A 144179-nucleotide genomic window follows, 5' to 3' on the forward strand; every position below is an offset into this window, starting at 1 on the left:
AGTTTAAGAAGAATTCGTGTTAATTCTTCTTTTAATGTTTGGTAGACTTCACCAGCGATTTCTACTAAATTCTGGTTCTGTACTTTCTTTGTTGAGGGGTTTTTGATTATTGATTCAATCTCTTTGTTATAGATGTGTTTAGACTTTTTACTTCTTCTTGAGTCAGTTTTGGTGATTTGTGTGTTCCTAGAAATTTGTCCATTTCATCTAGGTTATCTATTTTGTTGGCAATAAAGCTTATTTTTGATGAATAAATTTGTTTATGGTTCAGCCATCCAAAATACCATGCAATTTATCTAATATTTATAAAACCTGAAATGTATGTTTTCTTGCATTTAGTCTTCTAAAGCAAAATGTATATAAAATTCCATAAGAGAATTAAACAAAATTTCCCCAATAGTAAGAAACAAAAATCTTCTGATAAGAGTGTGACTGATAAATTTCACTTCTAAAAAGCATAAGCCTTCTTCACGTTTCTTTTTGTTAAAGTAAATGATTTCTCACATAAAAGGAAACTTCTTTTTCTACCTAGAAACAGGAGTGATGACAGAATGGACTCCTGAGCCTCTGCCTGTGTTTGAATCCCTGCTCTGCCACTTATTTGCCATATAGAATCTTGGGGTTAAACTCTTCCTGACCCGGGTTCCTCACCTGTAAAAAGGAGAATAATAACAGAACATACCTCATAAGGTTGCTGTGAAGATTAAGTGCATTAATACATGCAAAAACTTGGTTCCTAGTTCATAATAAACATTCAATAATTATAAGAAATATTATTATTTTTCATAAGGTGGTCATTAATTGGGGTTAAAATTAAGAGCAGCTAGACATCTCAGTGCAGAAGCTAACAGTAAAAGTCAAGATAGCAATGTTAGATGATGCACACAAGGAAGGACCATATTTTCCTCTAGATTTATAAGATCCCAGACTAGGAGAAGAATGAATGCTTTGGTGAATGCTCTGTCACTAGAAAAGAAATAGTTTTCTTCACTAGTACCCAGAAGAGCAGAGCCTGCTGATGACAAAACTGCATTAGAGAGGCCCCTTCAGTGGAATAAAAAATCAAAGGGACTGTTCTATGAATCCCATAAAGGAAAGGAAGATCCTCAGAGAAAAGAATCAGTTCCTTTACTTTAAGGTGAGTCTGACTCCATTGCGGGCACAGGGAACAAGAGAGTGGATGATGAGTGGAGATGAGAAATGATCACAAGTGTAAGTACTTTCCTTCCAAATCACAGGTCTAAGCCTCCACAAGAAGGGATGATGTACTGACACATTTCTGCTTTTGAAATTTTTGCTTTGTTTCTTATAGCTTTTCCTCTTCTTCTCTCCCTTACCCTAAATACATAAATATACTCTACCACTGATCCCTCCTTGTCAGGAAAGTAACTGAATTCATACCCACACTATAATGAATATATGAAATATTAATGTATTTGTCACTATCACTGCTATTTTCTTAGTGGTCACACCAGTAAAATGCCCATGGAATTTGTTTTATGCATAGATGTACTAAGTTTCTTGGTTTCCTGTGTAGAAATATTTCACAAGCATTCAAAATCAGCTAAAAAAAAGTTTCTTTTAATTTTTAAAGGAAGCAACTAAAATAAAGGCTACCCTGATATAAAATGTAAAAACACATTAACCACAATATGGACTTTCAAAAGGTGGGAATTTAGTTTATACTCATTTTATATTAAGATATAAGTTAATGACTTATACCTTAAAGGATTTATCATAAAATGTTACTGCCCAGTGCATTTTTGCAAACAATAAATAATTCACTGAGAATATTAACATTCACATGTGTAATTAAGAGTTTACAAATGTACAAAACTTTGGGTAATAAACACTTTAAACTTATTTTTCAAACTTTGAATAAGCCCCTTCCCCCCAAACTGTTTGATTACAAAGAAGCACAAAGGATTAACTAACTCTGGCAAAAGATAGCAAACAAGGCAGGGGAGGCAAATAGAGATCTGAGAACATAAGAATATCCAAACAGTTCTGTCAATATAAAAAGACAAAATCAAAACATTTTTAACGATATAAAAGAAAGCAAATTCACACGATTAAATGCTAATTAGGTGAAAGAACATTAGAGGGTATATAACATTTATTTTCTCCACAAAATTTGCATATCTTAAATTTAATGCAAAACACCATGTTTCAATTCTAATTTAAGAATATCAATAACATGGAGTTCTTGGTGAATCTAGATGGAATGAACATTTAAATAGATCCCAAAGGTCATATCAAGTTTTTATTTGGTCTTTGTTGTTCTAACTCTTTAATATTTTTATTTATTCATTGGACTAAGCCGATTTTAGAAATATATCCACAAGCGAAGCATATATAATGCAGCTATTTCTGAAAACAGCTAAATGCATAGTCTTTAGTAATATCATTAAGACAGTGGTTGTAGTTAAGTAAACAAATGAATAAAAATTACCATAATTCATGTATGATAAAGTTACATAGCAAAACATTAGAAGTTTTATCTGGGGTATTTGCACTGTAAGAAAAGAAATGTGGATAATATGAGCAAAATGTGCTTGATTATTAAAAGAAATGAAATTCCCAGTTAACACTGGGTTGTGTCAGGAGCAGTGCATTTGTCCTCATATTTTATATCAGGAACATACGTTCACAATCCACCAGCTGCAGTTTTGATTTGCTAAGAAATAAAAGTATTTAATCCTGGTTCTTCCTTGTTTTAACATCTTCCCTTAGAGACCAGGCACTTTGTGCTCTGGAATGTGGCCTTGCAAATTTACTAAAAACGTATCCATTGATAGTAGAACAATTATACTAAATTCATAAAGGAAGTGAATATCTTCATTTAGAAAACAAAGCACTAAGTTATAACTTTACAGTCACAACGCAAGCCCCAGCTCTTCCTAGGCACAGTGGAGCAACCTAAAAAAAAAAAAAAAAGACACGTGTTGGGTTTGTGGGTAAAAACATTGATAATACCACACCAGTCGGTGAAATACTGAAATAGTTCATACTTGTTGGCAAAGAGCTGCTGCCTGCACCCTAAGCTGGCCCAGGTCTTAAACAAGACTCTTCCTCTTGATGCCAAAGCTTCATAGACTAAATTGTTTTGGGTATATAACATAATTATGTAGTATTTACTTCTCTTTAAAGGTGATTTTTAAAGATAGCACAGGAATTGTTCTACATGAAACACTATTTTGGCCAACATGATGCACAATATGGATGTGAGGAAATGCTGAACACTTAGAGTAACTTTGTGACTAATATGGAGAAAATACCAAGTATTATCCTGAGAGGCCATGCAACAGAAGTGCTATCTCAGAGAGAGTACACAGAATATACCACATGCCCTGGGTCTGTCAACTCCAGAGGAACCACTAACTTCACATTCACTGATGACCTTCTCAGCGTGGCTGACGGGTCTAAACCCATTCTACTGTTTTTTACCAGAGTGAATAAATAATAAATACTACCGGTTGAACTCCTTAGGAGTGGAAACAAACCTGGTGAATAAACTCCATGACAGTGAGATAGAAGTATGAGGTACTACGGGAAAAGTATAATCTTGACTTATGCATTAGGAACAATTCTTAAATCTTTCACTTCTTGTCTTTTTTTTTTTTTTTAAAGTACTCTAGACACTGGGCAATTCATAGCGGAGATAAGTGTGGACAAGGATAGTTTTAAAAGAAGGACTACTTGGAGCCCAGTAAGAATCTATGCATTTGAGCTAACAGAATTAAGACACTAGCATTTGGGAAGGGGTGACTAATATAAAGTACTAAGAAAGTTTGTTTTGTACTTATGTATGTGGGTGTATGTCATAAAGTATTTTTGTCAAATACATGATATCAAAGTGACTTTCTAGTCATTTTGACTCCTCCTCCCCAGACCAATGAGTGGATTTTAAGAATACATCTGACTTCAATTTTAAGAGAATTCTTGGTTGTTCTCCAACTGAATCAGTTGTTTTGATCACTGTTATATCTTTTTGAACAAATAACCTATTTTAAAACCATATCTACTTACAGTATTCTAGAAGTAACCTCTACGTCATTTAAATCAAAACGTCTGTAATCAGCTTTTCTCAAAACACTCAAGACACTAAGTCTCTACATTGTGAATAGCTGATGTTGTCACGACAACCAGCTAGAAAGTTTAGCTTAGAGAATTTATTAAATACAATGCAGTCACCTCCTGCTTTGGGTCAAGGCTGGTAGTGGGGTGGGTGATGGCTTAAGACTTAGTAATCACATTTCATTCCCTGTACAAATAAATGTCCTCTTGTCCATTTGTAGAAACATTGAATGGAAAACATTTATTTTTCAGATACTATGGTTGTAAATTCACGTTTAGGAGCTTTAAAATCACTTATATGTAGAATCTAAAAAATACAACAAACTAGCAAATATAACAAAAAAGAAACAGACTCACAGATATAGAGAACAAATTATTGGTTACCAGTGGGGAAAGGGAAGGGGGAGGGGCAAAATAGGGCTAGGGGATTAAGAGGTACAAACTATTATGTGTAAAATAAGCTACAAAGATATATCGTACAACACAGGGAATACAGTCAATATTTTATAATATCTATAAATGGAGCATAACCTTTAAAATCGTGAATCACTATATTGTATACCTGTAACTTATAATATTGTACATTGACTGTACTTCAATAAAAAAAATTTAAAGAAAAGTAATGGAGATGGCATGTAAACCAAAGAGCTATGTGGTCACAGATTATTAATTTTGATACAGGGTGATTCAGCATAAGGTATTAATTATCTGTAACAGCAAGTCTGAAATACTGGCTAATAGGTTTCCTTATAACTGGCCTAAGGGCTTAAATAAAATACACCTCAGGAAAAGAGATTCTTCTATCTCTTCTTGGATTCCTTGGTTATCATTCACAATTACTTCTGCCACGGTAGGAGGCTGATGGTAGGTAATCTCATAATTTCTATGAAATCCTGTAGCTCTAACTCAAGCTCTCAAATTATGCCTTCTCGCCTTCACCAAGTGATCTCACTTACTTAAGAAACAAGATCAACGTCATAACAATCTAAGTCTCTTTTTCTATCCTTCTCTTCACTTGAAAACACTTTGCATCTTTCTACACTGATATTCTCATTTTTCCCTCCAGCTTTGGAGGATAAGACCTTTCCTCCAGTCTAAGGAGGACCTGCCTTTGCTCTCAATTCTGTTCCCGTCCTTCTTTCAGAAAAGTGCCCTTCAATTTTGCTTTCTCCTTCTAGCATCTGGAATCCTGTTCAACTCTCGTCTTCATCTCTATCGTGAAAAAGATCCTAGGCTCAAATTCTAACTCCACCATTCATCTGCTGTGTGACGCTGGGTCAGCTATTTAACCTCTCTGTCTCAGACTCCTTCATCCAACATAGTGAGGAAATAATAGTACTTTCCTCATAGTGTTGTTGGGAAGATTCTTTATGTAAAGTACTTAGACCAGAGTCGGGTACATAAAATGTACTCAGTAAGTAAGTATTAACTTTCTGTCATCATCATCATTTTAAAATTGTATGCCCCTCTAGCTCCCACATTTACTTTTTACTCTTCTTTTTACTTTTTACACTGTGTGGTGGCTTCTGATTCTATCATATTCTCAAAGGTCCTGACAACTTCATGAATGACAAATTTTCTTCATTCTTCCTTAAGCTGTTGAAATTCCCCTCTCCTTTTTTTTTTTTTTAACCATTTTATTTATGTTTTTTGGCTGCGCTATGCAGCATGTGGGATCTTAGTTCCTCCACCAGGGATTGAACCTGTGCTCCCTGCGTTGGGAGCGCAGAATCTTAACCACTGGACTGCCAGGGAAGCCCCCCCTCACCTTTCTTTTAATGCTCTATTTCATTATCTACTAAGACACTCTCTAATCATTCTTCTGCTGTTTCCTTCAGAAGCTGCACCTCTCTATACAACCTAGTAAGTGTATAAATTAAAAATAAACAGGACCTGGTAATATCTCTTGGATCCATCTGTATATTTAACACCTCAAGCCTTATAACTGAAGTTTATAACTTTATAAAATGTTTTCCTTTCACCCAGGCTTCACTTACCCTGCCCCTAACCCAACTTACCCTGTCCCCACCTGCTGACATGTGGACTTTCTATTACTGCATTGCTCTCTTGGTTAAAAGTCTCCACTGGTTTCTCATTACCAAACTCTTTAGATTGACCATTGCGGACCTCCATCCCGACCCCAACCTTCCTCTCCAATAAGAACTCCTACTCTTCTCAAGCATGGAGCCTTATAACCCACCACACTTCCTTAATAGAGCCTGCATATTTCTGCTTTAGTGACATTTCTTTCATGTTTTCTCACACAATTTCCTTTTTCCTCCTACCTTTTATTTTTTGGCCACGCTGCGCGGCATGTGGGATCTTAGTTCCCTGACTAGGGAGAGAACCCTCGCCCCCAGCAGTGGAAACAAGGAGTCTTAACCATTGGACCACCAGGGAAGCCCCTTCCTTCTATCTTTTTGAATTGGATCAATTCATTAAGGCTTAGAGTAAATCCCACTTCTTCCTTACCGAAGCCCTCTCAACAGCCATTTTCTCTCTTCTCTTTGATTTCCTAGGCCACTCACTGCCTATACCATGGGACACTTCATACCAACTGCTCCACACTGCGGATCCTCCCTTTACATGAGCAGATCTCACCTACCTAAGTAGTTAAGCTCTGTGACAGCAGGGATTCTCATAGGTATTGTTTTCTTGACAGTACTTACCACTGCTCCTTGTATGTAGGAAAACCTTGGCTCAGTTAAACATCTGAGTGCCTTTTATGTACCCTATACTGAATTGGATGCCAGAGGCAGAAAATTCCTGGTTCTGTTCTGGGTGATGATGGAAACAAAGATCTCAAAAGATCATTCTTAGAAGTGCTAGGCCCTCTCAGAAATAGACAAAGAGGGAATTTTTTCTGTTAAGTTTGTCAGGTCAGGTTTCTTACTTGTTAATGTAACTTAGGATTGCCATCTTTACTAGGTTATAACCAGACATTTGATCTGCTCCCAAATATCTGTGGCTTGAGTATTTAAAAATTATTGCTCATGTATGGGTAAGTGGTTCATTTGTTCCTGACTACTATCTTTGTTTTTAATTTTCCACAATCTCCCTCCCTTTATTACAGCCCTCTTGTGGTCCTATCCTCTATCTATGCTAGAACATCTCATCAATTCTCAGCAAGTAAATGGTGGCAGCTAATAATAATAACCAACTAATAAGAATTTCTTTGAGTATTAACTTATATTTTAAAGGTAATTTTGGATTTTACCTATACTATAAAATTAAACATTCCCTCTGTTTTCTTATATTTAGTTAAAAGATGACTTTATCATGTTTATGCCATATATTTTGATATTGGACATAATTGAGAGGATTTGTTTTACCAAACAACTGTTTGTAACAAAAACAGAGTAAGTGTAATAATGAAAAATGAAATCCCATACCTGGGTCCACTCATTTGTCTGGGGATCATAAGCCTCCACTGTATTAAGGTAAGTCTGTCCATCATACCCTCCGACAGCATATAATTTATCACCAAGTAAACAGACTCCCACGGCATCTCTGCTGATGCTCATAGATGCCACTGCAGTCCACATATCCGTTTTAGGATCATATCTGAAAGAAAATTTTAGAACTGGAGCTGATATTGTTCTCACAATATTTTACATAAAAATAGTTTTGTCCTTTAATCTTATCATCTGCTATATAAAATACATTTGAACATATTTTAGAGAAAAATATCAATATTTTCCTGAAAACTTTTAACTTACAACATAATAGAGCTATTTTGCAGATGCATAACACTTAAACTAGTCAAAAGAGGTAATGTAAATGTTGAAAACTGCTTTAAGGTTTCAGGTTGCCTACTGAAAATTTGAGGAAATCAATTCATGAAGCTCTATGTAAGATGACTTACAGCCTCAATCATTGCTAACTGTCCATTTTTGGAACTTCTTGTTCCTTTCATGAAGTATGTTAATTAGAACTGCCCCAAATTGTCTATCTGAGAGCAGATACATCATGCTAAGATGACTTATACTGCTTCCAATACTTGTATCAATGAACAATTTTTCACTGGGTGCAGTCCTGTAGTGGGCCTGTAATTTATGGGGCAAAGTATATAAAGACTTCTATATCCCTTTCCTGGATTATAACATGTAACAAGCAGAGTCTGAATTATTTTCTCCCCAATACAGGTGAAATGCAGGTGTAACTATCATCCTCTCTCAAAAAACACCAACCAACTCTGCTTATTATTTCATAGAAAGCACTTGTTGTCATCAACAAACCTTCATTTCACTTTTTATTCTTCTATCATTTATAATTTATTGAATAATCTATACACACACATTCATTAACTTCCCATTGCTCTTTAAAATCCAAAGTTTTTAATAAGGCATCAAGACTCTGCATGATCTGCCCCAATGTCCCCCCACTCCTTTCCTGCCACTCTCTCCATCATTCTTTGTTCTCCAATGACAGTGGCCGACTTCCAGTTTTCTGAATGAAACATATTCCTTCCTGCTTTGGAGTGTTCATACACACTCCTATTGACTCTACCTCCTAAAGCCCTTCAATTCTCCCCATTCCACTGACCATAGCAGATGGGAGCCTAAGCCACTGTCCAGAGCTTCCACTGACGTCGGGCTCTTTACCTAGGCCCATATTTGAGTTTTGAACAAGGATGACTTGATCAAGATTTCAAGCCTTACTAGCCCTTTATTTTCTTTTAGTATTTCATACTACTTCATTTTATATCAAAATATGTCAGGAATGTCCCTCTCCTTTTTGCTTATTTGGCCTCCAGCCTGTAATTAATTCTCTGTGAAATTTGTCAAACCCCTTTTCTTATTAGGTACAATGTCCAGTACAAAATAGGTACACAATGAATGTTTGTCATATGATTCAATTAATAAACTGTATAATCAATTCTAAGGTCAGATTGAGAGAAGACTGAGTAGGCTCTTGGTGACAGACTGAGAGATGGCCTGAGCAGACCACCCAGTGTTTACAGAGCTCCTAAGGAACTGCCTTGCACATGGTGGATGCTCAATAAAGAGTTACCAATTCCTGTGGAAGTGTCAGAGGCTTAGGTTTGATTTTTTATTCCTAGTTTTCCTTCACAGGAAATTACCTCTCCACACAGTCTGAGAGTCTGGAAGTCAAGTTGGATGCAGGTGCGTCATGGCCTCCGATGGCGTACAGCAATCCATTCCAGGTAGTGACTCCTACTCCCCCCCTCCTTTTTGACATTTGTGCACAGAGTGTCCATTTATTAGTATGAGGGTCAAAACATTCTACTGACTTGAGACAAGAACTGCCATCACGACCACCAACTGCATAAAGTCTGTAAAAACAACAAATGGGATGATAAATAAGAGATGGTGCTATTATTATGCATAGGACAGAGGTTATTCTTATGGTATTTCATTGAATTCAAGGTGCCTATCAACGATAAGAAATACTGTCGGGCTTCCCTGGTGGCGCAGTGGTTGAGAGTCCGCCTGCCGATGCAGGGGACATGGGTTCGTGCCCCGGTCTGGGAAGATCCCACATGCCGCGGAGCGGCTGGGCCCGTGAGCCATGGCCGCTGAGCCTGCGCGTCCGGAGCCTATGCTCCGCAACAGGAGAGGCCACAACAGTGAGAAGCCCGCGTACCGCAAAAAAAAAAAAAAAAAAGAAATACTGTCAATTTATGTGCCATTAAGAAAGAAGATGGGACTTCCCTGGGGGCTCAGTGGTTAAGAATCTGCCTGCCAATGCAGGGGATATGGGTTCGATCCCTTCCAGGAAGATCTCACATGCCGCGGAGCAACTAAGCTGGTGTGCCACAACTACTGAGCCTGTGCTCTAGAGCCCGCGAGCCAGAGCTACTGAGCCCGTGTGCCACAACTACTGAAGCCCACGTGCCTAGAGCCCATGCTCTGCAACAAAAGAAGCCACTGCAATGAGAAGTCCGAGCACCGCAACAAAGAGTAGCCCCAGTAGCCGCAACTAGAGAAAGCCCGCGTGCAGCAACGAAGACCCAATTCAGCCAAAATTAAATAAATAAATACATTTATAAAAAAGAGAAAGACGTGCTACCAATTAAATGGCACATATATATATCATATATTATTCTGTACATATATAAAAAAGAAAACAAACTCACATGAAAACAATGACAACATTTTCACAGCTGCCATCTGTTTGATAAGTTATCATTGAGTGTAAAATGCGTCACAATTTTAGAGATGTTAAAGTATGTCTTAAAATAGATAAAATATTGTGTATAAATATACCGTGACATTTCTTAAATAGCTAAGATAGGACTTGGTGATAAATGAAAGAAACTAACCTTCTCTGAGCACCTACCACAGGTGAGGCACTTTACATGCATTAATTTAATCATTATAATGATGCTATGACAAACCATTTGTATCCCTGTTGCACAGGTGAAGAAACTGGGGTTAATGGAGATTAAGAGACTTGTACATAGTCACCCAGGAAGAAGCAGAACCAGGACAATAGTTATATTAATGAGCAGTTGGACAGTCAAGAGTCATCTGGTATGTACTTGTAATAGTGAAATATGAGAATAAAACTACAGATTCAAATATATTGATTTACTAGGCAACGTTTAGGACGTTAACATACCATATTTATATTTATTGGTATGTTAACGTCCTAAACATTGCCTAGTAAACCAATTTATTATCAATCAATATACTGCATTAATTTAAAAGTCTTTTTACTCTGAACTTAAAATATATATAAAATATTTTAAATATTTAAACATTTGAATATTCTTTATTAAGCACAAAATTTTCTTACACTTACTATTCACATAGGAAGCTCTTTGTAGATATTTTTTCTATCATTTAAAAAAAATAATAAATTCAGTTCGCTGCTTGTTCAAAAGCCCACACATTTTGAATTTATGGATGCCTTAGTTAATATTTAGCTATTTTTAATTCTTGAGAAATAATATTTGAACTATATCAAATTTCTGCCCATTAAAACTCTGAGTATTTATATTTGGATAAATATACATATTTTAAAGACAGATTTCATAATTTTAATTCATAATTTAAAGTACCTATGCCACTCAAACTGGTTCTTAAATAATAAGACGACCATATTTTAAACAGCAAAGCATGTTTGTAGCAGTGTCTTGTTCTAAACTTAAAATATATTAATAGTATGGAATTTGAAATTTATTTGAAACTTCAGTCTGTTAAAAATTTTATCTGTTAAAAACTATTTTTTGTGCTACTGTTCTTAATATTAAGCTGTACTCATCTTTAACTAATACTTGGAAGAATAATTACCTAAATATGGATCACAGAATATTAGAAGGAATCAACTAGAAAATGTCAATAACTAAAAATATATGTACACACACACATATAGTATCATAGGCTTCCAGCACCCTACCCTCTTCACAGTGAACTCATGGGTCTTCTTGTGAAAAGTGGTGTAGTACAGTGATTTAGAGCATGAATTCTGGAGCCAGACTCTCTGGGTTTGAATCCTGGTTCTTCCACTTATCACGTACTAGCTGTGACTGTGGACAAGTTATTTAATCTCCGTCTGCCTGAACTTCATCATCCATAAAATCTAGAAGCCCTGCCTCACAGGATTATTGGTGATCAAACTTAAAGTACTTTGAATATTGCCTGGCACATGGTAAACATGGTATGTGTTAAAGGGGAAAAATAAATTCTGTCTCTATTTGCATTCTTTTAGAAAACGGTATTTTAGGAGATGTTAAATGTACAAACAACATTCATACTGAGATAATATTAAGGGCTAAAATGTATTGTAACACTTTCTGAAGAATCATATCTCACGCAATGGTTTTCAAACTGTATTCTAAGACCAGGACTCTGTGGAGGATGTTAGGGGACCCCCAAAATGGTTCATTTAAAATTAAAGATTAAAAAGTAGTTTTAATTTTCAAAAATATCACCTGGCTCAATTAAACGTCATGCAAAATTCAGAACTCATCTTTCTTCCCCATGACAATATCTATTACAATAAAAAGAGAAATATTATGTCAAACTGCAATAGTATTGTACTACATATTTAAAAATAAGATTTAGGTCTCACCTGACTTCTAAAATTATGATCAAGAATACAAGTGGTTGGTAGATATTGTTTGAGATTCAGCTGAGAAAAAAATGTCTACTACTTTCAAACTACTTGAGCAATTTAACTGAAGAATTTCCTGTGATTCCAATTAAATTGCTCTAGTAGTTAAAATAACTATTACCAATTTCAGCTTCTTATCTGCAAATCAGCATTTTCTTCATACTGGACAAGCAAAACAAAACAGAAATAATCTGTGTTCTTTAAAACAGACTTATGCTTCTACATTGATTTTTACAGTAAGTATTATAAACTCAAACTTATAATAAATTTAAAATAAGCTTATTATAAACTTGAACCTCCATTTGCTTTAAGTATCGAGGTTTTTGTAAGATTTCACTTGAAAGAAAGATTCTATTGCCAAAAGTATTTGCCAGCCAATGGCTTAAAAGTAGCCTGAGCAACTGGAAGTTTAGACAAAGCTTCTTTCTGTCAAACATGGCAGAAATAAAAATTTTAACACTTTCAAAATTTTAAGATACAGAGTGTAGCTCATAAAACATTAAAACAGTTCTTCCCTAAAGAAACGAACTATATTTTGCATCAGGAAGCATTGTAAAATAATTTAAAATAACAAAAACAGTATTTAACTGGGCTTTTCATTTTATAAATTAAAAAAATTGAGGCGCAGAGAAATGATTTGTTTTAAATCACAAAGGACCGGTAGAGAGAAGATACATAATTATTTTTTTCAATCAACTGCATATTTAAAATATGAACAACATAATTTCTATTTTTTCCAGGTTCTGGATTTGTACCCCAAAATGGAAACTAACAAAATATTTTAAAACATTGCTACTTTATTTTAGTGCAAGCTTAGAAAAATGGTGGTTGATGGATTAACACATCCTCTTCTTGGGGTGATTAAAGCACTACTGCATATAACTGGTACCAGGATATTCTTCACTAAGGTTGCACACTTCAGGTTTATGTGCTGGATACTGTGCTAGGTGTAAGAAACAAGAAGTCAGATCAGGTCATTCAAGACCATGATCTGCTACAGGAGATGGACCAGTCAATAACTACAATAATAGAGTGGTACATGCTGCAATACAATTATATACAAATTATATACAGTAAAATTGCTGAGGATGGAATGGACAATCAGTGCAGGGGGAATGAAGAGATGAGAGTGGGGATTGGAGGTTTCCTGGAGGTGATTTTTAAGCAAGTTGCAAGGATGCTGAGTTTGCCAGGAAGGAAAGTGGGGGAAACAATATTCTAAGAAAGATGGTGTCGCTTAACAGACAATAGGAATGTGAAACAAAATGTATTTTTCACAAATGGATTAGTTTTGCTGGAGTGTATTATGCATGGGTAGAGGAGAGAGAAGAGGCTAGAGAGGTGGACAGAGGCAAGATCAAAAAGGAGGCTTGGTCAGATAAGCTACTGAAAGGTTTTAAGTAGGAAAGTGACATGGTCCTATTTGTGTTTTAGGCAGAACATTAGGTGAGTCTCTAAAATGAAGAATGAAAGGAAGAGAGTTAAGGTTAGGGACAAAGTGACCAGTCTACCCCAACAGACCAGTTAAAATCACAACGTAGATATACGATACTTTCAAAATCAACTGTCTTACTACTTAGTAGATAAGAAGTCCTTAGCTTCTGATATTATTAGGTACTCTCAGAATTATACTCAATAAATTGTGCTTCAGGTAGGTTAAATACAGAAATATTTATTTCTCATTAGAGAGCAAGAAAAGGTAAGAAAGTAAGATACCTCTATGCCTAGAAGTCCAGGATACTGCAGGTTTGGAAATCAGGTTTTAGAGAAGGCAGTTATTCTTATGTCTTCTATTAGAAATAAATATTTCTAGCCAGAAATAGTAATTTCTTTTTTTTCACTTTTTATACTCTTTGGTGGCTGACTCTTCTACCAAAGAACTAGGAGAGAAATGTAGTGATAAAATTTGAAGCCATTTCTTTAGCTAAAACAAATGAGGGGAGGTGTATTGAGATCAGATATATTTAAAAAATGGGTTTCTATTTCTATATCTTATTACTTGTAATCGTGCTAAAAATTAACCAAAAAAAGGATGCAACTAACAGGTCCTGAGGAAACAAGACCTTAGGTCATAAAATATAAAAATATTACTAACATTTTCTCATTTTTTTGATAATCAGTAACAATCCAACAAATAATTTTAAGTCTCTATGTTTTAACCTTGGTTCTTCCCTCTTCCTGGAAATGATGATAAAACATTTTAAGTGAGTAAAGGTATGCAACAAACAACTTTTATTTAATAACCATAAGGGCTTCATTTTATGGAAGAAAGGCCTGAAAAAGATACTATGTATTTAGTATTTGAGTGGTGGCTCTATCCAAATTTGTTTACTCTATTTAGAGCAGATAAGAAGCAAGAAAGCACCTCTTTCTAAATGCATTCTAGTTTTCAGCAGTTTACCAAGATAAGAAGGAAGTAAAAGTAAGGAAACATCAGTAGAAGAAATGGAAAGAATTATTTAGGGAAACATGAGAGAGACCATACAACTTTTAAAAGACCATATACTTTTAAAGCTATATGAACCACCAGATTTTGACGACATTGAATATTCATATAAAATTTATTCACTCAAAATGATAACTAGAAATTTATAGTATCTGCACATTAGAATAAAAGACTAACAATGTTGAGCTATTTATATTTAGAGCTATGATAAAAAGAGACTATTTAAAAAGGTTGTTTACATCACTCAGAGTTATTTCTCTCATGATTTCTATGTATCTTTAAGTTGGACAAGATATAGCTTAATACATTTAATTTATTGTGTTTTAAGTGGAACCTTAAATATTTCCTTACTTTCCGCTTAGTACTGCCACACCTACTGTGCTTCTGGGAGTGGACATAGTGGCAACAAAATTCCACTGGCGAGCCTGAGGGTCCCATCTTTCCACTGTATTCAGATAGCTCCAACCATCATGCCCTCCTACTGCATACATAGGACCTTCCAATACAGCCACACCTACAAGGAGACAGGAAAGAAGCAATGACTTAAAAATCTTTTAACTGAAATGTAAGTACAATGAACCTTTAACATGCAAATTTAACTAGGCAAAAATTTATGATAAAGATATCTGGCTTCCTCATAGCTCTTCTTGGTAGATAGGTGGGTGGGTGAGGGGGAGCAATAGCACTGTAGCTCTTAAAAGTTTTAGAGGTAGGCCTTCCCTGGTGGCGCAGTGGTTGAGAGTCTGCCCGCCGATGCAGGGGACACGGGTTTGTGCCCTGGTCCGGGAAGATCCCACATGCTGCGGAGCGGCTGGGTCCATGAGCCATGCCGCTGAGCCTGCGCATCCGGAGCCTGTGCTCCGCAACGGGAGAGGCCACGGCAGCAAGAGGCCCGCGTACCGCGAAAAAAAAAAAAAAAGTTTTAGAGGCAGTATTTTGAGGTCCAACAGGGGAAAGGTATTTTAAAAAAATACAAGATGCACACATTGCCATACTTAAAACATTTTTCAATAATTTGGATTTATAATATATTAGAAAACAGCAATTTTATTCTTTTCTCCCTTTAATTCAAATTCATAAGATTTTGCTGTAGATTAGATACCACAATCCATTGGCGTGTTTCATCGCGAGGGAACAAAGCCAAATTTCATTTATTCAACAAATAGCTATTGAGTTTCTACTAAGTGTCAGGCACTTAGTAGAACGTAATAGATAAGGCCTCTGCCCTGATGGACCTAATATTTTATTTTATTTTAATCATTTATTTATTTTTGGCTGCTTTGGGTCTTCGTTGCTGCACGCAGGCTTTCTCTAGTTGTGGAGAGTGGGGGCCACTCCTCATTGCAGTGCGCGGGCCTCTCACTGTGGTGGCTTCTCTTGCTGCAGAGCACAGGCTCAGCAGTTGTGGCACACAGGCCTAGTTGTTCCGTGGCATGTGGGTTCTTCCTGGGCCAGGGCTCGAACCCGTATCCCCTACACTGGCAGGCAGATTCTTAACCACTGTGCCACCAGGGAAGCCTCGACCTAACATTTTAGTTAGGAAACAGATACAAAGTATATTTCAGGCATTGATAAGTGCTAACAAGAAATAAAAGTAGTGGGACTTACCTGGTGGCACAGTGGATAAGAATCCGCCTGCGAATGCAGGGGTCATGGGTTCAATCCCTGGTCTGGGAAGATCCCACATGCCAAGGAGCAATTAAGCCCGTGAGCCACAACTACTGAGCCTGCGCTCTAGAGCCCGCGTGCCACAACTACTGAGCCCGTGTGCGGCAACAACCGAAGTCTGAGCGCCTAGAGCCCGTGCTCCGCAACAGGAGAAGCCACCGTAATGGGAAGCTCGCTTACCGCAACGAAGAGTAGCCTCCGCTTGCCACGACTAGAGAAAGCCCTCGTGCAGCAACAAAGACCCAACAGACAAAAATAAATAAATAAATATATCTTAAAAAAAAATTTAGGGCTTCCCTGGTGGTGCAGTGTTTGAGAGTCCGCCTGCCGATGCAGGGGATGAGGGTTCGTGCCCCAGTCCGGGAGGATCCCACATGCCGCAGTGCGGCTGGGCCCGTGAGCCATGGCCGCTGAGCCTGCGCGTCCGGAGCCTCTGCTCCGCAGCGGGAGAGGCCACAGCAGTGAGAGGCCTGCGTACCGCAAAAAAAAAAAAAAAAAAAGGAGCAAAGTAAAAGAGTAGAGAGGATCAAGGGAGACCTCTCAGATAAAGTGACATTTGAACAAAAATGTGAATGAAGTTAGGAAACCAGACATGAATGTATCTGGGGGAGAAGAAGGTGAGATAAAGAGAACAGTATGTACAAAGGTCCTGAGGCATGCTTAGTGCCTCTGTGGTACATACAGCAAGGAGCCCAGTTGGCTGTGGAGGGTGAGTAAGGGGGACAGTGTAGGAGATGAGAGGAAGGGTGGAGTCAAATCACATGGTGGTCGGGACTATTGTAAGGATTTTGGATTTTATTCTAAATGAGATGGAAAGCCAGCAGAGGGTTTTGAAAAGAGGTATGATATGACCATAGTCAGGTGAGATATAAATATGTATCACCTGAAGGCCAAAACACAAATATTGTGATACGAAGACATTTACTTTTGTGAAATCATGGCCAGATGACATAGTAACCATTCATGTATGACCAAAACCAACGTATCATTCCACTCATTTGTGTTCTGCCAGTACTGGCTATAGGAGATCTATCTATCTATCTAATCTATCTCCAATTATATATAATACATATTCAATTATATATATGTGTGTGAGTATAATTAATTTAAAATTTACTTACATAAAGATTTCTTTTATAAGTTCAAATTTAAAACATTATTTATTATAAGGTAAATAATATTACAAGGTAAATAGTTACAACAAAGCTGTTTTGAATGACACAAAAATGGAAATAAAGGTTTAAAGAAGACACTTTGAGTGATATGATCATTCTCCTCTGAACTTGCTGCAGTTCAATAAAGTCTTTTGTATGGTACCTAGAACTAATGATAGTATTCCATGCACAATCACATCTGCACAAGACATAGCTGGATCATGGGCATTCTCATTCTATGTAATACTATATCTATAAGATTTATCTTAAGTTAGAATTGATTTTCTTTTCCCCATAGTAGGGGAAAGTTTGCAATTGAATCACACTTTTGACCCTGGATTTTATGGTCAACACAAATTTGTAAGTCCTGTTCATGTTGCTTTTAAGATATATCTTCCCGTTCTATGCCTACATAATAGTTGATTTTATGGACTCAAGAGTAATGTGTTATGGTTTTCTTTGTTAAATTTCATATAGTTAATTTTAAGCTCTTCTCTCAGTACCTTAGCCCCAACTGTCTGGTTTTACTCACTTACCTAACTTGGAATTTAAGATCATCTTTCATTGAAACCTAAATGCAACTAGTAGAAACCCTTGTCTCTTTGATTTTTTGCTGTATCCACTACCATACCAATCTTCATGCCTAGATATTTTTCATTGGCCTTTTGGGCAACCTCTACTGAGGTGCTCAGTATTAATAAATTGAGTATAGTAGAAACCTATGCTATCCAAACTCAACTATCCTTTCACTGCTACTCATTCATCTTTTAACTCATCTTTTATGATAACCTATCAAATTCTTTATTGCAACTATTTTAAACATTTTCCAAATTGTGATAAATTGACGATAAGGTCACATATTCTTCCTTTCCCAGAATACATGCTTATTTTCAATGTGATTCTTGTAGGTCCTCCCATCAAGAGGAGGAGTCTATTTCTCTATCCTTTGAATCTGGGCTTGGCCATGTGACTTGTTTTGGCCAATGGGATGTTAGCAAACATGAGGCAAGCAGAAGCTTGAAAAGTGTTTGTGCATTGGAGCATGCCTTCTCTTCCTGCTTTTGAAACCCTGTGACTGCCACCATTTGCAGAAGCCTGGTCTAGCCTGAATGACTAGCATCATATGGCCCAGTTGCCTCTGCTGCCCAGGCTGACAGCCTGTCTACCAGTACCCACGTGAGTGAGGCCATTCTAGGTCAACCAGCCAACCAGCCTGCCTGCCCAACCTAGATTCATGAGAAAACCCAGCAGAAATCTTCTAAGACAGTCCAGACCAGAAGAACTGCCCAGCTGATACACAGGTCCATGAGCTAAATAAATGGCTCTTGGTTTAAGCCTCCAAGTTTTGAAGTGGCTTGTTATGCAGCAAAATCTGGACGATACACATACATTGCAAGCCTCATCTTTCTCATCTTTGTATACCTACAGAACACAGAGCATGGCATATAGCACACACTAATCAATATCTGCTCAGTGAATTACTGAATTAAAGAAAAAAAGCCTCTATCATTACATTCTCTGTGCCACCTCAAAATTTTTCTGCGTCGTACTCATTTCTGCTTAAAAACTAAGGGATATAGATGAAAACTAATAATGCTAAAGGTTTTTAAATAAGTATGCATTTCAATTAGGTTAGATAACACTAATTGTCAACATAGAACCCACATGTCAAAAGGTGGCTTGTCAGTCCATCGTGGTACACCACAATTCTTAAATATTCATGTTTTCACTTGTGCTGGTTGCACAATATACATTTATGTACAGGCTTGTTTTCTCTGCTTCTGCTTCTCAGATGACAGGGAGCATGCGCAGGAACGCTTGGTGACTGCTGTTGGCCCAGCAGCTGCCACACTGCTCTTCTGCCTAGTAAAGAATGTGAAAATGCCATGCAAGCCTAGGGTATGACCTTATGAATGAATCTGCAGTTATGCTTACCAAGGCCATGCCTATGTGTAGACATAGGAGGCATCACACTCCAAGTTTTTGTTTTGGGGTTGTAGCATTCTACAGTATTCAAAGTCTTCAGTCCATCTCTTCCTCCAACCACATACAGTTTGTCATCTAACACCGCAACGCCGAACTGCAGCCTCCTCCCATTCATATTGGCTACAGGAGTCCACATATTTGTACGGAGATCATATTTTTCAATGCTTGTTGCTCCTTAATAGTGATAGATAGAAGTTAGGCAAATAAAAAGCTCACCGTGCTTGAGTGTTTTATGAAATTAGACATACAAAAGTATATTATTAGCAATGACAGTAATACATTTAATAAATTACAATAAGCCCCTGCATGAGCTCATCCTTGCTTGTATCTCTGTCCTCATCTCCTACTATTCTCTAGTACCAGAGTACACCTGGCTCTGGTACTAAGAGGTCAAATGAGAAAGGATTATCTGTAAAAGGGGGCTGAGTAGCAACAGCCAGAAGTGGGAGGAAAGCAGGGTAGTTTAGCACCGTGGAAGCCAAAGTAAAAAAGTGTATAGCTGCTGAGAGTATCAAGTAAGATGAAGACTAAAAAGTATGACTGGATTTAGCTGCATGGAGGTCACTGATGACTTTAGGCAGGGTCCCTTGTTTGAGCAGTTGAGACATGATTGAGAGGTGAGGAAATGGAGACAGTGAGCATAGACGATTCCTCTAAGAAGTCTGGCTACAAAAAGGAAGAGAGAGATAAGAATTACTCAGTGGAGTGAGGTTTCGTTTTGTTTTGCTTTTAAAAGTAGAAAAACTTGAGTCAATGGGAAGGATTGAGTTGTGGGGAAGGAAGCTGAAAATACAGGAGATGAAGGGATCCTCATTAATGGTGGGAGGTTCCTGAAGAGGCAGGAAAGGGCAGTATCAGGGCACAGGGGAGGGGCTTTGATAGGAGGAGGGAGAGGATACACACTCCACTGCAACCAGGAAAGACAAGAGCATAAGTGTACATCAAGTGCTTTGGGAGCTGTGAGAGTGGAAAGTTTAGGGAATAACTGCTGGACAGTGTCTACATTTTTTTCAAGAATTAGAAGAGCCGAGGAACTCTTCTGTTCTCTTTATGAGGTAAGAATAGTGGAATTAAGAAAAAAAAAAAGACCCACTCCTCTAAAACAAACAAACACCCAACCCCCAGGTATGAAGAGTTCAATTAGTATCTACTTTACTTCTGTCTTCTAAGCTTCTAATACAACATGCTATCAGTGCTATTCTTACAAAATTACAATCAAGACAAACATTCATTCTAAAGTATTTGCTACAATTAGGTCACCAGAGCACAGACGCTATTGATATCTCCTAAAATTTATAGTTTTGCCATATACATATATGGCAAGAAACCTTTGAAGGTTTATATATATGTGTGTGTGTAAATATATGCATATATATAAAATATATTTTTCTTATATATTTGAGTTTTATTATTTTTTATTTACTTTACAAAAATTTTAAGTTATTTGCAATAAATACCAAGTCTCTTTCCATCTTTGCATTCTCAGTGGCATATAATAGACTCCACTGTATACAGTAGCTGTTCAAAAACATTTTTGAGGACTCCCATGGTGGCGCAGTCGTTAAGAATCCACCTGCCAATGCAGGGGACATGGGTTCGAGCCCTGGTCTGGGAAGATCCCACATGCCGTGGAGCAACTAAGCCCGTGTGCCACAACTACAGAGCCTGCACTCTAGAGCCATGAGACACAACTACTGAGCCTGCGTGCTGCAACTACTGAAGCCTGTGTGCCTAGAGTCCGTGCTCCGCAACAAGAGAAGCCACCGCAGGCTTCCCTGGTGGCACAGTGGTTGAGAGTCCACCTGCTGATGCAGGGGACATGGGTTCGTGCCCTGGTCTGGGAAGATCCCACATGCCGCGGAGCGGCTGGCCCGTGAGCCGTGGCCGCTGAGCCTATGCTTCCAGAGCCTGTGCTCCGCATCGGGATAGGCCACAACAGTGAGAGGCCCATGTACCACAAAAAAAAAAAAAAAAGATGATGTGGTACATATATACAATGGAATACTACTCAGCCATAAAAAAGAACGAAATAATGCCATCTGCAGCAACATGGATGGACCTAGAGATTGTCATACTGAGTAAAGTAAGTCAGACAGAGAAAGACAAATATTGTATGACATCACTTATATGTGGAATCTTCAAAAATGGTACAAATGAACTTACTTACAAAACAGAAATAGAGTTACAGATGTAGAAAACAATCTTATGGTTAACAGGGTGAAAAGGGGAGAGGGATAAATTGGGAGATTGGGATTGATATATACATACTATTATATATAAAATAGATAACTAGTAAGGACCTACTGTATAGCACAGGGAACTCTACTCAATACTCTGTAATGAGTAATACTCTTTTCTCTATATGGGAAAAGAATCTATAAAAAGAGTGGATATATGTATATGTATAGATGAATCACTCTGCTGTATACCTGAAACTAACATAACATTGTAAATCAACTATACTTCAATAAAAATTTTTAAAATATTCATTTTTCCATTCCTTCCAATAAAAGATTATTTAATACCTTTTGTTGAATCCATTCCTCCAACTGCAAATAATGTACCAACAGTTGACTTCCTAGGTTTTGTCCGAGGACTCTGTAACATGGGCCGTCTCTCTGGTAGTAGGTGATACTTCATTGCTTCCATAATTAGTTTCTGACATTGTATATCATCTCGAAACAGTGCATTATTTTCCATGTCTGCTAGGAACTAGAAGAAATAGTATGTGTATTGAATGACCAAGAAAATAGTAGGGTTGAAAGAATAAACTAGTTCACAAATGGAAATGATCTCATTAAAAAAAAAATCCAAGGGACTTTCCTGGTGGTCCAGTGGTAAAGAATCTGCCTTCCAATGTAGGGAACGTGGGTTCAATTCCTGGTCAGGGAACTAAGATTCCATATGCCGTGGGGCAACTAAGCCCACGTGCCACAACTACTGAGCTTGCGTGAGCCTCAACTAGACAGCCTGCATGCCGCAAACTACAGAGCCCACGTACCCTGGAGCCCACGCGACACAACTAGAGAGAAGCCTGCGCACCACAAGGAAAGATCCTGCATGCCTCAATGAAGATCCTGTGTGCCGCAACTAAGACCCAATACAGCCAAAAAAATTAAAATAAATAAATTTAAAAAATTAAAAAATAAGATAAAGTGAAAAGTTAAAAAAAATCCAAGTCTGGACATCTATTTTTAACTAAAATATTCAACATTTACAAAATTTACATTTCATTGAAAAACAGAAACTGAGGAGAAGTGGTATGCTTTAAAATCTTAATAGTGCTTATCTCTGGGTAGTGGGGAAACTGGTGTTTTAAATAATCTTTCTTTGTATGTTTCTATATTTTCCAGATTGTCTAAAATAAATCATTTTACTCTTTAAGTTAGAAATAGTTTTAACTGAAGAATAATAAGTAGGAGTTGACTAATTAGACTGCATTTATCTGACCTCTCTAAAGAATGTTCAACCAGCAACCAACAGCAAAAACAAAACTTGCCAATTTTTTTAAGCGGCAAAGAACTCCAAATGGTGATTTATTCTAAATGAATTAAAATTCCTTGTACTTCACTGAATCCTATTTTTTTACCTATGTAATTTTATGTAAATGCATAAATATGGTCATACCCTGCCTTTTAAAAAATTATTTTTTTCTTTTTGTACTTGGTTCTCCATCCCCCTCCCTGCCCCTTTATTGCCTTATTTCTTTCATTTAGGATATTGAGCCATACGAAATTAATTTTTAAACAGAAGATGAGTTGAGAAATATTTTTTCTTCCAAATGAATAGCTAGTTCTGTATTGGCACCACTTACTAAATAATTCCCTCCATTTCCAACTGAATTGAACTTTGGTCATAAATAGTCTCAGGATATATGAGATCTGCTCTTTAATCCTCTAATCTATTTGTCTATTCCTTTTCTAATACTATATTTTATTACAGCATCTTTATGGCATTTCCTGCTTATATGATATAAATCTACCCTCACTATTCATTTTCACAGTTTTCTTGGCGCTTTTTTTTTTTTTTTTTTTTTTTGCGGTACGCAGGCCTCTCACTGTTGTGGCCTCTCCCGTTGCAGAGCACAGGTTCCAGATGCGCAGGTTCAGCGGCCATGGCTCACGGGCTCAGCCGCTCCGCGGCATGTGGGATCTTCCTGGACCAGGGCACGAACCCGTGTCCCCTGCATCGGCAGGCAGACTCTCAACCACTGCGCCACCAGGGAAGCCCTTGACTATTTTTGAGTCTTTACTTTCCATATAAACTTAAGACAGATTTATCTAATTCCCCTTTGCCATCTTGATCCTGTTGGCATTCTAATATGAACTGCATTCAATTTATTAATTTTGGGAGAATTTACATTTTTATGATGCTAAGTCTTTTTGTTCAAGATGCCTTTCCACTGTTTATAGCTTTCTTTATATAGGTACTATTATGCCTTTTTAAATTAAATATGTTCATTTTATATTAAATGTATTAAATAATATATTAAATATATTTTAAAAATTATTTTTATTGCTATTGGAAATAGATTTTTGAATTTCCACTTTACAAATCTTTTGTCATTGTATACTTGTATCATAACCTACCACTTTACCACATTCCCTTATCAAACTCTAGCTATTAGGCATAAAATCATAATAATCACCAAACTGGGATAGTTACATCTTTTTCTAATATGTATGCCAATTATTTCATTTTTATTTTATTATTGTAGTTGCTAAAACCTTCAAAGCAATGTTAAATAATTACGGTGATATAGAGTATCCATTTTTCTGGTTTAAATTGATATGTTTTAGTGTTTCACTATTTAAGATAATAGTTACTATAGCATTTAGTAATCCATCTTTATTATAGATAGGTTGTTTTCTTCTCTCCCTATTTTACGTTAGAGTTTTAAAATTAAGAATGGTTGCTAATTTTTTCCAGTATCTTTTATACATCTATTAATATGATTATTAGGCTTTTTCTCCTTGAAGTTACTGATATAATTACCTTGACAGATTTCCTAATACTCAACCATTCTTGTATTCCTAGAAAAAGACCTTCCTGGTCATAGTGTATTATCCTTTTGATACACGGTAGGATTGTATTTGATAATATAAGGTATACTTTATATATTTTATAATTCACCATTTCAAGTATACAATTCAATGATTTTCAGTAAATTTACCAAGTTGCGCAACCATTATCATAAAACAGTTTTGGAACATTTTCATTACCCTGATTAGATCCCGCATGTCTGTTTACTGTTAATCTCTGTTCCTATCTCCTCTTCCAAGCACTAATCTGTCTCTGTAGATTTGCCCTTAGATGTTTCGTATAAAGAGAATCATACAATATGCGGTCTCTTGTATCTTGCTTTTTTCATTTAGCATGTTTTTGAGGTTAATCAATGTGTAGCATGTATCACTACTTCATTTCTTTTTACTGTTGAATAATAATTCATTGTATGGATACATCACATTTTGTCTATCCATTCACCAGTTGATGGACACTTATATTGTTTCCAGTTTTGGGCTATTAGGAATAAAGCTGCTAAGAACATTTGTGTGCAAGTCTTTATGTGGATATATGTTTTCATTTCTCTTGGGTATATACCTAGGAGTAGAATTGCTGGGTCATGTCATAAACTTATGCTAACTTTTTAAGAAAGTGTCAAACTGTTTTCTAAGGTGGCTGCACTATTTATATTCACACCAGCAATCTATGAGGGTTCCTGTTTCTCCACATTCTCACCAACAATTATTACTATCTTCTCTTTTTAGCCGCTTGAGTGGGTGGGAAATGCAGTTTTACTTTGCATTGCCTTAATGGCTAATAATGTTGAGAGTATGTTCATATTTTGATAATGGAAGAGAAGGAAGTCTCTAACAAAAGTCACTGTAAAATAGTTTGTGGCATTTGGAAACTGAGAACAGCATGCTAAAGGTAAAAAAGCCAAATTAAGACCTAAGTCTCAGGACCTAAGCCAGAGTATAAATTCTGGTATTAATTATTCTATATTATTCTGTGCACACAAAATATAGTTATACTTGCTAGAGAAGCCATTAATGAATATGCATTGAGTTGGTTCATTTAGATTAATCTTAGTGTTTATATTACTTCGGTTATATATAATTGCTTTAGTCCTTTGAAAAAAAATAAATGTGAAAAAATTATAGAAAGTAAAGTCTTGTAAGACTCAATAGTTACTGCAATATGAAGCAAAATATATTTCTTAGCATGCTGACATTATCTATAATTTTTGAACAAATGGAATTAATTATATTTAAGCAGAGAGATGAAATAATGGAAGGAAATATGCATCCATTAATCTAAGTATCAGATTAATCAAATAGAAGGTACCAGATATCATTTGGAAAATCATTCAGAAGGTACTGATAAAGCACTACAAAATACAGACTCTCATATACTCTTCATTTTAGGTGAATACTATGTACCTTCTCTGCCATAAAAGAATGGCAAATTATTAAAATGGAAACATTTAGAAAATAGAAGGAACATTTTCCATTTGTAAATTTTTATCTTCACTCACATACTTGTTCACTATATGACTATTTCACTAAAACTGTCCCTTCAACTACTACTAAGAGTGAAAAACAGAATGTGAATGATTTATGAACTCTACAGCCTTTAAAAGAAGTTTTTTTTACAAACTTGCAAAAAAAGTTTTTACAAAACTTGTAAAATAAAATACTAAATATAAATACTGACTCGTTTTATATTTCTGAATTTTAGTAAAAAACAATTATGAGAATTGAGAACAGAATAGTGGAGACCAAGACACTTGTAATACAGGGTAACCATTGGGAACTTTAAGAATTTAGGTGCCAAAATCTTTAAAATAATGTCCTAATGCAGTTGACCCTTGAACAACGTGGATACAAAACACACAGGTCCACTTATACACAGATATTTTTCAGTAGTAAATACCACGGTATTACACAGTCCACTGGCTGAATCCACAGATATAGAGGAACCTCAGATATGGAGGTTATACGTTATACACAGATTAATCCCCATGCTGTTCGAGGGCCAACTGTATTTCTATGCACATTATTTAAAATGGGATCAAACAGAAAAGTCTGAAATGCTTTCGAAGGTAAAATAAAACTACACACACACTTGTCTTCTGGATTATTCAGAGTTTAAAAAAAAAAGCTACACTAAAATGATCATTTGGATGAGGATTACAATGATATATATGATTTCCTATATCATTTTAAGGAGACACTACAATAAAATTACTATATGTCAGTTGAACTCTTTCTAGTTAGGGTAAATAGAATGTTTCTTATCAACGGAGTAGGGTAAAACCTCATTGAAAAAGGAATTATTTCACAAAAGTAAACTCATTAGGTAACTGGATCTAATGTCAATTAAAAAAAATTAGTCATTTATTTGATAGGCACTAGACTTCTTTTGTTTTCATTTTTCACTTTTGTTTTTTATTGAAATATAATTGACAGAGAACATATTAGTTTCAGGTGTACACCATAATGATTTGAGATATATATATATACATGAAAATGATCACCACAATAAGTCTAGTTAACATCCACCCCCACAGAGTTACAATTTTTTGGTGTGTGATGAGAACTTTTAAGATCTTAGCAACTTCATCCTTTTCCTATCTTTTAAAATAAAACATTCAGAATACAATCCAACATTTTCTTGATGATTTCAGAGTCTACTTCAATACTTCATCACTTGACAACTCTAAGTCTGCAAACTTGCCCTTTACTTTTAGCAAGGGAGAAAAAAAAACCCTGCTAGTATCTCTAAATGCCATGATGGTGCAACAGAGTATTACCACTGCAGAAAAGAAAAACAGTGCTCCAAGAGGTGTTATTAACTTGTTTAAATTATACAGAGCAATGTGGCTTCCATCACAGCTACTCATCAAGCTAAGACAGTGGTTCTCAAACTTGAGTGGGCATCAGATGCACCTGAGGGCTTATAAAATACAGCTGGCTTGTGTTTTTAATAACCACCCCCAGAGTTTCAGATTCAGTAGGTGTAGCCTGGGGGCCTAATAATTTTCATTTTAAACAATTACCCATGTGGTGCTGATCCTATAGTTGGGGATCACATTTTGAGAACCATTGGGCTAATCCAGTGGTTTTTCCATCCTTATCTGTCTTCTCTGTAGCATCTAATGATGTTAAAATTTCCTCCTTCCCTGGTGGTGCAGTGGTTAAGAATCCGCCTGTCAATGCAGGGGACACGGGTTCGATCCCTGGTCTGGGAAAATCCCACATGCCACGGAGCAACTAAGCCCGTGCGCCACAACTACTGAGCCTGCGCTCTAGAGCCCGTGAGCCACAACTACTGAAGCCTGCGGGCCTAAAGCCCGTGCTCTGCAACAACAGAAGCCACCGCAATGAGAAGCCCATGCACTGCAACGAAAAGTAGCCCCCTCTCGCCGCAACTAAAGAAAGCCCACGTGGCAAAGGAGACCCAATGCAGCCCCCCTGCAAAAAAAATTTCCTCCTTCTAGAACTTGCAATCTCTTTTTAATGGTACTACAGGTATTTAGGCAGCTTTGGGACTACCACTAAATATTAGTAATTCTTAGGGTTCCACCCCTAGTACCCTCATGTTCTCTTTGATCAGTGTCACTCTCTTCCCCTTGGCTTCAACAACATAAATAAGTAGTTTTCAAAACTTCTTAGACTCTAAGAGGATTCAAGGTGTCGAGAAGCTCTGGGAACATGGTTCTTCTACTTTCTTCCCCACCTTCAAAATCAGCTCTTCATCCTGTATTCTGTCTTAATCAACAGCACCTTCATCAACCTAGTTGCACAAATCAGAATTATTCTGGACCCTTCTTTTTTTTTTTCTTTTTTACCCCACATCATTCAGTTGGTCATTAAGTTGCATCAATTCTACCTTCTAAATAGCTCTTGATTCTGGTAATTAATTTCTCTACCTCCACTTCCAGAAAGTGATTAATTCACTGGTCTGAATCCAATAGCCTTCCTAGTGTATTTCTACTTTGACTCCTCCCATCCATTCTCTGCAATGCAGTTATAGGATCTTTCTAAACTAAAAGGATAATTATGCCATTCCCTACTTAAAACCCTTTAGTGCTTCCTCACTGCTTTTAGGATAAAATCCAAACACCTTGGCATGACTGAGTTCCTTCACGATCCGGTCTGTTTACCTCTCCAGACTCATCTCTCAACATTGCCCTTTTATTTCTGTACTCTAGCCATGCAAGCTATCTTCAAATTCCAGAACACGAATTTGTTCATGGCTCTATAACTAGAACCCCTTCTTCCTTGGGCTATTATGCCCATTCTTTTGGGTGGCGAACTCAGCCTGCAAACTGACTGACACTTCAGAGGTTCTCCTAGCTTCCCGACCATCAGTCTGGGTGGGCCACTCCAATTATTTTCATAATACCATGTTTATGTATAGATCACAGCCTTCATCTCATTATATTGTAATTACTGATTTATTTTTTATTTATTTTTTTGTGGTACGCGGGCCTCTCACTGTTGTGGCCTCTCCCGTTGCGGAGCACAGGCTCTGGACGTGCAGGCTCAGCGGCCATGGCTCATGGGCCCAGCCGCTCCGCGGCATGTGGGACCTTCCCGGACCGGGGCACAAACCCGTGTCCTCTGCATCGGCAGGCAGACTCTCAACCACTGCACCACCAGAGAAGCCCCGATTTATTTTTTAATCTATTTCTTCCTCCACCTAATGTCCCTCCCCCCACCTCGCAAATTTACACAAAGTACATTCAAAAGGCAGAATAGTTCAGTGGAAAAGGCATAGAACTTTATTTGGGTTCAAGTCCTACCTCTGTCTCATAACTCTAATATATGATGTTAGCCAAGTAACAAAGCCAAAGAAAACTAAAACGCAGAAGGGATTTATGCAATCACTTTGTGATTTTGCGCATATGGTTTTACATTTTTGGTCTGTTACTTCATTTGTACAACAGGTGTTAGACTAAATGTTCTCCAAAGTGCCTTTCAACTCTAAGATCTTATGGCTATGATTATCAGCAGTATCCTGGATAAAAGAAATTTTAAAGATCTCTTAGAGTCATGCAAATATAGTATCATAAATATTTGAAGCTACAGGACTGAAGTAAATTGTCAGGTTACTTAATTGCACAGATTCTTTTCAAAGTCCACTAGGATTTTTCAGATTTTATTTTCTTTCATTTATAAAAGGATAAGAAAAAATTCTGTTGTATATCAGCAAAAATAGTCCTCTCATCTTTAAATCTGATTTTAAGAGAAATGTTTTATGATGTTATTGTTCCTGAATTGTCACCAGTTCGTGTAGTTTCACTCCTATGAATTCAAACAATATTCTATCTGTGAAGAGAGGTCTTTCTTATAAAGCATCAGCACTGATTTTTGTTTCTATAAGGTAGAGAACAAACAGTAACTTTTGCTCACAACAGATGGAAATAATATATAATGCTCAAGATAAATACAAATAAAATTAAACTCATGGCACTTTAAACAACAACAACAACAAAAAATCTGATCTCAAGCAGTAACAACTCATTCTTTCTTTACTTTCAAGGACTCTATTTAAGGCCTCAAAATAAGTAGCAAAATATGCAGAGGAAATTTTTGTATATTCCAGCTGAAACTGTAAAAAGGGGAAACTATGCATGTAAATATGTTACTGATTGCTTTGAATATACCAACTAGATATCTCAATTCTAAAATAATGGTAATAATTATACTAATATTATTTATAACACATTTTATTTCACAGAGCACTTTTCTGATCCTCATAAAAATCCTGTGAGATAGAAAGGATGTTATCTCCACTTGACAGATGAAGAAACCGAGGTAAGTGAATTTGCCAAGTCACCGAGTTTTAGGATGTCAGAGCCAGAACTATTAACATGTTATTAATTTATATACCATCAGAATCCAGCATTTAGTGGATACTTAATAAATGTGTGGCAAATGAATTAATCTAAATTTTCTGGTTCCTAGAGTCCAGTGTTTCTTTCATTAGCAGCTTTATTAATTCTTCAGTTGCTAGGATAGGTCTGCAGTTGCTAGGATAGGTCTGCAGCTGAGTCAAATAAAATTACTAACCTCAAAGCAACAATGTTACTTAATGGATGCAATTTAGCTAGTCAGACCTTCTGGGTTGAAAACAAACAGAATTTTATTTTTGCTACTTTTCACCTTAACATTTCATAGGAATATATATAAAATAACCATATTGAATAGAATAAATAAGCTCATATTAATGTAATTAATAGATAAGCTCATATTAATGTAATTAGCATAAAGTGAACACAGTAGTCCCTCAGTATTCTGGGGACACGGGGTTGGTTCCAGGATTTGTGTGGATACAACATTTCACCTCAAATATGTAGTATTTGCAGATAACATCTACACAGTCTCCTGTATACTTTAAATCATCTCTGGATTACCTACAATACCAAATACAATGCAAATGCTATGTAAATAGTTGTAAATGCAACGTAAATGTTATGTAATAGTTGCTGGTACAGGACAGCTTCAAGTTTTGCATTTTGGAATTTTCTGGAATTTTTTAAAAAATATTTTCAATCTACACTTCGCTGAAATTGAGATGCAGAGCCCACAGATGTGGAAGGCTGACTACTCAAAGTTGCAGCAATTACTGTTGTTGAAATTATGACATTGATTTTAAATAATCAAAAATAGTTTACCTGTGGCGCAAGGAGAGGTAGCCTAATATAAGCCAAAAGTTTACTGAGATCTTTCCGTCTCTCTTCCAAATCATGACGGACCCAAGTAAGAAGTGCATTCAATATCGTCTCCTCACTAGGAATGTTCATGTCATCACTGGCCAAGAGCTTTGCAATTTCACTGGCTGGTAATAACACAAATTCCTGGTTTCGAATTACTTCCATGAAATGTTCCTAGAGGGAAAAAGAGCATATAATTGATATTGTTTCTTCTGTCCATCACAGTTTAAAAGAAACTAAACATTTTTTAATTAGATGCCAAAACACAGTTTATACTTCAGCCCTTCCTTACAATGTATTATTGCCTGCAAGGGAAAAAACACAGCAGAAAATAACATTTAAACTGTAATTATGTTGTTAAAATTCTTATTTCTATGTAAGTAGAATTAAAGCTTTGTATCATTTATTACAATTAAAAAATAAATTTGGGACTTTTAGGCATTGCTTTGCTCAAGTTAGGAAATAGTTTTGGCAAGTCTTTCAAAGGAAGATAGAAAAAATGACATAGACACTTTGTATGATTAACATCAAAAGTGAGTTTAGATTTGTGGTGCAGAAGATTTTGGCCAAGAGGGGAGTGAAATACCTGGGTGAGAATGAAGTTATTTCTCTTACCCAGAAATGGCCTCTAGGGTGGCTAAATTTCCCAAGACCATTCTGAACCACGGAAGTCTTCTCAGACTGCCTGGGAAGAGAATGTGTCCTTAGAGCTATCCATGAGCCAAACTGGCCTTTAAAAGTATATTAATATTATTTATAAGACCACCAAGGATTTTAGGTCTGATTTGAAAACTTGAATCTCTTCTTACCTGATTTATGTACAAAGTTCTTTTGGTCTCATAGGAAAAACAGCCAAAACAAAAATGTTGACCTACAGTACACTGGGACTCCAGAGCCTTAGACTGAAGACGACTCAGTTCTGGCTACATTCTAGAATCAGCCTCTTTATAATTTGAAATGGAAGATAAAAATGCCCTTAGATAACTTTTACTAGGCTATTATGCTAAACAATCTAAGGAGAAGAGAAATAGTCTTCTGTTGTAAAAGGTTACAAGTCTTAATGCATGGGCTGCTTACACAGTTATAATACAAACGCAAATGCTACAAGTATTGTCCCTTAATGTTTTTCTTATGCTTCTTAACGTACTATGGCTGTCTCAGCATACAGTTTTAATAAAAAAAGCTAAGGCTGTTTAAATCAGAGCTATTTAAAAATAGCTCAAGATATTTATATTAGAGCTAGAGATAAGGACTATCAACAATTATCTTCTATATTAAGATGAGAATTGTATTTTCCATATAGCATCCAGTAACCCAAGTTAGGTACTGATCTAAGATATATCTTGGGTTGACATTTCACTCCTTTCCAAGAAATTCTTAAGAGGAAAACCATACATGAATAATTAACTACATTCAATTGCCTCAATTCATCATGATTTGTTAAAGATGCCCAAATGAATCTGTTTTAATATGACTGATTATCATTTTTCAGAAATATATTTTAATAAAACCTCAGGGCTGGAATGGCTTCAAGCAAATTGTACTACTCAATTGTATACCGACATTATAAAATGATTTGGTAACACACAGCAAGAGCTATAAAAATGCTGAAGCTCTCAACTCGTAGTTATACCACAAGTAGTTTAATCCTTAGTAAATAATTCACAAGAGGGGGAAGAAAAAGCTGATGCTTCTCTAATGGTGCTTCTTTGTATTATTATTTATAATAGTAAAAAAATGGGAAATAGCCTAAATGTCCAGCTCTAGGGGGTTGTAACTCAATTGGCTATTATTCAGGCATTAACAATTTTAGGGACAAAGACCACATAGATAAATGGAAAGATATTTATTATATAATGTTAGATGAGATTCTGAAGAAATCAAAATAATATACATTTCTAATTGTTCAAAAGTATAGTGTGTAGCACAGTCAACAGTTATACAACACTGAAGTAACTACTGCCATACTTTCAAATGGAATTAATTGCATTTTATCAATGAGAAAAAGATTATATAAATATTCATTTAATTAATAGTTTATTTGTTGATATATCTATTTCAGAACAATGCCCATTCCATTCTGATATAATTTGTATTAAATGAAAATGGAGTTTTTCAATACCTTATAGAAATACTACTGAACTCAAGCTTAAACACAAAGTGCTTTTCAGAAGTATTAATTTGGTTTTGAAGCAAGTATTTTAGCAAAATTCAATGTTTTTTACAGGTTTTCTAGAACAAGAAACAAAATTTAAAATTGTAAAATCAAATGTTTGTATTTATTTTATCAATCCACAATAACACTCAATATTTGTAATGACATAACCAGTCTTAAGATTTTTTTTGTAGAGGTTACATGATGTCTTCCAGGTCACGTTCAGTGGCAGTCAGAACAAGAACAAAAGTTTCCAGATTTCAGGATTACAAGAAGGAACTTTTCATCCTTTTCTATTTGTATTCGTGCAGGATGAGTGAACATCCCAAGTATGTGCACTATTTGCTAATTGTGACAGTTGATTTCACTCTGTGGCATTGTGCTTACTTCATATATTAAATCCATTTTACGATACAAATAGCTATCATGCTACCAAACACTTGCTAGCATTATGCTCTTTCCTCCTTTGGAAGGAAATTTCAAGCACATGAAATTACTGAGGGATTTATTTAAATTGAAGACTGAATTTTGCTATACATTTTGATTCAGTTCCCACAGCAACAACTCAAATCACACAACCTGCCTCTAAATTACTTATTGTTATTAGAATTCAATTTCACATCTCTGTTGAAACTGAATAATGTCAAATAATGGCCTTGGGGAGAAAAAAACTACCACAACTAACTGGCTATGAAAATAGCTTTATAAACATCAAGCTAATTTAAATTTAATTTATATCTAAGCCTTAAAGGAGCAACTGTGCCTCTACTGTAAAGAATAGCAATGACCTAAGTGCATACAAATGTTTGCATGTGAATAAAACTCCTTCTTAGGTAAGAGATATTACGTAAATTATGTAATGATTACAAAGGAAAAAAATCCACCTTTATTTTATTTATATTTATCTTATTCAAAAAAATATTTGAACCTGAGCTGTAAAAGTTAAACTAAGAAATCTACAGGGAAGAATAAAGACTGGGGGGGAAGATACTTCAACCACTGGAGGGCAGACAGCAGAAGCAAGAAGAACTACAGTCTTGCAGCCTGTGGAACGAAAACAACATTCACAGAAAAACAGACAAAATGAAAAGGCAGAGGACTATGTACCAGATGAAGGAACAAGAAAAAACCCCAGAAAAACAACTAAAAGAAGTGAAGATAGGCACCCTTCTAGAAAAAGAATTCAGAATAATGATAGTGAAGATGATCCAGGACCTCGGAAAAAGAATGGAGGCAAAGATCGAGAAGATGCAAGAAATGTTTAACAAAGACCTAGAAGAATTAAAGAACAAACACCTAGAAGAATTAAAGAACAAACAAACAGAGATGAACAATATAATAACTGACATGAAAAATACACTAGAAGGAATCAATAGCAGAATAACTGAGGCAGAAGAACGGATAAGTGACCTGGAACACAGAATGGTGGAATTCACTGCCACAGAACAGAATAAAGAGAAAAGAATGAAAAGAAATGAAGACAGCCTAAGAGACGTCTGGGACAACATTAAATACACCAACATTTGCATTATAGGGGTCCCAGAAGGAGAAGAGAGAGAGAAAGGACCCAAGAAAATATTTGAAGAGATGATAGTCGAAAACTTCCCTAACATGGGAAAGGAAATAGCCACCCAAGTCCAGGAAGTGCAGCGAGTCCCAGGCAGGATAAACCCAAGAAGAAACATGCCAAGACACATAGTAACCAAATTGACAGAAATTAAAGACAAAGAAAAATTACTGAAAGCAGCAAGGGAAAAACAACAAATAACATACAAGGGAACTCCCATAAGGGTAACAGCTGATTTCTCAGCAGAAACTCTGTAAGCCAGAAGGGAGTGGCATGATATACTTAAAGTGATGAAAGGGAAGAACCTACAACCAAGATTACTCTACGCAGCAAGTATCTCATTCGACAGAGAAATCAAAACCTTTACAGACAAGCAAAAGCTAAGAGAGGGCTTCCCTGGTGGTGCAGTGGTTGAGAGTCTGCCTGCTGATGCAGGGGACATGGGTTCATGCCCTGGTCCGGGAAGATCCCACATGCCGTGGAGCAGCTGGGCCCGTGAGCCACGGCCGTTGAGCATGCATGTCCGGAGCCTGTGCTCCTCAACAGGAGATACCACAACAGTGAGAGGCCCATGTACCACAAAAAAAAAAAAAAAAAAAAAAAAAAAAAAAAAGCTAAGAGAATTCAGCACCACCAAACCAGCTCTACAACAAATGCTAAAGGAACTTCTCTAAGTGGGAAACACAAGAGAAGAAAAGGACCTACAAAAACAAACCCAAAACAATTAAGAAAATGGTCATAGGAACATACATATAGATAATTACCTTAAATGTGAATGGATTAAATGCTCCAACCAAAAGACACAGGCTTGCTGATTGGATATAAAAAGAGACCCATATATATGCTGTCTACAAGAGACCCACTTCAGACACATACAGACTGAAAGTGAGGGGATGGAAAAAGATATTCTATGCAAATGGAAATCAAAAGAAAGCTGGAGTAGCAATACTCATATCTGATAAAATAGACTTTAAAATAAAGAATGTTACAAGAGACAAGGAAGGACACTACATAATGATCAAGGGATCAATTCAAGAAGAAGATATAACAATTATAAATATATATGCACCCAACATAGGAGCACCTCAATACATAACGCAACTGCTAACAGCTATAAAAGAGGAAACAGACAGTAACACAATAATACTGGGGGACGTTAACACCTCACTTACACCAATGGACAAATCATCCAGACAGAAAACTAATAAGGAAACAAAAGCTTTAAATGACACAACAGACCAGATAGATAAGGTACTTGTAGGAAATTCCATCCAAAAACAGCAGATTACACTTTCTTCTCAAGTGCACACGGAACATTCTCTAGGATAGATCACATCTTGGGTCACAAAACAAGCCTCGGTAAATTTAAAAAAACGGAAATCATATCAAGCATCTTTCCCAACCAGAACGCTAGAAGATTAAAAACAAATCACCAGGAAAAAAACGTAAAAAGCACAAACACATGGAAGCTAAACAATACGTTACTAAATAACCAAGAGGTCACTGAAGAAATGAAAGACAAAATCAAAAAATACCTAGAGACAAATGACAAAGAAAACATGACAACCCCAAACCTATGGGATGCAGCAAAAGCAGTTCTAAGACGGAAGTTTACAGCAACACAATCCTACCTCAAAAAAACAAGAAGAATCTCAAATAAACAATCTAACCTTACACCTAAAGGAACTAGAGAAAGAAGAACAAACAAACCCGAAGTTAGTAGAAGGAAAGAAATCATAAAGCTCAGAGCAGAAATAAATGAAATAGAAACAAAGAAAACAACAGCAAAGATCAATAAAACTAAAAGCTGGTTCTTTAAGATAAACAAAATTGATAAACCTTTAGCCAGACTCATCAAGAAAAAGAGAGAGGGGACTCAAATCAACAAAATTAGAAGTGAAAAAGGAGAGGTTACAATGGACACCACAGAAATACAAAGCATCCTAAGAGATTACTACATGCAACTCTATGCCAATAAAATGGAAAACCTGGAAGAAATGGACAAATTCTTAGAAAGGTACACACTTCCAAGACTGAACCAGGAAGAAACAGAAAATGTGAACAGACCAATCACAAGTAATGAAATTGAAACTGTGATTAAAAATCTTCCAACAAACAAAAGTCCAGGACCAGATGGCTTCACAGGTGAATTCTATCAAACATTCAGAGAAGAGCTAACACCTATCCTTCTCAAACTCTTCCAAAAAATTGCAGAGGAAGGAACACTCCCAAACTCATTCTATGAGGCCACCATCACCCTGATACCAAACCAGGAAAAGATACTACAAAAAAAGAAAATTACAAATATCACTGATGAATATAGATGAAAAATCCTCAACAAAATACTAGCAAACAGTATCCAACAACACATTAAAAGGATCATACACCACGATCAAGTGGGATTTATCCCAGGGATGCAAGCATTCTTCAATATATGCAAATCAACCAGTGTGATACACCATATTAACAAGTTGAAGGAGAAAAACCATATGATCATCTCAATAGATGCAGAAAAAGCTTCTGACAAAATTCAACACCGATTTATGATAAAAACTCTTCAGAAAGTGGGCATAGAGGGAACCTACCTCAACATAATAAAGGCCGTATATGACAAACCCACAGTCAACATCATTCTCAGTGGTGAAAAACTGAAACATTTCTTCTAAGATCAGGAAAAAGAAAAGGGTGTCCACTCTCACCACTGTTATTCAACATACTTTTGGTAGTTTTAGCCACGGCAATCAGAGAAGAAAAAGAAATAAAAGGAATCCTAATTGGAAACGAAGTAAAACTGTCACTGCACATGACATGATACTATACATAGATGATCCTAAAGATGCCACCAGAAAACTACTAGAGCTAATCAATGAATTTGGTAAAGTTGCAGGATATGAAACTAATGCACAGAAATCTCTTGCATTCCTATACACTAACAATGAAAGATCAGAAGGAGAAATTAAGGAAACAATCTCATTCACTATTGCAAAAAAAGAATAAAATACCTAGGAATTAACCTATCTAAGGAAGTAAAAACCTGTACTCAGAAAATTACAAGACACTGATGAAAGAAATCAAAGACAACACAAACAGATGGAGAGATACACCATGTTCTTGGTTTGGAAGAATCAATATTGTGAAAATGACTCTACTACCCAAAGCAATCTACAGATTCAATGCAATCCCTATCAAATTACCAATGGAATTTTTTACAGAACTAGAACAAAAAAATTTTTAAATCTGTATGGAGACACAAAAGACCCCAAATAGCCAAAGCAATCTTGAGGGAAAAAAACGGAGCTGGAGGAATCAGACTCCCTGACTTCAGACTATACTACAAAGCTATAGTAATCAAGACAATATGGTACTGGCACAAAAACAGAAATATAGATCAATGGAACAGGATAGAAAGCCCAGAGATAAACCCATGCACCTATGGTCAACTAATCTGTGACAAAGAAGGCAGGGATATACAATGGAGAAAAGACAGTCTCTTCAATAAGTGGTACTGGGAAATAAGAATGAAATTAGAACACTCCCTAACACCATACACAAAAATAAACTCAAAATGGATTAAAGACCTAAATGTAAGACTGGAAACTATAAAACTCTTAGAGAAAAACATAGGAAGAACACTCTTTAACATAATTCACAGCAAGATCTTTTTTGACCCATCTCCTAGAGAAATGGAAATAAAAACAAAAAGAAACAAATGGGACCTAATGAAACTTAAAAGCTTTTGCACAGCAAAGGAAACTATAAACAAGACGAAAAGACAACCCTCAGAATGGGAGAAAATATTTGCAAATGAATCAACGGACAATGGATTAATCTCCAAAATATATAAACAGCTCATGCATCTCAATATTAAAAAAACAAACAACCCAATCCAAAAATGGGCAGAAGACCTAAACAGACATTTCTCCAAAGAAGACATACAGATGGCTGAGAGGTACATGAAAAGATGCTCAACATCACTAATTATTAGAGAAATGCAAATCAAAACTACAATGAGGTATCACCTCACACAGGTTAGAATGGGAGTCATCAGAAAATCTACAAACAACAAATGCTGGAGAGGGTGTGGAGAAAAGGGAACCCTCTTGCACTTGAAATTTTGGTGGGAATGTAAATTGATACAGACACTATGGAGAACAGTATGGAGGTTCCTTAAAAAACTAAAAAATGAATTACCATATGACCAAGCTATCCCACTACCAGGCATACATCCTGAGAAAACTATAATTCAAAAAGACACATGTGGGCTTCCCTGGTGGCGCAGTGGTTGAGAGTCTGCCTGCTGATGCAGGGGACACGGGTTTGCGCCCCGGTCCCGGAAGACCCCACATGCCATGGAGCGGCTAGGCCCGTGAGCTGTGGCCGCTGAGCCTGTGCGTCCGGAGCCTGTGCTCCACAACGGGAGAGGCCACAACAGTGAGAGGCCCGCATACCGCAAAAAAAAAAAAGACATATGCACCCTAATGTTCATTGCAGCACTATTTACAATAGCCAGGTCATGGAAGCAACCTAAATGCCCATCGACAGACGAATGGATAAAGAAGAAATAGTACATATATACAATGGAATATTACTCAGCCATAAAAAGGAACGAAATTGGGTCATTTGTGGAGACGTGGATGGACCTAGAGACTGTCATACAGAGTGAAGTCAGAAAGAGAAAAACAAATATCATATAGTAACATATATATGTGGAATCTAGAAAAATGGTACAGATGAACTGGTTTGCAAGGCAGAAATAGAGACAGAGATGTAGAGAACAAAAATATGGACACCAGGGAGGGAAAGAGGGTGGTGGTAGGATGAATTAGGAGATTGCGATTGACATATATACACTAATATGTATAAAATAGATAAGTAATAAGAACCTGCTGTATAAAAAATAAAATTCAAAAAACAACAAACAAACAAACAAAAATTTAAAGAGGGTACCAGTCTCCTTAAAAAAAAAAAAAAAGGCTTGGCGGGGGGGAATATTTCAAAGGACTTAATTTAAAAGATGTTAAGCTAATATGATGCTAGGTCTGTACAGTACTGCCCTGTCTACACAATCTCTATTTTTTCACTTGAAACACTTTGACATCATAAATAAGAAACATTTCTAAGAAGCGATTACACCACGGGGAGAATAAAGGTTCTGCTTTTGCCTGAGTGCTTTTGCTCACTCACATAGATCACTCTGTTGAACAGAGTAAATCTAAATAATGATGATGATGACATCATTTATTGACTGGGTATACTATGTATCAGTCACTGTTTTAAGTGCTAAACTTCTATTAACTCATTTAATCCTCACATTAAGCTCATGAAGTAAGCAGAATTAATCTTCCTCATAGTTACAAATATCTATTCTTATAATTTTTTCCAAATCTCTATTTCTCTAGTAGAAGATTCCTAAAGTACTGTTCAATCCCTTCACCTACAAACCAATTCAATGGAAGGAAGGGGGATGGAAGAGAGGGTAGACAAAAAAATATCTCCTAAATGTTGACTAAATCAGTAACATGGATAATGATATATGTGTATGTGAATGTTCACATTCTTTCTTCTCTCAGAAGCCGTATTGCCCTAAATGAAGCATTTAAAGCAAAAATTTCAATCACTGCCCAGGTGTGAAGACCCACGTGTAGTAAGATGGTCGTTCCTTAAAAATCCACACACCTCCGTTCCCCAAATCCTTCTACTATTAAGATGGTGGAGGCTGGTCCCAACAGTATGCCCTCAACATGCCCTTATTTTCTTGCTGTCCTAGATCAATCTATATCCATTATCCTCCAGGCTTCTGAATCACAACCCCCTGTGTTTTACTTTGAGCACATAATTTGCTACAATTAATAAGAACATTTTTCTATGTAGCTAAAGACACTTCTAACGTATAGTCAGATTTATCCTTAATAAAAAGTCTCCCTTTCATCCTCCTATCTTCTGTACTAATACTGCACCAATACACTACAATCACTATCACCAACTTCCAACAGTATGTGGACAATTCTGAAATTCATCCATGTGCTACAAAATAAACTGTCTGGGGGAAATCCTGCTTTAAAAAGCAGCAGATCTGAAAATCTTGAATGGAATAGTCCTAGGCTACCACTCTGCCTCTTACTGGCTATAATAACTTAAGGCTTGACTCATAAATCCAGGAGAAATATTACTTGATGTTTTTTCCTCATAACTCAATGAAAATATGACAAACTACACAGTGAGCCTGAACCTCAAGACATATGGCAGAGCCATGGGAAGACAGCAACATGTAGATAAGCCTGCAACAATAAGGAATAAAGCAAAGAGCATATACCTTCTTGCTTTTCAAAAAATACATACCATAGTATAATTGTGAGCCACTTTATGCAAATCTGTACAACCTTGAGCATCAGCAAAAGAACGGATTCCAAGACAGTTGGATGGGTGAAGCTGTTTCATTAAAAACTTACAGCATGCTTCCACAACCTGTGAAAGCTGAAGAAGGCAAGCTGTAGATAACAGGCACTCAATATTATCTTCTTTTAATTCAAGGCGGCCTTAATGATAAAAAGAAATTCCATTAACTATGGAATTATATTAACTTTAGTTTATAAGGTAATTGGTGTTAACAGTAATAATTCTAAACAAGAGCTCATTACATGCATTCCAGACATAGATGATTTAAGACATTCCAAAAAGAAAAAAAAGTACTAAACATGAAAACAAACTATTAGCACTTTGTGACTTCTGCTAAAATTTAAAAATTAATAGCTTGTTTCCAGAATTTTTAAAGAATGATTTAATTAGTAATATATCTATTACATATAACTAAAATTTTAAATGCAATAATTAAAAAACATAACTCATCAAATTATTATATTAACATTTAAAAATATCATTCAATAGCTTAATTATGATAACCATTTTAAAGGTTCTAATATAGAGATTTTAACCTATATACATACCACCACGGGTGGTGATTATAACAGCAGAATTAACTGTTAGCTAAGGCAGGCTTTATTAAAAGCAGAAATCTGAAATCTAATAATACAACTTACATTTAAGAAGTTTTAAATTCATATTTTCAGATTACCTGTATATGCATACTGAATCAAGGACCATAGTGAATTCGGTTCTACACCTTCCATTTTTATTTCTTCTTGCCTTGCTTCCCTGACATCATTAGTAAACATGGCAGCAAAATAATCTGAGACAGAAGAGAGCACCAATCTAAGAACATATTAGAAGAAAAGCAACAAATCAGTGACAACATCAAAGCTGATGTTCATTAGTAAATGCTACTGCTTTCTTTTTCCTTATTTTTCTTTTCCTTTTTAAAAAAAATTTTGTTACCCATAGAGAGTGTTTGGTACTGAGAAATGCATTTTAAGTTTGACCAATTGCTTTATGCTCTAGCTCCTTCCTTTGAGTAACAAATTACCATTACTGAAAATTTTCTGCTGACATAAATGATTTACTCATTCACTACTTAAATATCCCTTTTTAACATCCTGAAAAAAAAGCTACAAGCTCACAGCATTAAACTGATGGTAAAAAAAATGGGGGGAAGAATGTAAAGGTTCTTCTTTTTATCACTTTTGAAAATAATCTAAGTTTTGTTTTAATTGTAGAGGTAGTCAATATATGGAAGACATTTGAGACTAGTTTTAGGTTATTTAAAAAATATATTTATTTATGTATTTGGCTGCACCAGGTCTTCATTGCCACATGTAGGATCTTCGTTGCGGCATGTGGGATCTTTTAGTTGTTGGCATGCAAACTCTTAGTTGCAGCATGTGGGATCTAGTTCCCTGACCAGGGATCAAACCTAGACCCCCTGCATTGGGAGCACGAGTCTTAGCCACTGGACCACCAGGGAAGTCCCTAGCAGGTTATTTTTAAACTTCATGATTTTTAAATTATTATAGTATATTATAATGCTTGTATTTTGTAATAAAATTATATCATTATCACAATACAAAGCTATACTTTGTATTTTGTTATAATACATTATTATATATTAGGTATGTCTCTGTCCAAATTATTGATAGTCACATATTAAGCAAAAATAGGTTATAAATGTATGTATTTGAAACGTGCATTTTTCATTTGATAATATGTCTTGAAGATATTTTCCATATCAGCACACTTACACAGATTTACTTTATTCATTTGTTAAAGAAGTAGAAATTATGATACAGATAATAGTTGAAGCTCTCTCTATGCTCCTCTCTAATTCCCTTCACCTCTCTCCCCAGGAGGGCACTGCTGAATCCTACGGTTTGCCAAACTGCTCTCCAAAGAGCTGTGCCAGTTTAGTCTAGCACCAGCACTGCATAAGAGTTAACCTTTCCCCACAATATTGTCGATGTCAAAATTTTGGTCACCTGCAAGGTGTTAAATGGTATCTCATTGTTGTTTTAATTTTCATTCACCTGACTGTTAGTGAGGTTGAAGGTGTTTTCAAATGTTTTTTGGCCATTCAGGTTTCTTCTTCTGAGAACTGCCCATTCATTCAGTTATTCACTGAACAAATAATAATGCACACCTAATAAATACTGGGCACTGTTCTAAATACTTGAGATGTATTAATACCTTCTCTTATGGAGTCTTATATTCTACAGGGAGACAAATACCCAGCAGAAGTAAATTCTATAGTACATCAAAAAGTGATAAGTGCCATGGGGAAAAAAGCAGGGTAAGGGCAAATGGGGAGTGGGTTTAAATAGGTGGTCTCATGGGAAGGTGACACTTCAGAAAAGACTTGAAGGAGGTGCAGGAGTTAGTCACACAGGTATTTGGGAACAGCATTCAGGCAGAGTAGCAGCCCGTGCAAAAATCCAAAGGCAGAAGCGGCATGCCTGCCACATGCAAGAGACCACAAGGGGGTCAGTGTGGTTCAAGCAGAGTGAGAAAGGAGGGCAGAACAGTAAAGAGGTAATGGCAGGCTGGATCACATAAGCCACTGTGAGGAAATGGGCTTTCACACTGTGACATGAGGAGGCACTGGAAAGTTTGATCACAGAAGCAACCAGATCTAAGTTCCATTTTAAAGGATCACTCAGGGAGCTGTGTAGAAAATGGAATGTAGGGGGGAAAAGTGCAAACAGGGAGACTAGGAGTTTCTTGCACTGGTAATCCAGGTGAGATGGTGATGGCTTTCACAAGCATTGCAGGTAAGGTAATGAGTTTTGTTTTGTAAACAGGGAATTTGAGATGCCTGTATGAAATTCAGGTTGGAATATCTTTCTAATAAACCCATGCTCACAACATGGACTTTCTGTCACAATATATAGTAGCATCTCAATAAATATATGCTGAACTGAGTAACTGAAAACTTTAAGACCAAGACCATTTTTTCTAATTTTACTTTCGCTTTTGAGGGTTTAACAAAACTTTTGGGACACAGTATTAATTAGTTTTGAAAGGTATTATAAAAAAAACCTTTGGGATCATAATGGTGATTAACACTGAACAATTAAATATGTAATTATTAGGAGAAAAATAATGAATCGTTATTTATTTAACAGCTTCCATTTCCTTTTCTTACATCAAGAAGTAATACTTCATTTCTGTTAAAGGCTTTTATTCCCTAGCACCACTGCTTTTCATATTTCTTGGAGGCAGGCAAACAGAAGTTGGAATAGATGTGGCTATTTAAAAACTCAACAGTTTTGCCACTCCATTCCACCAGCCTTTTTGTTTCTAAATACTCAAAGCTCTAATTTCTACTGAGCTTACTGAAAGTTCTTTAATAGGTAGAATTAGGTGGAATGCTGTTCATAGTAGCTGAAATCTATACCAAACAATACTGATTTCAGGCTGGTATGTTTTGTTTTTATGCTTCTACAGAGGGAAAGTGATCCTTCTGGGGTCATTTAATGTGTAATAATTTCATATGCACTGTCTTCTTTGCAGAAACTCCATGAAATATACCACTTTACCAAAAGAGTCCATTGCATAATCAATTAGAACAAGTTACCTCAATATACATAATTAAATGATCAAGGAAATATTTCACACATATAGAAATTTAGAAAACAATGACCTGTGAGCTGGAATTCTGCGATCACCAGCAACTAGAATTACATCGCATAACTGTTTGTGTCTCAAATAGTTTTCCATCTTTTTGAATGTTTGTTCAGCATGATTAAGGGCTTGGAAGAATTCATCTGATGAACATGGCTCCATAGTATGGCAGGATGATACTGTCTGACTGCTATTGGAAGTCCTGAAAAGAAAGAAAACACACATTTTGAAAAGTTGCTAACACATTAAAAATATCTTTCCTATTAAGTCCTTTTAAATCCTTCAAATGTAATAGAAGCAACGCTATCAGTCTATATTAATGAACAATCATTCATCATTTTTGCCTTTGAAAATCAAATGATGGCTCAAATCATATGTGTGTCTTGCAAACACTGTGAATGTGATACCTTCTAGTTAATAGCTACATATATTCTTTGCCTGTTCCTGAGGTCTCTTCTCTTGTCAATACGACGTCTCTGCTGAAAAAGAGCCAAACTATATTCATATTGATAGTCATAGCTCCAACATTATATTTAAGGGCATAAGAGATCTTTTTTTTTTTTTTTTTTTTTTGCGGTACGCGGGCCTCTCACTGTTGTGGCCTCTCCCGTTGTGGAGCACAGGCTCCGGACGCGCAGGCTCAGCGGCCATGGCTCACGGGCCTAGCCGCTCCGCGGCATGTGGGATCTTCCCGGACCGGGGCATGAACCCGTGTCCCCTGCATCGGCAGGTGGACTCTCAACCACTGTGCCACCAGGGAAGCCCAAGAGATCATTTTTTGAAGGCAGAAAGGGAATTAAACTCTTTTGGAGATATAAACCCAAGCCATCCTTTATTTAAAAATGGGTTATGTTCACAGTTCATTTATAACTGTTTAGAATACAAAATATATTATAAAATTATAAATGAATTATAAATAATTATAAATTATAAATAATTATTAATAGATCATTATAAATAAATCATTATAAATCATTTGATTCTCTGACTAGTCTTCAATAGCCCAGGTAACCTATAACTTAGATTATAGCTTAAGAGAATTTGATGGCCTAACCCAGGTATCTAAAAATTATTTGAAATTTCCAAATTATAATTTGAAGAGTATTTGTTCTATATTTTCATTATGATTCATTGATGGAAATGGTGAAAAAGTGAAAAGATTGGGACTAAGAATGAAATCCTAAACCCATCCCTCTCCCCTAGATCCCTTCTCCAAGACCACTTGAATCAAGTAATCAACATCCCTTGGTTATACAATTAACTACAAAACTACCGACTATGCCGTAACTTAGTTATCATTTCTCATCAGATCTACTTTTAAGGATATAATGATTCTGATAAATGCTTTGTTGAATTTAGCCTCACTATATCTTAAGAGAATTTTCTTAATATAAATATCTAATATCTTACCAGGGACCAGCTGTCCTCTTGACCACCAACCTTACCCTCTTTGCTGATTTGTATTAGCTCTCTGGATCCTAGGAATTCAAATTTTCTACTCCTATTTACACTCTCTGCTGAACATTTCGAACTTCTTGATTTGCTTTCAAGGCTTCAGTTGCTATCACATGTTAAATAAACATGTTATTTCAATGTGACAATTAATTCAGAGATTTTTGGGTATAGCAATCACTCCCACTGCTCCAAATGAAGGATCAAAAGAAGTGCAGGCTTCTGATTTGTAGTCTGTGGAAAAGCAAAGCTGTCCATTCACAAAAGGAACATGAAAGAGGTAGGAACAAAGCTACTCAGGCTTAAAGAGCTGCACAGCTTTCTAGCGTTTCTTGTTCTATTTTAAGAAATTTGGGACCTTGCACATACAATTTTAATAATGGAAGAATTTACTTAAAAAAAGAATTTGCTGCATATCCAGACAACTGTAGAACCTAGGTATCAGAACCATTATACACAGAATTTTTACATCTAGAAGGAACCTATGTAGTCATTTAATTCAACCCCCTTATTTTGCAGATGAGAAAATTTTGAGGCCCCAAATGGCTCAAAGTGATCAACCAAGGACATATAGGTAGCTGGATACAAAACGAGGGATCAGGAGGCATTCAGAATGTTGGTCAAATCACTCACAAAGGAATGGAAATTTTTGCTTACCTTTACCTTAAGGCATTAGTGAGTGCAAGGACCAAGGGTATGAAGGGAGAATGATAGTACAATATGAATGAGGATAATTTAACAATAACAACAACAACAAAAGACATGAGAATTCAGGATCTTAGACAAAAGTCTACTGCTCTGTTACTGCCCCTTAGCTAGGGTTAAGACAGCAAGAGTCTCTTAGTTTTCCATGGGGCAGAGATAACATCTCTATCTCTGGCTAATCAAAGGTTTTTAATACTCTGGCTCTGTGTAATTTATAATGTCATTACTTTCTTACTATTTCTTTTCCTATTATGTGTTTTGGTTTGGAAGCTTGAATTGGAGAGGTATGGGGTAGTGATTAAGAGCATTTTAGGAAGGTTCTAGAACTGTGCTGTCCAATATAGTTAGCTACTAGCCCCCATGTGGCTTTTTTTTTTTTTTTTCCTGTACGCGGGCCTCTCACTGTTGTGGCCTCTCCCGTTGCAGAGCACAGGCTCCGGACGCGCAGGCTCAGCGGCCATGGCTCATGGGCCCAGCCGCTCCGCGGCATGTGGGATCTTCCCGGACCAGGGCACGAACCCATGTCCCCTGCATCGGCAGGCAGACTCTCAACCACTGCGCCAACAGGGAAGCCCCCCATGTGGCTATTTTAATTAAGAAAATAAAATAAAAAAGTTCTTTAGTTGAACTAGTCATGTTTCAAATGCTCAAGTAGCCCCATGGGGCTAGTGGCTGCCAGATTGGATGGTGCAGAGATAGAACATTTCCATCATTGCATAAAGTTCTATTGCATAGTGCTGATTCAACTCTGTTACTATGTATCTGGACGAGTTATTTAACTTCTCTAAGTCTTACCTCCAATAGCAATACAGGAATAAGTAATACATAGTATTTTCTTTTAGAGGATACTTCATGGGAGGATTATTAAATGAATGCATAACCCTAGCACAGAAAAAGTACACAATCAAGGTAAATAAACTCCTATTAGTAGATCCTTGCTTTTCAAAGGCCAATGGGAAGGCCTGTAATCTCAGTCTTTTGTCTTATACAATGTTGTTTGTTTGGTTGTCTTCCTAAAAAATGATCGTCAACATTATCAATTATTATAACTAAATTTCCTGATTCCTAATTAAAATGGCCTTTAACAAACCCAGTAGACATCCTAACCCACAATATAAACATCTGGGAATAGGCCATTTATGGAGCATTTAAAACATATTTCTCTGTGATTCCTACTAGATCTTTACATGGTGACAGAGGAAATATATCTAACATTTCTGCTTAGTTTTATATCTTTGATGTTACTAAGATGGTAAGTCATATTTCAAAGAATTGCATCATGAGATCATTCAAATCTTTTGTAACAGACGTTCACTGTAATGAACTCTACATTGCTGGATATTTCCAGGCTACCGGGAAAATTTAATTTTTAGCTTATTGTCCCTCTGCAGTAGGCTATGAATTTGTAAGTCAGAAAATGCCTAAACATAGAAAAGAGGCAAGTATCAAACAAATCAAGTCACCAACTATTTATAGAGTAACTCCTGAGATGCATTATTGCACCAGTTGTTAGAAACTGGGGATGCAAAGAAGGTATGATTTTTTTCTTTTAGTGAAGGGACTTAGAATTTGAAGACTTAAGTTTTATAAAGTGGAAAAAAGTAAACAGCAACACTAATACCTGCAATTCTTCAGATTTCACACATCTGTGCGCACACAATATGCACCATGGCCAATACTATCTTTTTATTAGAAACTATTTAGATTTCCTCACTATCATCACCAGAACTTGCATTAGGCTTTCTTAATGGAGTAATTTTTCAAAAAGAAGTTTTAAAAATCACTTCACAAGAATTATACTGTATATGATTTTGCGTAGAAAACAAAGCTGCATTGAAACTCTTAAGTGGTCTGTTGGCTCACTCCCCAGGTAAGTGATAAGCTGCCTCATAGCTTCTGGCATTCAGAATTCATGCTTTTGCCAAAGTGCAGATTACTATATCATGAATCTTTTGACATCTTTTACACATATTCAAAGTCACAAATGTAAAATAAGAATGTAAATTGCTTAGTGTAGGCTAGCAGTCTCTAAAAATATTTTTATGCATATCCTTTTCAGTATACTTTTAAGCATGTGCCCCAATATATGGATATTTATGAGTTTATAAAAGATATACATATGTCATTGTACAATTATTATTTACATTATAAAATAGAAAAAGAATAGATTTAAAAAATAAAATGTAAATAAACATTCTAGTATATATACATATAATTACCATTTCTCCAACAGATCATCTTGTACATCCCCAATTGGAACGTAACTGCGATCAGAATTTACAGAAAGGAAAGATCAGTATGGGCTGGTGATCGGAAAGGCAACAAGCAGCAGGTGAGATCTGAAATACATCTTAAGGTTTAGATGAGCAAGGAGGAAGAGAAGTTGGGGTTTTCTCTTTTAAGGAGAGGACAAGGCAGGTGCATAAAGAGAAATGGCAAGAGGCAAAGAAAAAGAATACATTCACCTCTTCCCTTCTCAAGAGAAATCCTTTTTCATTTTGGAATTTAAGGAGTTCTCTGCTGGTCCTGCAGTCAGAATATCTGTGGTGAAAAGAGTCAAATGTTGTTTATATAAGAATCAGATTTTCTTAAACAATAACCAGTGTGAAGGAGAAGGGCCAGTGGGCCCTCTCATACAATGCTGCTGAGAATTAAAAGAGGAGTAATGTTCCTGAAATAACTTTGAGAATACAGATCAAAAACCCTAAAAACGTGCACACCCTTGGGACTTTATCCAGAGGAAATGGTCATCTGTATGTAGAGATCTAACTATGGGGACGGGGTTATCACAGGTTGTTTCTAACAAGAAAATACTGGAAACAATCTAAATTCCAAAAAAATTCGAATATTGGTTAAATAACCAAAAGGTATGTCTGTGCAAGGGAGAATGATGCAGCCATTCAAAAAGATACAGGAGAACATTTAATGACATAGCAAGCTGTTTTACTGGACACTGCTTTTGCCTATCCAGGATTCTTTCTATGGTAACAGACCCATCTCGACCTTTTGGGAAACCACACATACCCTACCTCAGTTCACAGGGCTTGGGCAGAGTTGAGTCTTCCCCCTGGGCAGAGGTGAGCAAGCAGCTGAGGCCTGGCCAACAAGAGTATCATATCTTCTGGTTATAATGATTGATTTGGGTGGACATAAGATCCAAAGAAAACCAATGAGAGTCCATTTCAAGATGTTTGTTGGTACTCTTGGAAAAGAGTCACTCTCTTTCCATTGAGGAGGTTAAGCTGATAAAAAGTAAACTTGGAGCTACTAGTGGCTTTTTGCTACCACAAAGAAAGCCTGCCTAAGGAAATGCCGTCACAAAGGAAAACAGATTCTAAAGAGGGGGAAAAAAAGGATTTCTGGTGTTATTTGAGTATCTGGATTCATCATGTCTAAAGTTGTTTGAGTTTTTATTTACTTATGTGAATCAAAATGTTCTAGTTTTTTGGGCTTCCCTGGTGGCGCAGGGGTTGAGAGTCCGCCTGCCGATGCAGGGGACACGGGTTCATGCCCCGGTCCGGGAAGATCCCACATGCCGCGGAGCGGCTGGGCCCGTGAGCCGTGGCCGCTGAGCCTGCACGTCCGGAGCCTGTGCTCCGCAACGGGAGAGGCCACAACAGTGAGAGGCCCGCGTACAGAAAAAAAAAAAAAAAAAAAAGTTCTAGTTTTTGCTTGTCAGTTTGAGTTGGGGCTTCTGCCTTTTTTGACCAAAGGAGTCTTAATTTTATATTTACATTAGGGCAAAAAAGGTTACAAAATAGTATGTACAATAAGATTCAGATTTTTATTCTAAACATATATTTTTATTCCATACTTACCTAAAATATACTGGAAGGATACTTCCTCAAATTGTTAATGGTTATTATTTTGGGGTGGCAGGGTAATTTGTAATTTTTGTTTTTCCATTTTTGCTTATCTCTATGTGCTCACGTCTCAGTAGTAAAAATAGTAAATAATATGGGAAAAAACTCATTAAAAAATTAGATCCAAAGATTCCGAAGAGTTCTATCCAGCTGTCCTCACCTCTTGCACCCTGTTGATTTTAACCTCCAAACCATTCTTCACATCTACCACAGTAATGAGTTTTAGCTGGACACATGGCTACCCAGGCAGAGACCACAGCTGCGCCTCCTCCTTTGCTACTAGTCGTGGCCATGTGATTAGGTTTTCAACAATGGCACGTGAGCAGAAATGATATATGCAACTTGTGTTATTTGCTTAATGTCCTCCCTTTTCTTTCTTTGGTCCTTCCCATAGGCTAGAATGCAGAGGGGAGCTGAGGAAGCTTTGACCATAAAGAAATAATAACACCCTACAGGATGGAGAAACAATATAGAAGGAATCTGGGTCTCTGAGGGAACCTGTGTAGCAGAGCTACCTGTCTGCCCTGGGTCACTTCCCCATTTGTTAGGTGACAGAGAAATAAACTTCTATTTTATTTGAGCCACTATATTTCTGAATCTCTTTGTTATATTATCTTAGCCTATTCTCTACTAATATATTCCCTAAAGTTAAATGGCCAAATTATATGGCTCTGTGCATGAGTGATTATGTGGTGTGTGTATGTGTGTGCATGTGTATCATTGTTTTCATGCCTAATATATCTAATTCTAAAAATGTAAAACTTCACTATCCAGTTCCAACTAGATGAAAATAAAATATAAGCAATAAGTGTCATAAAAGGTTCTTTTGCCTTAAAAATCTGGACTTATAAATACCAGTTGTGCAACTGTAATGCTCAACATTTTTCCTAAGCTGATTCTTTCTAGGAACTAACATGATTCCAATAAATTCCTATTCTGTTTAAACCAGCCAATTTCAGTTGCTTAAAACTAAGAACACTGATTGATACAGTGTACAGACAGGCTTTAGAGGGCTCACGAATTCCTTGAACCCCATATGAGCCCCATATGAAATATTTAACACACACATGTGCACATACGCACATGTATGTGCACACACACATACAGACGGTTTTCTGGGGAGAGTTTCCATGGCTTATGTCAAGGGAATCCATGATATGACTTGGGTATACACATGTGAGGGAGGACAATGCAATACATCCTTCCCAGATACAAGTACAATATAGTTGAACTTCTTTGCCATCTCTGGAAGCAAAATTTTTTTCATGTGGAAACATATAAGATTTTAATTTTAAAGTAAACCAGAATTAATAGAATGGTTCAAACAAGGAGATATAGAGACAACCTAAAGAGGGTCAAGAAAAAGGAGATAGCACTTGAGAAACGGTATATTATGAAGATAACCCCTTGTTGGGAGAGGAGAAGGACCTAAATGCCTTCAAGATGAGTCAAAGAATAGCAAATCAACTGACAAAGTATAGAAGAGTTCAAGGGTATGTGCAGTTGAAACACAGAGTAGCAAACAATGGATAAGACAGATCGGATGACTGTGGGTAAAGGGTTGTGGGTCGAGAGATTATACCTGTATGCCAGCCAGGGTTGGCTTTTTCAAGAACCAGGCTGAGAAAATTAGTTGAGGAGAGAAAGTGAAACTGGATAGACTGAATCATTAACTGTTATGTTGATCCAAGTTGAACTCAGTGATTAAATGAATAGTCACAGAGAACTGCTTACTGGTATGTGTGCATGAAATCTACATGTTAATCGTTTGGGTTCAAAATGCAGCTATTTCCAAGTGATCAAGGTCAATATCAACAGTGATAAGTTAGATTGATGATATGTATCTTTGATATGATGTGCTGAAAATGGTACTTTACCTTTGTGGTCTTCCTCCTTAAAACTCATTAACCCCCACCTAAGCATGAGAAAAATATCAGACAAATCCCAACTGAGTAAGACATTCTACAAAACACCTGACCACTACTCCCCAAACTGCTAAGGTCATCAAAAACAAGGAAAGTTTGAGAAACTGTAACAGCCCAGAGGAGCCTAAGGAGATATGATTAAATGTAACTGGTATCATGGACTGTAACAGATAAAAGGACGTTAGGACGTTTTCTGTAACAGAAAAAAGGAAATTAAGGAAATCTGAATAAAGTATGGGCTTTAGTTAATAATAATGTATCATACTGGTTTAACAGTAACAGATACACCATATTAATATATTAGTAATAGGGAAAACTGGGTGTGGGATATAAGGAACTCACCATACTATCTTTGAAGTTTTCCTGTAAATCTAAAACTATTGTAAAAATATAAACTTTAGTTTTTTAAACGCGGTTTCATTTTACTTACTAATCTTGAGCAAGTTACTTACCCTTTCTGTGCCTCATTGGCCCCATCTCTACAATTAGAATGATAATAATAGCAATCTAACTCAGAAATTTGTGAAGACTAAATGAGGTAATATAGTACTAAAATGCTTAGAACAGTGTCTCACAGATAGCAAGCCCCCAATCAATATTAGCTATTATAATTTTTGGATATTTGTATAGAAGTATTTTATACATATTGACTAAAAGTAGTCTGATATATAAAATATTAAACCCTAACTTTATAAACAAAGGTTGTTTATAATGAAATTATAATGAAAATATAAATAATGAAAATTTCTCCAATATGTCAATATTACATAATTTCAAAATTGGCAAATCCAGTAAAGTGTAAACCGTGTTTAAGCTATGGTCACATGGTGAGCCACTATGTAAACCTGGCTGGCCCTGGTGAAAATTCATCCTGAGTTAAAGTCATTGGCACCTACTGCTCACATAGGTCACAACAGTTACTTAGGGTTTAAAATTCCTCATGGTATAGAAACAAAAGTTTTTTATTTTATTTTAAAAACAAAGTAATGACTTAGAGTTGATGCCACAGACAGAGAGTGGCTAGGCTATAGACCCAAGATCCAAGTTAAAAGATAAGAAATCACTTAGATGTGTGACAGCAGAAATTACCATAAGCCGAAGGCTCAGGCAGACATTTCTCCTACTTAGAATACAACTGATCAAACATATTAGCAACATATGCTGCCTCTTAACTTCTGCTTTAACTTGTCTGGACCCACTGTAGGGGTTATGATTCTGTGTATGTAAAACCATTAAGTTGTCTTCCCTTTTTTCTAATAACTCAAAATTTCAATCTGAGTTCTGAGGTCTATGCAAGTATTACGACCGCTTAAATGAGAAATTCTTCGTATATTGTATTTCCCCACCATGTGATATCAATCTATAGTATACTCAAATAAAATGTTTACTATATATTTTATTATTTGCAAATATTATATAATGAAAATAACTATTTCCAAGTTATATACAAAATCTGATGAATGTCAGTGCAGCTTCTTTTGACATTAACAGTGATAGTTTTTGATTTGTTTACAGTAGAAGGGCAAACACCTAGAGAGACTGCTTACTTAATCAAAAAGCTGGGGGCAAATAAATTTATCCTCATAACGAAGATCAAAGACTCAGAGCTGGAGGACTGAAGGAGGATGTGACAATTAGATGTATTTAAATCTAGGGAAAAAATGGAAAAGTAAAAGTATACACGCAAATGACGTTTCTAAAATCTAGAATACTTTTTTGCAATAAGATGTTGGGATAGAAATTTTAACCCACCAGGAATATTAAATTTCTTTGACAGATTTCCCCTCTTATATCTAAAAATCAAAGACATGTTCTCTAAGTACATTTTATTTTTGAAATAATATTTTAGAAATAGTTTGGTCACTGCAGATGTGAACTGTTTACTCCCATCTTATTATTTACTCTCTCAATCTTCTTGATTAGCATTTGAAAACAACTAAATTTATTTTAAATTTTAAAACATATAATTTTCTTATTTTTATAACTCCTACAACTAAAAATAACAATTGTATTTTCTTGAAGTATGCACATAGCTACCTCAGTAAAAAAAAAAAGTCTTTTTCTGTCATAATGAATATCCCATCAAGATGACACTTTAATATGGATACTAAAGAATAGATTAACTTAATTTCAGTAATCATTAGCTATGCAAACTACTTCTGTTGAAGGAAGTAAATTATAGTGACCTATGTGTGTACAACCTTTCTAAGGTTATACATGTATATAAATTTTATACTCACATATGCATACTCTCTCCAGGTAGCAGATACATGTTAAGATTTTCATAACTAATGCTGGTAAACGAATGAATGTTTTGTTTTTTTTCTAATTTTGTTAGAATATTCTTGATACATTGTATTGGTTTCAAATAAAAAGATGATTACTCTTTGGTTTCCCTCCAAATGGGAATGGTTTTATCCCCAAAATGATAAACCCTGAACCTTTTAATATATACTTTATTCTTTTTATGGCAACAAGTATCCAAAGAAAATACAAAACAATGAAACCATATTAATTCAAATAATCTCCAATCAAAATTATTCGTGGTTCCTATTCCCTTAAAATAATGCTAAATCATAAACTAATTAAATTTAAAAAAATTAAATACACTAGTTACCTATGTAGAGATATTCCCTTCTCTCCATTAAACAAATGATTACAGAGGACTGTTCTATATTTGTTATTATTCCAGCATCACAGTTCAGAATTCCATATTCTGAAGATTAGAAGAGAAGGCGGTAAATATCCCCAAGTAAAAGATATCTGAATATACGAACTCATTTTGTCTCCATCTCTTATGATGCCTATATTAATAATAACCAACATACAAATTACAAGTGTTATCAAAACCTGTAAAGAAATTTTAAAAGAAAAAGGATCCAGTAATTAATCTAGAAAAATAATAAGCCTTTAAATATTTTTGAATGAAGGTGAATCAGAAAGATGACTTTCAGGCCCTAACTTGTTACATAATATGCTATAGTATTGATAGTTTAAACTGATAAAGAAGAAAATTCATTTCAGAGGTAAAGCCTGGTTCCACGGGTGAAGGTGGATAAAGTCATTATGAAATTACCAATTTTTAATTTTCTCTCCTCAAACTCATTTCCTCTTCTTTTTGCCCCCTTTTCACCAGCTGACCACATCTAGCTCCTCTATGTTCCCTTACACTCTACTGAAGGAATGTCCTTCATTTCCCTAAATAGCACAATTTTCAGAGAAGTGAAGGCAACAGGAATTAGTAGAGCTGTCATCTTAGAAAGAGACATGTTACTGTATTCTCTGAATTAGTCTGGAGGGCTGCAACATAGGACAAAGAGAAATAACCATAAGAAAAATATTATTGATAACTACAATGGTGCAAAAATTATTGGCAACTACAATATACCTCTCCTCATAAAACCTTTCATTTTCATAAAAATTTAAAAATGACTCTATAATCTGTTGCAAACTAAAATGTCATAAAAATTTTTATACTATAGAAATGTCTTCTATAGTTTTGCTATGACTATAGAACATAAACGAATGAAGCAAAATGCAAGGCAAGGATGCATAAAATTGCTACCATGTATTATTTTCAGGGCAGAGCCAGATCTATATAGGGAACACAAGATATTTCAAAATGAAAGCTATTTGTTGTCTTTATAATTTTACAGAATTAAAATCAATATTAGAACATTTAAAAAAATTCCAGCAAAAGTATCACATATACATACCAAGATATTACATATGTGTATATATGTAGAGGTATGTGTATATATATATATAAAATCATAGATTTTAAGTAATAATACTAAATTATTTTAAACAGTATATAGAATATACCCCCACACCCCATTTCTATCAGTAAGAAAATAATCAACCTGCATGAACTGGAATCAGATTCATTTTCTTCTTCACTAGTGCCATCATCCACTTCTGGTCTATCCAGCCAGTGTGCACCGCCACAATCTTCTGCTGTAAACTCAAACGCAGGGACTTCAGAGGTGGATGCCATTGGCCAAGAAGGTGAATTCTGAAAATCCAGTTGGCTGGACCTTCGGTAACCAATTGAAGCCAAAGGCAATTGTAGGCTACACGGATCTAAAAACTTTCTCCCACCGTTTGCTCCAGTCTGTCCTCGATTCCAAAATTCTCCCTGCTGGCTGTCAACTGTAGAATTCGGAGATGATCCTTGATGGCTAAACCACCTCCATCTGATTTTCAAAATCTGCTTCACATCAAACTCTTTACGAGAACCAGACATCCTCAGAGAAACCAAGTGATCGTCTAGGCAACGGGCAAAAAGCACTGCACAGAGATTTGTGCATACAACCAAGACAAGAGAAGTATATGCCCTGTTGTACACAATAAACAAATTGAAAGGAAAATAAATCACATTCACATATATATCTACATTTACTTTTATACCAATATATCAGATTATAGAGAACAAAGGACAATGAAAAAAAGATGAAACACGGTGGAACATTCCATTCAATCAGAGCAAACTCTCATCCACCTATCCTGAAACAGCTAGACCACTGTCCCCTACTCTCCTTTCCCTTACTGACCATTAGCTCTCACAAACACTGACAGCATTCATTAAAGTCCTTTTAAACGCAGAACACCACCCCCTTTTCTTAAACCACAAATGACAGTGACAGAAAGCACTATCCCGTAGTCGCAGTGTCTCAGTCTCTGCTGCTTAGTATATTAACTCTTTTATTGCTGAAACAAGAAATGTATGCCACAGCATTTTCCTTTGTACTTAAAAATCACTGTAAAACTAAAATGTTTCTATTTTTATACTAAGTTCCTAAATGAGATATCACAAAACAACAGGTTGTTTTAAAGTTTTTTTAAATTAGATGAGTTATAGTGATTTTCAAGCTGGCTCTTTGGATGCGGGGTCAGGAAGAAGGAGGAGTACAAAGGTGGGGTTCCCATTCACTGCTCTCCACTTCTATCTTCTCCCTTCAGGAAAGGAGTGTGTTTCATTAATATAGTAAGATCTGGGTAAGACTTCATCTGAGCAAAGAATATTGAGAAGACTAAGAAGAAAGAAAAAGTCTGAAAACTACAAAGGATCAAAATACGACAGTACTTATTCTTTCTCAAATAAATGACCTGAAGTCCATATTGCTCTATAATTAGGATTGAGCCACTCTGAATTACTACAATAGCCAAATTTCTATGACACTACTTAGGAAAAGGAAAGTGTGGCTCAAGAAAGCTACCTAGGACTGGGATAGGATTATTTCTTGGGTGTATAAGTACCCCGATGGTGCCCTCTGTTGTTGGCAAAACAAAGCAATGGTCTGAACATGGTTACAACTAAGGAGAATTGATAAAGCAAATAAAAATCTATCAAATGCAATCAAATTTTAAAATATTGAATGATTATTGTGAGCAAGACACTCTATAGGCATTATGGGGGAACAGATACATACATCTTGGTTCCTACCCTCAAAAATAATTAAATCGAGTTACTGAAACAACAAAATTGATAACTTAAGTATAAGAAATATTATAATGCTGCAGTATTAACATTTTGTCATCTACAAAAACAGAGTTTGAGTTTTCAGGGTGCTCAATATCTAGTGCTATATCAAAATGACAAAATAAATGACAAAAAAAGCTGCTTTGGAGGCTTACAAAAATATTGTGAGGTATATCTTAACCTCACACAGCTCTTTAGGAGAGTAAAAATTATTCAGAGAAATAAGACTAATAGGCATGAAAAGCCATATATAATTTTGTGCCAAATACTGTAGGACAAACCATAAATACTATAAGAAAGAGAAAGGAGATATCAGGATGGTGTGGAGTGCTATGGGCCAGTTTCATTAGGGAGAAGGCTTCTAAGAATAGTAAGAAGTTTTACAGCCAGAATGATGAAAGATTTTATAAAGGAAGAAAGATATTAACAAAGCATGAAGTGAGCACACTGACAAAGAAAGAGGGGGGAATATCAGTTTGATCAGCCAACCAGAAATACCTAATTAATATTAAGGAGTAATAAGAGATAAATTTGGATGCAGAAGATGACATAAAATGCCCTGAACACACATCAAAGGTGTAAAGGCTAGCAGGCAATGTTAAGTGGACTGTTGAACGGGGCAATGTTTTAGAAAATTAATTTGGCAGTAGTATGCAGGATGCATTAGAGAATGAAATGACACCATTCCCTTCCTCTCACCTCTGTCAGACTCCTTTTATCAACACCCTTCTAACTCCACTCTACCTATCCAACTTTGTTTCTAACTATTTTCCAAATGGACACACTGCTTCATCAGTTAAGACAAAGTCTACTGTGCTTCCTGTTTTACATGCTGTTTGTGTCCCAATTTCTCTGGTTTTGAAATCCCACTCATCCCTCAAGGTTTAGCACAGATACTGCTGCCCTTAGAAAGGCTTCTCCAATTACTCTAGCCTTGTGGTTCTCAACAAAGGCAGCAACAGCTCTCTGCTCCCACACCCCAGAAAGGCTTCTGGAAGAAGGGGGCATGGATTTTTAGTTGTTGGAATGACAAGAGAGGGCTATGGGCATTGAATGGGCAGGGGCCAGAGATGGTAAACACCTTGCAGTGCATGGTATAGACCCACACAATGAAGAAATGCCACTGTAGTAGTTCATAATGATCTTGCCATCACTGTCTTCATGCAAATAAGAATTTACGAAGCATTTACATGTTTAAGGCACCACAAGAGGTAGAAAAATAAATAACAAAGATCTTTCTTTAAAGAGGGCTATACTCTGGTAGAGAAAAGGATAATTAAACGAACATTACAAATAAAGAATACATTTTGATATATATAATTTTATATAATTTCTAATTTCAAATTCAATCTGTCAACATGAGAACAATTACCAGAGAGTCCATTTACACTGTGCCAGCTCCAAAAGCTAATTTTAATTGTTTTGCTGTTTGGTTGATTGGTTGGAGCCTGAACACAAGAGTGGACTTCATTAAAGACCACTGAGATGGGCTTCCCTGGTACCGCAGTACGTAAGAATCCTCCTGCCAATGCAGGGGACACAGGTTCGAGCCCTGGTCCAGGAAGATCCCACATGCTGCGGAGCAACTAAGCCCATGCGCCACAACTACTGAGCCTGCGCTCTACAGCCTGCGTGCCACAACTACTGAAGCCCGCATGCCTAGAGCTTGTGCTCCGCAACAAGAGAAGCCACTGCAGTGAGAAGCCCGTGTACCACAACGACGAGTAGCCCCTGCTTGCCCCAACTAGAGAAAGCCCACGTGCAGCAATGAAGACCCAATGCAGCCAAAAATAAATAAAGTTTAAAAAATTTATTAAAAAAGACCACTGATATGCAAGACATTTCCCGATATAGAGAAGAAATCCAAAGATGTGAATGTTAAAATGTTGAACCATGCCTCCACTCCCAAGAGGGGCCAAAGATCCTCTTCACCAAGGTAGTGAGATATACATTAAATAAATACCTCTTTAATGTAGTAGCTCTTCTGAGTAGACTAGAGATGCATATGGGAGATTAGCCACTGAAATAGGCTTTCTGATTTTAAAGGGATACTAGGATCTTGGGTTGACAAAGGCCAAGTAGCAGCCTTTAACCACTGCTGTAATAGTCATGGGTTTGGTTACATGCATACATACATACATACGCATGTATATACAAAAGCTCACCACCACCCCAACCTTTTGTATTGGTGGACTCATACTGCATGCTTTTTTCACTGAGACACTTATTTTGTCAATCTTCCTCCTTCTTCCTGGTAATCAATGTTGACAGCTTGGTGTACAGCCTTTCACACCTTTCTCTTTGTTTATAAAATTCATATCCAAACTTATATACACATATATAGGAGTTTTTGTTATTGTTTTATAAAAGAGATCATACTGTATACATATTTTTGGCATTTTGCTTTTCCCACCAAAATTATATACATGGAAATATAAACTAATAATGATCTTTTTAATAGTTGCATAATATTCCATAATTGTAAAACACAATTTATTAAACTACTTCCTTGCTAGTGGGCATGCAAATTGATTTCAGTTTTTTTTGTTTTATGCTATTAAGATAATGTTGAAATAAACATCCTTGTGAGGCTTTTGTGTCTCTGGAATTTATTCACAGGAGTGGAACTGCTGGGTTGCAAGTATGTGCATCTTAAATTTGAAAAGATAGTTTACTTTCCTGAAATTTATATTTTCAAAAGTAAAGTGAGTGTATCCTCATTCATTTTCACAGGCCCACCAGTCAACAATAAGTATTATAATTCTTTATATTTCTAATATGAGCCCTCTATTATCAACATCATTTTGATATAAACCACCCTTTTCCCACTGAATTGAGGTATTATTTTTGTTATGAATTTTAACAGTTCAGGATGCTAATTCTGTTGCACCATTTGTCTATTTTTATGCCAATATTAGTGTTTTAATTACAGTACAGTTACAATATGTTTATTATTTGTTAAAGCAAGTTCCTATCTACACATATAGTCTTTTACAATAAATTTTAAACTAATTTTGAATATGTACTCTTCTATATATACTTTAAAATATTACCCAATCCTCTCAACAAAAATCTCCAACCCTAGGGACTTCCCTGGTGGTCCAGTGGCTAAAACTACATGCTCCCAGTGCAGGGGGCCCAGGTTTGATCCCACATGCTGCAACTAAAAGATCCTGCACACGACTGGCACAGCCAAATAAATAAATAAATATTTTTTTAAAAATCCAACCCTATTGAGATTCTAATTGGAATTGCATTAAATTTGTGTATTAATTTTAAGATGGTTGGCATTTTATGATATCAAGGCTTCACATCCAAGCATGTTTTTTAGTTTGTTCAGATCTTATGCTCATTAATAAGATTTTTAAATCTTTTAACTATACGTCCTGTGCCTTTCTTATTAAAATTTTTATCATGTTCTTTTATTTTCTCTTTTTTCACTGTTGTAAATGCAATAAATTTTTTCTAGCATTTCCACATGGTTATTGCCATTATAATAAAAGTATTAAGTACATTTATCTTATATCCAGTCCTTTTATCATACTTTCTCATTAGCTTTGATATTTTTAAAATTAGTGTTCATTTCTTGATAAGTTAGAGGCAACTTTGAGACATCTAGGTGGAGATGTCAGGTAGCTGGATAAATGTTCCTGGAGCTCAGATCCAAGCTCCAAGGAACTCTAACAGATGAAGGCAAAGGACACTAAGAAGGAACAACCAATGAAGTAGAGGAAAATCAGCACTGTATGGTGTTAGGCAAGTCAAGGGATAAAGGTGTTTCAACGCAAAAGCCATGGTCACAATGTCAAATGAGAGGTCAGGTACCACGTGAAAAGAAAAATGTTCACTGGAATTGGCAATATAAAAATTTTGCCAAATCAGATAGGAGCAGTTTCAGTAAAGGGTTGGGGACCAAAGCCAGACTGCGGCGGGTTGAGAGTAACGGAAGATGGGAAATAAGAGAGAGCATGTACAGACAACGCCTTCAGAAAATTCTGCTCAATAGTGAGGCTGTGGAATGAGATTACAGCTGGAAGAGTTGAGGAATCAAGGCAATGGATTTGTTTTGCCTGCTTGTTTATTTGTTGATTTTAAAAAACACAGAACATATTAGAATGATGAGAATGATCCAACAGGAAGGTGAGATTGATGATTGCAGGTGAAAGCACTGGAGCAAAAAAAGTGAAGACTTTGATAAAAGAAAAAGGAATGGCACCTAAGCACAGTGGATGGCTTGGATAATCATTGTAGGTGGGATATTTCCTCTACTGTAAGATTTATGACTTTCTAAATGCATTACTTAAAAAGGAAAGAAAAGACATGCACTAGTCAGTCTATTCAAGTTGAAAACCAAATAAGTCCTCTAAAAGAAGTCATGAAATAATAAAGATTAGAGGAGAAACTAAAGAATTAAGAAATGAAATGACAGAATTAGAGATCTATCTCTTTAAAAATGTGCTGGTACTGATGAATGGGGAGATTGGGATTGACATATATACACTAATATGTATAAAATGGATAACTAATGAGAAACCGCTGTATAAAAAAAAAAAAAAAGAATCCACCTTCTAATGCCGGGGATATGGGTTTGATCCCTGGTCGGGGAGCTAAGATCCCACATACTGTGGGGCAACTAAGCCCGCACACCTTGACCACTGAGCCTGTGTGCTCTAGAGCTCACACGCCACACACACAAAAAAATTTGCTGGTATCTTCTCTTACCTCCTAGCAAGTTCAATCAAAGAAAAAACAAATTGGAACTTAGAATGAGGATAACATGACCATTAAAATAGAATATTTAAATAAAAGACTTAAAAAATAAAAGATCACTATTGCAACAAAAATTTTAAATGTCATATTGAATAATGGAAATGATGACAAATGGAGAGAATTTAGGTAAGCAAGGTTGGAAAATACTCCTCAAAGACAGAATTTGCTCAAAATCCTTTATAGCTAGGTCTCTAACAATTTTCACCTAAGCTTAAGCCTGTCTAAGCATGGGTATTTTGGGGGAAAATCTTTACTCTAACAAAATACATTAAAAAATGATCTATTCATAAAGTAGCTTGTTATAACCCACTGATAGAAAGGGGTTTACAGAAATATTTCCCAGCTTTAACTGAATTCTTGGGCCAAATACTTTATGAAAAATATGTAGTAAACTTAAGCATTAAGGTTTTCATGGCATGGAATTCAGCATTTATTTAAATAACACTTTTTCTTCTGTCCCATCAACTTTTACTATACAATATAATATTGTTTCACTCAAAAATTTATGCATTTCTGATGAGAAGTCCTTCCTAGGGTAATTATTTATGAAAGAGCAATACATACTAAAAGGCATTACATTGTTAAATTATCAAAATGGTTTGCACAGGCTACTCTATATAAATTAGATCCCTCATCATTCTCTATCCCCTTGACCCTCCTGATTTTTTTCACAGCACTTATCATCCCCTAGCATATTAGATGCTATTCCCTTATTATTATCTTTACCCTCACCACAAAGTTAGCTGCAGTACAGCTTTGTTTGACTCACTGCTGTAGCCCTAGCACTTAAAACAGTACCTGAAAGACAGGTGCTGAATAAATATTTCTCTAATGAATGAATCCAATAACTATAAGAGCAATAATAAAAGATATATACTTATTATGTACATTTTTGAAATTATAAAATAAACTTAAGGGGCTTCCCTGGGGGCGCAGTGGTTGAGAGTCTGCCTGCTGATGCAGGGGACATGGGTTCGTGCCCCGGTCCGGGAAGATCCCACATGCCACGGAGCGGCTAGGCCCGTGAGCCATGGCCGCTGAGCCTGCGTGTCCGGAGCCTGTGCTCCGCAACGGGAGAGGCCACAACAATGAGAGGCCCACGTACCGCAAAAAAAATAAATAAATAAAAATAAACTTAAGAACCAAATGTTAAAAGAATATTAGAAAACATTTACCTCTGGTGACAAAACCTTTTTAGTATTTTTTCAACTTAAGAAAAAAATCACAATATATTACTCAAAGAATTTCTCTTTTCTATTTCATTCTTTAGGCATAAAATTTGTATCACTTTGAAATCTACTGGCTAAACAGCAGATATCTTTTCAGACTGACATTTCTTTCTTCAAACTGATTATCAAATTATATTCTGTACCTCTTTCTTGTTTTAATAACTTTGCTTTACTTAAATTTGAGATACAAAAGCTCACACAGTATTTAAAATAGGTAAGTGTCAATTATGAATACATTATTTTAAAAGTAATTAAGGAATCCACATGCAATTTCTGCTTCAAAACTTCTCATATGTTAGTTTGTGAATTTAAAAGATGACATTACTCAATATGACAATAGCAACACTGAGATGTCATTAAGATACACTGCAGATGAGCTCACTTCAACAGTATGGCTTTTAAAGCTATGGCTTCACTCAACAATTTAAATTACAACCATTTAGTAACTGGTTTATATGTGTAATCATTATTATACAAACCTCTCATCACATAGTGTTTTTAAGAAAACAGTATTTGTTTTATGAGTAATCAATTTTAATGAATCTATTCCTATAGTTTTAAGTGTGTACTACATATTGCATAAAACACATCAAGAATTAATTTTACTGTACTAACTTAGCAGCACTTCACCTCCCCAATTTTCCCCTCAACTATAAAAAGAATAAGTTACAACACATGATTTCAAAGAACCCTTTAAAGTTTGATAATTCCAGGACACTTTTAAAGCTCTGTCAAATTAGGTCTTTTATGAGAACTTGGCTTATTTTAAAAATTTGAAGACTGATATAATTCCACTAACATTTAAAAATGTATGGCAGCAGGGCTTCCCTGGTGGCGCAGTGGTTGAAAGTCCGCCTGCCGATGCAGGGGACACAGGTTCGTGCCCCGGTCCGGAAGTTCCCACGTGCCACGGAGCGGCTGGGCCCGTGAGCCACGGCTGCTGAGCCTGCGTGCCCGGAGCTTGTGCTCCACAATGGGAGAGGCCACAACAGTGACAGGCCCGCGTACCGCAAAACAAAAAAATGTATGACAGCAGAAAATGTCAGTCAAGTATTTACCCAGGTTAGGAAAGATTTGAGATTTAATTTTAACTTTAATTCCAGAAACAGATATTCTGTACCTCTTCCCCAAACTCATTAAAAGCAAACATTATAAATGGAAAAAAAAATCCTGTATTTATATAAACTCAACAAATTTTGCTATAAGCAGAAAGAACTCAAAGATGAGAAAATAGACAGTAAAATCCATCAGGTCAGGGGCCACTATATCTGTAACAACTTGTATAGTGCACGACATTCAAACTTTTACTGAATTTAAACCAAAGAATAAATGAATAAATTAATGGCACAGACCTTGAAAGATCTTACAATATAGCAGAAGAGGGTTTTGAATGAAACCCTTACTAATTATCAAGAGGTAGGTATGTCCTTTATTTGAGAGAGGATGAGGTTCTTGAGTTAAGAATTTTGAGGTATACCTCAAAAAAATTAACTTGCTAAGTGAAGAATGGATTTGTGAGGGCAGATGCCATTGGTAGGAAAATCAGAAAACTCTTTGAGGTGGCAGGAAGCAATGAGATCTGAAAAGGGGGTGGGTGTTAAAGATACTACAAAAACAGGCCTGATAAAATGTCTGTGGCAAATGGACAGGAAGAAGTCAAAGACGACAGCATTTTCAAATGTGGGTGGCTGCAAGAATGGTAATATTAACATAAATAAGGAAGTAAGAAGGATACAGTTTCAGGGGGATGGAGTGTAGCTTTAGACAAACTTAGCTTTAATTATTTACTTAGCAACAAAATAGCTAGGAATATGGAGTCTAGAGCCATATTTAGCTTATAGTTAAAAATCAATCTACAATCTATTTAAGAAATCAGAAACTTAAAGCGTGGATAGATGAATCCTGGGCTGTTAACATTGGTTATCTTTGCATTCTTTCCACTTTTTACTACAAACACATGGCATCAAAATCTCTTTTGTAATAAAAACAAGCTTAGAAACACACTCTGAAATCCAAAATTAAATTTCTAGCACAATGTTAAATCTTTCACTCTGTTAAAAATATTTGGGAAATATTTCTGATTAAACAGTAAATGAAAATTAAAAATAAGTATTGAATTTAAATTCAGCTGTAACAAGCTAAGAGATTTAGTTTAGCTTTGTAAGTTATACGGTAGATTGAAAACAGCAGTTGAGAACTCTCCTATACACTGAAAACTGAAGACTAATTTCATGGTAATAGCCATCTAATACAAGGATTTTATTTCTTTGTGTACCCTAAAAGTATTGTGATATATACTTATATGAGATCAAGGTGAAAAAAAATGAGTGGGCTAAATTTTAACCTTTAAATTATGTCTCCTTGCTATATGGTCACATAGCATTCCAAACTACTTGCTCAGATAATTCAATAATCTCACTGAAATTATTTACTTAATGTCTGCCTTCTTCCCTAGACTGGAAACTCTATGAAGATTACAGAAAGGACTACGGCTTTTGAAGCACTTACAATACATGAACTGACATTCAATTTTAAAACTGCAATACAGCATGGTAAAAATATACAGGGGCAAGCACAGGATGCTAAGATAGCTGCAGAGGTCAAAGATATATTTCCAGTTAAGCTGGAATTCTAAGTATAATAAAAGCCCCCTTGTTGGATGAAACCCATAGCTGGTCCACTAAATGAAAAAGTTAGTAAGCATAAAAATTATATTTACATATTCTTAAAGGTTTTATTTCAATTTAAACATAAATGCACATTCATTCATAAATCTTTTCATATAGGGTTAATGCCACATATTTGACGTGGGCCTCCTACTGAGTTTGGGTCCTCTTTCTTGCATAAGCCATGCTCACAATGACCCATCATCTACGATTTCCACTTATTGCTTCTATAAATGGAGAGAGAACTTAAAAGCACTTCTGAAAGAATATGAATACAGAATCCATTAGTCCAATGGTCTATCCACCACGAGATAAAAAACTTGCGCCAGAATGTAAATTAATGCACTGCTTCCTTCAAGGAGAAAGTTTTACCACCAAAAAAAACTCTCAGCTGAACCAAACAGTGTGCTTAATGATGTAGTTAATTTACATTCTGGTGTGGGCTCCTTATTTCCTTGAGAACCACTAATAGTCTAATGACCAGTTACCTGGACCATGGACTTGAACACTTTTAACAGCCTCTGGTTTAGGCTTTGATGATGTTCCCCCTAGTCTTTTACAGTTATCCAGCCTTCATCAAATTTGATAGCAAATTTGTTAATAATTCATTTATATTGAGATGACGTCCCAAAGCAGTCAACTTAATTTTCAAAGAATGAATTCTCTTTTTCTTACACTCTCATGAATTTACATGTTTACCAACGTTTTATAGTTACCATAACAAGCATAACTGTTAAAAATAGGTTTGTGAATAAAAATAACCAACTTTTGGTAAGTACCCAACTCAACAGGTAGGCACAGAGTCATGCAGGTCTGCCGCGGAGTAGCCTACTCAGCCATGAGTGATCACTTGGCCCCTGGGATCAGTAAGTACATTTTACAGAGGGAAAAGAGTGTGTTAGGTTAAAACCATGAGTCAGTTCACAGATAGTTGCTGTCATTTTCCCACATGGTCACTTATTAGTGGTAGCCTAAGTGGTAGAGCAGAAAGAACTTGAGTCAATAATTGAGCTACTCACCAGCTAGCTGTATAATTTGGACAAATCACTTTACCTCCTCGATCTTCAGTTTTCTCTTAAGATAAATGGACTAAGTAAGTAGCATGTGGAAGAACTGAGTAAGAATGTGAATTTGTAAAACCAGCTACCACTTCCTCAGTGTGCAAATGTGCAGGGTAACACGGAATACTTTACATTGAATTGGGCATTCAGTTGTCACAGGCACTTGGGCAAACAGGGGTCATTCCGCTTTCCCCTTACACGTGAGGACCTTGAAGTGAAGTGAGGCTACATGTATCTGTCTGGTGAGTAGCAGGGTTCAATTTGAATCCAAGACTGGCTCTAAAGACCATACACTGTCAAGTACATCACACTGCTTCTTGCTTTTAAAGTATTCTCATTTGCAACCCACAGCTACCTTGTTAGAAGGTAGAGTAGGTATTTACCCTCATTGTCCAAATTGGGAAGCAGACTCAGAGTGTAGCTAAGTCTAGGTTATCAAGGTTAGCTATCTAGAAGAGAGCCATAGAGCAGACTTAAATGCTTTATCAGTAAGACTGACCAAACTAAAAGCAAAAAGACAATAAGCAAGAAAAAAAGAGTACTTACCATATCACTCCTAATATAACAAAATACTAAGTTCATCATTATTGCAATTAAGTGCCAATATGGCATTTATTCACCAAGTACAAATGCCTCACAGATTTTGCCCCACTTGGCTCCCTCCCAACTTCTGTCACTATTTCTTATAGTGTGAAGTGCTGACCCACATTAACATCAAAAGTACCTTTTCATCCCTCAATTGTCCATTGGTACTAACAGCTTGTAGTAGAACAAGTTACATTTTAAAAATCAGCTAAACTAATATTATATGGCCTTTTAATCCCCAACTCATCTATAAAAGTTATCACAATTGATACTGTGAAGACCATAGCATGATTATAACAAAATATTGACTTTAAAAAACAGCCCTTTGGGGCTTCCCTGGTGGCACAGTGGTTGAGAGTCCGCCTGCTGATGCAGGGGACACAGGTTTGTGCCTCGGTCTGGGGGGATCCCACATGCCACGGAGCGGCTAGGCCCGTGAGCCATGGCCGCTGAGCCTGCGCGTCCGGAGCCTGTGCTCCGCAACGGGAGAGGCCGCAACAGTGAGAGGCCCGCGTACCGCAAAAAAAACAAAAAACAAACAAACAAAAAGAAAACAGCCCTTTGACTTGATGACAGGTCAAAACGAAAGACTTCCTTAGCACCACCTCTTTAGATTTTGTGAATTTAAGTATGTATTTGCTGCGGCACAAGGATGAAAATCATACCATAAATCTGATGGCAAACCACTGCTAAATTCCTGCTGGATACTTTATGTTTGGCATGTGCACATAGCTGTCTTATGTACCATAAAAAGTAATAATCTGTATAACCATAATTTTGTCTTTTACTGACCTGAACCAAATCCAGTAAGTGTTTGTCTTCTTTGTAGCTTTATGGTGATGGAAAAAAGTAATCAATCAGTACTCTCTAGACACAAATATAATCAAGCAAAATTGCCTGAGTTCTTGGAACATAATGAGCCCATCACAGATCAACTTGACTCTGCTGTAGGATCAATCAGATTTTATGAACTGTATTTTATATTAGATAGAACAGTGTAAGCTGGGTAAGGAAAGGGTAAAAAGGGCAATGTAAGCAATAGAGAGGAGAAAAACATGAAGCACTAGGTTTCTCAACTGCTCATAATTAGAAATGGTTAATCACTACAAATGTTAAACCAGTTAGCTATTAAAGAAACTCCCTGGCTTGCCCTACAACCAGGCCTAAAAAACCCAAACCAAACCAAAAAAAAGGGGAAAAGAAAGAAAGAAAGAAAAGAAGTGAAAAAGCCACCAAAAGACTGTTCTATAATTTAACTCTGGCAAAAAGCAAACTAAGGCATGCTAGTGAGTAAAATGGCGATCAGTGGAGACCAGTGGAGGCGAGGATTATTTCTTAGTGTTAATCTAATGTTCTCAGGCAGTCCACAGCAGTCCTCCCAAACTCTCAGTCTTCAAGTTGGCGGTTGGGGGGGATGGCAAATAAATTTTAAAAGATGAACTGGTTCCATCCAGTGGACCATGTTGAAGCTGTCCAGCAATTCTAAACTGCAGAGCACAGAATTGAATATTCCCTCTTTCTGCTTATAAGAGAAATATCTCCCCAAAGAAAGGCAAATATTTACTAGAAATGAACCAAACAGCCTCAAATTTAAATCTCTTCTAATTTGCTCTTCACACTATAGCCAAAGTTAACCTTCCAAAGTGTAATTCTTGACATCACTCTTACTTAAAACTTTTTTTTTCCCTGATCACCTACAAGATAAATAAAAGCCAAGGTCTTTAGTATGGAATTCAGTGTTTTTGACAACCTAGTAGTCCTTGCCTACCTTTCCAGTCTTCCCTTTCTCTCAAGCTCTCTATTTCACACTTTCTGTCACGAAGAGTTAAAACACACTACATTAGCATAAGCAAAATGAATATTATTGAGTACTTCCCAAATGAAAAGGACTATGGAAGACACTGTGGATAATGACAAGTGTGGGTAAAATCTTTTTCCCGGGCTTCCCTGGTGGCGCAGTGGTTGAGAGTCCGCCTGCCAATGCAGGGGACACAGGTTCGTGCCCCGGTCCGGGAAGATCCCACATGCCGCAGAGCAGCTAGGCCTGTGAGCCATGGCCGCTGAGCCTGCGCGTCCGGAGCCTGTGCTCCGCAATGGGAGAGGCCACAACAGTGAGAGGCCGCGTACCGCCAAAAAAAAAAAAAAAAAAAAATATTTTTCCCTTCTACTACTAACTTTCAACTAACTCTCTTGGCTCTATTCCCCTGGCAATCTGATGGAAGTATGTATGCCGACTATGTTACCTGGCAACATTGCTTATGATAAAAATGATCCCCCATTAGTAAATTTGCATCTGGATTCAGAGGACTGATAAATGAACTATAAATACCTCTTAAGAAGCCATAGCTTTGACTTTCCTAAGTGTGGTGGCTCTTGTAATTGGCACATTCCCTGTGGGGACCCTGGAAGCTAAGTCTATGGAATCCTGTAAGAGAGAACTGTTGCCTGTGGGACACGAGGATTTTAAGCCAACTCAGCTCCCGCATCTTCCTGTTGTGAGCTTTGTCTCCTTGCACCTAAGCTTTCACAGGGAGAGATGTCTCCCAGGTGGCTACAAGAACTGCTTACGTGGCCTGCTGTGAGGATTACAACCACTGATGAGTAATATGTGATGCTGCCTTGCTGGCAAGCTGTGGTTCCTGTCTGATAGCCTTCTGAGTAAACAAGCCTGTGGTAGTTTTACAAGTCTGAACCCAAGAAGACCCATTCATTTGCACAGCAACAAGACTATAAGAATGTCTTAGAATGACATTCCAGATGTTCTACAATCTGAACCCAACCCCTTCCTCTTTCTTTTTTTAGCCTAACATGTATCCCTGTCAAATCCCACCTGATCTCTTACACAGCTTTTACTCGCCTTCCTTTGTTGTTATTTGTTCCTGGGGATCCCCTCTTCCAGGTAACATATACTACCTCTCCACAGTCCATCCCTTCAGCCATCTGCTAAGGTGAAGCTACGGACGTTTTTCCAAAACTAAAGGAGATATTGCATAGGTAAAGAATGCCAAGGGAACTTTTCTAGAGAAGCTAAGTACACAGTTTACAGAAAAAGAATGGAAATTTATCAAGAATAAAAATAGGTTAAGTTGGTGGGGAAATATGGCGATCATGTTAAAGGGTAAAATGCCAAGTAGAGTGTCTAGACCAATTTGGAGGATAGAAAAGAACAGCGTAAAGCAGTCTATTAAGTGCTCCCTTCTGCATTATTAACCATGGGAAGAAACCAGGGAGCCCTGCATTAGCATCAAAAGTAGGTGACTTATAAGAATTAGACAATTCAGTAGTCTGTACCTTGGGAGAGGGAGAAGGGATGGCTAAAAGGATTACAATGGAGATGGCATTTGCCAGTGTTCGGGGAGGGGATATTGTTGCCACAAGTCAGCTCTAGTTCTACCCTCTTATCCTGATTATTCTAATCAGCCTGTCCCAGGATATCTGCAAGCTGATGTTAATTATGTAGAACTTTCACCAGCATCACAGGTTTCTTTCATCCTAAGCTATTAGAATGCCTCCTTTATTACAAAGTTGTCAATTACCCTAACTTGTTATATTGATATTTTAGGGCCAACTCTATTATTTTCAAATTCTGATAGTGGTTAACTTAAGAACTAACCAAGATGTGGCACTTAGGAAAAAAGTAGTTCTTTTGGAATTGCTAAAGGCTCTAGTTAGTTTCCTTTAAGTGTGTGAACTCTTAGGTTAAACACACCCATTTAACAGCAGAATAGAGAAAACCAGTCAACAGAGAAAAAGAGGAATTAAGTATACGTGCAGAGAGAGACACTGGCAAGAAATCATATAGACCTGGAGAGGGGCAAGCAGCCCAGCTCCTAACTTTCTGTTATTGATGCCAGTTGCCTCTGAGACTCAGCTGCACTTCTTGCCCTTGGATTCTTTGACATAAAGCTATATCCCTTTTCTAACAAAACATCCTTTTTGCTTAAATTAGTTTAACTAATTTTCTATAACTTGTCACCAAATAAGCCCTAAGACCAAAAAAGATGGTTAGAGGCAAAGTGTAACAATGTATATATACATAATCAGGTTTTATCATATTGAAAGATTCTTTTAATTTTTTTTTTAATGTTGTTTTAAAGAGAAAGGGAAAGAGAGAGAACTCAATTACAGTTATTTTCTGTTGGGGTATAAACTTTCCATTCATCTTTTTATCCTCATGGTATCTAACATCCTGCCTCATACACACCACATTTAACAAATGTTTATTGAATGGACATATAATTAAAAAATAATGAAATCCACTTGGCCAGTTTGTCTAATTGGGAGTTTTCAAAAGCATTTCAGTTCCAATTAATAAAATACGTTCTTTAAATTCTCATTAGCATAATTCTACGATTATATATATATACACACAAAGGAATGCTGTTTCTATTCTGTAAATAGAATACTGAAAAACACAATCTGGATCTGATTTATTCAGATTTTGTATTAACTTGTGGTACTATAAAGTCTGCTTAGGTTGTTCTTAAGACTATTCCCGTTCTCCTCCTTCTGGGCACGAGATAGAATTGCAGTTCTCCACCTCCTTGAAGTTGGGTTGCAGTCATATGACTTGTTTGGCCAATGAAATGGCAGTAGAAGTTACTGTGTCACTTTCATGCAGAGCCTTAAGAGCCAATGTGCAATTTATCACATCTTCTCCCCTCCCTAACAAATGTGGAAGCAGGGGTTGAAATGGAGCCTCTGACAACCTGGAGCTCTAAATGATTATTGCAACAGAGCTCTCCTGCTGACCCTAACTGAGCCTGACTGAGCAACAAACCTTTGTTGTTTTAAACCACTAAGATGTGAGGGCTTTTGTTACCACATCATTATTTATCCTACCTGATATACTCTGCAAACCCCTCTCATTGTCTTCAGAATGGTAACATTTTGTACAGCACTGCATCATTTATAGAATACTTTCTTATAGAAGTATCACTCATTATCCAAACTCTCAAAATCCAAACACAACTGGATGGAGTCAAATAAATTTTTGGACTAATCCCTCATTCTCTCAACCCCTCACTACTTGCTATCTGAAACTCAGAGACCAAATATATTGGAATAGGATGATATTCCTTGCTGTTCAAACTCTTGCCATCTACACTCAAGAACAGAAAAAAATTGGACAGTAAAGGATTCCTGATACATTATTTCATTTGTGCCCTTAAAGCTGTTTTTCTACTGCCCAGTATCTACTAGACTCTCAACATCTATTGAATGAATTGTGTGCTGTCATCATTCTAATCTTACAAATAAGGAAACAGATTCAGAGAGGTTCATAAACTTACTGGAAACAACCCTGCACATTAGTGACACAATCCCAGATTTTCTGGCTCCAAACCCCTTTCCATTACGTACCATGCTTTCCAAGATCTCTTACAGCTACAGAATTCTAGGATTTGATAGTAATAGTACCAACAGTGTTTAGGATAAAAAGTAAATGTTAATGACATATTTACATCCAAGAATAATAAAAGTCAACCTTTAAGGAGTTCTACTTGCCTAAACCTAGTTTAATTCAAGACCCTGAGTACCCTGAAGCACAGAACAGGAAAAAGTTCTCGAGATCATTTGGCAATTTGCAGAACAACGAGGAACTATAAAAAGAACTCCAGGAAAAAGCAGCCTTTTCCTTTGATATATAGTATTTTAACATTCTGACTTTTAGGGACTTCCCTGGAGGTCCAGTGGTCAAGACTCTGCACATCCAACACAGGGGTCGAGGGTTTGATCCCTGGTCAGGGAACTAAGATCCCATATGCAGCACAGCCAAAAAAAAAAAAATTCTGACTTTTAGATTATCTTCAGTTTGGCTCTTAATAAACTGGCTAACCTCAAACCCTTTGCGCTCTAATTCTTATCAAACCTCAGCTGTAAGAAATATTCATAAAGAATCACCTGAAGGGGGCTTCCCTGGGGGCGTAGTGGTTAAGAATCTGCCTGCCAACGCAGGTGACAGGGCTTCGAGCCCTGGTCCGGGAAGATCCCACATGCGGCGGAGCAACTAAGCCCGTGCGCCACAACTACTGAGCCTGCACTCTAGAGCTCACGAGCCACAACTACTGAGCCCATGTGCCATAACAACTGAAGCTCACGCACCTAAAGCCAGTGTTCTGCAACGAGAAGCCACCACAATGAGAAGCCCGCGCACCACAACGAGTAGCCGCCGCTCGCCGCAACTGGAGAACGCCGGGCGCAGCAACGAAGACCCAACGCAGCCAAAAATAAATAAATTTTAAAAAAAAGAATCACCTGAAGGATAGGCAATCCACCCATTTCTACAGGTTCAGTGGTTCTCAATTTGTGTTCCATAGTCAAATAATTTTGGAAAAGGTCACACAATACATCCCCCTTTAAGACAGTAAACTTGAACATTAGCCAAGAAATTGAGAAAAAAAAACTATTGAAATTTGTCTAACCCAGTTATCTCAAAGTTATTTGAGCTCAGAATCTTATTTTAAGAAATAAACTACTAATTTCTGAGGCCTAAGAACACAGTTCGGGAAATACTGTTCTAGGTAATTCTAAACATTATGAATGGATAAAGTTAAGCCTTCAGAGAACTCACCTTTAGAGTCTTACCATTGTCCTATACTGAAGAACACTGTTAACCAAAATTCATCAGTTTCTGTAGGGATATTTTAAAGCTGTTGTCAACTGTATCACAACAATCTTCCTTTTTATTAGGGCCCATGAGAAAATGTTCCTCTCAGGCCTCATTACTAGAAAATGTCGTGCTTATGCAGGAGAACTGGTTTGTTTTTATCTTGGAATTAGAAACACACTGAAACTTATTTTATTCCACTCTCTCTTTTTTCCGCCTGGCTGCTAGGGAAGCCCAGAGCCAAAACGGTCACTCACCTCTAGTACAGGATCTTATGCACTTGGTATTATCTTACCCTTGACTTCGTAGTCATATTTTCCCTGCTCTGCCTCAATTTTTCTCATTTAGTTTTGTTTTACCCTACAATACTATATGGACACTAAGTTGCTTCAAATCATTTTTGAATCTATTGTATATACTAAGTCCTATTTTCTTACAATTTCATATTGATATCTCCCTACCTGTCCCATTACCCCAAAATATCAGTGTCACCTTTGTGTAAAAGTATCCACATAGTTATGACAAGCCAATAGAACATACACATTCACAATATAATCAAACTTGCAACGCTTAAACCAGAAGAAAAGTTACTACTGGTTTTTCAGCGGTCTAATACCAAAAAGACTTATTAAACTCTTTTGGAAACGTAAGGACAACTACCATTTATTGGGTACCAGTAACTGCTAGGCACTTAACACACAACAGTTTCACTTTATTATTTGTTTTAAAGAAGGACATTGGCATTATACGTGATCCCTGGAAAGATGCACAAGAAACTGGTAATATTGGTGGGTGGGGCGAGAGACTTTGTGTATCTCTTTTGTACCGTTTGAATTTTAGGAATCTATTACTCAAAATTTTTTTTAAAAAAACGGAATGATAGTAAAGACGGCAGAAGTGCTTTACTCTTTGATTCAATAAACTTTCTTCGTCAGCTTTTGATCCCTGCGTATGCACTGAAACGCCTAAATGAAAAAGTTTCAACCAGACACGCCGGTTTTTATTGAAATAAAGTCTCTTTCTGATTCTCCTCACTCCGGGTCTGAGGCAATTATATACTTAAAAACTTAGATTATGATTGCCTGCGGGTAACAATTAAAAAAAAATTCGATATGGTTTCCACTTGGTTTTACTGGTAGAAGAGGACGGGGAGGAAGCACTGATTCTGGACAGCAGCCCACGCCGCAGCAGGCCTGCCACAAACGCCGCGTCCAGAACTTTGTACAACTCGAGGGCAGCCCAGACGCCGCTCAGGACTCTCGGCTGCGCGGCGGGAGACCCGGCCGGGGTTCGAGCCCCGGGCGCGGCTCGGGGAAGTCCCCGCCTAGCCCACCCCTCCGGACCGAGACGCCCCGGGGCCGCCTCCCCGAGGGCCCGTCCGGAGTCGGGCAGCCGCGGCCGGGCGGGAAGCTCGCGCGGAGAGGGGAGCGGGCCTCGGCGCGCGGCCGGCCCTCTGCGGCCCCATCCCCGACGCCGAGGAGAAAGTCGCACTTACCGCGTCGGGCTCTGGAGGCGCCCGGTGGTCACGGCGGGGCGGGGCAGCCAGGCGGGAGAAGGAGGGAAAGCGGGGAACGGGGGCCGGCGGGCCGAGGAGAGGGATGCTCGGCCCCTCGGGCGCCCCCAGCCCCTTCCCGGCAGCCTCACCCCCGGCGCCGGCCGGCCCGGAGCCAGCCACTCCACCTCCGTCAGGCCGCACCAGGCCAGTGGGGAGAAAAATTAGTCTGGCAGCCCCGAAGGGGGGGCGAGCGAGCCGGCGGGTGGGGGTCGGGGGTCGGCTCGCCAGTCAGTCCGGGTGCGGCGCGATCGGCTGCCCGCCCCGCCCCCTCCAGCCAGGCTCCGCCCCTCCTCGCCAGCCCGCCTGCCCCGGGAGACGCCGCCGCCACCCGGTTGGCGGTTTCCCTTGCCCCGGGAGTGGTGCCCGCCGACGGCCTGGGCCCGGGGAGGGAGAGGAGAAGGGGGAGGGGCGGGGAGTAGAGGGGAGGCAAGGCCGCAGGCTGCGGGGAGGGGAGCTTGTGGGGGAAGAGAACGTCAGGCTGGGTGGGGCTCTGGGGGGAGGGGGCGGGGCGCGGAGGACCTGACAAAGATTCCGGTTGTTCCCCGCCCCTTGAAACTGGGATAAGGGGGAATTCCTGGGGGTGGAAGTTTAGGAAGAGGTCCCTCTGCAGGGCTGGAAGCCGATCAGAGAGCTGGCCTGTGTTTTTTTGGTTCCTTGGAGAACAGGACTGTATTGTCCTAGAGCTTTGGGGGAACTCACCAAGAGTTGCCTCTCTTCTCCAGCCCCTGCAACCCTTCCCCTTGCAACACTCGGATAATTATTGTGCTCCAGGTAGTGGGTTTGTGGGTATTGTGACATAGCAATTATTATCCTCAACTCTGTGGCCATAATCATTGGTTTCCAATGGTGGGTTAATAAGAATTCCGCAAAAGTTGGTTCCTTATTTATTTCTCTAGCGAGCTATATTCTTTATTTCTCTAGTATGTTAATGTATATATATGATAGATGCTGAGAATGTCAGTGACTAGTTTATTCAGCGCCTATATGGCAAACACAAATCTAAAGCGCTTTATATGTGTTAACTCAATCAGTCTTAAGCAAAACAGTTAAGGTCCCTCCCCCACAGAGCTCACGGTGGATAAGGGAGGGAAGGGGTTTCCTTAGTTTGTCTCAGACTGATGTGTAAAGGAAATGTCCACCTGCTTTTTGATCTCAATGTAATGCATATGTTCATTATTTGCAGTCAGTGTACTCTGAGCCATCTCTATCTATCCTATCGGTGAGGGCTGCATGTGGTCAGTCGTCCCAAAATGACTTACTAAGGAGGTGTTCAGTACGTGTCCATAATGAAAACCCAATGGAAGCAAATGGTCCAGAAGACTGATGGGTCAAGTCATCAGCAAAACAGCATAGCCAAATTGTGGCAACAGCCTGGGGTGCCTGGGAGATCTATTTAGGGATCTATTTTGTACACTCCCTCTTGGGGAAGTGGTTAGAAAAAGCAACATAATGTAAAACAATGAAGCATTGATATGCTAGTTCAAAGTGGATGACCTGATTTTAAACTGTTAAAATCAGGAAGAGATACTTCACAAAATCTACCACTGAGGGCTCCAACCGCAAAGCTCAGGATACATTTTTTATGAGAGCCACCTGGAAGAGACTCCCCACTCCCTCTTCGCAACCTCACCTACCATGCATAGATAAAAATTACTTCAATAGCATTGTCTTTAAGTACACAAGACAACTGTGTAAACCCACAGCCTGAATTTATAGAATTTGGTACTAATTTTAAGCTCTCATTTGATTTTTCAGTGTTAACATTTGTGCACATTGACAGCAAATGACACTCTTCTCATAGTTTTGTTTCCTCTCATAGTTATTTGTTCAGTTTTGGAAATTTAATTCAGTCTTTTTCATTTGGGTTTATAGTGAGAAAGGCTAAAAATGCATTACAATCAAATCAGATTACAATTGCAGTAAAAAAGAAATAGGAATTCCCTCTCTCTCTCTTTCTTTTTTCCCCCATACTAAGTATATTGTTTGTTCGGTCCTGAAATCTATTCTCTTTGACTTACTAATCTGTTTTCAGTTTATTTGCTCCTCCACCCCAGTGAAAGCAAATCAAATAAAACATCCCTTGTGATCTGGCATCCTGCTGTTGGCCTCAGCTCGCACCATGCTTGCTCTCAGGCTGTTCCACACAGTGGACTCCTTTCACTCCTGCCAACAAACCAAGAATTTGCCAGTGAAGCCTTTGCATGTCTGTCTGTTTGGAAGGCTCTTAGCCATACACATGACTGTCCCCCTTTTTTTTTATGTCACCTTTCCTGACTATGTATGTAAACCTGCAAACCGCCACCCCACCCCCTCTCCTTTTTCTCAACACTTAGCACCACCTGACATATATTTGTTTCTCTACTCCCACGAGAATGTAAGCTCCATGAGAGCAGAATCCTGTCTGTTTAGTTCACCGTTCCATATCCAGTGTCTTACTACTTACTGTTGTCTGTCACATAGTAGATACTCAGCAAATATATATATATACATATACATATATGTTTTAAATGAATGAATGACTTCACATAGGAAAGATAGCTTGTACCCCATTTTGTAACGGCCAAAGGGCTTTCATGAAATTTATCTTATAACTGAGTCATATGACTTAGACATATTTATAAGGTCTAAAATACAGCCTGGTTTTACCCTATTTAAAATTAGAATTTGAAAATGGCAGGTTTTAATCTCTTATTCTGGCAATACACTAAGAAACAGGAATTGAAGAAGTATTCCCAGCTAAGAATTTATGCTGAGATCTTACAACTTGGCCCAAAATGGATCCATAGAATCAGAGAATAATGATAGATCAATAAATGTTGTCAAAGTCTTAATATTTTTCCCTGAGATGAAACAACATAGCAGTAATCAGAAGCGGAATAATTAAACCTAAAATGTGATTACTCTACTGATAACTTGATAAATGGTGCCAATACAATGTCCTTTGTGAGTGCTCAGATGATTTTAGTTGGTAATAATCATGATAATGAGGTTAACAATTAATGTTTTAATCTGGTTAAAATGTAGCACTGATAGATAGCAAACAGAACTTAATCCTAGAGTATAGATGCCCTTAGTAAAGTGGTGTTTTGACTTTTCATTTTCTGCTCTGATTACCAGATGTGTGAGTGGGGATAATTAAAGGCTTAAATATCATTATATACAGTATGTTCAAAATCCCAGGAATGGGATCTTTTTTAGAGACTTTAGGATTACTTTTAACAGTATTGCTGCTATCCATGTTTTGACATGAAACAGTTTCCTGTGACAATACAGAGCTTTAAAAGGTCTAAGCAGATCATACCCCTGGAAGGAGAATCTCCAGGTTGGGAGAGATAGATGGCCAAGAAACCCAACCCAAAATGTGTCCCCTTGAAGTTCACTTCAGATTCTCACTCTGGTTTCTCTTGGTTCCCCAGGGTAATTTCATTTCCCTTTTTAACTTGGTTCAAATACCAAATTAAATTAAATTAAATTAAAGGTTTCCTTGGCTTTCTTTACCACAGCCAAGCCAATCTAGAATTTTCAAAATGAACTTTACTAAATTCTAAAGGAAAATAAAAATGAAATTATGATGGAAAATATAAGCAACACCCATAACTCCATTCATTTGTTCAGCTGCTCTTCTCCAGTTTCCATTCTTCCAGGATCAAATTTCCATCCCCAAAGGGCAGCTATAAATTTGCAGGCAATCTACCTAGTTTCCTTCCCTCTTGACTTCCTTTCTTTCTCCACATGGTAGGGTCATTTTTTCTGTCTTTCACATGAGAGCCATCAGGTTTGTCCCAATCACAACTATTGGACTTGTACACCTGTTCAATGCTTACTTCTGGTCAGAGGGCTATGGTATAGTCCCAGTCCAATGCCAGGACTTTGGGGACTGTCACAATGTGAGAGTTCCTTCTTCAGGTGGGACTCTCTTTATGGAGGAAAGGTCATTATAAGCCCACTGTCAGGTTACTCCTTTCCATCCCCAGAGCATTCACATAAGAATTACTCTACAATAGAAAGACTCACAATTATGTCTAAAATAAGTTCTGTTCACAATAACAGGTGACCTAGATCTTAGGAATTAGAACGTTTAAGGACTCCCCTCTTGGGACAGGGGCCTGGCAGTGCTGGGCAGCAGAGACAACAAAGTCAGGCACTGACTGCCTGAGGGTTTCTTGCTGGAGGGCACCCCAGTTCTAAGAAGGGAACACCAGGGGCAAGAGCAGCCCTATGGTGAGAGATGCTCAGCAACAGACACACAGTGGCCTTCAAAGCACAAATCCATGGTCATAATTCAGCAGAGGTGGCAAACTTGGCACCTGTCTGAGTCATGAGGGGCTCCTAGGAGACATCACTCGCAGTGCCTATCAGGAAACAGACTGACAGAGGGACAAGAAATGACTTGTCTAAAGCTGCCCAGCAAGTCAGCGGCAGAACCAGGATGTGCCCAACAGGTCTGTCCTCCCACAGTCCAGGACATACCACCATATCACAGATGGCTGTATCAGACCCGGTCCTGAGCAGAGATCTGGCATCTCCCCCGACACACGGTCTGCTCAGCAACCCCCCTCCCATGGGAACACTGTGGCCTCTGGCAGGCAGGGTACTAGTCCTCAGGCTCAGGGGCTGTGAGTCGGAGGGCACTGGGCCTCGTGGGGGGGCCCTGCAGCCCTGCCTGAAGCTTGTAACCATTCAGCAGGGCCCTACTAGGCTCAGGTTCACGCTCTGTGGTTAATGATCATGGTGGGCGGTACCAGCCCCAGCTCCCGGGGGATTGACACCGTGGTCGCCAAAATGGCATAACTGAGATAAGGTGAAAGAGTAACAAATAAAGCCAACTTTTTACCAAAAATTAAGAAAAGTAAACAACAACCACAAAAAAACCCAAGCCTCCCCACCCCCCAAACCTGCTGGGGACATTGGGAAACAATGTGCATTCTCTCATACACATATTTCCATCCACTCATTCGTAAGTAGGCCTTTTATAATCAGGCTGTGTTCTAACCAGAAAAAAAGGTTTTTGTAAAACAAATTTAAACACTTTCTTCCAGTCTCCCTAACCTTGCTAAAACACAAACCTAATTCTGTTCATCCCCCAGGACCCTGCTTAGCAAGCTTTAGTGACTCCATTTCCTTCAGGGTAAAGTTCAAACATCTTAGCATGGTTGTAAGATCCTTTATAACCTTACCCCTTTATTACCTCTCCAGGCCTGATTTGCAGTATCCAGAATGTATAATTTCTTCTATAATTATACTTTTAAATATGTTTCCTCCATCTGGAATGTCCTGCCTTTCCAATCTCTGCTTGCGTGAGTTCCTTGAGACTCAACTCAAGGGGCATCTCATCTGGCAATCTTTATCCTGAATCTTCCAGGCTGACCTTGGTCCTTCTCTGTGTTCCCATAATATCCTGCATACTCCTCTATTGTCACAGGTACTTAATGGGCTATGAACATTGGTTTACTTGTCTGCCTCCCTGACAAGCTGAGAAGTCTATGATGTCAGACACTCATAAATATTTGTTGAATGAATGAATGAATGAAAAAACTCCTTGCCTATGAAGCCTTGAGAAATAGCAACTTATTAGGGTATGGCCATTTCTACTCCTTAGCATTATAACATATATGAATGGAAACTTTCCTCTAATTTATAGTGTTACACTACCAGTTTCATAAAACTTTAGAAGGTCCTTAATTTAGGATCCTATTAACTTATAAGGCAAGAGAATGAGCACAAAGTACTTGTATTTATTTTCATGCATTAAAAAAATTCTTCCAGCATCTCAATATACTTGTTGTGCTTTTTAAAAATGAAAGTTGCAAGACTGCTAATTGATGTTGATTTCTTATGAGTTAAAAAATGTTCCTTGATGTATCTTCGTATTTGATATATTACTTCTGGGTCCACTGCCTAACAGACAGGAACCACTCCTCTGGCTTCCATCTCAATGGTCTCAGAGAAGAAGTTGATAACCACTATGCAGGGTTAAGCATTTAGGTTTGGCACTGTGCTGATGGTTTGCTCTTCGAATATTCATGCAGCAACACTTACCAGATGTGATGAAGAGGCCTACAGCACAGAAGACACGATGCTACTTGTTATGGGGGAAAGTATTAAACAAAGATGATTCAGACAGATATGTAAACTGAAAAGTTCTTATCATTATGCTTCCTCTTCCTCCTCCATTTTGCTCATCTTTTTTTAAGAGCACAAATCCCTCTTTGTTCACACCAGCATTCTATATTCAATATCTATACTTAGCACAGAATTCTTGAGGAAAGATTCAGGTTGAGTAATAAGCAGCTGACCTGAGATACAAAAACAGTGGGTGACTAGAAAGTGGCATGTTCTATACACATTCAAAGACAGTCACAAAGTCAATGGTCTCAGCAAGACAGGGAAGAAAACAAACATCTCATTCTCCTTCCCCAGTCCCTAAGAAAGTCAAGACATAGTATTACTTATAGATTACACGTATCAAGAGATGGAGAAGCACAATCAGAACATTCTTCATGATGCTAGACTATAACAACCTTTGACTCTTTAGGAAATAGAGTAAAATCAATCTCTCAGCATCTGAAAGTATAAGGTGCAATAGTTCCAGTCTCAGATATAAAGAACTTGCTGCAACAAGAGGGCATTTCAATGTCAAATTATGAATGCATTTCATTCTCCTCCCCTCCATTCCCAAGAAAATCAAGAAATAGTGTCGCTTAGATTTAGAAGAGCCCTCCTATTGCAGCCAGTTCTTTTTATCTGAGTATAGACCTATTGGACCTAAACTTTCAGATGCTCAGCGATTGATTTTACTCTATTTCCTAAAGAGTCAAAGGTTGTTATATTCTAGCATCATGAAGAATGTTTCGGTTGTACTTTTCTGTCTCTTGATACATGTCATTAACATGATAATACATTTCAAGGTCAAATTAGTTGCCAGAAACTTTGTTCCCACAGGCTGAAATACTGCAGTGGTCCAAGGAATCCATTCCAGGGTGGCTTCCATCTAGCCTCCCCTCTCTGACTGTACTCTTTGGGCAGACAAGCCTGCTTCTTATTCCTTTTAAGGAAAGTGGTCCCGACAGGTTCCTTCCTGCACAGGCTGCTATCTCAGTTCAATGGGTTTTGTTAGTGAAAACAGATTCTGCTTTTCCTGCCACAGGTGATGGGGTGGGGACAGGTTAGGGAAAGCAGCCATGTGTGGGCCAGGCACGTGAAGGCCTGACACCTCTGAGGAGGCCTGTGGGTGAAGACCTTGGGTGAACTCTGCCTAGTCTTGAGAGTTCTAAACACAGCTGTGGCAGAGCAAACCAGATCTTCCCCAGAGGGGAGGTGAACAAAGAAAAGGCAGCTCAGTGAACCGTAGCCTGGGGTCTGAGCATCTTTTCTGGTTCTCTGAGGGGCCAGGTGTACATCCCAGGTTGGCCCGGCTCAACTGGCTGCTAACAGGTGACCTCCTGTGTGCCCACATGACCTCAGTTCTTTGCAGCAGCCTCACTACAGCTACTGAAGGTAACAAGGCAAGCAGGGGCAACACTGTGGTCTCCTGTCAGCCTGACCTGAGGCTTTCTCTGAATTTCTCTCCAACTAAGTTCAAGTTCTGGCCCACACTCCCAGCCTCAGGAACAACATCCCAGCCTCTTTCTCAATAATCTTTGTTTCTAAAACAGTAAAAAGCCTATGTGGAGAGAGAGAGAGAATTATGTATACTGAGTTACAATTTACATAAAGTAAAATCTACCCTTTTCAGTGTACAGTTCTAGAGTTTTTGCATACAGTTGTATAATAGCCGTCATCATCAAGATATAATCAAGATATATAATATTTCCATCACCTTAAAAATTCCCTCATATGCCTTTGTAGTCAACCCCTCCCTCTACCTCCAGCCTCTGGCAACAACTGGCCTGTTTTCTGTCTCTGCACTTCTGCTTTCCCCTGGTGTCATATAAAAGAAATCATAGAAAGCCTTCTTTAACATCCTTATTTAAACCAACATGTACCTTGCCCAACTCTCTGTTAGCACATCATACTCTTATTTTTTTTCAGAACACTTAACATTATCTGAAAATGAACTATTGTCATTATTTTCTTGATTGTTGTCTGTCACTGGAATGTACACTCCCACCAGAATGTGAGTGCCAGGACTTTGCTTCATTTCCCACTTCATCTCCAGGGTTCAGAACACTGCCTGACACTGTGTAAGGTGTTCACTAAATGTCTGCTGAATGAACTGCAAAATGAATGAGGACAATGGAGCTTCCCCAAAACCTCTCTATACTTAGGCAGGCCTCATTAATAAAAGATTATTTCCACCCCCAAAATGTGTTAATCCAAGCACTGCTGTGCCAAAGTAGATGGTTTATCTTCAAGTAATACATTTAGAGGTAATTAGACTGGTCCAGATTATGAATTGTCTTTTAAATTCACTTTCTGGATGATTAGATTATCTAGAATAGAACTGGTCTGAAGTGGGTAAAATGGAAATAATGACAGCAACTATTTCATACAGTTGTTATTAGGATTAAATGACTTAATGTAAGTGAAGTTTTTAGCACAGTAGTTCTCAACTGGGAGCTATTTGGCCCACCCCAGAGACATCTGGGATTGTCTGCAGACATTTTTTGTGGTTGTTGTCCAAACAGGGGTGAGGAGTGTTGCTACCGGCCTCTGCTGCTAAACATCCTACAATGCACAGGATAGCCCCCTACAAAGATTTATCCAGCCCCAAACGTTGGTAGTGCCACCTGTGAGAAACCCTCGACTAGAGCAATGTCTGGTACACAGAAAGGGCTATACAGTAAGTCCCCTACATACGAATGGGTTCCATTCCAAGAGCACGTTCATAAGGCCAGTTTTGTTCCTAAGTCAAACAAAGTTAGCCTAGGTACTCAACTAACACAATCGGCTATATATTGCTGATTTTACACTTGCTTCCGGACATCCTGGGCTTGAAATAAAGATACCGTACTACTGTACTCTATACAGTACTGTACAGTAAAGTACACAAAAGCACAACCACTTGCAGAGGATGCACGCATGTGACAGTAAATGCCAGACACGAGAACTAACTTACGTGATTGGACATGCGAACGCATGTTCGCATTTTTGAAAGTTTGCAACTTGAAGGTTCGTATGTAGGGGACTTACTGTATTTGTGTTTGCTATTATTATTATTTTATAAGTGATTCTTCTCTGACAGACAAATGTTCTCACACAGTCTGTAACTGGGGGTATAGCACAGTGGTTGACAGCATTAAATCTACAGTCAGACTCTGTGGGTTTGAAGCTTAGCTTTACTGTTTATTAACAATGTGATTTTAAGCACATTACTTGACTTTATGCCTCATATTCTTTGCCTATAAAATTGGAATAACAATAGAAACTCCCTCAGAAAGTTGCTGGGGATTGATTAAAATAATCCATATAAAACACTCAGTAATGTTGTAAAAAAATTAATCAACAGAAACCTCAATTAAATAGAGTTGGGAGACCAGGGCAGGGAGCTCCCATGTCCTACAACAATAGGAGAGCCTAACAGGAAGAAGAAAGACTCCTCTTCTTGCCTGGCAAGAGCTCAACCAATGAGAGACTGTCACAACTCAGCCAATGAAAATCCATGGACTCTTTGTTTACTATAGTCCTCCCAATTTCCTTTCCCCTTCTATAAAAGAGTACTCCTCTTCACTTTTACTGGGGACTTGCTTGTGGCTTGCCATGATTGCAGGCTCTGAATTGCAATTCTTTGCTGATCCTGAATAACAACCCCCACTTTTTTTTTCCTGGAGAAATAATTGGCAGTCTACCTGTTTTAAGTCAACAATGTGTAATAGCACATAGTAAACATTTAATAAATGTCATTGATCATTGCTATTGTTTTTGTTGACCTCAAAAGATCTTTCCACAGAATATAGTGAAGGGATTGGGGGTAGTTTCAACAAAGAAAAAATATTGCTCATATAAAGTATTACAAGTGTATATTTCATACAATAAGAGATAACTACACAGACTTTAAATCCAAACCATCATTTTTAAGACTATTATTTTTTAAAACTATGTTGCTCTTGCTTTCCTGGTAGAGCAGCTCCTTGAAATAAAGGATTCTCTCATTTAAAAAAGTTGTATCTAGCACGCAACATACGATTATTTAATTAAGACTTTTTTCAATTAGAATTATAGATACACTAAAGTATTTCCAGAATCCAACTCTCAAATATGAAATATAAACTTAGGAATGTTAAACACTAGTACAGTATCAACAGTCTCTTGTGTTTTAGATTTATTAAGGTTTTATTCCTTCATTGAGATAGTAGAGAGAAGCCCACAGTGAGTTTGCAGATTTGTAGTCATCCTCTTTTTATAATCTGATGTTTGTGGTACTTTGGAAATTGTCACAAAATGGGGGAGAAAACCCCCACCATATACAAAATAAAAGGGAACACGACAACCTGGGGAAAATGTTTGCAACATATATGGCAAAAAATACGTATTCCCAATAGAGAAAAGAGGCCCACAGAGCAACAACAAGGATATGAGTGCTCCCATAAAAGACATGAAGAGGCAATTCAAAAGAGAAGAAATTCAAATTGCCAGTAAATATGGAATATGTTCAGACCTACTAGCAATCAGAGAAACACAAATTAAAACAAGTTTGTTTTTTTTTTTCCCTTTCAAATTGACAAAGGTTAGAAGAATAAAATGGCCAGTGTTGAAGTTTGGTGATACAAGGGCACCCCCATCCACTGTGGGTAGAGTATATGTTGACACAACTTTGCTGGGAGACAGTTATCTATATGAATTAAGAACTTCAAAAATCTTTATGCTGTTTGTCTTCATAATTCTACTCTATAATCAGACTTGCACAAAGATATATGCATGTGACTATTCACATTGTGGTGCTATATAAAAATATTTAATGACAAATGGAGTATGCTTAAATAAATTTCGATCTATGAACCATTAGAAAATCAAATAGTCTTTATTTTATTTATTTTATTATTTTAACATTTTTATTGGAGTATAATTGCTTTACAATGGTGTGTTAATTTCTGCTGTATAACAAAGTGAATCAGCTATACATATACATACATCCCCATATCTCCTCCCTCTTGCGTCTGCCTCCCACCCTCCCTATCTCACTCCTCTAAGTGGTCACAAAGCACGGAGCTGATCTCCCTGTGCTCTGCAGCTGCTTCCCACTAGCTATCTATTTTACATCAAATAGTCTTTAGAAATAACTTATTCTGTAGAGTTTTCATGTTTGGCTTACAGAGAGGTGATGGTACAGAAATATGAAAGAAAGGAGAGCACAGATGCAAGGGGGGACATCTAAAGAGGAGTGTCCTTTACCCTTACATACTTCTCAGGCTCTGGGAGTCTCCTGGGCTTCTCACAGTACCTTTAATTCACATTAAATTCACATTATATTCTAACAGTAACTCAGAGTCACACACTTAAAGGTTTAGAGCTTACTACATCTCTGGCCTTCAAAGCCACAAATAACATTGTTAAACAAAGTTTCTTACACACCACTAGATGCTTATCTACTTATTTGTTTCTTACTTTTCTGCTGCTTCAGTTCTACCTTCAAATTAAAATTAAATAAAATCAAGAGTTAGCACAACCCATATTTATTTATTTCTAAGGCACTATCATTTTAAGTTGGATTACCTACAAGAAACTGCAACCTAATTCTTAAATTTTCGTGATTGGTGGTGTTTAAAATGCAAATATTTAATGACATACTTTATGTGGCCATGTCAGTAATAAAACATTTTAGTGGATGAATTATGGCAGTCAGAAAAAGCAAGATACTTCAGCTCTTTTCACCCTTGCTATTGAATCTTGGAGGATTTGACCCAAGGGGTACTTGGAACTTCTTGCTGGCTATTGTTCTGCTAACACTTTAAGCTATTAGTAACTGTAAGCAGAAAGATCAAAAGTATTTATGAAAATTAAATTAAAATATAATAGAACAATCGAGGACAATAAAAGATTCTTGAAATATCTGAAGGAATATCACAATTTTCTCATGATTTGCTAAATCAGAGATGATACACTGGTATCCGGCAAATGGATTATAGGCCAGGTATGAGACACTGAACCCCTACATCCTCAGAGCAGCCAGGCAGTGGCCTGGGACTAAGGGACCCTGGACTGGCCTCCTGACATCCACCATCTGTACAGCACCAGAGAAGCCAGCTGCAGAGAACATGGAACAGCCCATTATTGACAAAGGACCCATGATGCCGCTAGGGAAGTTTATCTTCTAGGTGTTCAGGAATAAGTTTAGCAGCCTGAGTTCATATTGCGGGGAAGGGAGTAGCAAGGAAAGGAGCAGATCTATAAGAAATACTACCACACAAACAAAAAGCTCACAAATCCATAAAATTTAATATGGACAAAAAAATTAATAAATGAACCAAAGCGCTGTCGTTCATAGAAAAGGACAGGTACTAACAAAAGTAGTTTCAGGGCTTCCCCGGTGGCGCAGTGGTTGAGAGTCCGCCTGCCGATGCAGGGGACACGGGTTCGTGCCCCGGTCTGGGAAGATCCCACATGCCGCGGAGCGGCTGGGTCCGTGAGCCATGGCCGCTGAGCCTGCGCGTCCGGAGCCTGTGCTCCGTAACGGGAGAGGCCACAACAGTGAGAGGCCCGCGAACCGCAAAAAAAAAAAAAAAAGTAGTTTCAGTAAAATCAAAATTAAAGGGGAAAAATATAGAAGTGGTTTAACTGCTCTTATAAAAAAATTCATCCAGGAATTAAACTGACTTAATAGTGCTATGTCAAGTAAATACTTTCTTGATCAATTTTATTGCCATTGGTAAAGTTATGGTTGGAATGTTTGTATTCATAAATAAGAGTTAGAATGTCTGAGGGAATCAAAACAGGGTCAAAATGGGGAGTAGAGAGTCCACTGACCAGTTAGTGATACCTGTAAGAATTAAGGAACAGGGTTTCCCATCCATCCTTACCAGAATCTCTACTGAAGACACTGCCTGACCTGTAATCCAATATATCTCAGTCCAGTAATTGGTGCAGGCCATAACTCTCATCAATTTCTCTCTTTCTTTGAATGATCCTTGATGCTGGTCATAAAATAAGTCCTATATTTGAAGTCATACACCCATTTTGACTGTTCTTAGACTCAAGTCCTAAGGTCCATGATTCCCATTTGTCCAACAAATTGTTGCACCCAATCAGAAGAAAAGACAGTTAATTCATATTCACAATATATTCACAGGATGACCTTTGTTCCCTGCTTCCTACCCCCAGCTCACCCATTGTTCCATAAAGCTCAGGGCTGGGTGGGTAAAGAACAAGAAATAGGATAGATGGAAATGGATGGGTGGTGAGGGTACAAGAGGGAATGAGCAGGGAGAAAAGATTGGACATATCTGATACCATTTTTTTTTTAAACCAGAAAACAAGAACAATAGAATAAAAATACTTGTTTGCACATATTCTATATTCACCATGAATTTTACCTGCCCTTCATTTATATTCTAAGATGATGCATTTTATTTCACTGGAATTATTGTAATGAAAGATCTTTTTTTGAAATGGGAACTGAAAATGTGGATTCTGTAACAATAATCACTGTATTTATAGGTATAATGATAATAAGTACCATTCTATTGCTTTTATACAATGTAGTAGAGACAAAATTTTACATGTGTCTTTTTAATTTATCCTTACCTTTTATACTGTTTACTGTCTTCTAGACATATTGTTTTCTGAACACCAGAATCCAGGACAATACACTTAAAAGTGGGTCAATAATCACTTAATAAGTAAATGAATGAATGACGTTCTTACAACCTGGACATAACTGACATTCATCATTTCACTTTTGGTGAGTATATTGTGGGTTTATATTTACTCACACAGATTGGTAAGTGTAGGAAAATAGCTTCAAATTTAGATGAGAACAAGAGCCCTTTTCTTCCTGAGATCATTTCTTTATTCTTTCTTGTTTAGAAGATAGTTTGAAAGTGCTTGTTAGAAGATAGTTTTCTTAGTGGAAAGTGACTCAAAAATGAAGTCTCAGTTAAGGCCTCCTTTTTATAAAAAAGGAAGTGAGTATGAGGTAAGCTGTATAAACAAAGTACCGCAGAGATGAAACTTAAACCAGGAAGAAACATGCCATCAATGTACTTGATGAGAACACATGTGTCATGTGAAGAGACATGACAAATACAGCCCTCCTTAAATTACTTTTGGCCATGGTAATCACGTTCATTTTAATTTTGCCAGAATATTTCAAGACACCAAACAGTGAGTATTTAATTACAATCTACTTTTTCTTTTTTAATTTTTAAAACTTATGTCAGCTAATGGTTACAGGAAAGGCCTTTGTTTTTGAGTACATGTTGTGTGGGCTGAAGTTCTATGCCTGAAAAGCTAATAAAATGAGATGGCAATTTTAGTTGACTGTTATATAGTACAGTATAGTACAGTACTTAAGTATTATAGCATACAACAATGAAATGAAAAAATGAAAAGAAATACTTGAAATCTGTAGTCTAGCTTTCAAACATTGAGTTTACGATAATCTCATCATATGATTTTGCTCTTTGAAAGTTTCCTTCAAAACAGTTTTAATTATGCTTTTACATTCTGGAATTATTTTATAAAGAAAGTAACATTTACTATGTTAAAAATGCTTGAATTCCCTCTATCACAACTATTTCACACACATCACTTACTGTCACTTTATGGAAATGTATTTAGATTTTTTTCAAAATAAGATGGGTGCAAATTTAAGCACGTGTATGCCTGTGCATATTTGCAACTAGAGAAAAATGGAACAAAATTAGCTTTGTGTGTATTTCAGAAAATTGTGATATTGCTGAAACCTAGGGTAGGAAAATAAATAGATGTAAATTTAAACTATGTTTATGTGTCAGTAAAAGATTTGAAAATATATTAGTGTGATTGTTTGAATGGTAATTGTTCTCCCTAGCATTTTATAAGAAGAAAAAGTAAAAAGAAAATGTTGTGTTCTATCATTAAAAAGTTATCATATGAATTTGATTAAAATCAGAGAAAAGCTTATATTTCATGACTTTTTGCAATGATTATTTATTATTGCATATACATAATACTAAGTGGCCAGATGAAAATACTTTTGCTAATAACATTTGGTGACATATTGCAATGATTATTTAATATTGTATATACATGATGTAAAGTAGCAGATAAAATTTTTTTTGATAAATAAACATTATGAATGTCCATTTTGTGAATAATTGAATTTTTCAAATTACTCTTGGTTTTCTGGCATTATGTTGCTTAGATTAAGCAATCATAGCATATATTTTAATTCTTGATTTCACTGAGTGAAAATATAAAAGGAATAGTTAGAATTGGAATGGAGATAACCTATTTCAATTTTTAAGCTATTGTGGGCTGAGGGGTAGCTCATTTAATAGCTGTCTAAGGTAGATCAGATAGATGTATCTAGCACCTCTAAAGAAAATCAGGTTGGATCTAATGAAAACCAGGTAATCAGTCTAAAAGATTTAATGATCTATTTGCTAAGTATTGGTTAGTGTTTTGTGAGGGCTGGTGACTACAAGAGCATGTTAAAAGTTTTTCTTTTGGGGGCAGATGTCTCGACAATAATCAACCATCACTGATAATGATTTTGTACTCTTAGTTTCTTAACTGATTACAATAGCTTCCAATACTACCTTTACTGCCTCCTAAAATTTAAAATACCCATTTCTCTTTTCCTTGTCCAAGAGCAACGTAGATATTTCCTCCAACTCTTTTTAGAGTGATGGATTTATCTGAGAATTTTGTTTCAAAGGAACTCTCCTTGGAACCAACAAACAAAACTGTTTGAAAACCACCATTTTGTCCTAATATCATTTTGTGGTAGAAGGAATTTTGCACAGAGCTGCCATAAATGAAAAGTTGATTCTTAGGCAAAATGTTTTACACATGCAATAGTGTAATAATAATGCTTTATATTTTATAATGGTTTATGGATCACCAGGAGCAAGTTTATATATCTTCATTTTATACAGTTTTATATTGATTAAACTAAGGGCACATAATTGTTTTGTCTTTTTAAAAAATAATTTTTTTTTTCTTTTTTTTGCGGTATGTGGGCCTCTCACTGTTGTGGCCTCTCCCGTTGTGGAGCACAGGCTCCGGACGCGCAGGTTCAGTGGCCATGGCTCACGGGCCCAGCCGCTCCGTGGCATGTGGGATCTTCCCAGACCGGGGCACAAACCCGTGTCCCCTGCATCGGCAGGAGGACTCTCAACCACTGCACTACCAGAGAAGGCCTAAAATAATATTTAATCACAATAAGTTGCCTTATGAAATGAGTTGACTTGTTAACTGATGTATTTCATAAAATAAAATATCTAGTAAGATTATTTAGATGATAAAATAGTTCCAGAAGTGCTAAAATTAACCTTGAGAGTTTCCCATGTAGTCTTACCCTTCCTATCAGTTACTTGTGTCTTTTTTCCATTCTTATATTCTATTCACTTTAATTTCTAAGATAAATATTATAAAATGATTTTTACTTGCAAATTATTTATTGATACACTGTCTTTAACATGTCGAATGAATTCAAAAGGAATCTTAATGAGGAATAATGTATTCACCAGGTTTAATAGATTTGATTTCAAAATAATAAATCCTCTGAAGGCCTAAGTTAAAAATAGAACACTGTGTTTGATCATTTTTCATCAAGAATGTATCTGAATAATCATTACACAGAATATTCAATTATTATAATTACATAGTATAAGCTATTTAGTCTAACTTTAGCAAAGATGGGGAACTTCTTTAATGGTGTTTGGGACTTCTAATAACTTTACATTGGTTTGCACTGGCAAGATAGCTTATTCTAGTTTTCAGTTTATTGGAAAGGCAGCTTATACTAAGACACAGTAGTTAATATAACGGTTTCATACTCTTACATTGCATTAGATAATAGAGATATAAAAGGGTATGGATATATTTTTATTCAGAGTTCTTGAAATTAAGGGAGCTGGGTTGTTCCAAATAAAAGATGTTTTACCAACCTGCTTTAGGTGGACTTACAGTGTTTAAGAGAGAGAGAGAGACCTGGTTAACTCATATAAATCTCAGTGATCTTTACTTATTCTTTCACTTACGAATAGTGTCTAACTGTACTAGGAACCCAAGGCTACAAAAATGAAGGCAATTCTTCCTTCAAAAAGTTTTCAGTCAAGGGGAGGACTGACTGTTAAATAATTAAATACAATACTGTAATCATGAAAATAGCAACGTTAAAAAGATGCAATGGGAACATAAAAGTTGCTTCCAGTCCTGTCTGGGGGAGGATGTTTCTTCCATTTTCATTCACAAAGAGAAATAATTGTCAGAGTTCTAATGATCACCCAATATTTCTCCTTCGCTACTTGCAGGAGCACTTTCTAAAAGAAGCAATTGTTATTGATTTTCAAATAAAATATATTCGTATTTATATCTCAGAAATTCTTGAAGCCAGAAATTTTAGTGAGTTATGTGAGTATATTCCTGACTTTGGTGACGAGGACCAGGAATAGCACAGATGAAAACACCTCATACCTAATTTCATCTAGCTGTTTTGACTTCCTCTCTTACTTTTTTTTTTTTGCGGTACGCGGGCCTTTCACTGCTGTGGCCTCTCCCGTTGCGGAGCACAGGCTCCGGACGCACAGGCTCAGCGGCCATGGCTCACGGGTCCAGCCGCTCCACGGCATGTGGGATCCTCCCGGACCGGGGCACGAACCCGTGTCCCCCGCATCAGCAGGCGGACTCTCAACCACTGCGCCACCAGGGAAGCCCGCCTCTCTTACTTTTAAGAGCCAAACTGACATACACTATGTTTACCAGCTTTCATTTCCCTTCCACTTCACACTTTCTGATGGAAATGGCTGTATAGTGAGCAGTGCAATGGAAGAAAACAAAGGATAAAGGAACCTCAAATACTTACAAACTATAGGATAAACCCTGAAGTATATGAGCGTATGTACATATTACTTATGTCTATATTATAAAGACCAGTGTAATCAGGGTAACTGCAATTAATTTGAGAAATTCTTATCTTAGTTCTCAAAAAATGGGCACTTTATTTTCTTATTGGCTGATGCATTAATAATTTAATCAGTCATCCCCAATCAGGTCTGGGATATAGTCATGACTATTAAAAAAAGTTTTTTAAAAATTTAACAAATATTTATACATACATCTGCAGGTATTATACACCAAGTACTTTTACATATAATAACTTATTTTAACTCATTAAAGATTTCAACTCATTAATGGTGAAGCATCATTCTCAAGGGAGACTATTCTGAAAATCTACAGGAAGAAGGAATAAGCCTAGATGGATAAATTTGCTTTTTTAAAGATTTTATTTCTTACTGATTTTTCTGAATCATTATAGTTTTAAAATGGCTACTAATGGACATGGTATTTTTACATATATATCTTAGACATACATACTGGCAAAAAAATTACTGCTGAAAATAATGCTTTTCACTGCTTTGGCAGAATTGGCCTTATTCTCTCATAGGCGAGGTTACAACCAATAACCCTTGCTTGGGAAGCTTTCTCATTACATGTCTCATTCATCTGCATTAGTAGATAAATGTTCTCTCGGAATATCTTTTTTGTTTTTATAGAAAAAACGGCTTTCTCTAAAACATTAATATGGTAATGTATATTCCCCTTATACCGCTGTTTCTTTTCTCCATAGCGCTTACCACCTATATTATTTACTTATTTATTGTTTATAGTTTTTGTTGCCTGATTTCTCCAAATAGAATGTAAGCTCAGTGAAAATGAGGGTTTTTTGTCTGTTTTGTTCATATTTCAAGCACTTAGGACGTACTCGGCACATTAGAAGGCACTCAGTTTGTGCTTAAGTGAAATTTCTGAGTCATATTGTAAAGGAAATTAAAAATATTATAAAGGAAATAAAAAAGAAAATGCTTTCTGGAAGAAAGTATTTCCCATCAGACCCTCACAACCATCTTTTAATTTAGGTAGGTCAGGCATTATTATCCTCATCTTACATTTTTGAAACATAAAATTTCACCACAAACCTAGAACTTTTAGGTTGTGCACCCTCTGAAATTTATTTCACAGAATCTTTTACTTAAAAGATATGCATCACTTTACCCTGAATCATTTACCTACCATTTTTTTCCCCAATGGAGAATTTCACAGTGTGCATTTACTTTCCTTGTTTTGACAAATAAAACCAGTAGTCTCTTTCTTATGTCCCAAACCTGCCATTCATATACTGCGACCATAGGTTAAAAGTGATCCCAAACCTTGCCCCTTCCTCCTAGGAAATATTTTATATTGTCTTCCCCAAATGATCTCTGAATAAATCCATATTCTCTCTAGACTGCCGTTTTCCTAATCTGGTTAACACCATGGATATATCATCCATACACAACGTGATATTTTTTCACCCTTTCCCGCTCAATATTGCTAGAGAAGCTTCAACTATTGTACTCAAATGGAAATATAATAGAGTTTTTGCTATTGAAATCGATACTCTTTTGAGTCTATGCCAGTTGTTAAAGAAGCAGACCTGTGACCAAAGGAAAGCAATATATATTAACTAACGTCTCTGTAAATTAGGCAGGTAAGCCATGAACTTCTATCCTGGCAACCAATATGCATATTTTAATTCTTGTGGAATAGAAATTTATCATGGCATATTTTTTATGCGGTTTATGTGGTTAGAGACAAGAATTTTTTAATTAAAAATTTTAAATTTAAGTATAATTGACTTACCATATTATATTAGTTTCAGGTGTACAACATAGTGATTTGATATCTTTATATATTACAAAATGATTGCCACAATAAGTCTAGTTACCATCTGTCACCATACAAAGTTTTTACAATATTATTGATTATATTCCCTATGCCAGACATTACATCCCTGAGAGTTAATCTCGCTCATCTATTTCACTCTTCCCCTCACCCCTCTCCCCTCTAACAACTACCAGTTTGCTCTGTATGAGTCTGTTTCTGTTTTGATATGTTTATTTTGTTTTTAGATTCCACATATAAGTGAAATAATACAGTATTTGTCTTTCTCTGTCTGACTGATTTTACTTACATAATACCCTCTAGGTCCATCCATGTTGTCACAACTGTCAAGATTTCGTTATTTTCTATGGCTGAGCAATATTCCATTGTATATACAATTGACCCTTAAACAACACAGTTTTTAGGGGTGCTGACCCTCCTTAAAGCAAAAAATCCATGCATAACTTATAATTGGCCCTCCAAACACGCAGTTCCTCCACACCCACCCACTGTTCTGCATCTGCAGATTCAACCAACTGTGGACCTTGTAGTACTGTAGTATTTACTATTGAAAAAAATCCATGTAAAGTTTGGACCCATGCAGTTCCAAACCTGTGTTGTTCAAGGGTCAACTGTGTATACCACATATTGTTCATCTATTCATCTGTCAATGGATACTTAGGTTGCTTCCATATCTTGGCTATTGTAAATAATGCTGCAATGAATATAGGGATGCATATATCTTTTCAAATTAGTATTTTTGTTTTCTTTGGAAAAATACCCAGAAATGGAATTGCTGGATCATATGGTAGTTCTGTTTTTATTTTTTGAGTAACCTCCATACTATTTTCCATAGTGGCTGCACCAGTTTACATTCCCACCAGTAGTGCACAAGGGTATCCTTTTCTTCACATTCTTGCCAACACTTATTTGTTGTATTTTTATAACAGCCATTCTGACAGGTGGTATCTTATTGTGGTTTTGATTTGCATTTACCTGATGATTAGTGATGTTGAGCATCTTTTCATGTGACTGTTGGCCATCTGTATGTCTTCTTTGGAAAATGTTATTTGGGTCCTTGGCCCATTTTTAATTTAGTTGGTGGATTTTTTGCTGTTGGATTGTATGAGCTCTTTGTGATATTAATCCCTTATCAGATACACTGTTTGCAAGTATCTTCTCTCATTCAGTAGGCAGCCTTTTCATTTTGCTGGTATTTTCCCTCACTGTGCAAAAGCTTTTTAGTTTGACATGGTCCTGTTTGTTTATTTTTGCTTTGGCTTCCCTTGCCTGAGGAGACAGATCCAAAAATATTAATAAGACCAATATCAAAGAACTTACTGCCTATGTTTTCTTCTGGAAGATTTATGGTTTTAAGTCTTACATTGAAGTCTTTAATCCATTTTCAGTCCATTTTTGTATACGGTGTGAGAAAGTACTCCAGTTTGATTCTTTTGCATGTATCTGTCCAGTTTTTCCAACACTGTTTATTGAAGAGGCTGTCTTTTCCTCATTGCATATTCTTGCCTCCTTTGTCATAGATTAATTGATCATTTAAGTGTGGGTTTATTTCTGGGCTCTCTATTCTGTTCCATTGATCTATGTATCTGTTTTGTGCCAGTAATACTCTTTGATTACTGTAGCTTTGTAGTATAATTTGAAATCAGGGAGTGTGATACCTCAAGCTTTTCTTTTTTAAGATTTTTTTTTTAAACTATCCGGGGTCTTTGTGGTTCCATACAAATTTTAGAATTATTTGTTCTAGTTCTGTGAAAAATGCCATCCTTGCATCTCTGGGATAAATCCCACTTGATCATGGTGTATGATCCTTTTAATGTATTGTTGACTTCGGTTTGCTAATATTTTCAGTTATATTGGCCTATAATTTTCTTTTTGTTTTTGGTGGTGTCTTTATCTGGTTTTGGTATCAGGGTGATGCTGTCCTTGTAGAATGAGTTTGGAGGCACTCCTTCCCTTTAAATTATCTGAAATAGTTTAAGTAGGATAGGTATTAACTCTTTTTAAATGTTGGGTGGACTTTACCTGCAAAGCTCTCTGGTCCTGGACTATCGTTTGTTGGGAGTTTTAAAATTATTGATTCAATTTCATTATTGCTAATCAGTCTGTTCATACTTTCTATTTCTTCCTGATTTGGTCCTGGGAGATTGAACGTTTCTAGGAATTTATCCATTTCTCTAGGTTGTCCTTTTTATTGGTATATAATTGTTTGTACTAATCTCTTATGATCCCTTTGTATTACTGTGATGTTGGTTGTAACTATTCTGATTTTATTTATTTGGGCTCTCTCTCCTTTTCTCTCTCTCTCTTTTAAAAATTTTATTTATTTATTTAATTTATGGCTGCGTTGGGTCTTCGTTGCTGTGTACAGGCTTTCTCTAGTTGCAGCGAGCAGAGGCTGCTTTTCGTTGCAGTGTGAGGGCTTCTTATTGCGGTGGCTTCTCTTGTCGCAGAGCATGGGTTCTAGGCACGCAGTCTCAGTAGTTGTGGCGCACGGGCTTAGCTGCTCTGCTGCATGTGGGATCTTCCCGGACCAGGGCTTGAACCCATGTCTCCTGCATTGGCAGATGGATTCTTAACCACTGTGCCACCAGGGAAGCCCTCCTTTTCTCTTGATAGTCTGGTGAAAGGGTCATCAATTTTATTTATCTCTTCCAAGAACCAGCTCTTAGTTTCATTGATCTTTTCTTTTCTTTTTTTTTTTTTCAGTCTCAATTTCATTTATTTCTGCTCTGATCTTTATGAGTTTTTTCCTCCTGCTAACTTTGTCTTCCTTTTCTGGTTCCTTTAGGTGTAAGGTTAGATTGTTTACTTATTTTTCTTGTTTCCTGAGGTAAGCTTATATTGCTATAAACTTTCCTTTTAGAACTGCTTTTGCTGCACCCCATAGATTTTGGATTGTTGTGTTTCCATTTTCATTTGTCCAGGTATTTTTTTATTTCCTCTTTAATTTCTTCAGTGACCCATTGGTCACTTAGCGGCATATTCTTTGGCCTCCATGTGTTTGTGTTTTTTCCAGTTTTTTTCTTGTAGTTGATTTCTAGTCTCATACTGTTGTAGTCAGAAAAGGTGCTTGATAAGATTTCAATCTTCTTAAATTTACTGAGACTTGTGTTGTGGAGTAGCATGAGATCTATCTTGGAGAACATTTTATGTTCACTTGAAGAGAATGTGTATTCTGCTGCTTTTCTATGAAATGTTTTATGTATATCTATTAAGTCTGTCTGCTCTAATCTGTTGGCCAGTGTTTCCTTATTGATATTATGACTGTATGATCTGTCCATTGATGTAAGTGCGGTGTTAAAAGTCCCTCACTGTTGTTGTGTTACTGTCAATTTCTCTCTTTACATTTGTTAATATGTGCTTTATGTACTTAGTTGCTCTTAGGTTGGGTGCATATATGTTTAGAGTTGTTTTACCTTCTTGGATTGATGCCATTATCATTACATAATGTTCTTCCTTGGCTCTTGTTATAGTCTTTGTTTGGAAGTCTATTTTGTCTTATGTAATTATTGCTACCTCAGTTTTTTTTTTCATTTGCATGGAGCATTCTTGTCCATCCCCTCACTTTCAGTCTGCGTGTGTCTGTAGATCTGAAGTGAGTTTCTTGTAGGCAGCATGTATATGCGTTTTGTTTTTGTATGCATTCAGCCCTGCTATATCTTTTTTTTTTTTTGCGGTATGCAGGCCTCTCACTGTTGTGGCCTCTCCCGTTGCGGAGCACAGGCTCTGGACACGCAGGCTCAGCGGCCATGGCTCATGGGCCTAGCCGCTCCGCGGCATGTGGGAACTTCCCAGACCGGGGCACGAACCCGTGTCCCCTGCATCGGCAGGCAGACTCTCAACCACTGCACCACCAGGGAAGCCCATGCTATATCTTTTGATTGGAGCATTTAGTCCACTTAAATTTAAAGTAATTATTGATAGGTATGTACTTACTGACATTTTGTTAATTGTTTTGGGGTTGTTTTGCAGTCCTTATTTGTTCCTTCCCTCTTCTTTTGCTCTCTTGTGATTTGATGATTATCTTTAGTGTTATGTTTGGGTTCCTTTTCTGTTTTTTGTATGAGAATCTATTATAGATTTTTGGTTAGTAGTTACCAAGAGGTATATATGACAACCTATAATATATGTAATTGTTTTAAGGTGATGATCTCTTATGTTTGCAGGTATTATAATAACCCTGCATTTTTACTATCCCCCAAATGTTTAATGCCTTTGACATCATATTTTACATTTTTTTGTTTTGTGTATCCCTTAACTACTTATTGTAGATATAGATGATTTTACTGCTTTTGTTTTTTAACCATCATAATATAAGTGGTTGATCTACTGTTTGCTTTCACCAATGGGATTTTTCCCTTTGTAACTTCATATTTCTAGTTGTGGTCTTTTTTTTCCACTTAGAGAAGTCCGTTTAATATTTCTTGTAAAGCCAGTTTAGTGGTTCTGAACTCTTAGCTTCTGCTTATCTGTAAAACTCTTTATATTTCCTACAAATCTGAATGATAGCCTTGCAGGATAGAGTGTTCTTGGTTGTAGGTTTTTTTCCTTTCATCATTTTGAATATATCCCTTCTGGCCTGCAAAGTTTCTGCTGAAAAGTCAGCTGAGAGTTTTATGGGAGTTTCCTTATATGTAACTAGTTGCTTTTCCCTTGCTGATTTTAAGATTCTCTTTATCTTTAATTTTTGCCATTTTAATTATAATGTGTCTTGGTGTGGACCACTTTGGGTTCATCTTATTTGGGACTTTATGTACTTCTTGAACCTGGATGTCTATTTCCTTTCCCAAGTTAGGAAATTTTTTAGCTATTATGTCTTCAAATAAATTGTCTGCACATTTCTCTCTTTCCCTTCTCCTGGGATCCCTATAATGCAAATATTAGTATGCTTGAAGTTGAAAAAAATTCCTTTTTCTGTTCAACTTGGATGATTTCCACTACTTTGTCTCCTACTTTGCTAATCTTTTTCTCCGTATCATCTAATCTATTGTTGATTCCTTCTAGTGTGTTTTTTATTTCAGTTATTGTATTCTTTAGCTTTTCGGTTCTTCTTTATATTTTCTCTTTGTTAAACCTCTCACTGTGTTCATTTATTCTTCTGAGTTCATTGAGCATCTTTATGATCATTGCCCTGAATTCTTTATTGGGTAGATTGCTTATCTCAACTTCACTTAGTTCTTCTGGGATTTTGTCTTTTTCCTTTGTTTGGAACATATTCCTCTGTCTCCGGATTTTGCCCAGTTCTCTGTGTTTATTTATATGTATTTTTTAGGCCATTTACATTTCCCAGTCTTGGAGAAGTGGCCTTATGTAGGAGAAGTCTCATGGGGCCCAACAGAACACTCCTTCATGGTCACTGGAGCTATATGCTCTAGGGGTACTTCCTACTTGGCTGTGTGGGACCTTCCGTTGTTTTGGGGCCAACTACTGTTTGCACTCTGGTAGGTGGGGCTGGCCCCTGGCTGGTTGGCTGCCAGGCTCTGCTTGTGTGGTGGCTGCTGGCCAGCTGGTGGAGCCAGGTCCTGGTGCAGCTGGCTGTGGGGCCTGCGGGGGCCTGGTGCTAGTGGCTGGCCTGCTAGTGGGTGGGTAAGCCCCTGATGCTAATAGGCTGGAGGGAGGACTCCAAAATGGCACTTTCCAGCACCTGTGTTCTTGTGGTAGAATGAGCTCCCAAGAATGGCTGCCACCAGCATCTACGTCCACAAGCAAGAATCTCAGGTGCTTCCCACGTCGCTGGGCAGCTCTCCAGGATCAGCCTGACCCAGGCTTCTTTCAAGCCTACTTCTGTGCTGAGACTTGGGGGGTGTGAAATTTTCAGTGGAGTCCCTGTTTCCTACAGCCCTCTGACTCTCCCATATGTAAACCTCTCTGGCCTTCAAAACCAAGTGTTCTGGGGGCTCATGTTTCTGGTGCAGAACCCCTGGGCTAGGGAGCCCAAAGTGGGGCTCAAACCCCTTGGTCCTTGGAGAGAACCTTTGCAGTTGTGATTATGCTCCCATTTGTGGGCCACCTACCTGGAGGCATGGTCTTGACTGTGCCACGTCTCTGCTCCTCCTTCCCATCTAATTGTGCTTTCTTCTCTATATCTTTAGTTGTGAAAAATCTTTTCCGCTAGTCTTCAGGTTGTTCTCATTGATAGTTGACCTATAAATATCTGTAATTTTCGTGTGCCCATGGAAGGATGTGAGCTCAAGATCTTCCTACTCTGCCATCTTGTCTACACCTCTGGCAGCTAATATTTTTAAATTGCTGAATTTAGCTACAGAATATCCAGTAATGATGAAAGATCTTTAGAAATAATTGGCTACGTTTTGTTCGGTTTGACTTTTTTTTTAAAGACATAATTTACATATAATAAAATGGAAAGGTCTTAAGTGTTCAGTTTCATGAATTTTCACAGTTGTATGCACCTATCTATCACCCTATACAAGGTACAGATTGTCATCACTCTCAGGAAGATTCCTTCTGCTCTTTCCGATCAACTCTCCTTCCAACCCCAAGGCGACTTTCTGGCCTAGCTCACCATAGTTTAGTTTTGTCCCTTCTTATACTTTGTATTTTTTTTTAAATATATTTATTTATTTGGCTGCACCAGGTCTTAGTTGCGGCATGCGGGATCTACTGCCCTGACCAGAGGATTGAACCCAGGCCCCCTACACTGGGAGCATGGAGTCTTAACCACTGGATCACCAGTGAAGTCCCTTATACTTTGTATAAATGGAATAATCACAAAGTATCTACTTTTGGTCTGGCTTCTTCAGCTTAGTATAATGTTTCTGAGATTAATCCATGTTATTGAGTGTATCAGTAGTTCCCTTCTGTTTATTGCCAAGTAGCCCATTGTCCAAATACACTACAATTGTCCTTTCAACCACTGGGTTGTTTCCAGTTTTTGGCTATTATAAAAATGCGGTTATGAACATTCTTCTACAGATCTTTGAATAAATATATATCTTCATTTCATTGGATAACCATCTAGTAGTGAAATAACTGAGTATATTTAATTTTATAAGAAATCACCAAATGCTTCTCCAGAGGAGTTGTACTCACTATAACTCATGGTAAAATTTATCTTCTCTGGTTTATATCTAATATATTGGACCAATAACACTTAGAATATATATATTGTCTGAAATAATCCATGCTTCCTTAGACTTCCCTGACAACTGATTAACAGAGGAATAACCTAGGTATTGGGAAAATATGACATAAAGTAGTTTCTGGAGCTCCTGTTGTGGGCCAAACAATGAAGATTTTATTATAAATTATCACTTACTTTTGAAGTTCAACAGATAGATGAGACTTCTGTTCTTGCAGTCATACTTTAAAAAATACTTCTGGCACAAAATATCTAAAAATACAAGATTAAACATATTAAAAACTTTAAAAATACATAGTTGAACTGATAAGAAAATTAAAAAACTCCTTAAAGTTGGAAAATGACTAGAAATTACAAATCTAGGTGGATAAGCAAGAGTGAAGAAATTGGTCACCTCAGGAGCATCTAGCACCAATTCCTGGTGGCTAGAGTCTCAGTTTCACTGGGCCATGCATGGGCAGGACATGTAAGTCTGGGACCCAAAAGATGATATGCTCCATGAAAGAGTAATCAAGGAAAATAACCTGTTGGTTTGTAAGTAAATTTTGTAAGGAAAAAATTCCTTTGAGAGTCTGTGAACACAAGATGGTCATAATTTGGATACCGAGGGTCATTGTCTATGAGGTGTGAAAAGCCCAATCCAAAAATTTAATTTAAAGTGATTTTGGATTAATGGTGTCATTAGACATCAAGTAGAGGCAAACACAATCCTCTCTGGAGGAAAATACCTTCAAACCAGATCTCAGATATTCCTGAATAAAATTCTAAGGAACATGTGCTACTATCAAAAATCATAAAACATATTAAGACTCCAGTTGACAAGAGTCAACAGAAACAACAAATATAATTGGATCTTTAAAGAATTCAGATATCAGAATTATGAGATATAAAATATAAAATAAGTATTTAATTTGTTTCAATACATTAAAAATGGTATCAAAATGTATGATTAAGAAACAAGATTATTAAATATAACCAGGCAGATTTGAAAAAGAACCCTACTAGAAATTCTAATTATGAAAATATAATAATTTGAAGTAGAAACACAAGGAATGCAATAAATAGATTAGATGCAACTGAATAATGAATTAATGAAGTGGATTGTAGATGTAAGGAAATTACTTAGAACACATTTCAGAGAACCAAAGAAATAGAAAATGTGAAACAGAGTTGAATTAGAAATAGCTCTCCATGGGAGAACAAAGGGAGATATTTCTAATTAAACCTATGAAAGGAGAGAAGAGACAGAATGGGGAAAATGTTTGTAGAGATGTGGCTGATAATTTTACAGAAGCAATGAAGGACTCAAATCCTCAGATTCAGGAAACCCAATAAATTCTAGATAGAATAAATAAAAAGAAATTCTGTAGAACATGAAACCTAAAGAGATCTTAAAAATAACCAGAGATAAAGGCAGATTGTCTTCAAAGGAACAATAGTTAGGCTGAGAACTCACTTCTTGAAAGCAACAATGAAAATCAGAAGGCAATGGAATAATGTCTGCTAAGTGCTGGGGAAAATTATTGTCAATCTAGAATTGGTGAGATATATATCTTCAGATGAACAAAAACAGGGAGTGTATAATCAGCAGATCCTCAGTAAAGGAACTGCTAGAGAATTAATTTCAGGAGAAAGAATATAATCCCAAGAGAAAAGACAGAGATGAAAGAAGAAGTGGCAGGAAAAGAACCCTCAAAAACAATTATAAACATATGAGTAAATCCAAATAAATCTTGAAAATATTACTGTATAAAACAAAATTAACTACTAATTTGTGTGTTAATGAAAAAACAAGGTAGAACTAAAATATTGTACAAAAATAGCATTTAAGTCAGGAAGGATGTGATCAGAGTTAAAGTATTCTAAGATCCTTATATTGTTTGAAAGAGGGTAACATTATTGATTGGCTTTAGACTTGTTAAGGATGCCTGTTAAAAATTACTAAAATAATAGAAATATAGTGTCTAACCTGCAAATAACTAAAGGGAAAAACAATGGAATTTAAAAAATCATTAAATCAATAGATAGCAAGAAAGGTAATAGGGAAAGTGGTAAAAATAGAAAGCACTAAATAATATGATGGAGTTAAATCCAAATATATCAATGATCTCAGTAAATGTAAGTAGGTAAATCTATCCAGGTAAAGACACAAAAAATTATCAGGTTAAATTTAAAAAATTTCAGCAATATGACATTTAAACGAGACGCATCTAAAGCATTAGAATATGAGAAAGATAAAAATAAAAGGATGAGGCTTCCCTGGTGGCGCAGTGGTTGAGAGTCCACTTGCCGATGCAAGGGACACGGGTTCGTGCCCCAGTCCGGGAAGATCCCACATGCCGCGGAGCGACTGGGCCCGTGAGCCATGGCTACTGAGCCTGCGCGTCTGGAGCCTGTGCTCTGCAACGGGAGAGGCCACAACAGTGAGAGGCCCATGTATGGCAAAAAAAAATAATAAATAAAATAAAATAAAATAAAAGGATGAGAAAAATATAAGGTGCAAATAGTAACTGAAGAAAGCATGTATCACTGTCTTAATATAAGATTTTAAGATCAAAGTCATTATTAGCAATAAAGAAGATCAGTATGTATGGAAAAGAGTTCACTTCACAAAAATATCTATCAGTTCTAAATTTGTATGCCCCTAATGAGATAGCTTAAAAGAGACATTTATAAATTCATTATTAGAGTGGGAGGTTTTAAACATGATCCTCCAATATAAAATATAATCAGACAGATAATAAGAATACAGATGATTCAAATAATTTATATAACTTGTTTTATCTAATGACATATTTAGAATACTTAACTCAACATCTGGAAATACATATTATTTTGGCACACTTATGAAATATTAATACAGATTCACCACATACTAGGTTATGAAAGTAAGCCTTAATAAATTTCAAACAATCTTTAATATATATCTGATTAAATGCAATTAAGCTAGAATCTAGTAACAAAAAGCAAACTAAAAACAAACACTGTATTTGGAAATGTAAAAATAAGCCATGGATGAGAAGAAATCATAATGGAAATTAGAAAATGGTAAAAATTAATGATAATAAAATAACATCTATTAAAACTTGTGGGATATTATAAAAATGGCAGATATTTAGAAGAAAATTTATAGCTTTAAGTACTTATACGTAAGATGTCAGAAGAAAGACAGTGAGATAAACCCAAGGAAAGTAGAAGGCAGGAAATAATAAAGACGAAAGCAAAAGTCAATGAAATTAAAAGATACAATAGAAAGGATCAATAAAGTCAAAAGTTGGTTCTTTGGAAAGACTAATTAAATGGACACACTTCTGGAATGACTGATGTATTAGTTTCTTATGGCCACTGTACAAATGACCGCAAACAGTAGCTTCAAACAGCACAAATATATTATCTTACAGCCTGTAAGAAGTCCCACAGAGTTTTCACTGAGCTAAAATCAAGGTGTTAGTAGGGTTACATTCATTTCAGAGGCTCTAGGAAAGAATACATTTATTTTCTTGTCTTTTCCAGCTTCTGGAAGCTCTCTGCTTTCCTTGGCTAGTGGCTTCCTTCCATCTTCAAAGCCTGTTGAGTTTTTCTCCCATCTGACACATGTATGATTACATTACGCCCACCCAGATAATCCAGGATAATTTCCTTATTTTAAGAACAGTTCATTAGCAACTTGAATTCCATCTTTTGCCTTAATTCCTCTTTGCCATATAATACAACATATTCACAGGTTCTGGGAATTAGGATACGGACATCTTAGGGAGGCCATTATTCTGCCTACTAAAACTGAATAATCAAAAGAGAGAAGGCACAAGTAACAAATGTTAGGAATGAAAAAGGGACATAGAAATTTAAAATATAATGAGATTATTATGAATAACTTTAAGTCAATAAAGTTAAAATATAAAGACACATTTCTAGAAAAATATAACTTACCAAAACTTACTTGGGAAGAAATGGAAAACCCAAGAATCATACAGCAATAAAGAAAATTGAACCAGTGGTTTAATTTTCCTGGAAAAGCACTAGGTTCAGATGGTTTTATATGCAAGTTCTGCCAAACTTTCAAGAAATGGATTGAACAGATAAATGCAATTTTATTTTTATTTTATTTATTTATTTATTTTAACATCTTTATTGGAGTATAATTGCTTTACATTGTTGTGTTAGCTTTTGCTGTATAACAAAGTGAATCAGCTATACGTATACATATATCCCCATATCCCCTCCCTCTTGCATCTCCCTCCCACTGTCCCTATCCCACCCCTCTAGGTGGTCACAAAGCACCGAGCTGATCTCCCCATGCAATGCATAAATGCAATTTTATAATAAACCTTTTTAGAAAATAGAAAAAGGGGAACATGTTCCAATTTATTTTTAAGGCTAGTATATCTTAGTATCCAAACCCAACAAAGACAAAAAGGAAAACTTTACAGGCCAATCTCATTTATAAATATAGGTAAAAAACATTTAAACAAAACATTAAGAATCTGATGGCAGCAATGTATAAAAATGATCAAATTTGATTTATTCCTGGAATGCAAGATTGAGTGAGCATTAGAAAATCTAATAATGTAATTCACTGTATTAACTGATTAAAGAAGAAAGACTATATAATCATCTCAATAGTTGTTGAAAGAGCATTCAATTATATTCAACAGCCCTTATAATTAAAAACTCTTAGCAAACTAGGAATAGAAGAGACCTTCCTTAAAGTGAAACGGGATATCTAAAAATGATTATACATCACTCTCAGCGTTGAACATCATAAGCATGCAGGAGCAAGCAAGGATGTCTGCTCTCAACACCTCTATTTATCATGGTGCTGGAAGTCCTAGTCAGTGCATTAAGACAAGCAAAAGAAATAAAATGTATAAGAATTGAAAAGCAAGATATAAAGGTGTCATTATCTGCAGTCAACATGCATATCTGCATAGAAAACTCAAAAGATTTATAGGAAAAATTAAAATTAATAAGGAAGTGTACAAGTGGTAAAAAATAAAATTGATATCCAAGAGTCAACTGTATTTCCATGTACCACTAATAAACAGAAAACATATTTCTTGAAAGATACTATTGGCAATAGCAACAAAAAATAAGGTAGCCAGGAGGAAATCTAACAAAAGATATATGGGACCATAATGGTGAAAATTTGGAAGCTTTATTAAAAAATATCAAAGAATACCTATATAAATAGAGAGAAAAAAAAGGAAGAAAAGAGTGATAGGAGAAACTCAGTAGCATATCTTTTTTCTCCAACTGATTTTGAGATTCAAGTCAGAATCACAACTGGGTTCTTCACTGAACTTAGTAAGCTGATTCTAAAATGTATTGGAAAGAGCAAAGGGTCAAGAATCGCTAAGATGTTCCTAAAGAAAATGAACAAGGTGAGGGGATTTTTCCTGTCAGATATAAGAGCTTTACAGAGCAAAAGTAATTAAGTCAGTAAGATATCTTTGCCAAGATAGAAAAATGGACTGATGGAACAAAATTGAGAAACCGGAAACACAGTCATACATACATGGATACTTTGATAGATTATAGAGATGTCATTACAGATAGTGGGGACTACTTAATAATTGGTAGTACAATTGATTATCACATGTGGGAGAAATTAATCTGGTTTCCTACTTCATACTGTACACAGTATCAGATAGATTAAGAACTTAAACATAAAAGGCAACACTTCAAAACTTTTAGAAGACCATGTGGGTGATGATGTTTTTAAAGGAGAAGGATTATTTTTTTTATAAATTTATTTACTTATTTATTTTATTTTTGGCTGCGTTGGGTCTTCGTTGCTTCGCGCGGGTTTTTCTCTAGTTGTGGCGAGTGGGGGATACTCTTTGTTGTGGTGTGCAGACTTCTTACCTCAGTGGCTTCTCTAGTTGCAGAGCACGGGCTCTAGATGCGCGGGCTTCTGTAGTTGTGGCACGCAGGCTCAGTAGCTGTGGCTCATGGGCTCTAGAGTGCAGGCTCAATAGTTGTGGCGCATGGGCTTAGCTCCTCTGAGGCATGTGGGATCTTCCCGGACCAGGGCTGGAAGCCATCTCCCCTGCATTAGCAGGCGATTCCTAACCACTGTGCCACCAGGGAAGTCCAGGAGAAGCATTTCTTAAACAAGACACTAAGCACAAATTGTAAAGAAAATGATTGATAAATTCAATACATTCAAGTTAAGAGCTTCCTTTAACTAAAAGATCATAAAGAAAATGAATGGACAAGGTACAAACTGTGAGAAGATATCTTAATAAAAAATGTAAAGAACTTCTTAAAATTTTTAAAAGGAAAGTTAAAAACTCCTAAACATTAATAAGAAAAAGACAAACAACCTACCACAAAAATGGAAAAATAGAAAAAGTAGGGAAAACCAGGAAAATACACTTTTAAACCATGATGAGGTTCTATTTAACATTCACTGAATTGTCAAAACTTGAAAAGTGCTGGCCAAGATATGCGTCAATGGGAAACCTTTATACACTGCAGGTGGTAGATTATATTGGTCCAACTGCTTTGTACAATGATTTGGCATTTTCTAGTAAAATCAAAGGTGTGCATACTGAATACCCAGCAATTTCATTCAATATGTATGCTAGAGAAACTTCTGTATTTGTGTACCAGGAGACATGTTCATGAATATTCATAGTAGCGCTATTTTAAAATAAGCTTTATTGAGATATAATTTATATATAATAAAATGCTGCCGTTTTTAAGTATAAAGTTTGAGGTTTGACAAATGTTTGCAGCAATGTAACTGTCAACACAATCAAGATATACAACTTTCCAATACCTCCAAAATGTCCCTCTTTCTCCTTTGCAGAACCCTTCTCCCACTATCAATATAGTTTTCCATTTTCTAGAACTTCATATGAATGGAATCACATTAGTATCTAGTCACTTGTGTTTGGCTTCTTTCCTTTGGGATAATGCATTTGAGATTCATCGTGTTGTTGTTTGTATCAGCATTTTCTTCCTTTTTGTTGCTGAGTAGTATTTCATTCTATGGATATGTCAGGAATTGTTTATATATTCACTAGTTGTTGGACTTTTGGATTGTTTCCAGTTCGTAGCTATTATAAATTTTAAAGGTGCCATGAAAATTCATGTACAGGTATTTGTGTGGACATATGTTTTTATTTCTCTTTTGTAAACTCCTAGGAGTAGAATTGTTGGGTCACGTGCTAAGTATATGTTTAACTTAAAGAAAATAAAAATGTTTTCCAAAGTGGTTGTACTATTTTACATTCCTACCAACAATGTATGAGAGTTATGGTACACAGCAATATTATCCAGAACAGCAAAAATAGAAACAACCCAAATGCTCACTGTCAGAAGAATAGATACATAAATTGTAGTATATTCATTCAAAACGTACCGCAAATAATTAACTACAGCCATGTGTAGCAACACGACTAAAACATAATCTGCAAAAAAATCAAGTCATAGATGAATACCTACAATATAGTCCATATATATGTATACAGTATGCTAATGCAATAAAATTCAATGTGGTGCTTAACCTCTGTGAAAGAAGGAGTATGTAGGGGCAGGGAGGGATAGGGTGCTTCAGAGATGTTGCTAATATTCTATTTCTTAACCTGTGTGATAGATACATGGGTGTTCGTTTATTATTCTTTAACTGGAATAATACATTTTATATAGGCTTGTATATGATATATGTTTACAATAAAAGTTAAAAAAGAAAATAAAGACAGTTTAACCTTACTCTTTGCTTTTCTTTAAAAACAAAAAATCATTGACTTGGGCATTTGTCCTATACTGTAAATTACTTTCCTAATTCTAGTTAGTATTCTATATCCTTATCTTGAAAGATTGCAGTCTTAGTACTGGAGTAATTCTGGAATGCATTTCTATCTCTGGGAGTGAGAATTTAGATGTCTGACTCTCAGCAATATTAATGGCAGTAGTTAAATTCATATATCCTTGTTTATGAAGATGAGAATACAGCCCACCTGATAACAAAAATGATTGAGTAGAATTCATTTATTTCTTAAAATTATACTGGGGAAGGATATGTCCTGTATTTCTTTCTTTCCTAATTGAATTATTTAAAACTAAGATTTAAAAACCATCATAAAATGACCTCATAGCCAAATACAACGGATAGATCTCAACAATTCTAGAAAGCCAAGTTTGTCACTTATTGGATAAGAAGACTGCAATATTGACAGTAAACATTTCTCTATGACAGTAAAAATTTCTCTATCTCCCTTCTAGGTCATAACATAAGAATATAAATTCAATAAGTTGAAAATTTCATAAGATGAAAAATGCCAGTGAGGAAAATGGAAAGATGGCAAGAAATAATTTTTTCATGTGTTTAGTAATACAAAAAATCTACAGATTATAGATTTCTATCAAATGATACATTCCTATCTTCTTTTTGAGACCTTATTATTGAAGACAATTTTTTAAAAAATAGTTTTAATTTGATTACAACTTTGTTTACAAATATATTGAGACATTACAAAATTGTGTATTTGACTAAAATACAATCTCTACCTCCCAAAACTTTTATAGCAACTCAAGTATGAAATGTGTTTATAGCTGGAAATTACATGTGAATTATTACAGAAGCAATTTCAAATGTAGAGGGCTGGTAAATGAACCTTTAATTTGTTAAGTAATAAAAATATCATCAGTAACGAAACAATTATGAAATTACTATCAAAGTACAAATTCAACAAGTAAAAAATGTGCTTTAATATAAACCAATAGCTTGATTTTCTTTTACGTTTGAATCAAGATGTATGACTAGGAGTAATCATTCTTAAAAATGAAGAAATTCTTTCATTGTGCTCCACATTATTTAGAAAATTTTAAAAATATATTTTGCCCCATGTGATTATGAGAAATGGTAAAGAAAGCCACATAAATGTGGAACTGAGCGTGTCAGCTATTTTCTCATGCTAGTAAATGACTGTCAAATTGAGAATATCTGAAAGAGAGGTTACCTATTCCTTAGTTTATCATTACTGCTACATAGGGATTCCCAATTTTCATATAGTGAGCTTTAATTACTCATGTGGATTAAATCTTACATAATCTCATCTTAAATAAAGGATGAATTTTAAATTTTTACTTTGGAATATGGGTTTGCATTTTAATAATATACATTTGAACAATTTTCAAAAATATTTTCATATATATCACTTGATGATACTATAACCCCACAAGGTTAGCAGGATCTTGTTATTATCTCTATTTTGCTAATGAGAAAATGAGACTTGTGGAGACAAAGTAAATTATTCAGGTATCTTGGCTAATAACAGCTTTAGCACTAAAGTCTTTGTCTTTTGCTTTGAACTCAGTCTTCCTTCTATTATGCCATTATTTCCAAATCTGATACTTGTCTTCACACCAAAATAAAAATTATGATGTTATCTTATTAAATTTCAAGTAGGTTGAATAAAGGTCACCCAAATATATCAGGTGTTAATCCCTGGGAACCTATAAATGTTACCTTATATGGAAAAAGGGTCTCTATACATGTGATTAAGTTAAGAATCTTGAGATGGGGAGATTATCCTGAGCCTTATCCCAGTGGAACCTAAATCTAATCACAAGTGTCCTTATAAGAGAGAGGCAGAGGGAGATTTGACACAGACAGAAGAGTAGAAGATGGAGATACAGAGGACAAAGTAATGTGACCATGGAAGCAGAGATTGGAGTGATGTGGTCACAAGCCAAGGAATGCCAACAGTCCCCAAAATTTGGAAGAGGTGCAAGGTCTTCAGAGGGAGTGTGGTCTTGGGAATGCTTCGATTTCAGACCAGTAACACTGGCATTGAACTTCTGGCCTTCAGGACTGTAAAAGAATAAATTTCTCTTGTTTTAAGCCACCAAGATTGTAGTAGTTTGTTACAGCAGCCCTTAGAAACTAATACAGAGATACTGTTCAAGTTTTCCATTCCCTGTTCAACTCCATGCAATTCACTTGAACCTCTATTTGGGAACAGATGGATTCAGAGGAAACTAAGGTTTGTCCATTAAAATTTTCCTAGAAAAGAGAATGGTTACAATGCTAGGGTTTCAAAGAACTTCTCAGCAGGACTTCTCTTCTCTGAAAATTAATAGGGAATGTTGACAAATTTTTAAAAAAATATTTAAATGGACTAGATATTGTTAATTCATGTGAAAACAAAGTCTTGTCAGTGATAAACTGAAATGTACTGAATCTGCCTAAGAAAAACTGGGAGCTTATTGTGTATTCATTTGAATGCCAAAAACTCAAAATTTTACAGTAAAGAAAGTTGTTTTTTGTTTTGTTTTGTTTTTTCCTTTATAGGAAACACGTTGGAGCTATCATGCCTGGAAGTATGTTTACAACGTAATTTCACCTATTCATTCTCCTCTTTAAATTTTTCTTTCGTGACTTTTCTGCAACCAATAAAAGAAACTCAGACTATTATGGGAATCTTTCTAAATCACTCCAGTTTTCAAAACTTCACCAGGATTTGCCAAGACATCACAAGTGAATTTAAAATGTGCTCCTCATGTTTGGCTTGTGAGTCCAAAGGAAACATGGATTTTATTTCTCAGGAACAAACATCAAAAGGTAAATGCAAAAGGAAAGTGAGAATTAAAATTATCAAGGATAAATAACCTCATTCTGTTAAAAAAGTATTAATAATACATCCCAATGTTAAGTCTAGTGGCCCTGGAACACTCAGCCGTGTGGTGCTTAATGAGTGACTTACAGGCTTTGAGATAGGATAATAACTTGTTCTTGGTTTACTTTATCAAAATATCTATGCTTAAAATACATCAAAATGCCACTAATCCATGTACATTTAATGGTTAAAGTATTATTTAGCAAGCTCTCTTCAAAAGTACTGAAAAAATTCTAAGTAAACTTGCAGGTTCTCATATAAAATCACACTTTGATTCCCCAAGGAGTCATTGAATCCTTGATACATCCTTATAAATAAAAAAAATTTGGATATAGACATGCACACATAGGGAGAATGCCATGTGAAGATGAAAGCAGAGATCAGGGTGATGCTTCTATTAGACAAGGAACACTAAAGACTGCCAGCAAACCACCAGAAGCTAGAAGGGAAGCATGGGAGACATTGTTCCTCACAGCCCTCAGAAGGAAGGAACCTTGTCAACACCTTAATCTTGAAAGTGTAGCCTCCAGCACTGTGAGACAATAAATTTCTGTTGTTTAAGCCACCCATTTTGTGGTACTTTGTTATGACAACCCTAGCAAACTAGTATAATGTGGGATGGGAAATACTGTTGTGGCCATTTTGGAAAATAAAATCTGCCCCACAAGTCATCAGGAAAATGTTTGCTTTTTCTTTGAGATGCTCCAATTTTATTTCAAACTCACCTAGTTTTCACTCTCTTAAAAAATGTAAGCACTGTAATTGTTATTTTTAGTGCTGGTAACTTCTTGTTTCTACTCTTTTTTGTTGTATAGGAAGGAGGGGATTTAGTTTTGAGTTGTATGTGTTTTCTTACTATGTACTACTATTTTTTGTGAATAACATTTTCTTAATCTCTTTCTAGTTCTTATCATGAGAGGATCAACGGAAGTGAAGGCAAATGATTTTCATTCACCTTGTCAACATTTTAACTTCACTGTAACTCCTGTGGTTGACCACTTGGAGCAATGTAACATTACCTGTAATCTAAAAACACACACTAGAAGGTCAGCAATTGAAGAGGAAGATCCAAACAAGGAAACAGATATAAACCATACTTGTAGAATTATGGAACACCCGACTAATTGTATAAATATTTCTTTGCACCTAGAAATGGATGTAAAATGTAAGTTTTTAAGGAAATTGGAGGGAAAAGGAGAATGGAATATAGACACAAAGTTAAGTAAGGACTATCACATTAACTGCATTGAAAGTTGAATAGTTGAAGAATTTTATTGATGAAATAGCAACACTGGAAAGAATGTTAGCCCTTTATCTGTTTATTTTTCTTTCAAAATGTGCTTTTTGTGGAACCCAGCTGTACTCAGAGGTGAAGGAGATGTCTATGGGTTGTGATCTGAGGGGCATTAGAAAGACCCTCTGCCCCAGAATAACTTCTGGGAATGCCTATTAGCTGTGCTTGAGGTAACACTATCACATTTGTGTATTAAAGGATGATATTTCTTTTTAAATGTAAATATACATATACATTGTGATGTGCTATTAAATTTTGAATTGATTTAACATGTCCTCTCTTAGAGCTGAGAAACAGACCTCAATTAAAGGGATTTTTGATATATTGCTGTGAAGTTAGGTGGGGTACAGATTAAGCATTTTGAGGCACTGGATGACTCTGAGGGAAAGGTAGGAGTCTGAAATATAAAACTTACATATATCTTAATTCTGCTTAAGGTTGATTAACACTCTAGTCACCCTATTCTAAATTAACACAGGTGATCCTCACTACTAAGCAGCGTACCCTCACTTGACCCATAAACTCTACTCTTGAAGAGCATTTTATGATATAACCATTTAATGAGTGCCTGCTGTATGCCAATCAGTGTGCCAGGCACTGGAGACACAGAGATAGATGTATGTAAAACAATGGAGTCAGTGCAATCAGTGGGACAGGTGCTACGGCAGAGTAACTTGCTGTGTTTTCTGAGGTTCCAGACATAGGGAAGCCTTTCAGATTGCCTTAGAATGAGTTTCTAAAGCTTTAATTCTATTAGAGGTGATTATTTTAAAATGTTATATTTATTTTAAAGCAAATGCAAATATATAATATGCATGCATTTTTAAAGTGAAATATAAGACTTCAAATAAATTTCTCCTGTGAGTTAGTTTGCCCAAGGCCCTACAGTCTCTGCAGTTAGGGGGGTATTTCAAGGTGTGTGTATGTGTAGGGGGTATGGGAGAGGATCTGAGAAGCTGAACAGAGGGGTTAATTCCCTCTGGCTCAGGAATGAGGTTGGAGGTTTTGAAAAGACCACACAGAGAAGGAGACGATGATGAAATCTGAAAGATAAAGAGGTTTGGATTATAGATATTTAAAACTTATTTTTGTTTCAATGTCCATTTATGTATCTATCTAATTGCTTTTTATGTTTTCTAAAACATGAAGGAAAAATAAGCATTACCATATTCCTTATTTTGAGAATTAATTTTTGTGTTAATGGAAAAAATCATAAATTCCAACGTGAAGTAGTAATTGACAGCTTTTATGGGTCCATAAATCAGATAACAGAGGTGTACAAATATGTAGTCTTTTTTAACCTAATTTTTATTGGAGTATGGTTGCTTTATAATGTTGTGCTAGTTTCTGCTGTACAGCAAAGTGAATCAGCTATACATGTACACATATCCCCTCTTTTTTGGATTTCCTTCCCATTTACGTTACCACAGAGTACTGAGTAGAGTTCCCTGTGCTATACAGTAGGTTCTAATTAGTTATCTATTTTATACATAGTAGTGCAAATATATAGTCTTGTATTTGGGGAAAAGTATACCTATTTTGCCATGTGTAGAAGATTAAAAATTTATTCATATTTTACTCTGCTGTCCAAAGACTAATTTGATCTCCCTTAAAAGTCCTATCTACTGGAGAGCAGCGGAGGGGGACTAAATTTAGTCCAGTCTGGTAAATTTACTCAGAAAAAATAATTTAATCTACCTCTTTAGATTTTTTTCAGACTCCTGTCCATTTCCCCTTGTTCCTCTCCAAGATGGCTACAGGGACGGGGAGTAGGGGGACAGCATAGGATGTAGGGAGATACGCTCATCTGTGTTCTCACTGGTGCTTTGGTGGGTGTTCTGGCTGGCTTGGCCTGAGCTGTGTATATTCTGCTATTGTAATATAAAGTTGGTGAATGCAACTTTTTTCATAGCTTGATCAGTGCCCCATGATACCTTGGTATTGGGCCCACCTTGACTCTTGCTGGCACTGCACATTCTCTATGCCAGTTAACTGCATGCTTTTATTTTGCTGAGTGAGGTATGCAAGTCTAAATAGTATGGAATGATGTTAGGAAGGCCGAGTGCTGCCATTCCAGTCAACCTCTACCTTCTCCATTCAGTGTCTTCTCTAAATAAATGTTCACTGCCTATTTAATGTACATCTGCTTATGGAGTGGGGGACCTGTAAAAGGGGTACCCAGATCATGAGCCCCCAAACAGCAGTCATCTAAGGGTGTTCAGAAGTTATATATCCTGCTAAGTTGAATAAGTACTAGCTGTGTTTTGCATACAAGGAAGAGAGTACATAGGGTGGCTTAGAAAGTCAGTAGACAATTGTGTTTTGGACATAATGAAGTCAACCTCCTTTAAGTCACTGATTCCTGGGTCTGCTGGCCAGTGTGTGTTTATGGGACGAAAGAATATCATGCTAAGCTATTGCTGATGGTGACTCTACTTCCATATTGCCTCACTGTCATTTGAATGAGCGATTTTTTACCTGTATCCTTATTAAATTCAGGTGAGAGTAACTGTATGTTTAACTAATGCATGCACTTGATCTGATCATTGCCATGCAAGCCCCTGTGGAAAGAACGTATGATTAATCATCTACCCTGGTCTCTTGTATGCCTCAATCCAACCTCTTTCTTTGCCTTTCCCTTTCTTCCCCATCCTCATCTTACACACTGTATCTTTGTTGATTTGAGGATACAGTTTTTGGCTGCTTGGTCCAGGGCCAAATTGTTAATCACAAATGGCTCTGATTCTGGCACTCTGCTTGTTGTGGTCTTAACCTAGTGATAGCAATGATAGCAAAACTAACATCAATATAACTTGGAAGTGAAATTAATCCTAGAATTATGAAACTAAATGGATCCCTGGAAACCACTTGGTCATGTTTCTTCATTTAATACGTTAGGAAAGAACTCAGGAAAGCAAGTGACCTTGTAACAGTGATGGTTATATATTCAACTTTTCAGTTATGGGCAGAATATATAGTAGAAGCCAGCTACATCACCATATTGCCTCTTATCTGCTGCATCATTTTACCATATTTTTATAGTACATTTTTTTTTGCAGATTTTATTTGTTCCATGAAGATCACTTGGTATGTTCTGGTTCTATTAGTTTTTATATTTTTGCTCATCTTCATTATCCACAAAATACTTGAAGCCCACAGGAGAGTGCAGAAGTGGCAGGGTAAGTATTGAAAAATAAATCCATCTTTTGGGAGAATTCATCTAGAATCAAGGTACTCCTAATCTTATCTGTAGGTTCAATTTCTTTTTCTAGTTCAATTTACCACTAACTGAGCACCTACTGTGTGTAAGTGGTGATTCTAGGTAACCCAAGGAACATAAGCATAAGTAAGACATAGTGCCAGCACTCAGGGATTTTCATGTATCTTTCTCCAGCCCAGACAAGTGAATAGAAGGGGAAGAAAGACTGCGTGAACTGGAAGGAGTTGGTGGACTGGAGGTTGAGCAGAGCTTGGTGGAAGTGAAGGCCGAAGAGGGGTAGAAGAATAGGGAGTGGTGATAAGGAATTTCGGAGTTGGAGTTCTTGAGCTCTAGGCTCTAGGTGATGAGCAGGAGTCAATCTTTAATAAGTGTGGGGGGACAGTAGATTTTTGACTGTGAAGCACTAAAATGTGTAGTTGGAAATCAGGAAGTAGGGATGATATTAAAAAAGAATTAACTAGCATAACACGGGCATCCACCTATCAGAATGGACATTGACTGTCAACTACTATCGTGGTCTTATGGTGTGTACCCATGTATATACTGGCCCTACTGGTGTGTGAGCATGTATACATGACCCTTCTGGTGTGCACCCATGCACATACTTGCTGAATATCAGACCTGATGGACAGTTTATAATATGAATAGTTGGTCTCTTAAAGACAGGATAAAATGTATCATTATAAGACTAGGCTTTGGGGCTTCCCTGGTGGCGCAGTGGTTGAGAGTCCGCCTGCCGAAGCAGGGGACACAGGTTCGTGCCCCGGTCCAGGAAGATCCCACATGCCGTGGAGCGGCTGGGCCTGTGAGCCATGGTCGCTGAGCCTGTGCGTCTGGAGCCTGTGCTCCACAACGGGAGAGGCCACAACAGTGAGAGGCCCGCATACCGCAAAAAAACAAACCAACGAAAAAAAAACAAAAAAACTAGGCTTTGGAGTCAGGTGGACTTAGGTTAGAATCCTAGTGCTACCACTTACTAGTTATGTGACTTTGTGCAAGTTACTTGCCATATTTGAGTGTCCCTTTCCTCCTCTGTAAAACAAGAATAATCACCATTCCCACAGGGCTGAGGTAAGGACTGAACTAAAGAGATTACAAAAGAAGTGTAACACAGTGCCCTGTGCCTAGTAGTTCTCAATAAAGGATAGTAGCATTGTGCTGGTGTAGTATTTCCCAAGGCTCTTGTGTTCTTTACCAGGCAAGGCTGTGTTAGTCCTTTCAGTAGGCAGAAAGAGTGGTTGCCTGTAGGGCTGAGTGAAAGTTTCATTAATTTTTTTGGCTAAGTGTTTGTTGGAGATATTTCTGAGAGCAGTTTCATATCAAGTCTTGTCATTGGTACCTTAGTATATACGGTCCTAAATGCATTGGTTAATAACATCATCAGTATTGTATATTTGTAGAATAAACATTTTCAGAACATTTTCATGAGATTTTTACTAGATTCTCAAAGTTTATAAACAGGGTTTATAAACAAAGTTTATTTATTTATAAACAAAGTTTATAAACAGTTTATAACCAGGGTATGTGCTATTCCTTTCATTTTTTATATATGAAAAAAACCCTGAGCCTCAGAGAGATTAAGTGTTTTGTCCAAAGTAATACAGCTAATAAAATGACAGAATTAAGACCCAGGGTCTTTCTAGTTTTGAAAATTATATTATTTTAAATAAATGTGTGTCATTTGCAATTAGTGCATAGTTTTGAGTTTCTTGATCTGTTTTTCTATAAATGATTACATATTAGGAAAGAGAGAATAGAAGCCAGATAGAAAAAAATGCCTAGAAAGAGACCAATAGTGGGGAGTGACATTAAGTTTTTATGAACATCTACCTAAATGACAGGCTTACTGGCTTTCAAAAGCTGCCTTGCAAATCGAAGCATATGAAGTAGTGAAAAATACCACGCCATTTATGACATTAAATATTATTAAATATTAAATACACATCAAATATTCTGTATATATCTATTGTATGTAATAATGTAAATAATATTCTGCATTTAAGAAGAGATGCATAGTGGCATTTATGGCAGTGGAGAAGCCACTGGTTTTAGAAAGTACCTATTTGTTAATGGAAAATAACTTAATAAGAAAAGGCTGTTAATGTCTTGTTACTCCAGCCTCTGCTGTGAATGGCCCATTTTCTTTGGTAATCCTTGGAACCAACATGGGGAATATATATTAAGAATGTGCTTGCTTATCATCTAAATATTTAATTTCTTTTCTTGGAATAGGTCATAAAGACAAACCTACATCTGTCCTCTTAAGAGGAAGTGATTCTGAGAAACTGCGAACATTGAACGTGCAGGTCATTTCAGGTGAGTTCTGCAGCATGCAGAGTACCACTTATGAAATTCCAACACTTCACCACTCACTATTGAGTAAACATAAGATCGAGTGATCTGAGCTCATTTAAATTAGTCTTGTGGCTGGAAGAAAGGAGCTGTGAGCAAATGAAATCTAGTTTAATATGTCTTATTATCAGGCGACAGTTATGTTCAAAACTACCTCCTTAAATAATGGAAAGTTGGTTTAATTGGCAAGAAGAAATTCATGTGAGTAGGCAGAGGAGAGAAAGCAATAAGGAATAAGCCTCAGGTTTATTTTTAAATGAGACAAGATACCATTATTCCTCGGAATTGCAAGAAGTAACTGCAGAGTGGGCGTGGCTTTTGCTGGAGCCTTCGCTTAGCAGAGGGTGTCATTGTACAAAGAGAACGTCTAATAGCCCCAATTAAAAAGTCCCCTGTCCTCTCCTGAGAACTAGAAATGGAATAAGGGAATCCTAATTAGAGCAGCTAAGGGGGCTGTGAGCACAGATGCTGTGGTTTGATCTCGTTCTTCTAATTGTGAAACCTTCTGAATTCAAGTTGTCAAACCACATTAAAAAGAAAGAGAGAGAATGCAATGTGGGCAAAGGCCTCTTTTTCATCAGGGAGAAATAATGTCCTTGACTCTTTGAAAACCACAGAATTATGACTAATGTTACCACAGCTCCTTGCACACAGCCAGGGAGTGGGCGCCTTCGTACTCTGTGACAAGTTAGATAAGGAGCTTCAAGTCTGGTATGTAAACGGTTTTCAAAAATGTAAGGAAACCGAACAAACCCTGAGCGCCCACCATAGCTGCATCTCTAACCACGTGGAGATTTGCACAGCATTTCACTGGGAACTGTGCTGAGACTTTCCTTAGTTATTTAAACTAGGAGGTACTCACACCCCTAGCGTGAGGAAAAATTGGGTTGGGTGCACCTAAAGAGCTCAAGTAAAAAATTAGACTTTCTAGTCTCATAATTAGCAGTAAAATTATTAACCTATGGCTAGTAATAAGCATTAGCTAAGTAGTCATTTGACACCAGCTAAATGTGAAGAAAGTTGACGAAAATTTTGTGGGGTCAGTGACAATCTTGTTTGATGAATGACATAAATACCATAGGGCGGTTTCAAATGGCAAAACTAACTTTTATGGGGAGAAAATTGCATTTACTCTGTTCTCCCCTCTTATCAGTACTCTGACATTCATGTACCAGGCGTGTTTTAACCTGGTGCTGCTGGGCTTTTGGTTGCCTTAGGAATTCTGGTACTTTCTCTTTTTAAGTCATAATTTTGAGCATCACAGCCTCGTCTGAGAAAAGGTCAGCAGTTCCCATCAACCAATATAATCGGGGGAATCGCAAATTTAAAGTACTAGCTAACCACAAGACTAACCTCACAGGTTCTATTTATGAGCCTGTGATTTTCATTCACCAGAGAAATCTGTCTCGGCCATCCTTTCCTTTTAATGGCTCTCACAAAAAAATCCTCTGGCTTTATTACCAGGCATATAATATTAATGTTTAGAGCAGGCCAAGGGGTGATGGCCTTTTTTAAAACCAAGAGGCCTTTTGAAGCTTAGCATCTTAAAGAGGGGTAGAAGCAGATGCTTTCTTGTTATATATATTCCTTTAACCTAAATGCAATTTTTCCCCTCCCATTATAAGTTGCTCTTTCTGAGAGCGAAATGGGAAGGAAACAATGTCTCCCCCGAGTGCTGTTCTTAAGGCCTCTCTTTGTAATGATGGATTATAGGCAGCAGTGAGAATCTAAGGGGAAAAAATGTGCCAGCGTGGTTCTCGGGAGAAGCAGTAACACGAGCAAAAAAAAAAATGTATTTCAAAGAGAGCAGTGAATATAGTCACATTCAGCCGAGCAGCTTGCTGTCAGCTCTGGCTGTACATTCCAGAATGTCTCTCTAGTTGTTCATGTATTGCAAAGTAAGTATTGTGACACACATACACACAGAGCTATAGATAACTCACACCCTCAAAAAGATAAGAGAGAAATAAGGAGAGATTACCAACACCCTGGCACTGCACAGGGCTTGGCATGTACTGGCGCAGGTTAAACACCGATAGAGTAAATGAGCCTCATCGCTGTAGAAAGAGATATCATACAGAATCGAATCCCAAGCTTTTATGTGTCTCTGATATTTTCTTCCTTGCTTGGGGAAGTGTGATACCTTCTGTTGATTGCCTTGGTGTTAATCTATTTTACATTTTATTCACTCAACTATTCTCTTCACACAGGTGATAACTCTGTCTTATTCATCTTTGGATCCCTGTCCCTAGCATAATATCTGGCATGTAGTTCATGCACAATAAAAGCTTAGTAAATCGCACAAACCTTAAGGGGAAATGAGTAAAAAGAGAAGATGAACGAGAAATGAATCTTGGGGGTTGGGAAATGTGAAAACAAATGGAGAAACAAAGAGTGTTCAGAGGGAACATAATTCCATTTCATTGAAGAACATAAAATTCACTTTGTAGAATTGCTAAGGATATCAAAGAATAATAAAAAAAGTCTTGAAGAAGAGATTTTGAGAACGATGCAAAAGTAACTTTGAAATGCATCCCTAGAAACAGTGCTTAATGAGTTGACCACATTGGGAGACCAAGGCCAGGGGCAGGAGCAGCGTACTAGGACTCGAATTATTGGATGCAGACAGTAGAAACCAACTTGGCTGACTTGGCAGAAAGGAAATTTATTGGAAAACCAGTAGGTAACCCATGCAAGCAACAGGAACATTAGGCAAGCTGAGCTTATGCAGGAGTCAAGAGAGGCCAAGCAGCCAAAAATACAGCCCCATAGGAATGGTCTGGGGAGAATGCCTCTGCTGGTGTCACCACCACTGGATGCTCCCTCTGGGCTGCTAGAGCTTCCCTCTGACCACCTTGCAACTTTGCAGCACTGTCCAGGATTGCAAGCCCTAAGGAGGGGTATCTGGTTGACTGAATGCAGGCCACAGATTGGTACTCTGGGTACCAGGAGGCAGGGAGAGGAGATATATGCCCCTCTGGCTTCCTGCATACTTGAGAGTACCCCTGAGATGTCCACATGCTGGTCAGCCAACAAATAAATATCTACAAGCACGACACTAGGTTCCTAGGATTCGAGCCTCCACTGCATGGGTCAGCCAAGGGAGTCCTGTCATCTCTCTACTTTGTCCATCAAAAATGGTGAGATCTTTAAAACTTGAAGTTCTTCACCTTCGAATATTCAACCAAAATCTGTTGAACACTGACTCTGGGCCAGAAATTGTGCTAAGCATTGCCGATGCAGTGGCTGTACCACAGCGCAGTCCCCGCCTCCATGGAGCTGACACCACCCTTCAGGAGATTCAATTCCTAGTTCCTTAGGAGAAGGGAAGCTAATTAAGCTATACAAACTCATTCAGCACCTTCCACATGCACAGTACTTCCACACACATCATTTGATTTCATTTCATAAGAGCCTCACTTTTTTTCCTGGTGAGAAAACTGAAGCTAAGGGAGTTTAAAGTAACTGACCCACTGCCAGATCCCAGCAGGGTTAGGGTTCAAACTCAGTTCTGTCCAATGGCTGCACTTTCCAGCGCATCACTTAATGGCAAGATGAACTGGGGAGTTTACTCCTGCTGGTTCAAGCCACAGATCAAAACTTTTCTCGCTACTTTACATTTAGTGCTGGGAACTGAGATGAGACATTTTCTCTGTAAGGTATCAGAAGCTTGTGTGAGACAATGTGAGTCATCCTCAAAGTAATATTTCAGAATTGGCACTTAATGTGGGTGGGCTCTTAGGGACCACAAAGCAAAGAAAACGGAAATTCATTGTGAAAGAGAATTGCTAAATGCCAAAGGGAAGTGGATGACCCAGTAATATATATTACCCCAAAATAAAACTAGTGGAAATGTAAAATTATAATTTGCAACATGTTTAAGACCAACATAATAAAGACTAAGCAGGTTTCAATTTTCTGCCAAAGAGAAGATAAATTACTGGTGCCAGATGTCTAGCAACCAAGCAAGATAACATGAAAATTTAATTTTTACTTGCTTAACTATAATATTTAAGACTCAAAATACAGATTGGGGTCCATAAAACAGTAAAGGTTATAGCCATCTGCTTGGTTACAGAATAGATCAAGATTCAGAGGGTGACTCTACCTGCAGGAGGAAATTCATAAAGTGTGAAGAATCTATAGGCAAAATACGATGATTTATTCTATTCATTCATTGAATGACTTTATGTGACAGCCATTTGTGCCAGGTCTGAAAAAACTGATGATAAAACATGCAGATAAACATCTTCTCCATCTTCGCACAGACTCCCCCTGCCTGAACCATCTGGCCTCACTCGCCACCTCCCTTGCAATCCTCCCCTTTTCCCACCCTGCCTTTATCTAGTTAAGTCCAACCCCGTCCTCTGATTTTGGCTTAACTAACACTTCCTCAGGGAAGTTGTCTCAGAGCTGGTGGACCAGGTAAATTACACCCTCATAACATCACACTTCTCTCTTTGTGGCAATTATCACTGTTGCTCTTTTACATTTCTGTTATTATTTGATTGATGTCTCTCCTATGAGCCAGTTAGCTCCTTGAGATCCGGGACACTACCTGATAATACTTATCACTGCATCCCCAGCTCATGGCACAGTGCATATGAGTTCATAATAGGTACCCAATAAATATTTGTTAAATAAATACAACTCTACACTGTCTATGTTGAAAGAATGACTGCTGCTGTCTTACAAAGACCTTTCAAATACTTTCCCCCACCCCCAGAGTATAACTTTTGATAATGCCTACCCAAAATAACAAAAGGAGAATGGTTAAACACTTCATCAGTTTTATTCCTTGGAGTATTTAGGATACCTGAAGTGTGAGTGAATTGGAAACTGAGTCAATGGCTCAGAATATTGGCAGCTGTCTGTTCAAGGAGGGTTTTTTTCCCTCTTTAATTGCTATTTCTAGATAATTCTGCAGTCATTTATTTTTCCATCCTCATTTGATTTTCACACTGGCCAGATTTGGAATAGCGGAGTAGTTTTAGGATCACTGTTAAAAATAACAGATGGATCTTTGAACATAGTAGGGAGTTGGCCTCTTGAATAATGGAAATCTATTTTAAGCCACCATAATTGGTTCTATTAACCCTAAAAGGCTACTAGCTATCTTGGACTTGCACACAAGTGCCTGTGTTTTTATGTGATGGAAAGGTCAGAATGATGCATAGCAATACTGAAATTCTGCATTCCTATGACAGTAAGAAGAAATAATTAAGACTGAAAAGTTTTTTTGAAGCCTGATTAGAGAACTGAATAAGAATCACCAAACCATCTGAAAATGTCCACATCTGTCTTGACCGAAGAAATCTGTGACGATTAACTTGAATTCCTTCCTTTTTGGAGAGGCTCTTATGAGGAAACCAAGTACTTTGTGGTAACAGTTTAGACATTTATTGCCATTGTCTCCACAAAGAGTCATGGTTGAATCTCCACAAAGAGTCATTGTCTCCACAAAGAGTCATGGCTCAAGTATGAAGGAGAGAAGGAAGCGCCCAAGGTCATCGCTTCCGAGTTTAGCTATCCATAGCCCTTCCCTGCTGAGTTCACACACAGGTCCTACTAAATTCTGAGCAGGGCCCTCCAGTGGGCTTAAAAAGATGCCAGTAAAAATACTCTGTTTTGCACTTGGTGGTGCTTTCTCACAGGGCACTCTTATTTTCCTTACCTCCAAATTCCTGGGTGGTACCCCAGAGTTGACTTTTTGTTCTGCTTGAACCCACACCATTTTATTAAGAAACATGAGGCACAAAGAAGTTAAATAACATTCTTTCAGTCATTCAACATGTATTTATTGAGTACCTATTATGTGTCATGCTCCAAGGTGGGTTCTGGGGAGTAAAACCATGCATAAAAATACAATCTCTGGGGCTTCCCTGGTGGCGCAGTGGTTGAGAGTCCGCCTGCCGATGCAGGGGACGCGGGCTCGTGCCCCGGTCCAGGAGGATCCCACATGCCGCGGAGCGGTGGGCCCGTGAGCCATGGCCGCTGAGCCTGCGCGTCCGGAGCCTGTGCTCCGCAACGTGAGAGGCCACAACAGTGAGAGGCCCGCGTACCGCAAAACAAAACAAAACAAAACAAAACAAAACAATCTCTGTACACAAGTGGGCAGACAAATAAGGATAAATTATGCAAATTTATGCAAAATTGGATAAATTCACTATTGGGAAAGTAGAGGTCGCAGAGGGTCATAGATAGTATGGATACATAAATCTGTTTTGTTCTTTTGTTTTTTGGCTTTCCAATTTAATAACAAAGTAAAATTTAGCTGAACAAGTATTTTTGGAGATAACGAATATCAAACATTGATGGGGCAAATTCCCTTAGCAGCCAAGACAGACTGACTAGGATGGGGAAGTTTTAGATGTGTCTTCAGTGTGGGAGATGTACCTTGTCTTTGACATGAAAATCATCAGGAACAAAGTGAAGAAAATACCTCGTAAGTTTCCACTACTAAGTGGGAATCAAGAATTACTTTGGAAAGATGAATTGAGGTTAGATACCAGATGACATAGATATAAAGCATTTTGAAAAGTGATAACCTTTTTTAAAAAGGAGAGAAAGAAATATCAGAGGTCAGCTTGGACACTGTCATGGATGGAATGATAGGGGCTTTATTCAAGAACCTAAGGCATGGAGTTTTATTTTTAATCAAAGTTTCTACTGTTGGAAATCCATTTTGTTCACTAGACTCAACCAGGTCAAAACTCAGACCGGGGTTCTTTTTAATTTTTTAGGCTCTGCTAAGGTTCTTGGAAAAAGTCAAAGAAATATTTGGTTTAGAGATTTGACAAATTCATGAAAAGACTTCTGTGAGGTTTTAAAATACTTCTGACTGCTTCTGCTGACTTAACTAGTGTTGCTGAATTAATATGATTTGAAAGAAACCCTATTTCTCAGTGTAAAACTAGAAAAAAATTCCACCTGTTTTAGCTATTCTAAAGAAGGTATAAAAATGACAGGATATCCTACCTTTTTGTCTTTTTATCAATTTTTCAGAAGTTTTCCTATTACCATGTAACTTACATGACTTTGGATACTAGGAGAAATAGAAGATAACGTACCACTAGAGAGTTACTTCGGACTAGCTGTCATTTTGACAGATAATGGCTTTCTGAATTATGGTTATACCATACTATAAAACGTCAGCAAACCTAATGAATAAGAAAATGATGAGCAGTTTGGCTTTCCAACCAAAAGAGCTCTGTTAATTTTCTTTGATAATTATTTGGTTTCATGAATAGGCTCTTTTGAGATTTTAACCTTTAAAAAGAATTATCTCCAAATCTCAAATTCTGGAAGGTTATAAGATGTTTTGTCAGGGAGGAGGGGTTGTGGGAAGGGATAGTTAGGGAGTTTGGGATTGACATGTACACACTGCTATATTTAAAATAGATAACCAACAAGGACCTACTGTATAGCACAGGGAACTCTGCTCAATATTTGGTAACAACCTAAATGGGAAAAGAATTTGAAAAAGAATAGATACATGTATATGTATAACTGAATCACTTTGCTGTACACCCAAAACTAACACAACATTGTTAATCAACTATACTCCAATATAAGATAAAAAGTTAAAAAAAAGATGCTTTGTCAAGGATGTCTAAACAATTATTCGCAATGGTAAATTCATTCTGAAGCTTTAATGTGCATCAGAATTAACCATCAAAGGCTCCTGGGCCTTTATGAAAGGAGATTGTAATTCAGTAGATCTGGGGCAGGGTCCTAGAACCTGCATTTTAAATTACTACCTCTGGGGATTTTCAAGCCAAGGCTCTGTTGATCACTTTATTCATTTTCTATTGTTGTGTAACAAATTACCACAACCTTAGGGGCTTAAAACAACACATGTTCATTATCTCACAGTTTCTTTGGGTGAGAAATTTGGGAACAACTTTGCTGGATCTCAGGGACTCACAAGCTTGAAGTCAAGATGTGAGCTGGCCTGTGTTCTCATCTGGAGGCTCTCCTTCCAAGCTGGTTCAGGTTGTTGGCAGAATTCCTTCCTTTGAGGCTGTAGACTGAAGGTCCTGGTTTCTTAACTGGCTCTCAGTCAGAGGCCACTCTCAGGTCCTAGAGGCCAGCTGCAGACCCCTGCTACATGACCCTTTCCATAGACGGTGCAGACATGGCGGCATGCTTCCTGAGCCCAGGGAGGGATGCTCTCTGACCCCAGGGAGGGCCCAGTCTCTCTATTAAAAGCTTTCACCTCTTTAAGTCAGACCCACCCAGGACAGTCTCTCTCAAAACCAACTGATTTGGGATGTTAATTACGCCTGCAACAGCTCTTCATCTTAGTGTAACCTAGTCACCGGAATGAGATGCTATTTACCGCCCTGCCCATGCTCAAGGGAAGAGAGTCATGAGGGTGGCCATGTACACCAGGGGTGGGAATCTGGGGGCTGTTTGAGATCCTGCTTGCTACAGCCACCCTTGAGAAGCACAGATTTCAGAGGAAAAAAATCACAGACGCCTGGGAACTTTCAGTGTGACACAGATAAGGCTGATAGATCTAGTCTCATAGGTGCGGTTGGTCCTTACTGACAATAAAATAAAAATGGAAAGACTGGTCTTGCTTTCCCACCTTTGCTCTAATCAGTCAGAAAAGCTTTGTCATTTACTCTTTACAGCTAAAGGCTCCATAGGAAAAAATGTGGACTTCGGTGGTGATTTTAGCATTTCTATAGGAATGAAAGGGCCCTCTGTGTCTGCTGGACATGGCCTCAAAAAGGCATCTAATTCCCTTAAAGAGTAGTTGCTACCTTAATTTTTAAAATGTCTAGTTAAGACGGATACTCTTCTGAGAAAACTTACAAAACCTCACATCAGAAGAACAGAAAATCTAAACAAAACCATTGTCATAGAAGAAACAGAAAATTTGTCAGTTATCTCTCAAAAAATAACAGGAAGAGCAGTACACAGCGGAATTTTAACAATTTCTAAACAACAGATATTTCCAGTGGTATTTTAACTGTTATAGACCATAGAAAAAAAGGATGTTTCCTACGTCTATTTATGAAATAAACATTTATATTCAAGCCCAAGAAAGATTGTCTAAAATGAAAGTATCAATCTTACTTATGTCTATCTATGCAAAAATCCTCAACAAATATTAGCAAAAGAATCCAGTAGCACAGTTTAAAAAAATATGTATACATACATACACACACTCCTATGATCAAGCGGGGCTTATTCCACGAATACAAGAACAGTTCAGCATTAGGAGATCTATTAATATCACTCATCATATTAACAGATCTAAGAGAACGATTGTTGGATCATTTCTATAGATGATAAAAATGTATTTGATTATATGCACAAAAGAAGAAGGCTTAGAAGACCTACTTTTCTCATTATTTATTCTACAAATTTACTTCTAATTTTTAAAAGACAAATATAGCTGTTATGCTATATTCAATTGATTTAAAACATTTCAGCATAGATAATATGATGTTACAGTTAAATATTAAGCACACCACAAGGGTCTGAGCTATCAACCAGAGACTTTGCTAAGTAGAATGATGAATATTAGAAATGAGTTTTCATTAGTAAAATTAGTGGTAATCAAAGTCTGAATTGTATGTTCATTGTTGAAATTAGAGGCATTCAAGATTTGTTAGCTGGATAAAATACTGTAGAAAAATGCTCCATGGCTGCACTAATGGGGTATGAGAACCCAGCCAACACTGTAACCTCTACTTTAGGAATCGTCCAACTCCTTGCACAGGTCCCTGGCTGCATGATGCCAACTGCAAGCCTAACCAAGTCCTCCCTCTGGAGCATGTCCTGTCCTCCCCAAGTGAGCTGTGAAGCCCAAGTGACAGGGAGCATGGACTCACATCAAGCCTATACAGCAGGTTTTCCAAGCTGTGTCCTTGCCCTCTCTCTACTGGCTAACAAATACCTAATAAATGCCTGTATGTGAGGAAAAATTTCTCCTGGTGAGACTACCCATGCTCAAACTTTTTGGTGGTTGATTTTATCTACTGATAAGAACCTAAGGGTTGTGCATGGTTAGATTGGCTTAGGTCATTTCACAGCAATAGCTATAGGGATTTTGTAAACCTTTAGTAAAACTAGTAAAATTAAAAACAATTTACCTAATGATCAAAACACCTAAGACTAAATTACAGAAAGCATAATTCATATAGTAAAATCTAAATTAAAAATCCAGAAACCACACACAAAAAGCGAAATGTATAAAATTTAGACAAAGTAAGGAAGATATAATGCTAAGTATAAACAATTGGGTATTTTGTATAAGTGTTATTTAATCTGTATTGTATACTTGAAATCTGCTAAAAGGATAGATTTTAAATTAAATTTTCTCAACACACACACACACAATGGTAACTATGTGGAGGTGACGGATAAGTTATTTAGCTTTATCGTGGTGATCTTTTCACAATGTATGCATATATCAAAATATCAAGTTGTATGTATACCTTATATAACTACTATTTTTATATGTCAAAGATATCAATAAAGTTGTTAAAAATGAAAAAAAATGTATTTGACAAAATACAATACCCATTCTTCATAAAAATACCTAATAAAAATAAGATAAATAGGTACTTCCATAATATCATAAAATATATCTGTCTCAAACAAAAACTCAGAATCATGCTTAGTAGGGAAATACTGAAAGCATGCTTAGCTAAAGCCAGAAATGTTCAAGAATGTTCACTATTGCCACTTTATCTACAGTTATCCTAGAAGTACTAGTCAACACAATTAGATAAGAGGCAGAACCACAAGGTTCACAAGTTGGAAAGGATAAGTAAAATGATCACTTATTTTGCAGATGACATGTACCCAAAAAATATAATTCCCTAAAAACATCTTTGAAAAGTTCAGTAAGGGGCAGGGTACAAAATTAACATAAAAAGTCAAACAACATTTATATATTTAAACAACAACCAGTTAGAAGATATACTGCATTTAAAACAGCTGCAGAAAATAAAGTAATTAAGAATAAACTTCATAAGAAATGTGCATGATCTTTCTGAAGAAAACTTCAGAAAAATGCTCCTGAGAGACATAAAAATGACTTGAAGAAAAGGAATAGTATATAATGTTCTTGAAAGTAAGATGAATATAAAAAGATGCCAATTTTCCCTAAGTCAATAAATAAACAAGTTCATTTCCATATCCCAGTGAAAAATAAACTGTCAATAGTAGACAGGAAAAAAATGGACATAGAAGAATAAACAGAAGTATCCATTCCATTATGGTACTGGTACAGACTAGATAAAAATATCCAATGAAACATTAGAAAGTTCAGGACTTTAGTAAATGATGAAAATGGCATATCAAATCAGTAGGAAACCAAAGAAATACTGAATGAATGATGTTGGAACAACTGAATAATCATCTGGGAAAAAAAATTTACTTAATCCAGAGCCCACACTAATACTGGAGTAAATTCCATTCAGATCAGTGATTTTAATGAAAACATGAAACCACAAAAGTAATAGAGGAAACAATGGTAGAATTCATTTACAATTAACGCAGAACTAATCATGACACAAAACTCAGCTAAAACACTAATAAATTTGACCCTATGAAAAAGAATGTACACAGCAAAAGCAATTGGGGGAAAGTTATTTGTAGTTCATCACAGATAAGCAACCTTTCCTAGTATATAAGGAGCTTCTAATAATTGATGAAGAAAAGACCATAACCTAGTAGGCAAATGGGTAAAGGACAAGAATGGACTGTTTACAGAAAAAGGAAATACAAATAGTTCTTAAACATATGAAAGGTTGTTTGGTCTCACTCAGACCAAATTCTTAAAAAAAAATTTTTTTATTGTTGTTTACTATGTGCCAATAATATTGGTCACTTGGGTATAGGAGACACAGCAGTGAACCAAACAAAATAAAGATTTCTGCTCTCATGGAGCTTCATTCAGGTGGGAAAGCAAGTTGAAGCTACACTGAGATGCCACTTTCATCTATCAGATTGGCAAAAATCCAGAAGTTTGACGTTACACTCTATGGCAAGGGGCAAGAGGTACTCTCATACTTTACTAAGGTAAACTGAGAGGCAAAATTGGTGCAACTTCCATGATAGGTAATTTGGCAATAACTATCAAAGTTACAAATGTATAAGCCCTTTGAGCCAGCAATTCTATTTCTAGGAATTTATCCTATAGATTTACTCACATAGGAGAGAAATGGCATCTATACAATGTTTATTGCTTGTGTATTTATAAGATCAAAAATGATTAGACACCATCTAAGCAGACACCATCTAGGCTGTTCAAAGACATGGTGTTACATCCATACTGTGGAATACCAGGAAGTTGTAAAAAGGAAAGAGGAAGCACTTATGTGGAAAGATCCCTAAGATATATCATTCATGATATATATGTATGGTATTCTACCAATTGTGTAAAGAAGAACAAAAACAAAATTTTAATAACACATATATTAAAGTATAAATTTATCATCTATCTATCTATCTAACTATCTAGAAGGGAAAGAACTATGTGATATGGTGGGAAGTGATTGCCTGGGAGATGGGGTAAAAAGGAATATTCACTGAATATCCCTTCATAGTTTAAAAATTTTTAATCAGGTGAATGTATTCCTTATACAGAAAATTAAGTCCAGAAAATAAGTTTTTCTTATCAAAAATTTTTTTTCTAATTAAAGGAATAACATTCTGACAGAAGCTTTGACAGGATTTCCCTTTTGGTAAACTACACCAGTGTTTAATAATCTTCTAGGAAAAAAAGCATCATATTCTTGATTATACTTAAATCTTCCTTTCTGATATCTATTCTTAAGAAGCAACTACACAAATTTCTCTTTAAATTAGAGGTCACCTCATTTCCATCCATGTTCAGGGCTTTGTATAAAAAGTAGAGACATCTGTGAAGCAAAAAACCATGTGTATTATGTAGAACTCAAGTTTCAATATAAAGACTAGAAAAGCAAGACCCAGGACCCCAGTGGAATAAAAGAGATACCATTGAGCCACAGACATCAAGTTTTACCTTCTATTTGAAGTCAGTTGAAGATAATATTAGAAGAGTTTTATAAAGTCACAGAGTCATAGAAAAGGAAGACAGGTTAGAGTTCATCTAATTTGTAACCTTGCTTTTTGGTAAAATTGTCCCTGAAATCAAAGATGTTATTTATTAATATTATTCTTAGGGACATATTTCAACAATATGCAAAGAAGGAAATGTTTGTACTTTCCAAACTAAAATTCTTTTCTTGCTACTTGACATTGTACCTTAAATTTTTTCTTGACTTTGCTCCACCTTAACTATACTGCAGGTCTTGTGCTCAGAAGGAGATGGGAGAGGAGGAATTGAAAGGATAGATACAGAGTTGAGAGAAATGGGTCAAAAGTTTCAGAGTTGAGAGGGCAGACAGCAGAAGCAAGAAGAACTACAATCCTGCAGCCTGTGAAACAAAAACCACATTCACAGAAAGATAGACAAGATGAAAAGGCAGAGGGCTATGTACCAGATGAAGGAACTAGATAAAACTCTAGAAAAACAACTAAATGACGTGGAGATAGGCAACCTTCCAGAAAAAGAATTCAGAATAATGATAGTGAAGATGATACAGGACCTCATAAAGAATGGAGGCAAAGATTGAGAAGATGCAAGAAATGTTTAACAAAGACCTAGAAGAATTAAAGAACAAACAAACAGATGAACAATACAGTAACTGAAATGAAAACTACACTAGAAGGAATCAATAGCAGAATAACTGAGGCAGAAGAATGGATAAGTGACCTGGAAGACAGAATAGTGGAATTCACAGCTGCGGAACAGAATAAAGACAAAAGAATGAAAAGAAATGAAGACAGCTTAAGAGACCTCTGGGAAAACATTAAACATAACAACATTCATATTATAGGGGTCCCAGAAGGAGAAGAGAGAGAGAAAGGACCAGAGAAAATATTTGAAGTGATTATAGTTGAACTTCCCTAACATGGAAAAGGAAATAGCCACCCAAGTCCAGGAAGCAGAGCGAGTCCCATACAGGATAAACCCAAGGAGAAACACGCCGAGACACATAGTAATCAAACTGGCAAAAATTAAAGACAAAGAAAAATTATTGAAAGCAGCAAGGGAAAAATGACAAATAACATACAAGGGAAGTCCCATAAGGTTAACAGCTGATTTCTCAGCAGAAACTCTACAAGCCAGAAGGGAGTGGCATGATATACTTAAGGTGATGGAAGGGAAGAACCTACAACCTAGATTACTCTACCTAGCAAGGATCTCATTCAGATTCGATGGAGAAATCAAAAGCTTTACAGATAAGCAAAAGCTAGGAGAATTCAGCACCACCAAACCAGCTCTACAACAAATGCTAAAGGAACTTCTCTAAGTGGGAAACACAAGAGAAGAAAAGGACTTACAAAAACAAACCCAAAACAATTAAGAATATGGTCATAGGCACATACATATCGATAATTACCTTAAAAGTGAATGGATTAAATGCTCCAACCAAAAGACACAGGCTTGCTGAATGGATACAAAAACAAGACCCATATATATGCTGTCTACAAGAGACCCACTCCAGACCTAGGGACACATACAGACTGAAAATGAGCTGATGGAAAAAGATATTCCATGCCAATGGAAATCAAAAGAAAGCTGGAGTAGCAATACTTATATCAGATCAAATAGTCTTTAAAATAAAGAATGTTACAAGAGACAAGGAAGGACACTACATAATGATCACGGGATCAATCCAAGAAGATACAACAATTATAAATATATATGCACCCAACATAGGAGCACCTCAATACATAATGCAACTGCTAACAGCTATAAAAGAGGAAATCAACAGTAACATAATAATACTGGGGGACTTTAACACCTCACTTACACCAATGGACAGATCATCCAAAATGAAAATAAATAAGGAAAAAGAAGCTGTAAATGACACAATAGACCAGATAGGTTTAATTGATATTTATAGGACATTCCATCCAAACACAGCAGATTACACTTTCTTCTCAAGTGTGCACAGAACACTTTACAGGATAGATCACATCTTGGGTCACAAATCAAGCCTCAGCAAATCTAAGAAAACTGAAATCATATCAAGCATCTTTTCTGATCACAACACTATGAGATTAGAAATGAATTACAGGGAAAAAAATGTAAAAAACACAAACACATGGAGGCTAAACAATACGTTACTAAACAACCAAGAGATCACTGAAGAAATCAAAGAGGAAATCAAAAAATACCTAGAGACAAATGACAATGAAAACACGACGATCCAAAACCTATGGGATGCAGCAAAAGCAGTTCTAAGAGGGAAGTTTATAGCTATACAAGCCTACCTCAAGAAACAAGAAAAATCTCAAGTAAACAATTTAACTTTAAACCTAAAGGAACTAGAGAAAGAAGAACAAACAAAACCCAAAGTTAGTAGAAGTAAAGAAATCATAAAGATCAGAGCAGAAATAAATGAAATAGAAACAAAGAAAACAATAGCAAAGTTGGTTCTTTGAGAAGATAGACAACATTGATAAACCATTAGCCAGACTCATCCAGAAAAGGAGGGAGAGGACTCAATCAATAAAATTAGAAATGAAAAAGGAGAAGTTACAACAGACACCACAGAAATACAAAGCATCCTAAGAGACTACTACAAGCAACTCTATGCCAATAAAATGGACAACCTGGCAGAAATGGACAAATTGTTAGAAAGGTATAACCTTCCAAGACTGAAACAGGAAGAAATAGAAAATATGAACAGAGCAATCACAAGTAATGAAATTGAAACTGTGATTAAAAAATCTTCCAACAAACAAAAGTCCAGGACCAGATGGCTTCAGAGGTGAATTCTATCAAACATTTAGAGAACAGCTAACACCCATCCTTCTCAATTTCTTCCAAAAACTGCAGAGGAAGGAACACTCCCAAACTCATTCTACAAGGCCACCATCACCCTGATACCAAAACCAGACAAAGATACTACAAAAAAACAAAATTACAGACCAATATCACTGATGAATATAGATGCAAAAATCCTCAACAAAATACTAGCAAACAGAATCCAACAACACATTAAAAGGATCATACACCATGATCAAGTGGAATTTATCCCAGGGATGCAAGGATTCTTCAATATACGCAAATCAATCAATGTGATATACCATAATAACAAATTGAAGAATAAAAACCATATGATCATCTCAATAGATGCAGAAAAAGCTTTTGACAAAATTCAACACCCATTTATGATAAAAAACTCTCCAGAAAGTGGCACAGAGGGAACCTACCTCAACATAATAAAAACCATAAATGACAAACCCACAGCAAACGTCATTCTCAACGGTGAAAAACTGAAAGCATTTCCTCTAAGATCAGGAACAAACAAGGATGTCCACTCTCACTGCTATTATTCAACAGAGTTTTGGAAGTCCTAGCCACGGCAGTCAGAGAAGAAAAAGAAATAAAAGGAATACAAATTGGAAAAGAAGAAGTAAAACTGTCACTGTTTGCAGATGACATAATACTATACATGGAGAATCCTAAAAATGCCACCAGAAAACTACTAGAGCTAATCAATGAATTTGGTAAATTTGTAGGATACAAAATTAATGCACAGAAATCTCTTACATTCCTATACACTAATGATGAAAAATATGAAAGAGAAATTATGGAAACACTCCCATTTACCATTGCAACAAAAAGAATAAAATACCTGGGAATAAATCTACCTAGGGAGACAAAAGACCTCTATGCAGAAAACTATAAGACACTGATAAAAGAAATTAAAGGTCATACCAACAGATGGAGAGATATACCATGTTTTTGGATTGGAAGAATCAATATTGTGAAAATAACTATACTACCCAAAGCAATCTACAGATTCAATCCAATCCCTATCAAATTACGAATGGCATTTTTCACAGAACTAGAACAAAAAATCTTAAAATTTGTATGGAGACACAAACAACCCCGAATAGCAAAGCAGTCTTGAGGGAAAAAAATGGAGCTGGAGGAATCAGACTCCTTGACTTCAGACTATACTATAAAGCTACAGTAATCAAGAAAGTATGGTACTGGCACAAAAACAGAAACATAGACCAATGGAACAAGATAGAAAGCCCAGAGATAAACCCACGCACCTATGGTCAACTAATCTATGACAAAGGAGGCAAGGATATACAATGGAGAAAAGACAGTCTCTTCAATAAGTGGTGCTGGGAAAACTGGACGGCTACATGTAAAAAAATGAAATTAGAACACTCCCTAACATCATACACAAAAATGAACTGAAAATGGATTTGAGACCTAAATGTAAGACCAGACACTATAAAACTCTTAGAGGAAAACATAGGAAGAACACTCTTTGACATAAATCACAGCAAGATCTTTTTTGATCCACCTCCTAGAGTAATGGAAATAAGAACAAAAATAAACAAATGGGACCTCATCAAACTTAAAAGCTTTTGCACAGCAAAGGAAACTGTAAACAAGATGAAAAGACAACCCTCAGAATGGGAGAAAATATTTGCAAACGAATGAACAGACAAAGGATTAATCTCCAAAATATATAAATAGCTCATGCAGCTCAATATTAAAGAAACAAACAACCCAATCCAAAAATGGGCAGAAGACCTAAATAGACATTTCTCCAAAGAAGACATACAGATGGCCAAGAAGCACATGAAAAGCTGCTCAACATTACTAATTATTAGAGAAATGCAAATCAAAACTACAATGAGGGAGCTTCCCTGGTGGCTCAGTGGTTGAGAGTCCGCCTGCCAATGCAGGGGACACGGGTTCATGTCCCGGTCCAGGAAGATCCCACATGTTGCGGAGTGTCTGGGCCCGTGAGCCATGGCCGCTGAGCCTGCGTGTCTGGAGCCTATGTTCCACAACGGGAGAGGCCACAACAGTGAGAGGCCTGCGTACAGCAAAAAAACCAAAAAAACAAAAAACAACAACAACAATAAAAACTACAATGAGGTATCACCTCACACCAGTTAGAATGGGCATCATCAGAAAATCTACAAACAACAAATCCTGGAGAGAGTGTGGAGAAAAGGGAACCCTCTTGCACTGTTGGTGGGAATGTAAATTGATACAGCCACTATGGAGAACAGTATGGAGGTTCCTTAAAAAACTAAAAATAGAATTACCATATGATCCAGCAATCCCACTACTGGGCATATACTCAGAGAAAAACATAATTCAAAAAGACACATGCACCCCAATGTTCATTGCAGCACTATTTACAATAGCCAGGTCATGGAGGCAACCTAAATGTCCATCGACAGATGAATCGATAAAGAAGATGTGGTACATATATACAATGGAATATTACTCAGCCATAAAAAGGAACGAAATTGGGTCATTTGTTGAGACGTGGATGGATCTAGAGACTGTCATACAGAGTGAAGTAAGTCAGAAAGAGAAAAACAAATATCGTATATTAATGCATGTATGTGGAACCTAGAAAAATGGTACAGATGAACCGGTTTGCTGGGCAGAAATGAGACACAGATGTTGAGAACAAATGTATGGACACCAAGGGTGAAAGCCGCTGGGGGGTGGTGGTGGTGGTGTGATGAATTGGGCGATTGGGATTGACATGTATACACTGATGTGTATAAAACTGATGACTAATGAAAAAAAAAAAAAGAGTGTCAGAGTTGCAGGCAGGAAATTTAGTAAGTTGTGGAAACTGCCAAAGTCCTGTCTAGGTGGAAGGCATGGTTCTCTTACTACATTGGAATATACTGTGTCTACTTTCGCATTGCTCTTGACTAAATACAGACTAGAACAGCTCTCCTTCTTAAACAGCAGAGACCATGCAGAGGCTGCCTATGGCTCATGTCAAGGACGTGCTTCCTCCAATACCAGAACTAGAAGTTACTTCCACGGCGCATCAGCGAGATCAATATACACGGTGAGTGATGCTTCAGCTTTATTGACGATTTGACTATTCATTATAAACGTGAATAGATCCAAGGAGGTATAGTTTTCCCCAAACTGCATTTCTATCCAGGTGTAGGAGATAGAAAGTGATGAACTTGCAAAATCAGTTCATATGAATTAGATGGCATGAAATAAAATCACTGTTTCCTCCAAGGTCTAGGAAGGACCAGTGACCAGTAAACTAATCTCTTAGTTTGTTGAACAACATGTGCCTTGAGATGTCTGCTCATCTCTTGGTACTGTTTCCTGGGGTTGAGTCATAAGTCCAGTAGGCTAATCATTATTTCACTTGGAACATGAGAAAAGAGAGAATGTAAATTTGTAAAGCAGAACTACTCACTGACTTTCAACTACTGAAATAAAAACTTCTCTAAATTTAATACTTGATAACCTAGATTAATGCACATTGATTTCCATGTATTTGAATACAAAACTGTGATCAGAAGTGTCTTAGAAATCTTTTTCTTTCATTCAACAAATATTTATTAAATAGCTATTTTGTTAAAGGCACTACTGATAACCACTGCAGGGGGTATAAAAATTATAACAGGGACTAGAAGGGAAACTAGCATTTCTTAGTATTCTTTTATTGTGCTTGGTGGTAATAGACTAGATCATTTACTGTTTATAATATTTGGGTCCTGGCAGGAAACTGATGGCATACTCATATTGAATAATTTGGGGAGAGTTTCATAAAGGACCTATTAAGCCAGGATGTGGGAAAACCAAAAAAGGACAGTGTAGCATCCTAGGACTAGTAACTGGGGGCACTGCTACTGTCCCTAAGACTAAAGGGACAAGGAACTCAGAGAGACAAAGACAGAAGCACACACATACACACACAGAAGGAATATGTGGGGAGGGCTGCCTGATAGAAGCTGTGGCTTTTGGTCATGGACACAACAGCCTGTGGTTGCCCTGAGGAGAGAGAATGAATATCCTAACTTGGCTGTTCTCCTTTTTTCCCAATGTCTAGTACTCCCCATTGGCCAAACCCAACCAGAGCCAGAGGACACTGGCGCTGATTGAGACAGTTCATATAGATTGGCCTCCCAGAGCACCAAGCAAAGTGGACAAAAGGCGAGGGCAGATCTGGAGAGACAACCAAAGGGATCCAGCATAGGTGGCCCAATACATCAAACTGGAAACTAAGTGCCAAGGAACACTTTGCTTCAGGACTAGAGAGAGGCAGGTCTTCGTGCTTGGGTCTTTAGTGCAATCAGGGTCTGCTGTTGGCTCAGAAATTCCTAGGGAGAATATAATGTCATCATATAATTGTTTTAATGAAATGTTACTGGCTATTATGCTTGATATTTCTCATTCTGGTCCTCATTCTCGGATGCTCAAGCTTGCAGTGAAGAGCTCTCCTCTGTCCTTTTACCAAATGCTTTTGGAGCACCTACTGTGTGCCAAGAATTCTGCTACTCATTGGCAAAATAACATGCAGTCCATCAGTGGAGGAATCAGATTAGGGAATCCCTAATTCCAACTGAGTGTCAAGTACCATGATGGAGGTACCCACAAGGGACTTGGGGAGCATTATGGGGAGACCCCTCATTCAGAGGACATGTTGCCTAGCATGTAATAGATGTCCAATAAATATTTAGTGGACATAAGTATTGAGTGAATGGATAAATCTCAACTTCTGTGTCTCTCTACTAGAATCATGGACTCCTGTAACCAAAAGAAACTTGCGTGAACACTTTCACTTTTATTTTATATAAGTGGAAAATAAGCCAAAAAAATATAGTGGCAGAGGTTGGAGGAGACCCCAGGTTTCCCGGGACCTAGGCTGAGAAGTTTATTACCACTAACCACACTGTCTACTTGGGGATATAAAGGAGGCTCCATGGCATAACAAAGGATTGGAAAGAGCCTTTAATCAGTGACTTTAGGAAGTTTTTCGTGTTCTTATAAGACATAGTTTTAATAAACGGTTTTAAATTTTTTTCCACTAATTATTTTCAGGTCAACAACATTTTTGTGTGAATAATATTTGCCTTTTTTTAAATCTTCAGACTATCCGTATGAATTCCTCTGGGCGATTTGGACTGAACCCTTCTGAAGAGTATTCATAATTCTATTCTGGGAATGAGTTAACTGGTAATAGTTGGTCTGGCTGAGGATGCACAATAGGAACCAGTAGGAGTGCTGACTGGTTGATGGAAACTAACTCAACAGCACTCATTTGACCCAGGAGATCAAAGGCACAAGAGTTTTTTTCAGGAAGGCATTATGAGTCATGGAAAACAAGCTAATGAAACCCATGGAAAAAGCAAGAGAACACTTACTCTCTTTGTTTATCCATCATTATACAGCTTACACTAGTCCCAAGATTTTGATTTTGAGGAACCAAAAACAGGGTTGAGGATGCAAATCCTTTCTCTCACTGGTCCACATTGCAGATCCTGATTTGATGTGTTTTCTTATATAGATGGATTGTTTCTATTTGGCAAATTGCTTAAGAGGACCTGGGTTGTTTGTTTATACATTTGTTTGCATGTGTAAAGCTTTCCTCCTTTTGGCACTGGGATGTTTAAAAAAAATTCAAAACACCAAAATAAAATGAATTTAAGTGAAATACTTGAATGTTTAAATCTAATAACAACATGTTTCCTCTGTTTCCTTTGGCTTTCATCTTTTCATAGCTATCATTGATGTCAAGAATAATTATAGTTATTAATTACAGTAAAATCATATATAAAAAAGAGGATAGTTCTTAACATTGAAAAATACTTTCCGAAGAATTAATATTGTTAAAATGGCCTTACTACCCAAAGCAATCTACAGATTTAATGTGATCCCTATCAAATACCCATGACAGTCTTCACAGAACTAGAACAAATAATCCTAAAATTTATATGGAAAAATAAAAGACCCCAAATTGCCAAAGCAATCTTGAGGGGAAAAAAAAAAAAAAACCCAAAGCAGGAGGCATAACCCTCTCATACTTCAGACAATACTACAAAGCTACAGTAATCAAAACAGTGTGGTATTGGCACAAAAACTGACATATGGATCAATGGGACAGAATAGAGAGCTCAGAAGTAAACCCACACACCTATGGTCAATAATCTTTGACAAAGGAGGTAAGAATACACAATGGGAAAAAGAGAGTCTCTTCAGCAAGTGGTGCTGGGAAAGTTGGATAGCTGCATGTAAATCAATGAAGTTAGAATACACTCTCACACTATGCACAAAAATAAACACAAAATGGCTAAAAGACTTAAACATAAGACATGACACCATAAAATTCCTAGAAGAGAGCATAGGCAAAACATTCTCTGACATAAATTTTACCAATGTTTTCTTAGGTCAATCTCCCAAGGCAATAGAAATAAAAACAACAATAAACAAATGGGATCTAATGAAACTTACAAGCTTTTGTACAGCAAAAGAAACATAAACAAAATGAAAAAACAACCTATGGAATGGGAGAAAATATTTGCAAATGATGAGATGAACAAGGCCTAATTTCCAAAATATACAAGCTCATACAACTCAACAACAGAAAAACAAACAACCCAATCGAAAAATGAGCAGAAGACCTAAATAGACATTTCTCCAAAGAAGACATACAGATGGCCAACAGGCACATGAAAAGATGCTCAACATTGCTAATTACGGTACGTCCCCTACATATGAACCTTCAAGTTGCGAACTTTCAGAGATGCGAACATGTGTTCGCATGTCCAATCATGTAAATTCATGTGTCTGGCACACCTTGTCACGTGTGTGCATCCTCTACAAGTGGTTGTGCTTTTGTGTACAGTACTGTATAGAGTACAGTATCATTATTTCAAGCCCAGGATGTCCAGAAGCAAGCGTAAAAGCAGTGGTATATAGCCGATTGTGTTAGTTGGGTACTTAGGCTAACTTTGTTGGACTTACGAACAAATTGGACTTATGAATACGCTCTTGGAAGGGACCTTGTTCGTATATAGGGGACTTACTGTATTAGAGAAATGCAAATCAAAAGTACAATGAGATATCACCTCACACTGATCAGAATGGCCATCACTAAAAATTCTACAAATAATAAATGCTGGGGAGGGTGTAGAGGAAA

At 36.9% G+C, this 144179-nt stretch overlaps 2 protein-coding genes across 5 annotated transcripts; one reads left to right on the top strand and one right to left on the bottom strand.

The window, feature by feature from the left end:
• Positions 1 to 1560: 1560 nt before the first annotated feature.
• On the bottom strand, positions 1561 to 77044 carry KLHL5 (kelch like family member 5). 3 transcript variants are annotated; one of them, XM_049708781.1, is made up of 13 exons: positions 76709 to 77041; positions 56677 to 57150; positions 49245 to 49289; positions 44888 to 45070; positions 41933 to 42069; positions 41200 to 41396; positions 31100 to 31312; positions 21939 to 22125; positions 19363 to 19587; positions 14957 to 15119; positions 9161 to 9373; positions 7470 to 7641; positions 1561 to 2919 (listed from the first exon to the last, which is right to left on the bottom strand). In XM_049708781.1, exons 2-13 carry the CDS (start codon positions 57057 to 57059, stop codon positions 2863 to 2865), a joined length of 2175 nt encoding a protein of 724 aa, XP_049564738.1. In that variant the 5' UTR covers positions 57060 to 57150; positions 76709 to 77041; the 3' UTR covers positions 1561 to 2862. The 3 variants fall into 3 exon arrangements, with proteins under 3 accessions (XP_049564738.1, XP_004266287.1, XP_049564739.1); XM_004266239.4 differs by lacking the exon at positions 49245 to 49289; XM_049708782.1 differs by lacking the exons at positions 1561 to 2919; positions 7470 to 7641 and adding an exon at positions 11978 to 12036 and having other exon boundaries at positions 9254 to 9373; positions 76709 to 77044.
• A 13826-nt stretch (positions 77045 to 90870) lies between these two features.
• TMEM156 (transmembrane protein 156) lies at positions 90871 to 142694 on the top strand. 2 transcript variants are annotated; one of them, XM_012531755.3, is made up of 7 exons: positions 90871 to 91027; positions 113977 to 114246; positions 115206 to 115466; positions 118655 to 118774; positions 121048 to 121131; positions 139979 to 140084; positions 142132 to 142694. In XM_012531755.3, the coding sequence occupies exons 1-7, from the start codon at positions 90940 to 90942 to the stop codon at positions 142142 to 142144; spliced, it is 942 nt and encodes a 313-aa protein (XP_012387209.1). In that variant the 5' UTR covers positions 90871 to 90939; the 3' UTR covers positions 142145 to 142694. The 2 variants fall into 2 exon arrangements, with proteins under 2 accessions (XP_012387209.1, XP_033277549.1); XM_033421658.2 differs by having other exon boundaries at positions 139982 to 140084.
• Positions 142695 to 144179: the final 1485 nt, after the last annotated feature.

The sequence above is a fragment of the Orcinus orca genome, chromosome 4 (assembly GCF_937001465.1).
Source record: "Orcinus orca chromosome 4, mOrcOrc1.1, whole genome shotgun sequence".
Taxonomy (NCBI): domain Eukaryota; kingdom Metazoa; phylum Chordata; class Mammalia; order Artiodactyla; family Delphinidae; genus Orcinus; species Orcinus orca.

What these genes read in the sequence shown, in the direction of transcription:
- KLHL5 (XM_049708781.1), bottom strand. Translation starts at nt 57,059, where the DNA reads ATGTCTGGTTCTCGTAAAGAGTTTGATGTGAAGCAGATTTTGAAAATC. An exon ending in GATGATCTGTTGGAGAAATG is followed by an intron (nt 45,071 to 49,244) that starts GTAATTATATGT and finishes CTTTCTTTTCAG; the next exon opens with GACTTCCAATAGCAGTCAGA. An exon ending in CTCTCAGACTGTGTGGAGAG is followed by an intron (nt 7,642 to 9,160) that starts GTAATTTCCTGT and finishes ATTTTCTTTCAG; the next exon opens with ATATGATCCTAAAACGGATA.
- TMEM156 (XM_012531755.3), top strand. Translation starts at nt 90,940, where the DNA reads ATGACAAATACAGCCCTCCTTAAATTACTTTTGGCCATGGTAATCACG. An exon ending in ATATTTCAAGACACCAAACA is followed by an intron (nt 91,028 to 113,976) that starts GTGAGTATTTAA and finishes TTTCCTTTATAG; the next exon opens with GAAACACGTTGGAGCTATCA. An exon ending in TCAGGAACAAACATCAAAAG is followed by an intron (nt 114,247 to 115,205) that starts GTAAATGCAAAA and finishes ATCTCTTTCTAG; the next exon opens with TTCTTATCATGAGAGGATCA.